The sequence below is a fragment of the Dermacentor silvarum genome, chromosome 11 (genome assembly GCF_013339745.2).
Source record: "Dermacentor silvarum isolate Dsil-2018 chromosome 11, BIME_Dsil_1.4, whole genome shotgun sequence".
Classification (NCBI taxonomy): Eukaryota; Metazoa; Arthropoda; class Arachnida; order Ixodida; family Ixodidae; genus Dermacentor; species Dermacentor silvarum.
The window spans coordinates 51814489-51958667 of NC_051164.1; the positions used below are offsets into that span (position 1 = coordinate 51814489).

The 144179-nt window shown below is 46.9% G+C and overlaps 1 protein-coding gene and 1 non-coding gene across 2 annotated transcripts; one reads left to right on the top strand and one right to left on the bottom strand.

Moving 5' to 3' along the window:
- Nucleotides 1-8037: 8037 nt before the first annotated feature.
- LOC119434200 (U2 spliceosomal RNA) lies at nt 8038-8219 on the bottom strand. Its single transcript, XR_005188582.1, has one exon. It is a non-coding gene; the product is annotated as a U2 spliceosomal RNA (small nuclear RNA).
- Nucleotides 8220-17958: 9739 nt separating this feature from the next.
- LOC119432915 (glutamate receptor ionotropic, NMDA 2C-like) lies at nt 17959-100984 on the top strand. Its single transcript, XM_049658307.1, has 15 exons — nt 17959-19345; nt 27947-28014; nt 42446-42565; nt 43776-44226; nt 72793-73045; nt 78544-78853; nt 79858-80095; nt 84282-84472; nt 85342-85635; nt 87949-88323; nt 91313-91519; nt 93554-93673; nt 94534-94607; nt 98828-98943; nt 99610-100984. Exons 1-15 carry the CDS (start codon nt 17959-17961, stop codon nt 99987-99989), a joined length of 4584 nt encoding a protein of 1527 aa, XP_049514264.1. The 3' UTR covers nt 99990-100984.
- Nucleotides 100985-144179: the final 43195 nt, after the last annotated feature.

Genomic DNA, 144179 nt, shown 5'->3' on the forward strand with positions numbered 1-144179 from the left:
TCTAGACTCAAAGTATTTCCGCACCACTCCACGCGAATATCCCGTTCGATTTGGGACAGCGTGTCGCCCGAAAAAAAAAAAAAGCGGTGCTCATATACGTGATGTGGGCTTAGCATGTGCCAGTATACGGCCAATTGCTTCGGGACATTTCCGTTTCCTGGCGTGTGCAGCGTACGTTATTGATTTACGGAACAGAACGCTTTATTACAATCATCGACGCAGGAGGACAGGTAGAAAAAGCTGTATACGCGGCTCGACGGACCCTCTCTCTCCTCCTGGATACAGCACGTGACGTCGAACAACGGTTCTGAAAAAGGAAAAAAGAAAAGGCCAAGCATGAGCGGGAAGTTTAGATACATATTCACGTGAAACATATATAGGTAAATGTCAGCAGGTAAAACAACGAACAACTCTGCAACATACTATAGCCTGCCTCGAAAAAAAAATAGCACAAGCCTTTGGCCAATGAGCTACGACCATAAGTTTATATAAAGCTATGTATTTGCTTTAGATAGATATCTAACGTACTTACACATGGCAAGTCTGAAACTGTTAAACTCTGTTCATGTGTTCCGTAAACCACAAAATACATTACTAATTCATGCGGAAAGGAAGTTGCGTAGATAAATGAGAGGACAAGTTTACAACCTTATTCTCTGAAACAAGTTTTCTTTATTTAGTATCACCGGTTTTATAGTTACCACCTAAATAGTATAGGAAATATGACAATTTAGCCTACCTCGAAAAAAAAACAGCACTAGTCTTTGGCCAACGAGCTATGACCACAAGGTTTTATAACGCTATAAATTTGCTTTAGATAGATATGTAACCGACTTACACATTGCAAGTCTGAAAGCGCTAAAATCTGTCTATGTATTTCCTATTCCACAAAATGCATTACTATTTCATACAGAAAGGAAGTTGCGTACATAAAAGACAGGACAAGTTTACAACCTTATTGCCTAAATCGACACTTCCTCTAATATCACAGATTTTATGGTTATCACCTAAATATTATAGCAGATATGACAACATTTTTAAAAATTCGAACTCACAAAAAATACATTATTTTACGACGGCATCCTTTCTTTCTTCTTATACACAGTTCTTGTTCATCCACTCTCTTTCCTTGAGGGTGTGCGCCGGCATTGTGTTCCTTCCTATGGCAGTTTCCAACTTGCTTCTGCTCATATTTAAAGCGAAGCGTTCTTGGCCTCGAGCGAGAGAGAGGGAAAAAAATTTATTTAGACCATCGAGGTCGTTGATCTTGAGGACGAGTGGGTGGTGTCCTCATTCCAGGACTTCACTGGCCATGGCTGCTCGACGTACTTGCTGGACGAGAGCTTCATGTCCCGCCAGGGTATCGCCGGTTAGCTGTACCTCCCACCGCTCAAATGACGTGTCAGGCGTCTTTAAAGGTTGAGGTTTGCCCACGCACCCCCACGAGATGTGAAAGAGTGTAGGGCGTGTGTCGCCGCGCCAGGGGCAGATTCCGCGATATGTTTGTGGGTATATTTTGCTGTATCTGTGTAGGTTTGGGAATGTGTTTGTTTGGATAAGTCTGAGGGCTATTGCCTCTTCAGTGCTGAGCTTTTTGTGAGTGGGAGGATAAATCGTGCGGTTGAGTCACTGTATCTCGAGTCGGTCGCAGTAATTTGATGGCAGGGGCACGAAGGTAAAGGGTGGGCATTGATGAGACGATTGGTTTTGCCCCGCTCGGTTGATTAGCGCTCGAGCTAAGGCGTTCGCCCTTTCGTTCCCCTCCAGTCCCGCGTGGCCTGGCGTCCACGTGATTTGATGGGATTCTTGCAGCCTCGGGCCTAGAATCTGAGCCGCCAGCATCGGTGTTCGTCCGTTGGTAAAGTTACGGCAGGCCTGTTGCGAGTCGGTAACGACATGAACTTCCCTGCCCACCCTGTCATGGTGCTTTATTACTAGCGCCGCGGCTATGGTCTCAGCCGCAGCTGGGGTCTCTGCCCTGACGGAGGCCGCGAGGGTTAAGGAGTTGTCTCTCCCGTTCACGGCGGCTACCGCGAAGAGGCCCCCTGCAGGGTACGCCGCCACGTCCACGTACGTTACGTACGGGCCACCCTTGAATTGTCGGCGCTGTCTACCCGCGCCTTGCGTCGTCCTTCGTGGAGTTCATGACTCATGTGCTTTGGTATGGCGTTCGCCTTGATCTTGCTTCTGACCTCGGGCGGGAGTGATCGTTGCCCATCGAGGGCACGAAGCTCCGTTGCCGTTCCGGTCCGGTGGAGGATGGCTCTGCCCGCTGCCGTGTTCTGTAGTCTGGCTTTTCGCGAAGCCATAACCGTGTCTGACAGCTCAGCGAAGGTGCTGTGGATCCCGAGAGCCGCTAACTTCTCGTTGGAGGTGGTTCGCCTCGAATCCCAGTGTTTGTCTAGGGATTCGACCCAGGTAAGGCGTTGGTCCCGAGTTCGAATCCCGGAGCAGGAAGAATTTTTCCTCAACTACGACACTTTGTTTCTGAGAAACCTGTAGCCTCGTGCTACGTACGGGTGGATGCCAATTCTTCCTTTCAAAAAAAAAAAAAAACGCTAGTAGTAGACACGACAGTGGTGCGGACAAACTGGGTAAATTTAAGTTGAAGGTACGATACGGCAAGTTCCTGCTATTTCTGAAAAATAAGCACCGTGCGAATTTGGCGAGCGGACAACTGACGCAGGGCGTGCAGACGCAAAGCCGCAGTAAAGCACCGTATATAGAGTCTATGGGACACTACGGTAGCGGTCGCACGTCAAATCAACACTTCTGTGCCCGCCAATATTGAATCAGCGTGACGTCAACGAGCTACGGTTTCGCATTTGCCGAAACACGGAAAATATTAAAATAAGTCCGATTTAACGCCGAGTAGCGTATTTTATGCCCCATTTTAATAAGACCTAGTATACTTGTGTTTTCAGTTGCCTAATTTAAAGGACTGTTGACATCAATTTACAGGTTGAATTGATTGTAGCCTAATCTTTATATGCTTGCGAGGAACGCTTTCACGAAGTTTGACTGGCAGCAGACGACTAAAAGGTAATTTATTTGAAGATTAAAATCTTGAAATGAAAAAAAAAATTATGGGGTTTTACGTGCCAAAACCAGTTCTGATTATTAGGCACGCCGTAGTGGGGGACTCCGGAAATTTGGACCACCTGGGGTTCTTTAACGTGCACCTAAATCTATGTACACGGGTGTTTTCGCATTTCGCCCCCATCGAAATGCGGCCGCCGTGGCCGGGTTTCAATCCCGCGACCTCGTGCTCAGCAGCCCAACACCATAGCCACTGAGCAACCACGGCGGGTAATCTTGAAATGAAGCTTGGCTTCCTTTTCCATACTCGTCGCGGTAGACTAATTAAATAGCCAGTCTTGAGAGCTGCATAGTGTACGTTAAAGACGCTCTTGGCGACGCATGTTGACAGCGGCTGCACGTACGTTTGCCTAAACACGGCCGGCAGCCGCAACTCCGCTTTTTCCGCCTATGCCCCATGTCGCAGAAAATCCGGCGTCGGCGTAAGCATCAGCGTCTGGCGAAAATAATCATGCCGAACCACATCGTCCCGAACTACCCCGACCGGGCCTTCGCGTGGCTCAAGGCGTTAGGGAACAAAAATTTAATTTCGCAAAGTAAAGTTCGTCAGAAAAATCGTAAAGTACGATTTAACTACAACCTGCGGACGTGATAGCGTAGCATTGTCATTTGAATATACGACAAAAAAGCCCGATAAGCAGCCAGGGATCTTTGAATGCTATCACGTTCCACTCTTAAAGGCGAAGCTTAAGCGTCCTCCAATTCTGATGGTGTTTCGCTGTACTTTGGCTCTAGGCAACATTGAGGGGAATGTTCAAAACGAAGCCTTTCTAAATTTTCATCGGGTCCCAGGTCGTAGAAAATACGGTGCCGGTGTCGGCGTCAACGGCGTGCAATAACGCTATTGCGCTCCATTTTTAAGGCGAAGCTTAAGTGTACTCCAAGTTTTTCTATCTCACTACATGCTTACAACACTGTGGAGCCTGCATGACTCCTTAGCCAATAGGAAGGCCGAAAAAATGCCCTCTAAAATGCGTTCATCCGCGCCGTTTCGTCTGCTCAGCGTTTGCTTGCCGTCCTGTCGATACATATGCTCCACGATTGGTGGATGCGCACAACAAACATTTTTGCGTTGTAAACATAAGCCGCGTTTACATGAATGTGGCAGCGAGGCTTTGCTTCATCTAACAGTACCACGGTCCCTATGATACATTGTGCCCATTTTGCGACACTACGATTCAAAATGTGACAGTGACACACCTGTTATGGACGTGCCCAGGACTTCACTTAAGCCGTCTTCGCCACCTCACCTACGGGCAACAGGCCTTCCTTCGGCCTGGCCGCCCACCCGACCTTAAACGTTGGATTCATGGACCGTATCATCGTTCACTTCTAGATTTTTTGCATGATTCAAGTCTGTTCGTGTATTTTTGATATGCTTTGTATTATGCCTAAGCGCAAGCTTTCACAATTAAAGTATATATATATATATATATATATATATATATATATATACGCTTCCTCAGCAGTTCCTTACAGCCTCCTTAGCCTGCAGCAAGGGAAAACGTCCTTATAGATACTCAACCCCGCGGCATCATCTCGGGCTGTGCGTCTATTAGGCGTTTGCTAGCCACCGTCGTCATATATCTTACATATTAAAGCGGAGCAGGGAATTAGGGATGCAGTGAACAATTAGACCTTTATAGCGCTCCGCATCATCAACGCATCGGCAGTGCTATTACTGTGCACGGCGCGACTTGCTGTGGCGCCACCTGTCGTTTCACGACATTCGCAGCGTGTGTAGATGCATGTGCTTACTTGCCTCAGTATTAACTATGCGTCTACCTAAACCTCACTACTTTTAAATAGCTACTGAGGTTTTTTCCGTGCCGTAATGAGGAAAGAAAAAGCCACCCTACCATAATGGTTAGGGCTTCGAGCTGCTGTGCTGGAGTACCAAGTTTTTATCCCACCATGGGGGCGCGTAACACATTTTAAAAAAAATTTTAAGTATGAGCTTTAAGGCAAGACAACCTAACTCAGCAGCGAGGGTGAGGAAAATCCGGGAGAGTTCGCAAAGGCAGCTTCGCTTAAAATTGTTGCAGTTTCACCCAAAAGGCGAAGCATCAATTGCGATAGCAAATTAGTAGAGAGCTATACGGAGTAAAGATAGAAGTAGTTTTATCAGCCGTATAAACTTGGACATGCAGCAGCACCAGCAACGCACAGAACTGCTGTCGACGCCGTCGGCGTTCTGCCCGCGTTCGCACCGAACGCGCGCGGCGTTGGTGACTCTCGCCGGTGCCTCTGAGGGCGGCTCGGAGGTTTTCGACGAGATCAGAATGGGACACTCGTCGAGCAGCGTCGGACATTTTACCCACCTTCTCGCCTCGCAACTTTTTTATATAAATACGCATTTGGTGCCGCAGCTAAACGTCACGTCCCCTCTCTGCCTCCCGTCCCCCCACGGCCTTTCGCGCGACGGAAGAAGACGCATTTGCTCTCCGCCGAGCGTTCACTCCCTGCGACAGCGCGTGAGGGACGCGCGCTTTCAGCTCGCACATACAGCATACGGCGCGCGGCGATGATTTCATTGGCGTTGGACTCTATACGGAAACTCACGGCGACGGCGATGGCGACGACAGAAATCCGCTTGGAGTGTCCATATAACTGCTATCGCAGTAAAAACAATCAAGAAAAGAAAAAAAAAACTGACTCGATTCGGAATTCAGACAGAGAAACTGAAATTGGCAAGTACACTAAAAATGTTCGGAACGCCACGTTTGCACTGTAGTCCTCAATTTCAAATAGCCAGAGAATAAAAAGTTGTCGTAGTTTCACCTGAAAGGCGAAGCATAAATTGCGATACCAAAATTGTAGAGAGCTATACGGAGTAATGATAGTAGCTTTATCAGCTGTATAAACTTGGACATGCAGTAGCACCGGCAACACGCAGAACTGTTGTCGACGCCGTCGGCGTTTTGCCCGCGTTCGCACAAAATGTGTGCGGCGTTGGTGACGGTTGCCGGAGCCTCTGATAAAAATAGGCACTTGGTGCCGCAGCTAAACGTCGCATCCCTTCCCTCCCTCTCCCCCCACGGCCTTTCGCGTGCCGGAAGAAGGCGCGTTTCCTCTACATATATGGTGATTGTAAAGGAGGAAAGAGACGTCTACTTCTGCAGCCCTTAAGCGAGCACGGCGCAGAAGGCGCGTTTGTTCTCCGCCGTGGGTTCACTCCCCGTGAAAGCGCGCGTCCCTCGCGGCATTTCACTCGCACATACAGCGTCTGGAGCGCGGCGACGATTTCATCGCCGTTGACATCATACGGAACCTCAGGGCGACGGCGACGGCGACGCCGACGGCAGAAATCTGCTTTTGAGTGTCCATATAATTGCTATCGCAATAAAAAGTTGTCGCAGTTTCACTTCTGCAGCCCTTAAGCGAGCACGGCGCAGAACGCGCGTTTGTTCTCCGCCGTGGGTTCACTCCCCGTGAAAGCGCGCGTCCCTCGCGCCCTTTCACTCGCACATACAGCCTTCGGCGCGCGGCGACGATTTCATCTCCATTGACGTCATACGGAACCTCACGGCAACGGCGACGACGGCGACGCCGACGGCAGAAATCTGCTTTTGAGTGTCCATTTAATTGCTATCGCAATAATGGAGGAGGAAATAAGAGAAAGGCAGAAGGCAGGGAGATTAACCAGGATAACGTCCGGTTGGCTACCCTACACCGGGGGAATGGGAAGAGGGAACACAAAGATGACAGTGAGAGAGAGGAGGGAAGGAAAGAAGAGAAATGAGCGGTTAGTTCGTTGACGCGTGTGCTATCGCAATAATAGAAACTTAATGGCGAATTCCCTGGCAACGTATAAGTTTGCTAAAGGCAGTGAGTCACAATATCATCACCGCGGAACTATCCTGGTATTCAGGAAAAGCTTATGTATTTAGTAGTAATAATGATGTATAAACAAGGAGTTTGCTAATTTCTTCACAATTTTTTTGAAATAAAGTTAGGCGGACATATAGAAATTTTCTCATATGACTTTAAAATGTTTGTATATATTCGCGCCTCAGACGATAGGGGTAAAGAAAACTTACAAAGGAACCTCGTGTCATTGTGGTTGACGAAACGGATGAGTCGTACATTGGAATTCATATAAGATCGGCTCCAACCACAGTCTCCTTCCCATCTTTGTACTGTTACTAATTGTTAGGCAAGTTGCCAAGTACATCAACTATTGCAAAAAATAGTCGCAGTTTGAGCAGAAACGCGAAGCATCAAATGCGATAGCAAATTAGTAGAGAGCTATACGGAGTAAGGATAGTAGTTTTATCAGCTGTGTAAACTTGGACATGCAGCAGCACCAGCAACGCGCAGAACTGTTGTAGACGCCGTCACCGTCTCGGCGAGATCCGAATGCGACACTCGTTCAGCAGCGACAAAAATCTCACCCACCTTCTCGCCTCGCAATGTTTTTATATAAATACGCATCTGGTGACGCAGCTAAACGTCGCCTCCCCCCCTCTCTCTCCCGACCCCCCACGGCCTTTCGTGCGACGGAATAAGTCGCGTTTGCTCTCTATATATGGTGATTGTAAAGGAGGAAAGAGACGCTTAATTCTGCAGCCCTTCAGGGAGCACGGCGCTGAACGCGCGTTTGCTCTCCGACGTGCGTTCGCTGCCCGTGAAAGCGCGCCTTCCTCGCGCCATTTCACTCGCACATACAGCGTCTGGAGCGCGGCGACGATTTCATGGCCGTTGACATCATACGGAACCTCACGGCGACGGCGACGGCAGAAATCCGCTTTGGAGTGTCCATTTAATTGCTATCGCAATAAAAGAAAGTGACCCTATATAGAGCGCGATGTTTCTTCATTCCTGCTCAACTCAACGTTTCCTCTCAGCTCGCGTCATGCGGGCAGCAATGCGCTCCCTATTGCTCTTTTCGTACTTCCTACTGCGAAGCTGTACATGGCTAGTTTCCCGCGGATCGATGTCCGTAGACCAGAACTCCCGAAGATAGTGCAATATCGGGCCTACCCGCGGCGGAGGTGAAGCAGGCTTCAAGCACTCCGCCAACTTCCAAAACTAAGTTTAATGTCTTTGGTCCAAATCCAACCCGTATCAGATATTAAGCTCTTAAGAACAGATACATTACTTTGACCCGCGCCTACGTTCGCACCATACACGTGTACGCCATCCCGCGTATTCAAACTAGTGCCTACCAATCTGAGTGTCTTCCTGACGTCATGCTCTACGTAGGCCGCTTTCCTCAGTTCTACTCTGACTGGCAAATGGGTAGGCCGCGTGTTGTACGGTCTGAAGAAGAACAGCGTGCCTGCCAAGAAGGACGGCGTGAACAGAAAAGGGAATGGGCGCGGCGAAGGCGGGAAGCCGCGGACGCCAAGCGTAAGCGTGCTGCCCGGCAGCACCGCGAGGCGGAAAGAAATGCGAACCGTCCTTGTGGCCCCGATCCCGCAAACTTGAAACGTATCACCGGAGCAACGGTCAGTCACCACATACACAGCTTCGCCGGTCATCCACCCTCACTGAGTGGAATGGCACTGAATGTTTCTTCTTTCCACGAGGCTGTTATGGTATCTCTGGAAGGATTGGCATGTGCTGAATGGCCAGTGCAGCCGTTCCCTACCGCCGCATCTCCGTTAATTAGGAGTTCGGAGGGATTTGCACAGGAGAGCGAGCTTTTACTCGTAATTAACTCATCAGTATGGATTGCCGCTTAATTTTTGGCCTCTACCGTGTGTGTCACACTGGTCTATGACTGCATAGAAAGGACGTAATAGAGGAGGCCTCTAAAGCCGGACACGAGAGCGAGCGATCTTTCATGCGTGCGGCGGAATGATATTTGGGTCGCTTGTGCACGGTACCGTGGCTTATACAGATCGCGTGTGCATCCTTACCGAATTAAAAAGTGCGACAGTCTCCGGTTCCATTCGGAGGTCTTGGCGCTCACATTCTGATGGGGGAGGGAGGGGGGGGGGGGGGTAGAATGCGAGAACGCTAGTGTACCGTGCGTTGGGTGCACGTTGAAGGAAGACTCGGTGATCCAAATTAATACGCAGACTTTCTACTACAGCTTCCCTCATTAGCCAACATGTTGTTTCTGGCAGTAAAATCCGTTAAATAATGTTAAATTGCGCCCTACGACGTCCCCCAAAAAGGTACACTAGGTTATGAGGGGATGCCGCAGTGAATGACTCTGTATTGCTTTCGCCACCTGGGGTTCCTTAACGTGCGCCTAAATCAGAGCACCCGTGCGCTTTTCACATGTCGCCAACATAACAACGCTTCTTGGAACTCAAATCACTCAAATCGCGACCCCGTGCGCAGTGGCAGAGCGCCGTTAGCCGCTGAGCTACAGCGGCGGGTCTATAACCTAATTTTAATCAACTTCGCCGGTAGCGATGCATTCAGATTAACGGAGTCACGGGACAGGATGGCGCGCGCGGCAGGACAATCGCGCTCGATACAAGTGCGCAGCTGACAAACCACAGACGCGGAGCACAAATGTGGGAAGCGTGAAGCCGTGACGCGGCACAGTAGCGAACAATGGGAGCGGCATTGTCCAATGGGAGTGCAGCAGCGCGAACGGGCAGTTCCGAACAAGGAGGGACGTCGAGAGTGTGTGGGAGCCCGGAAGGACGCGCAACGTCTCAAAGGCGATTGCTCAGGAGGAAGTGAGAAAGGAGAGCCCGAATCAAGAAGGCAAGTAGCACGGTGAAAGAAACGGAAGTGGAAGTGCCGCAGGCGTTAAGTGAGATGGGCGTGCGTTCACGCGAGAACAGCGACGTGGCACACAGGAAGAAGAGTATCGAAATGCAAGGGGAAGTAAAGCTTGGGGTTGTCGCGACTGCACCTCGACATAGAGCAGCGCGAAACAACGAGAGTATAAGAAGTATATATATATATATATATATATATATATATATATATATGCATAAGATTGATAAAACTGGCCTAGTTGAGAGACGGGGCCATATTTGAGATCACTGCATTTTGAAATAAGACATGACAAGACACCGTGTTTCCTCCACTGTCCACGCTTCTCATTGTTTCACCGTTTTGAGCTGTGCAAACCCGCGCGAGACTTTGCAAGGTGCGAATTCAGCAAGACGTCGCAATCGGGATACGTGCTCGAGGCGCATAAAAAAACACCCATTCTTCCTTTATGCCCGCATGATGTGGACGTTTTAGGTACAATTGCTAGCTGCCCGCGTGTCGTCGTCGGCTGTCGGCGGTTTTATTCTACGCCGACAGCCGATAATCGCTTCACCTTGATTTATCCGCAAGGTCAAGCTGTTTGGCAGTCCACCCGGTTTCGGCTGTCGCTGATTGTTTGTTTGAAAACGTCTCTATTGTGTTTTCAATGGGCACTTCTGCTATAGGCACCATTCGTCGTTTGGCCGAAGGCAATGGGAAGTGTTTTGTCAGACTGAGGTTGGACTGTTAGGTGTCAAGTAGTTTCTTGTAAGCGCACCAGTACCTTAAAGCAACACGTGTTTCTGCGTTCTAGTAAGGACGAGGTGCGTCCACTGTTGTTGGACTCCGCTCTATCATCTGCAAAGAAGCAAAGACCGTTACATTATGGTCACTAATTGCTAGCAGTGTTCAGCCGTTCGAGTGTGATCCGAATTCAGCCTGCCAAAAAGCACGCTGGAAATAGCTCGCCATCCGGGTCTTTCTCTTTTGGCGTTAGCCTACGCGCTCACGGCCGCAGTCCACAGAACATGGACTGCGGTAAATCTTAGCACTCGAAGCAATGACGCGACGCTTCCAGTCGACGATTCCGCAATAAACAGCGACGCTTCGAAGAAAGCAGGAATTCGAACGGCATGGGTGTTTCTTGGCGGCTTCCGCTTTTGAATTACATGAGCTGTCGGCAACAAATCGGCTTTCGACTGCTCTGAGCACTAATGTCTTGCAGCGCCTTGGTGACCTGGCTTCGACTCGCTGTTTACGTTTCATCTGTGGTGAACGCGTTTCTCAACATGCTTAAGTATAAACAGTAGTTATATAGATCTCGTCAACCGGCGTTACTACGCCTGACCGTGGAGGAGCAGGGTGGGCATTTAGGCGAGTTGGTAGGGATCCATTTTAAATTGAGTGTAGTGAAAGAGACGAAAAAATATTTAAAAAAGGCAGCGCAAGCGATTGCGGTGTCTTTTTACTGAGTCCTTGTATCTAGCATCAACTAACGACTGCACTTAGAAACCATTGCAGGCATTCAGGTATTCACTAGAAGCTGGTTCTGCTTTAGGTTTGTGTTGAGTTCCGGTTATAAATCACCGCATACCGATTTCATTGCAATGTCTCCACATATTATCATGTCTCCCGACGTAACCCTTTGTAAGGTACACTGACAGCGTGAGTGCATTTGAGCTTGACTTCTCTTTCTTCAATAAACATTGCGGATAAATGTGACCCTGCGTCATCCCCAATTTTTTTTTTCTAATTTCAAAAACCATTCATTCACTCCTTTCTGTTCACATCGTCACCCCTCGAAACCTTCTTTCTCACTGCTTTATTTTATCCTTGTGCAGAGTAGTAGGATAGGGAAGTCAACGTCAGGCCTACATTTCTGCCATTTCTTAAATTAAGTTCTCTTTTTCTCTCTTTATTCTTACAACGAGAGCCATTATATGGGCACGCTTCGCCTGGTCGCGTTGATGTCCGCCGGAATCCGCCTCGGCCGGTCGTTGGAATCCCAAAATCGTTGGCGAAAATATTAAGAAGAAAAATAGAATTCTCATTTTGCCACTGCGATTCAAACTTACGGACAACGCATTGTCAGTCCAGAAATCTACTTTCCCACCACCCTGCGGATGCTTCAGCAGGGTATAATACTGATCCTGGACAGCGTGATCGCGCCAGCAGCCGCGATGATTGGCTAATGCCCGCTCAACATCTGTGTACTGGCTTGAGCTCGCGTCGGCGCTTTCTTCGTGTTCTAGCACATGGCTATAATGAACTAGAATAATATACACGTCGCCTTCCCTGTTGGGGAGGCGAAGACGATCTTTATCTATGTTTTATTTATCTATATGCAATGAGAATGATTGAGCGCGTCGGCTTGCCCTTCATAAATCATATACTAGAGCTCTGCTTCTCATATTGTTGTTGTTGTTGTTGCTTCTCTGTCTTATTCTACATCTTATGTTAATGATTGAGCGCGCTGGGTACCCTTCATATGTCTTATACTAGAGCTCTGCTTCTTCTGTTGTTGTGGCTAATGCTGTGGCTGTTGTTGTGGTGGTTGTTGTTGCTGCCTTCAACGCAAGATATGACACTTGTTGTTGTTGTTGTTCTTGTTGTTGTTGTTGCCTATCTCGTACGTGGCTCCTACCCGCTATGGGGGATTGGCCAAGAAATGGATGGATTATTCCAATTTAATATACCCTATTGATTACTGCATAGCTCTTACATCGTCTTCTTTTCTTCAGGAATAGCGGGAGGCATTTGAATAGCGTATCTTAAGTATTAATTCCAGAAAAGCCGCAAGAATATAGCAGTAAGTAAGCTAAATGATTGCTTCAGTAGAGAACAGTGGCTAAGTCCTAATAGGTGAAAGCAGCAAGAAAGGCCGAGCCTTTCCACTTGACCACCAGCAGGCTCAACTTCAACAAGCGGATGCAACTCACATTTATTTTACTTCTGGAAAGATTGCTCGCTCGCGCCTGCCAATTCTCACTCCAACACCAGACAAAACAGCCTGAGGCTTACTGCGCCTTACATTCTGCCACCTATTTTTCTTTCCATGTCGCTACAAAAAAAAATCTTTTTTTTTTCGTTTTGAATCGGATTGTATACGGATTATTGCGCATATTGCCTTAGCCCATATAGAAGTGAAACAGAGATAGCAGATAACGACGCTTCGACCACATCCCAACCTCATCGTCCAGCTAAATCGATCTTCCTTCGCGCATTTATCGCGTGCGAAATGTTTAGTCTTCCGACTCGCGCTTCCGATAGCACGGAATCTGTTCTACAACCCGAGAAATCAAAGAGCAGCCATTCGTAGGGCCAGCGCTGTAGCATGTAACGGGAGAAGAGTACGAGCGAACACACAGACATAAAAAGGCATGTATACTTACACATAGAAAGAAAGAAACACCCGAACACACAAATTTGAGCAAGCCCGCACAGGCTAAATCTCAAACATACGCTAGCGCCACACAGGCACCGCAAATGCGCTCGAACGCTCGCAGAAACGCAAAAATAAAGAAAAGAGAAAGACAGAACGTACAAGTCAACAAAAGCAGACATTATATATATATATATATATATATATATATATATATATATATATATATATTTGTCTCCTCTGTATACGGTTTCCTCCGATAGAAGCTGCGTCTGCCGCGCATACGCACACTTGATCCCAATGCCGTTCCCCCCTGCATTCTCTCGACGACTCCTGTTTGTTCTAAGCCAGCCGGCTTCCACGAGAGTCCACTACGGAGTCCTCAATATGGAACCCCACCGCCCTAAGCGGGTCACCGTGTTTACACGGCGTCTCGCTTATGGCGATGCTTCCCCTTTTGTGTTTCTTTTTTTTTCCTCTAGTCTATTTCGCACATCCTCCGAGTCTCAGCCACGTTGAAAGGAAAAACACAACTTTACACGGCCAGCACACACTCGCACACTGTTCGGTAGACGTGACTCGGCAGATGCTGTGGGACCCAGGCGAGATAAAATAAACAAAAAAAAAAGAAAGAAAGAACGGCGCCGAGTTAAGTGCAGTGCACGAGGCAAAACCTCTTAAGGTTAGAATCTGTCTTCGTACGCGTTTTTATTTATTTATTTCTTCTTACCACGGCAACGAACTCTGTCTTTCTGTTTCTACAAGCTTCACCGCGGCCTACTTTTCCCCCTTTTTTTCGCTTTTTGCGCGCTGTCGTAGTCAGTTTTCCCGTGTTTTTTTTTTTTTTTTTACTTTTTTGGATAAATCTCCAGCCCTTTTTCCGCGAGAATAAAGTTATAGCGACACGCGGGTGGCGCGTCAAAACAAATTTGTGCCCAACACCGGAAAGCCGGTAAAATAAACGGGCAGGCAACACTGTGAAAGCCCAGCTTTGTAATCAGGGGAGCGTCGCCTGGGGCTTTGGCTCTTCATTTTTGTTTTTGTGTGCGTTTCTGACGAGGTGGATTGCTTGGAAGGCGGCAAGTGACGTTTCGTGAATATATAACCGTGCTGTGCTACACCGCAATCTATATTCCAACCTTATGTGTCTTTATTAAGTTCACGTGTTCGTTGTATCGAAGCATCCTTAGTTGTTCTTTTTCGCCAATATCCCATGTACAGGAAGCGCAACACACTTTTTAAAGTTATTATTATTGAAACTGTCAAATCTTTGCTCCTGCTGTCTTTTTATACAAAGGCTATGTGGCTCGGCGGACATTAGCAGCAAGAAAAAAAATGTGCGGTAATTTCGCTAGTCATCTAAAACTTAGTAATTATTTTGCAATTACGGACTTTTGGGGCACAAATTGTAATTGCCAAATAGAAGCCAATGACTAGTGAAGGCGTGTCTCCATTGAAGAAATCCTGTAACCAGCACCACTTTCATGACACGCGACCTTATAATTTGCTACGAAATACGATGGCGTTCCACTCAACGGTTTTCCTAAAAGCGAGCGTTTAACAGTTTCGGATGGCCTTAACTGGGGCGTCAATTCATTTTGTAGCCAATTTTAGGGATTGTTATATCTCGAAAGTAATGTGTCTTAGGATTTCTCCTAAGCAGACATGACTTCACCACTCCTCGTCTTCAATTTCACATTTAGAACATGCGCCCGAAAGTTAGCAATTAGAAAGCTGATTAGCATAATTAAACTCATCTTGCTGCTAATTTCCACCTAACCACATAGTCTATCTGCAAAAAATAAACAACGGAAGCAGCCCAGATATGACCATTTCTTGATGAAAAGGGTGTTCCGTAAAAACACCTGGTACATTGCCGTAGTATTCAATCCATTTTGTACCGTTCACATAAATGAGAGCTGCTCGCATAAGTTAGAACCATGTAACAGACTGTTTTCGTTTATGTTCTGGCTCATTCCGTTTTGAATCTTTATGTAATTTTTGCATAGACGTAGTTTTAACGTCTAATGCGCTCTTTTCCCTGCTTCTACTTAAATGCATTCCCACTAGCGTCAGGCTAAGGGTTCAGATTGGTTAATGAATTTTTATGTGATATTTCTTCTGAATAAAATCAATCGATCAACTTCATTGCTCGGTGAGAGACAAAAAGACCAAACTTGAGTATAATGTGTATAATACGACGGGAGCGCAAGTAAGCTGATTCAACCCGCTCAGGCAGATATTATTTCGAAGTTGATTGCGGTTCGAAGTACGGGCGTCAAAGTTCAGGGGACGATGAGAGGGTGAGTGGAAGGGTTGCATATGAAGATCTAAGCGTCTTTCTTTTTTTTTGGGCTATTAGAGGCCATGCCCCAATGGTGGGCCATTTGTGTGTACTTTTTTACGGCCCTTCGCAATGCCCGCAATCCCTCTGTGCCGAAGAGCAACCGCAAATCTTTTCGTAATGCATTTGTCCGTCCACGCGTGCACGCCGCGCTACCGGTGACCGTCTAGCCCTCACCGCTGTCGCTGTAGCCGCTGCTCAGGCTATGTACCGTCTAGCCCTCACCGCTGTCACTGTAGCCGCTGCTCAGGCTATGTACCGTCTAGCCCTCACCGCTGTCGCTGTAGCCGCTGCTCAGGCTATGTACCGTCTAGCCCTCACCGCTGTCGCTGTAGCCGCTGCTCAGGCTATGTACCGTCTAGCCCTCACCGCTGTCACTGTAGCCGCTGCTCAGGCTATGTACCGTCTAGCCCTCACCGCTGTCGCTGTAGCCGCTGCTCAGGCTATGTACCGTCTAGCCCTCACCGCTGTCACTGTAGCCGCTGCTCAGGCTATGTACCGTCTAGCCCTCACCGCTGTCGCTGTAGCCGCTGCTCAGGCTATGTACCGTCTAGCCCTCACCGCTGTCACTGTAGCCGCTGCTCAGGCTATGTACCGTCTAGCCCTCACCGCTGTCGCTGTAGCCGCTGCTCAGGCTATGTACCGTCTAGCCCTCACCGCTGTCGCTGTAGCCGCTGCTCAGGCTATGTACCGTCTAGCCCTCACCGCTGTCACTGTAGCCGCTGCTCAGGCTATGTACCGTCTAGCCCTCACCGCTGTCGCTGTAGCCGCTGCTCAGGCTATGTACCGTCTAGCCCTCACCGCTGTCACTGTAGCGCGTGTAGCCGCTGCTCAGGCTATGTACCGTCTAGCCCTCACCGCTGTCGCTGTAGCCGCTGCTCAGGCTATGTACCGTCTAGCCCTCACCGCTGTCACTGTACCGCTGCTCAGGCTATGTACCGTCTAGCCCTCACCGCTGTCACTGTAGCCGCTGCTCAGGCTATGTACCGTCTAGCCCTCACCGCTGTCACTGTAGCCGCTGCTCAGGCTATGTACCGTCTAGCCCTCACCGCTGTCGCTGTAGCCGCTGCTCAGGCTATGTACCGTCTAGCCCTCACCGCTGTCGCTGTAGCCGCTGCTCAGGCTATGTACCGTCTAGCCCTCACCGCTGTCACTGTAGCCGCTGCTCAGGCTATGTACCGTCTAGCCCTCACCGCTGTCACTGTAGCCGCTGCTCAGGCTATGTACCGTCTAGCCCTCACCGCTGTCACTGTAGCCGGCTGCTCAGGCTATGTACCGTCTAGCCCTCACCGCTGTCGCTGTAGCCGCTGCTCAGGCTATGTACCGTCTAGCCCTCACCGCTGTCACTGTAGCCGCTGCTCAGGCTATGTACCGTCTAGCCCTCACCGCTGTCACTGTAGCCGGCTGCTCAGGCTATGTACCGTCTAGCCCTCACCGCTGTCACTGTAGCCGCTGCTCAGGCTATGTACCGTCTAGCCCTCACCGCTGTCGCTGTAGCCGGCTGCTCAGGCTATGTACCGTCTAGCCCTCACCGCTGTCGCTGTAGCCGCTGCTCAGGCTATGTACCGTCTAGCCCTCACCGCTGTCGCTGTAGCCGCTGCTCAGGCTATGTACCGTCTAGCCCTCACCGCTGTCACTGTAGCCGCTGCTCAGGCTATGTACCGTCTAGCCCTCACCGCTGTCACTGTAGCCGCTGCTCAGGCTATGTACCGTCTAGCCCTCACCGCTGTCACTGTAGCCGCTGCTCAGGCTATGTACCGTCTAGCCCTCACCGCTGTCAGCTGTAGCCGCTGCTCAGGCTATGTACCGTCTAGCCCTCACCGCTGTCACTGTAGCCGCTGCTCAGGCTATGTACCGTCTAGCCCTCACCGCTGTCACTGTAGCCGCTGCTCAGGCTATGTACCGTCTAGCCCTCACCGCTGTCGCTGTAGCCGCTGCTCAGGCTATGTACCGTCTAGCCCTCACCGCTGTCACTGTAGCCGCTGCTCAGGCTATGTACCGTCTAGCCCTCACCGCTGTCACTGTAGCCGCTGCTCAGGCTATGTACCGTCTAGCCCTCACCGCTGTCACTGTAGCCGCTGCTCAGGCTATGTACCGTCTAGCCCTCACCGCTGTCACTGTAGCCGCTGCTCAGGCTATGTACCGTCTAGCCCTCACCGCTGTCACTGTAGCCGCTGCTCAGGCTATGTACCGTCTAGCCCTCACCGCTGTCAGCTGTAGCCGCTGCTCAGGCTATGTACCGTCTAGCCCTCACCGCTGTCGCTGTAGCCGCTGCTCAGGCTATGTACCGTCTAGCCCTCACCGCTGTCGCTGTAGCCGCTGCTCAGGCTATGTACCGTCTAGCCCTCACCGCTGTCACTGTAGCCGCTGCTCAGGCTGTACCGTCTAGCCCTCACCGCTGTCACTGTAACCGCTGCTCAGGCTGTACCGTCTAGCCCTCACCGCTGTCGCTGTAACGGCTGCTCAGGCTATGTACCGTCTAGCCCTCACCGCTGTCGCTGTAGCCGCTGCTCAGGCTATGTACCGTCTAGCCCTCACCGCTGTCGCTGTAGCCGCTGCTCAGGCTATGTACCGTCTAGCCCTCACCGCTGTCACTGTAGCCACTGCTCAGGCTATGTACCGTCTAGCCCTCACCGCTGTCACTGTAGCCGCTGCTCAGGCTATGTACCGTCTAGCCCTCACCGCTGTCACTGTAACGGCTGCTCAGGCTATGTACCGTCTAGCCCTCACCGCTGTCGCTGTAGCCGCTGCTCTGGCTATGTACCGTCTAGCCCTCACCGCTGTCACTGTAGCCGCTGCTCAGGCTATGTACCGTCTAGCCCTCACCGCTGTCACTGTAGCCGCTGCTCAGGCTATGTACCGTCTAGCCCTCACCGCTGTCACTGTAACGGCTGCTCAGGCTATGTACCGTCTAGCCCTCACCGCTGTCGCTGTAGCCGCTGCTCAGGCTATGTACCGTCTAGCCCTCACCGCTGTCACTGTAGCCGCTGCTCAGGCTATGTACCGTCTAGCCCCCACCGCTGTCACTGTAGCCACTGCTCAGGCTATGTACCGTCTAGCCCTCACCGCTGTCGCTGTAGCCGCTGCTCAGGCTATGTACCGTCTAGCCCTCACCGCTGTCACTGTAACGGCTGCTCAGGCTATGTACCGTCTAGCCCTCACCGCTGTCACTGTAGCCGCTGCTCAGGCTATGTACCGTCTAGCCCTCACCGCTGTCACTGTAGCCACTGCTCAGGCTATGTACCGTCTAGCCCTCACCGCTGTCACTGTAGCCACTGCTCAGGCTATGTACCGTCTAGCCCTCACCGCTGTCGCTGTAGCCGCTGCTCAGGCTATGTACCGTCTAGCCCTCACCGCTGTCGCTGTAGCCGCTGCTCAGGCTATGTACCGTCTAGCCCTCACCGCTGTCGCTGTAGCCGCTGCTCAGGCTATGTACCGTCTAGCCCTCACCGCTGTCACTGTAGCCACTGCTCAGGCTATGTACCGTCTAGCCCTCACCGCTGTCACTGTAGCCGCTGCTCAGGCTATGTACCGTCTAGCCCTCACCGCTGTCACTGTAACGGCTGCTCAGGCTATGTACCGTCTAGCCCTCACCGCTGTCGCTGTAGCCGCTGCTCTGGCTATGTACCGTCTAGCCCTCATCGCTGTCACTGTAGCCGCTGCTCAGGCTATGTACCGTCTAGCCCTCACCGCTGTCACTGTAGCCGCTGCTCAGGCTATGTACCGTCTAGCCCTCACCGCTGTCACTGTAACGGCTGCTCAGGCTATGTACCGTCTAGCCCTCATCGCTGTCACTGTAACCGCTGCTCAGACTGTACCGTCTAGCCCTCACCGCTGTCGCTGTAGCCGCTGCTCAGGTAATGTACCGTCTAGCCCTCACCGCTGTCACTGTAGCCGCTGCTCAGGCTATGTACCGTCTAGCCCTCACCGCTGTCGCTGTAGCCGCTGCTCAGGCTATGTACCGTCTAGCCCTCACCGCTGTCGCTGTAGCCGCTGCTCAGGCTATGTACCGTCTAGCCCTCACCGCTGTCACTGTAGCCACTGCTCAGGCTATGTACCGTGTAGCCCTCACCGCTGTCGCTGTAGCCGCTGCTCAGGCTATGTTCGGCAGCAAGCTATTCAGTACAGTCGACCACCAGCGTTACATATATCTGTGACTTTAAAGGTTTCCGCCAACAAATTTCTGAAGACACCACAAGCCACACGGGGTTCTTCATATATACGCCTTATTTTCAGTTTCTTTTTTCATTTTGGGTTTGTTTCAAAGTTGGAAATGCAGCTCTCACGCGAATGCGACCATTACCCGAGTGTATGCGGTAATAAAATGCAGTCTCCCGAGAAAGTCATTGATGTTTTCTTTCTTCTTTGCACCGAAGCTCGAGTCTCCGCCAGCGTCTGCAGTTAATGGCTCTTCTAGGAGAGGCTGCATCCATTTTACCTACATTCGATCATAAGCTGACCTATTTGGGTCAGCTCTGTTCGTTAAGTCCGGGAAAAACGTTCTTCTGCGTAAACTGCCTCCCTGAGGAATATATGTCTCAGCCTATATAGTTAAAATATATATGCGTATATCTATATAGCTCTAATAATGCAGATACGTGCTTCCGTCTATATTGTTCAAATGTTCCAGATACATACTTCAGTCCATATAGCTGAACTGCTCTAGCAATGTGATTGCTACAGTCAACTTCGAAACAACGAAAAGCTGACTTTGGAGCAGCAAATCAACCTTTTGGATCAGTTAAGGGGCCCACATTTTTTTACATTAGCAGTAGATACCGCAATACTGCCGTGCTATTCGGCCAGAATTGGTATACGTGCATGCATACGCACTACACGTGTCATGTGACAAGTGAAAGCCTTCATTTCCCCTTTTTTTTTAGATTTCCCTTTGGAGAATCCTAATAGGCTTCAAACCCGGGACCACAGGCGGCCTTTCGTACACACGTTTTCATAACGAATACAACCCACGTTAAGTTTTTAATGACGTCTTCCGGGTAATTTATTTATCCTCATAGTTAAGAATAATTAGTAATCACCGGGTCAGCGTTTCTATTATTTTCATCAGCCAGTCGGTTAATATTATGGTACGTAAGCCAATTGGCTGCGAATAGTTCCTCTTAGTAAATTTTTCGCCCTTTCAAGCTTTGGTAGAATGTTAGCATAGAACGCTGTATGCATAATTTTATTCGAGAAATGTAGAGGTGCCAAACTTAACAAACTAAGATTGCCAGACAATGACGTTATTCTAGTGCTCACTTCGCTCAAAATAATCTAGTCGCTGAAATTGCGAACCCGTGAAATTGCCCAGTTAATTGTCGGTGAAAATATTTTCTGAAGAACAACGAGGAGGAGTGTGTTTCGGTGCGTCTCGTTGTTGTGCCGCGAAGCGTACGACGTCATCAAACGTATGCAGGAGCGCAGAATTTGCTTTCAAACGCCAATGGTGGATGATTACATAATAAATGTTACTTTGCGTAAATCTCATTAGAATAGACAACAGCTTGTACGCGCGGTTTCTTAACCAGTAATGCCTTATTTTCCTTTCTCACGACGTACAATGGCCGCCTCCGCGCTGGAGGTCAACTAAGAGTTTGTACGGCTGCAATAGCGAAAGACGACGGTGTGCAGCAACACCACCACAGCCTGTGGGGGAGTCATCAAATTAAGAACATTGATGAAACGTCGGAAGGAATTAGTAGTATACGTTGGTAGTAAACATGATAAAAGATGCAATAATCAAACCCCCCCTTCCAACAGCGAGTGACGATGGTGCAGCAGCAACTGCCGCTGCTTTCGAGGGTTGCCGTGCGCCAGCAAACAGACCCCTAAAACTCGCCTACAGCTGTCTATGGGAATAAATGGAAAGCTACGGGGCCGGAGCGTCTGAGCGTGTGTTACCACGCGAAGCAGTCCGACAGCTTTTGACAGTGCCTTTGGTTTCTTGGAGCCGATACTGGGTTAGGCGCAGCTTCAACGTGCGACGGTTTCACATTTGCCCTTATGCGGAAGGAAAAAAAACAAAAAAAGAAACATAACGATGAGTCGTATTAAACACTGAGTGTCGTGTTTTCTCTTATTTCACTGTTGTAAATAAGGTGCTCGTGTTTTCTCTTCCCCAGCTTAAACTAACGTACTTGAAAATGCGGGACTTTTTCCTCAAGCGATTTTTGCTGCATTGCCCCGGTAAGTTGTTGGCGAGTACTTCTGAATGGTACGAGAACTCATTTACACAGCTTCGCTACCTTTGTTGTAACAGTTTTCAGATTGGAAAACATCGGTGAAGACTTTTTTTTTTGTACAACTATACTATATACTAGACATGCTGATTGGCTACTTGGCAATGCATCACGTGAAGTGTATAGCGCAAAGGGGCCAAGCACGACGACGCAGAAGATGAAAAGGCGCGGAGCTTCGTGCTGTCATCTTCTGTGAAGCACCCTACCTCCATCGTTCCTGTCATCTTGCGTGTCTCGTTCGCGCTACGCATCACGTGATGCCCTAAGGTGAAAGGCAGTTTCTTTTTCCCCCTTCCCCAAAGCTTCCTCCATGTTGCCAGATTTCCTGCAGAACTGATCTGCCGCATTCACCGTCAAGTTCCCGATTCGCCCCTCCTTCGTGCGTCGCAATTCTGCAACTGAATGCGCCGTCAATAGGTCTCAGGTGGCGCGATCAGTTGATTTAGCATTGTATAAACTGAGAGGTTGCCGATTGAAATACGGTTTTATTAAGTAAGGTTCCTTCTTTATATTAGTTTGTTTATTACGTTTTCTTGGCTTTGAGTTTTTCTGGTAGCGAGATCACGATCATTCATTGTTACGTGGACGCGGTGATATAGGCAGCTCCACTTGCGTGTAGTCAGTCGGAGAAATTAGCCTCAAGGTACACTTGTCGTGTTTGTTATTACGACACAGCGAAAGTTGTGGCACCGTTAGCGTGGGATGTCCAGGGCCCTACGTTTTCTTCGTTCTTATCAAATGCTGCTAAATTTTCTGTGATAAGTTCTCACACAAACGACTCCTGTGCACTGCATCATGCGATTTTGTGTGCGGATGATGAGAGGGTTAAAGCAGTGACTCAGTCGTTATGCAATAGTAAGCCTATATACGGTTGAAGGTGCTTTGAGAATCAGCCCGAAAACACTGAGCACTTGATTTGTTCGCATAAAAAAAGTAAGACAGAAAACTTTGAGCTAGTCAGTTTGAAGACCGAGTGCAAACTAGCTTCTACTTAGCATGCTTCATTCCTAGAAAAAAAGAACGTGCAGCCACAGGACCAATGAAAGACAAAACGACACAGCACCTGTGTTGTTTTGTGTTTCATTGGTCCTGTGGCCATGCTGCCATTTCTAAGAATGTCGCTCAACCAGCCAGCCCAACTTCGAAGCCTTGCAGAGCGCTACGCTGTGATTGTCTGTATAGCGCTCTAAGAGCATAAATTCGCATTTCCCTGTCTTTAGTCTTGAAATTCAGTGCTCGCGCACCCCTAATGATCACCGTGACTACAGTGCCTCAGTGCCTACGGTGTTCCGCTGAGCAAGAGGTAGTGGGTTCGAATTCCAACAATTACAGCGCGGGCCTATTACCCCAACTTAGCTTTAGGCGCACTATAAAAACTCTGCGGAGATCGAATTCGGAGCCCTCCACATAGGGCGTTCCTCATAACTAACGCACTGCGCAATTTTCGGATGTCAACGCTACAAGCTAGTTTAATTTTGGTTGGCCGCAGTAGTGCACACGTCAGCAAAAAATGGGGGGCTCTCAATGCCTTTTGGCGTGGTCAGTTAACTCAACTTTCGAGAGTTCTGTCGAACTACCCGATGAGTATGTTTACTCTGATTGGGCACAAGCGGAGTAAACGTGTTCTACCGCGCAGAGGACCAACTCACGATAATCGAGTTAGGTGCGACCGGCAGTTACTCTCGCGTAAGGTAGTTGCCAGCATTCTATTGCTGTTAGAGCGTACGCAATGTTACGTGCTGCCGCGCAGCAATTGGCATATTAAACAGTGCACGTACGAAAAGTACTCAAGGCATGCATGGTCTTGCATTGAATTAGCTGAAAGCGCAGCTTCCTTTCGACTACGTTTCCGTGTTACTGTTCCAGATTGTCATTCTCTAGGTGAACGAGTGGCAACCTATTGATACGTGTTCTTGCACTCAAAATGCGGCGAAGCAATATTCAAGCAAAGCACGCAAGCACGGACATTTAAGCAAGAAAAACAAGAAAGAGTAGCACGAGAGGGAACTCAATACCTTCGCCCATTCTTTACAAGGAAATCCTATCAAACTTATAGTAAGCATCACTTTGCTTTGTCAATTCCACAGCGAAGAACTGGCAATGCCGCATTCGTCGATAAGCCTGTGCCGTCGTACGCGTGACCCCAAACACCTCCTTACCAAGATGCTTCTCGCCGACGTCAGGTGGTAACGCTACGATGTCGTCGTCATGACGTCGTCCGCCGCCATCGTCATGCCGTAGTTGTCGCGGTTGTTTCCTCATTCCGTTCTTTTTGCGTCGTCGACCGCAGTCATGCCGCAGCCTTTGTTAATGTCGTAACGCTGCAGCAATCGCGGTCGTGCCGTGGTCGTCCTTATGGTATCGTCGTCGTGCATCTTGGTGCTATGCAGCCCACAAGCCAGGGCAGCCCACGTCTCGGAAATCGTTTGCTCCCCAAGGCAAACGCGCATGCCGCTGTAGGATGAGTAAGTCGCACCAAATTTCTTTTAGGAGCGAGTAACTTTATACTTGGCTCTTTCGCCCGTTTTCTTAGTGGTCGGTGGTTGGTTGACTGTCACCGCCAATACAAAAGCATTGATGCGAAGTGCGAGTGCTCCTGCTGCCCTTTAACGGCGGGAGAGGACACTGGGAATCGCCGGTCACGCCGGCGCTCGCGCCGTTGGAGGTAACGCATTATAAGACGCATCTCGTTAAATGTATACATGTATTTCCGCCTATACTACCGCTAATGATGTGCTGCTTGATGGCTCCGTTGTCCGTGGAATGACGAAACGAAACAACAAGCGCTACCAATATATCCTCACTGCAACAAATACAGATCCTTGAAGAGCATCGTCTTTTTCAATGGAGCGGATAGCTTTCTGGAAGCGTTCGGCGATTCGCTTTCATTGAAAATCATTGTTGGTGGTTTTCGCACACTTATTTTGCTCGTTCTTTATACGTGTTCGGCCGCCATCTGCAAATAATGCGCCGAAATCGTGTGGCCGAGCTCCCTCCGTGGACACGTGCCAGCTCGTGAACCGCGCAACGACCGACATATTTCTCGAGTCCGCATACTCAGCTATTCCCTGGCAAGGATGTATCAACAGTCGATTATCCGAGACCCTATACTGCCAGAGGTATGCAGACAAAGAAGCCGCCCGCGACTGCGGTTGACGTCCGAGGAGCGTGGCTGACAAAAGCAGTGTCACGAGTCCATCCTACGTGTCAGACAGCGTGTGCGCTGCGCCCCGTGAGGAATGACGCAATTCTCGACGACGTTTATCTCCATAGACGCGCAGCGTCGGTGAACGGGAAGGGTAGACGGCAGCGAGGCGAGGACACCGCATAACGACAGCATCATCGCGCAGGACGAAGGATGCCTTCGGAAGAGCGGCGCCGACGGAATAATGATTCAGTGGCTGCGATGAAAGTGCCTAGGCAACCGGATGGGGAGGTCAACAACAGCAACGACGACCGGGGATACGTTAAGGAGTATAGGCAGAGTCGTGAAAGCATAGAAAGACGACGCACGGAAGCCGGGAAAGGGATGGATGGGGAATGCGGGGGCAGAATTGCTATTGGATCAAGTAGTGCCTTAAGGGTGCCTAAGACGACGCATAACTTCTTTTTTTGTGTGTCTGTGTGAACGGCCTCTTCTCTGTCTACGGCAATTTTTCTTTCGGCTACGAGCGCCGCCTCTGTACGACGTTAGCGAGTGGCGTTCCGTTCTCTAGTCGGCGTCTGTGCACGACGCCTTGACCGGTGCACGTAGTCTTGCAGTGCACGCAAGTTTCGTCCCCTTCGAGTGTTTGCGCAACTCAGTGAGCACGCTTGAACCCGTCCCTCTGCTGCTAGGGAGAGAGTAAAATATTGCAAAGGAGAGAAAGAGTTAGAAGCTGGCCTGGACTGCAGCAGGTGAGAGCTAAGTGTCTGAACTGCGGCTATTTAGCGGAGACGGTAGGGGCGATAACAACAGCAAAAGCGAGTTGATGAAGATTGCGATAAACGCAGAGTGTTCTGTACGCGTGCTTTCCGGCACATGCTAATTATATAGATGAACACGTTTGCGCCATCTACGCACTTTTTCGTTGCAGACAAGGCTGGGTCACCAGAACCGGTGCTATAGTTAAGTGGCAATGTTGCTCTCGTACACCAGTGGCGTAGCCCGAATGTATTTTTTCATCAAAGAATGTATTCGTATGTCCCAAAAATTGTGGCAGAAATAACTGATATCAATGCATCCGCGTTTTTTTTTGTCTATTTAATAAGTAAAGAAAATATCACACGAACTATATCAGTTCGAAACCAGCAAATCAGTGCATGCAGCTGATATGAAAAACCTAAAGGCCATGAGGAGAACAAGTTGAGGACAAATATTTTGATGAATCTTTGTCATTCAAGAATCTTGTTTACATTTTTGTACATATGCAACGGCCAGGCAAAAACCTCAATGACGCTGTCCTTTGTTGCAATTGATTGCGCAGGAGCAGCTGTTACCGGCCGTGTATTGTAATTACACCGATATTATAGTCGCAACAGTGAGTACATATAAAAAGCAGGAGTTCTGCCAAATATACATTAGAAATGCGAAGATAGAATGAAATATACAAATGCGAAGATACAACTTGATAAAGGGCAAAAACGTGTCGCTGGAAACAAAGTTCACTGCTTGTATACACAAAAGCTCGCAACAAGATATTTAAATATACATAGAAGTCTCCAATAAATCTACGTATTTAAGCAAACGTGACTGTATGTACACAATGCGTCAAACAAGACAAATAAACATGTTGCGTCGTCACAGATAGTAAACTTTACGCATAGAAAGACAGACGAGCCAGGCAAGAACAAAACTATGATGGCAGAAATCGTGACATGTACTTGGGTCATGCGGTGGTCGCGACGTCACCATATGGGTAGAATAATAGAGGAATAATGCAGAAATGAGTATGAAAATGTGTAATTTAACTTCCTGCAGAACGGCAACAAATATTCTGCACCCAAAATTAAAGATGGGTATTGCATCGGTTCAGTTGCGGGAGCACGATGTTGAGGCCCAACGTCAGCGTCGTCTTGCCCTCCAAGAACCCGACAACGGTGATGCACGCCTTGGAAACGCTAGCGCCAACTTCCCCGGCACGACGGCCAGGTTTCAACGCGAGTTTCTCAACCGGAACGTTCATGATAGACATTTTCGGTTAGGTGATGCCCAACGACAATACTCCCATTGCCATCGTGGGGGCAATATTCCCTACAGCAGACCCACCATAGTCACAGCTTCGCTGGCTTCCATCTTCACAGTCGTGGAAGGGCTTTGAACTTTTTTTTCTTTTTTTTTCAGAACGTTGATGCTGCACCAACAAGCTAAACTTCGCGCACTTGACATAGTCGTCTTCAATAAGTGTGGGCTCCTGAAAGCGGTTATCGGACCCGTTAGCGGGGCCGCGGCCGCTGTAAGCTAACCAGCGTCTCATACTATAGCGTGTCTTCGTGCAATCAAAGTTAGCTCCCCTCCACGCTACAACGGGAAACCGACACGCAGGATTTGCGTGTCCTTGAGATCGCGCGGAGCACGCTTCATGCCCGCCCACGCCGTTAACAGTGGGACTTGGTACGAAATCAATTTTGCACAACAAGGCGCGGACAAAGAAAGGGGGGCGGGTACAGTTGTTTAAACCGACTAGCCACGAAGTGAAAGCGTGTGTACGAGGTGCTACCTGTGAGCAGTCAGAACGCAGTTTTTGGCGGCACATATCTCAGATTGTGAGAGTGCGATATGCTTCGATTTTCTTGTCCTTGTTTTTTTTTCGTTTTTAAATTTCAAGTTGCTTCTAGGCGTCTCGTATGGCACTGCGAAATAACTGAAATCTTTCATTTCAGATATGTTCATCATTAATAAGTATTTTAAAAGTGACTAGAAGCCGGTGACATACTGTGTGTCTTTTCAACATTCACAATACACTATAAATAAATAGTTAAAATACAAAGCAAATACACAAGAAAAAGACGAAATACCGGTTTCCAGCCTTGCTGCGGTCCCCATGCCAGCGTTCCTGTATTATTTATTTGTCTTTCAATTTTTCGCACCGTCCGCGTGGTTTTCGTGTGCCAGTGTTTTTCTTCTTTTTTTACCCTTTCACTGTGCTTGTCTTATACCTCTTTCAATGACGCGTGTGTTAAAACGAACTGCTGGATAAGGTTCATTACACGCGCAATCTCCTTTCGCATCACCATCAGTGTCCATGTCGGGCATCGGTAAAGCCTCGGGACTCATGGTTCGAGACCTGCAGTCAATGGCCATTCATGTACGAGCAGCCTATCAAGCATCCGTCTGCTCTTATCACGTCGATTTGTAGAACTTGCCGGAGGGACGCCATCATTCGTGAGCAGCGCACGTTAACAGGCGCGCCATTAACCATTGATCACTCCAGGGTCATTTTTGTTAGTCGATAGGCATTATATGAACACTAAGGAGGAACATCGAGGGAAGCTGTTTTAGTAAATTATGCTTCCGTAATAGTAAAAGAAGAAGAAACGAGAGACCGCTCTCGCCGTAAGCGGTAGGGGCTTGATGAGCCAGAAAACAAGCCGAAATGTGGCAAGCCGTCTGACGACGCCATCTTGAAGTTCCAGAATCAGCGGGCCCGTTACGTCGTCGTGCATTTTTACATCGTCTGCGCGCGCACTGTGAATTGTCCTATCGACAAAGAAGCATTACAACGGCGTTCTAAAGTAGCCGAAGCCATCAACGTAGCAAGACGCGAGTTTTCCCCGCGCTGCAATGGCCAAATTACGAAACCAAGAAAGACCTCCGAAATTTGTGACGTCGATGCTGATGTTCGCGTATTTCGTGAACGGAAGCGTGGTCTTCATTTCTTATACTCTACTACACCGGCTAATCAACGAGAATTCAAGTTTTCAGAGATCACACGTTGCCTGTATAAAGTGATTTAGTGCTGCTCATAAGGAGCCCGTTAAGCGTTGCTTGACACATGTGCACGCGTCCTTAATTTAATTCGCGCGATTCTATATGCGCGGTTAGAGTAATTAGTAGGCGTCAATAAAGACAACAGGACCGGCCTCGTGAACTTGTAGTTCGCGTCGCACCGGCTGCTTAATTAGTCACCCCAGAGTCATTAGGTTGCATGCTTAAGAGGAAGCATGAGCCCGGGGCGCCAACTCGGATTTCCCTATTCAAATGCATGTAAAACGCGGAAATGCCTTTCTGAGGCAGCTGCTTAACCGACTTGAATGACGTTTGTTGCATTTCAGAGAAATAGGTAAATTAAAGCAACTGTAGGAAGCGTAATTTTTTATTCAGGGCCTCGTATTTTCTTTCTTCTTAGAAAAGTTGTAAAAAAGTGGTAAGATTAAAACAAAAACAAAAGCACGAAGTTTACAAATGTGTGACTCTTTGCCAAAAACACCCATCGAAAGTTCTGTAAACTACATCTCTACAGCGTTTAATGTGGACAAATACGATTTATTAGTTTACCGCTTGCATGAAAGTGTTACGATGTTTACGGGGTTTCTGTAAAGTCCTACTCGCAAATTAGTCGTGTATTTCCGGAGTGGTTCATAATACATGAACTTTTACCGAGTTAGATGTTTTATTAGGTAAACTTTACAGAATTGGAATGCAGTTAGTTCTTTATTTTTTTATGGCTGTCTTACATAGTTGTAAACTTGATACCGGAGTTTTTAGAAATTCTTAAATATTCAAGAATATTTGTAAAGATACGATATGAAATGAAAATCCACTTTTTACAACTAAGAAATTTTCAATTATTTTTTCTATAAGTCAAACAAACTATAAAATTCCCAGCAGTGGTTGCCAAGAAAAAAAATCTTCTTTCCCGTGTGTTTAGATAGGAGCTCCCGGGATAAAGCGTCCACGTAACGTTTGTTGCTGGTTTTCTCCTTTTTGTCTTTCGGAATTTCCTTCGGCTCCGCTATTAAGCGTTTATACTTCACTGCGTAAAGACGTTGAAGATTTGACTCCCGTATATTAATGTCACAGGACAGTTAGTCACCATTGCCCACAACATTGTCGCTGTCATCGGCATTGCTGATTACGTGTCATGTGACCATATTAAATCCGTTCCGATTGATTATTGTGGTTTCACGCCCCAAAGCAGTATTGCCAAACTAACCCCCGTATTCTCGAATGATCTTCGACTCGAATCTCTTCCTTCACTCTATGGAGATGATGATGATTTATTTGCATCCCCTTTGAAACGGGTCGGTGACACATAGTCACCTATCCTGCTTGAGTTAATCAGGTGTGCGATACATGCTTTTTATTCTAGCATTTTGTATGCATCTACTTAGTCTTTTTTTTTTTCTCTCCCTCAAAACGAATATATCTACCTTGTACAGCTATCCATACCTGTAACACATCCGATCGTAAAAAATTTCTTCCCTGCTTCTTCTTCCACCTATACACTAAACGTCTTTTAATTGCTTATCCCGTCTGCTGAACCCCGGTTGATGCTTCCATCCAGTTTAAATCCAAGCGCTTCTGGAAGGTGTATGCTACCAACGGTTCTCGCTGACTGAATGCCTTCGCATTCCATTAGGATTTCCTGAGTGGTCTCCGTATTCTTGCTGCCGCAGATAATTGTTGCGAAAATTTGTTCCGGTATGTTCTTGTCCTTAAGCAACCAGATTGTGCTTCAAATAGCAAGGCACTGTCCTTGGCGTTGTCGTACAGATTTTCCCTCGTAATTTCTCTCTTGTCATTCTTGTAAACCTCCATGGTCTTCATTGCTTACATTATTTGCATCCAATTTATTGTCTCTGTTTGTCTCACTTTCTTTTTCATTACTCCTGGCTCCCTATTTACACTTTCAATTACCTGTTCTTGGTTGCCGACTTTCTTTACCTCTTGCTCCATTATGTGTCCACGCTCTTCAGGTAAATAAACGTGTGATCTTTAGCCGCCCATTTGTTTTATTCCATGTTCCGGAGTCTTTCTTCAAAACTAATTTTGCTCTGCGCTTCCTTCACTTCAAAAGAGGTCCGACCCACGTCACCGTGCGCAGCCTCGTTTGTGCTTTTACCGTGGGCTCCGAAAGCCAACTGGCCTACCAATATTTAGTTAACTTCCAACATGGACAAGATATCCGATTTTGAGGACAGGATAACATTCGCGAACGTCAGCGCTGGCACCATTACTGAAAGACAAAACCACCTCATATTTATTGTGGCCCCAATGTGATCTATGTTTCATTACTGCTGCATCCAGCTTCCCGTTTATTTTCAGATCATCTTGATGGGTCCTTGATTAAGTTTTTCCTTCGTATATATGTACGCGCCGAGGTATTTATATTGCTTGATGAAAGGTATTACTTGCTCTTGAATTGATACGTCGTAATTACTTGTCTCTACGTTAAAGATCACAATTGTCGATTTCTCTATGTTAAACTTTAAGCCTAAATCTTTCGCTGCGCTGCCACGCATATTCCCGAGATCGACACAGCGTCGCCCCTCGCCCAATGAAGACGCTACATTGATCGAGAATTGTCTTAGAGGTGAAGACCAAGCGCAGTAACCACTTGTGTCGAGGGGTGGCGCTGCTATTTACTTTCTTGAGTCCAGTAGGTGTGTGGAGTGGAGGAACCTTGAAGAATGCAGGGGTACTAAAGGCTATCAAGAAACGCCATAGAGCAGCGATCCGGATCACTTTAAGTCCTTACCATCTTTCACTGTGGAACGCGGGCCAAAATCCAAGTACATAAGCGTTTTTTTTTTGGTTTTTTGTTTTTTGCTCTGCGCCTCCGTCGCACTGCGGCCTCTGTGTTCGGGAATTGAACCCCAGACCTGGTGCACAGCAGCAGCACGTCATAGCCACTGAGCCCCCACGTCAAGTCAATGACTCCGTTTTACTTGAGCCTGACACCTTATAACTGCAGCAATCGTTCACTGATAGTAACTCCTTTTTTGTACGTCAATGTCTATTTCGCATAAAAAACAGTGCTGCGTCATCACGTGTTCTTTGGCCTGGAACCTTCAATTTTTAACACTCCTCCCTGTTTTACTTTGCTCGGGTCTGAGGTTATAGTGTCTTTTATGCCGTAAGTGATAGCAGATACTTCTAACAGCGTGGAAATCTACACAGATACGGAATATATTTGGCTTAAGATTAATAAGGTTCACACAGACGCGGTATTAAATTAAAGAGATAAAGTAAATTAAGCATTCGAAAAAGGGAAGCGACCACTGTTACCGCGGTAGGTGGCTTGGTAAGTCAGAAAACGAAGTAAGGACGAAAGACCGGCGTCGGAGCAACACCACCTCGTCGTTACTCCAGATACATGGCGCACAATAAATGCGGACAAGAATTAGACTAGAACACACGTAGCTTCATTATCTTTTGAGTGAGGATTGATGAACAGGCGCAGTTGTCGCCGTTAGCTGGCGGCAGCTACCCTTTTTCACTTGGTTAATAATATAGATAAGAAAATACGGTGATGTCATACCTCCGGCTGAGGGTATGCTAAAGAAAATGGAAGAACATGACTGTCTGGAAAAGTTATCGTTGAAACAATGTGGGCGCATGTCGGGGATATACACAAGTTGAAATGCACGAATGAGACACAATTGTACACGATGCGGTGGATGCAATCTTCGTCCAAAATGGCACTGCCTTCAAAGAAGTGTTGAAGTGCTTTCAATGCTTCGTAGCTGCGCATGTATGTACTCGTGCCACTTTACTAGAGCTAAAATTCGCGGTAGTTGTTCATTCATAATATTCAAATAACAGTGCATAAAAGAAAACAAAAGAAAAGGGGAAAAACGCCGTGTACATCCATTCTACTCGCTGCCGTTTAACGTCATTCTTTCTCTTTCTATTTTTTGTACCTTAGTTATCATGCGCTACATACCTGAAGTCAAACTGTAGCAACTAGCCCAAACCGCGGCACTTGTGAGCACTGTATCTTCCTGCGCCACCGTAGATTTTGACAGCGTCTACTCAAACCTAAGTAATTATTTATTGCTATAAAGAATAACTATATCATGTCCTGGCGTAATCAACGATTGAAATCTTGAAAACATTTCATGCGTCAAAACGACTTACACACGATGCTATACTTTGCGATTCGTAAGAGCACACCGAAGCACCAGTGCTTAAATTTCGGCGCGAAACTGAACAAAATGGAAGTTTCGAATTCACTCTATCCGCAAGCAACGTAAACATTTCCGCCATTTTAATGGATATGTGGTTCTCAAACAACGTTTTACCAAGCTATTAAAACTGATTTATGGTTTGCTCCCCAGCACCTCTTTAAAGTTACGCGTCTCCCTTGCTTCCGCCATGTTCTACGGCTAATATATATTGCCCCCGCGAAAGGCCCCCCAGGGAGTGTCCTCCCAGCACCACCTCCACCTTCGCCCTCCCCACCTCCTAAGCACTCTCGTACTCAATTTTCCCCGCGTATAAAGCACACAATCGTTTCCCTGCGTCTTTACGGCATTCTCATTTCCAGTCTCCTTCCTGTTCTTAAACCAAAACTCTCCTTGCCTTTTCCCCCTACTTTGTTCGTACAGTACCCCTTCCCCCATGTAGGGTAGCAAACCGGACGTGCGTCTGGGTAGCCTCCCTGCCTTTCCTCTCTGCTTTTTCCTCCTCCTCCTCTTGTCTAACCGGCAACTGGAGTCACTGGGTATGTGCAGTTGGTATTAAAATTCCGTCACCAGCGTGACATTAGCATAAAAATAAATGTGATATTCGTTACCTTGTAAAAAATATTCCCGTTATTAGCATTACGCCTCTACAACCGTCACGCAAATATGAAACTAAGCTTCGCTTAACAGCAGTTGCCGCATCAGCGTGTAATAAAAAAAGAAGTTGTTTGTTTCAGAGACCGGCGTTGTCTTTCAATCTCGATAAGATTAGGTTGTAGTATTGTTCTGGCCTTCTGGCCTTCAACAAATTTCAGTCCAGCAGGCTCCTACAATACAGCCTAAAAATTATCTGGATTACGGAGAATCCTGCTTGTAAATAAAACGCTGTCTCGCTCATTTCCGTAATTCAAAACGGAAGAGTTAGAAAAATCTACCGTACGTAAAACGGAGAGTCTGGCAAGTGACGTAGCTATTGTAGTGATCAATATTGACTTCTTCCGTAATTTACAGCACATACTTACAAAACAGGCACGCGCACAAGACACTGCACTGCTTCGACAGTTCATGAGTGCGAAACAAAATGTGGTTATAACAAATCGTGCAACTGCAGATGAGCAAGCCGTATAAGACACGTAAGAACGGAAGACACGGGGCCCTTCGACACACAAGAATCAACCGAACAGATACATATGGCCATGCACTAAGTGGTATTGACTGGCGAAGTGAGCAGGGGTACTCTTAATAGCGAAGCTGCTCGCTGTCTGTCCGGCGTCACGTAGATCACGGGACCAGGAGAGAATGAAAGCCGCGCCGGAGCAGGGCAGGTCACGTGACCAGCAGAGGAGAAGAGGCGTGCCGAGGAGGAGGTGACCAATGAGAGGCCGCGCTGGGCGCGAAGGGGAGAGAGGCGATAAGAGAAGGTGTTTCTGTGCGGCACGCCCTTTCGGATAATGGGCAACGCGTAGAGCTGTTCCACGGCCGCTGGATAAAAAAAAAAGGCGGCTGTTCCATCGCCGCCCGCGTTTCCCTGCATTCGCGCCGAACGCGCGCGGTGTCCGTGACTGCAGCCTATGTTTCTGGCGGCGGCTCGGCAGGTTTCGGCCTGAGAACTGGACACTCATCGAGTAGCGTCGGAAATCTCTGCCTCTTCTCGCCTCACAACATTTCCATATAATATAACTTTCTGTTGTAGATCTGTGTTTACTTGTGTTTACGCAACTGCATCACGTGCAACACATGCATATGCAACACTCGGTGTAACTAACGCAGCTTCGCTGTTCACCCATCTTCATGGAGTGGAAGGGGTGGTAATTTTTTGTTTGATAAATTAAGGCTAATTCACTTTCGCATATGACATGTGTCTGCCTACATTTACTTTGGCAGTAAAGCTGCACACTACTAATTCAAGATAGTAAAGATACAAATCTAAAATAATTTCGCCCGCAGCATTCGCAGATATTTCATGCCTTTCACAAATTCCGTCACGAAACAGACATCGATTCCATTGTGAGTTGTGCAGAGAGAACGTCCCTGTTAGGATAATAATTTATTTGTTAAACAATGGCGGAGTGCACATCTGTGAAGCGCAGGAAGTTGTAAAATTTCGTGCTTTTACGTGCCTTACATCCGGATATCTTATAGCGGAAGGAACTGCCTGCTCCATCGCCGTCGTCATTACCGTATTATGTCCATAGAATTACGCATTTTTTGACAGTGTACGATTTCACTTAGTCCAGAAACGACAGGGCCTACGTGAAATGCTTGGACCGCAAGCGTGACGTAACTTCTTTCCTCATCTTTTCATCCTTACATTATCCTTTCCCCGAGTAGGGTAGCAAATCATCACTCCGCTTAGCTTCCTCAGTAAAGCATAAAAGTGAAAGTAAAACAAAGTCTATCTTTCGCCCTACATTTGCTCTTGCTGTTCTTTTTCCCTATCTCCACCTCTCCGACCGCAGCGTGAACACGGAGCGCACATATTTCATTTCCTTTAATGTTCCTTAAGGTCCTGGAGGGCACTGCATAATGGGGGCGCACGATCACGTGGTGTACCAGCATTTCAACGCAAAACATGTCACAAATAAACAAAAAAAAATTCATTACGACAATGCCGACATGGTGGCCATTTTGCTGCGAAACGGTACGATGATTGCCACGTTACTATCGCTTCTTGCACGCAGGGCTTTACTTTATTTCTGTAGGCATAAACTTTCTCTTTATTTTTCACGGAGCGTTCTTTCAGGCTTCTTTGGGCAGCAATAGTTGTTTCTTCGTTTAATGTTTGAGAGCAGGCCTGTGCGAGCGAACCAAAGTATAGGATCATAAACTATCTACTCGTCGGCTTCCTTCTCGCCACTTCCGCTCTGTCCGTACCGTTTTTTTTTTATTTATTCATTCTGGTTCTTCCGTATTTACTTGTTTCCCTTTCTCACCGAGACACAATATAAACGAAGGTTTTTTTGAGCGCGAACAGGACAACAACAGTAGCAACACAGATGAAAACAGGGCCCGCACCTTTTGTGTGTTTCTGATATATCCTCGTCTTGTTTGCCCTGAAAGCCTTCGTTCATCGTGAACCGACCCGCCTACCCCCAAGACTTCATATAAACCTACAGAGCTACGGGCCATTCCCTCCCAACAGTTTAGCCGCGCATGCCGTTTCCTGGCGAGCTGTCTTCCTTTCCTGTTTCTTTCTATCTTTCTTTTTCGGAGCAAACAGAAACCAGGCGCACCCGGGGAAGGGCAGAATAAGGTACGCAGTGAGAAAAGAAACTCGGAACTTCTCGAAGGGAGCCGCAGTTCCGAAGCCGTTAGCGCGGAAGCTACCGCTCGGAGAGGTGTATCCGGAAAAAGGAGGCGCGCTCTCGCGACCTCGCGTTCACGAATTCGCCTTCACACCATCACCGTCGTTTCGCTAACGTCCTCGCCATTGACGCCGCTGAAAGGCGTGGCCGTGAGAGTGTCGATTCGGTCGGTGGTTTGGAGCGAAGGCGTTAGGTAGCTCCGCAAAGTGAGTAACAAATGGGCAGGTCGACCGACTGACGCTTTTCTTCATCGATGTATTAAAACAGCTCAGCCGTTTGATGTCGCGTGAGATTAAAAAAAGAAATAACGTCCACGTCGTTAATGTCAAGTTTGGCGGATGGATGAGTTGGCGTAATGGAATTGAGCTCACTGAATTTAAGCTTTAAATATTTGAATTGAAGAGAAAAAAAGGAAAGGGTTAAGGAAGCCAGCATGCGGGCACAGGCTGAATTTCGACATCTTAATTTTTCTCGTTCTTCACTTTTGCATAAATTTTGTTCATTTCTTTCTTATGTGCTTTCCTGTGTTCCTTTCTTTTTGATGTGCTATAATTGTGATCTTTTTTTCTTTTAATACCAACGCAATTAGCATTTCTGTATACAAATTAGAATGACATTAGGGATAGACATGATATTCAACAAACATGAGTGAATCGAAGGTTCAGGTGTTATCGTTGCCGAGTTACAGGCTTGATTCCTGTTAAACATTACCCAGTGACAAGTACATTCTGTATTTTACGGAGTGTTTCTCTCATTAACTGGCGTTATCTGCTTCCTAAGTACTGCCACCAAATTACTGAATTGCCCGCGCTAAAATTCTACTATCAGGATAATACATGTGCATTTATTAGCAAAACGATGTTTGTTTCAAACTAACGCTTCATCTCCTTTAGAATGCTGGGTAAATCATATAGAAAGATAGTGGCAGCTGAGCGAATATTCTTTTAGATGTGGAATAACTTGCTAACGCAATCGATGGTTCGCCTTTCGGGAGGAACTGTGACTCTTTTAGGTGGGCCTATTCTCTACCGATGTCAAATCTGGGAACAAAATCAATCAGTAGGAATGCCTGTGCTTTCAAACTGCCTATTGGACGTTTCAATTGTGCACAATAATAGAACTTCAAAATCCTTGAGCCGTAATTTGGACGCTATGCGAGACGCGTTCTTGGGGAGACGAACTCTTCAATGCCTGGATGCGGTGCCTGGATGCTGGTGCCTTATGCCTCGATGCTGTGGCAACCGTACTTAGAGTATGGCGACGTGACAGTGCTATTTTGCCTACACGGGAAACAGGGCCACTGTAGATGGCCTAGGTGTGAAGATACCCTTTGCTCGGTGCTCGATAGTGGAGAATTTTAAAGCAAGCGTTTTATCCTCCACCCGCATATACAAAACTCCAGCCTTTAACTTATGTATTGCTGACATTACTGCGACAAAATGTTTCATTAGGTCGATGTCCCGAAACCATATGTAGTAAACAAGAATGAGAAAAAGAGGGGCGGGGTGTTACAGGATATATAAAGAAAGGTTCAACCAAATGTAGACGCTAAAGAAGAAAGCTTATGCAGAAACTCTACTGTAGTTGTCTAAGTATGCGTAAGCATTGTGCCACCTGCTCATCTCCACGCATCCCGGTGTCATGATCAACATTATCGAACTTGATCCGACAATTTTTCATTCTTATCAACCCTTATCGGTCGTTATTAACCTTACCGGGCTAGCCCCAACCCTTATCGGTTGTTATCAACCTTATCGCAACCGATCTGTTCCTTATCAACCCTTGTCTGATTTTGTCACCCTTATCGCACATGATGCGACCCTTATGAACCCTTATGGGTCCCTATCAAACGTATAGCACTTGATTCGATTCTTATCAACCCTTATCTGTCTTTATCAAGCTTGTCAGAAATGCTACGAACGTTATACGCTCTTATCGCTCTTTAGCACCTTATCCATCCGCGTCGAATCATTATCAACTGTGATAAGACTCATATAACCCATCACCACTCCTTATCATCCTGATCAACTCATTGACTGCTGATCTGTCTTATCTGCTTACCTGCGCGACGCGCATCACCCTCCGAGATCGGTGGCATTTCTGTCGGCGAAGGAAAGCCCCAACGGAAGACGCATCCCGCGACTACTGACACGCATCGAGGATGTGGCATGCTTGCCATTCAATTTTGGCGAAACCATAATTTTCCTGATGTTTACAAACCTATAAGTTGGCTTTACATGTGGTCCTAGAGATGTATTTTATTCAATCATCGCCACATCTTTCAACAACACCGCCATCGAAACTGTTCTCTTTTGATATTTGTTTTGTACTGCCGGTACAACACATTCATATGGCTCAGATATTTTCACCTTCTCCAAGCGTGGATATTTATCCGAGTGGGTAAGACACTCAGCGTTTGAGCGAGAGGTCGTAGGTGCGAAATTCACCACCGCCACCGTTTTTCCTTTCAAAGCTTTCCTTTCGAATTCAGTTTTTTTTCTATGGAGGGCATCGTGTTAAGTGTAACGGATCGACAGACAAACTAACGGACAGATTTCCTGGGTGAGTCGTCTAATAATGCTTATGCATTGAAAGATCGACATGGATGGTGATTCAAATTATTCGATTGCAAATAGTGTTTCAATCCCTCTATTCTTTCTCTTTCTGTCTCTTTATTGTGTTCATTATTCACTCATTTAGTATCTCATTCGTATCGAATTTCACATGAAATTACGTCGACATTGTCTTCTTTAGCATCAGCACTTGTTTGACCCTTGCTTTGACCAAGAGACCAGGTTGGTCAATCCCGGAGATAGTGCAGTCTGTCGTGCGAAGTGGTTAATTTTCGACTATAATAACGATAATTACACCCGTACCGTTAATTTCACCTGCTCTGTGACTAATGCCCGCTTCCTTTTGGCTCCACCAAGGCCGCCTTCTAGACATCATTGCTTCGCGTGAGTCCTGCTTAGTCCAAGCGAACTTGCTCCGTTTCTCCAAACGCGTGCAGTATGGTGGCTTCGCCTCAACTTGTCTTTTACTGTGGCAGTGCACCCTTTACAGGGATACAATGAAATGTTAGTTTTTAACGCGACAGCGTTAAGGCCCCCTGTCGCAGAAAATCCGGTGTCGGTGACTGTGGCGTTGTCCGTTAGAGAAAAATCATCCCGAACCACTTATCCCGGACCACGTAGGGCCTCCGCGTGGCGCATAGGCGTTGATGAACTAATTGAATTTCTCAAAGTAAAATATGCGCCAGAATATTCGCAAAGTACGACTAACACACAACCGACAAACACGATAGCGTCGGATTGTAATTTTAATGTACGAGAAAGCATAATTCTATTACGCGGAGACTCAAACACAAACCCTTTTTCCAGCTGCAGTTTGAGGTCTGTCTTAGTGGGAGTGGCGCGCCCCGCGCCACTCCCACCGTCATCGGAGCGCAGCAGGGACAGAGCCCGAAACCTCGAACTCATTAGTGCAACGCCGCGGCGACTTTACTGCGGCGGGTGCCACAGATGGTAACGAGTGTCAGTCGCATGTCCCCTTCAGTCACGAATTGTGATGGACTGTTGATACAAGTGTGAAACATACATACTTTTATGCCAGGATGCTCGAGACTCCACTGAAAACAAATCAAGGTGGTGGAATGACTCTCCGTGCATTTTGTGACGTGTCAGCATAAGTTCAGAGTAACTAAATATATGACTATTGTAAAGTCACTCGTGCTACGTTTAAAAGGATTGAATCACCCACTCGAATTACATGCACTAGTTATTTATTGGGGGCAAGCATTTCAAGAAAGAAACAAAATATTTCGAGGTTGCGAGCGACATGCCCCACGCCAAACGTCACGTGAAACATGGTAGCGCCTTCACGAAAGCGGTATTCTGCAACCATACATACCACGCAGAAGTAAAATGGCAGTAATCAAGGTTAGCAGAAGGTTCAATTTACCCTAAGCCTAATGTTTGTGCTCTATTTCTTGCTACCACTGCACAGAAATGCAAAAATAGGTCGCGTCCACAAATGTGGACGCCGTGACTGAAAGGGATATACGCAGAAGCCCGGCACTTAGGACATGTTCCAGGGTTGTCACTTGTAGATCACCAGCGCCTAGATGTCAGGGCGAAGCCGCCCAATGCTGCCGAAGACAAACTTCCTCCATCCATTAACCGTTACGGACAAAGAAGCACACATTAAAGCTCGAAACTGAGTGTGTCGTGTCCGAGCGCACTTTCCTTGACGCCGCCGTCGTTACCGTGTTGTCGTCGTCGTCCGGCCTCCTCCTCGTTATCACCTCCATACTAGCCATATTTTGCGAAGGAAACCGAAACTTTGCCCGCTGTTGCCATTCTGGATCGACATCATGCTGGTACGACAATATGCACGACGTGCACATCGCTACAGAAGATAAAGACACGACGGAGACAAGTGGCAATATGCAAACGCAAAATGCGAAATTCAGCTGTGGGTCTTACGCGCTAACCACTACTATACGTTATCGCGCTCCGCGATTTGTGCGCGGTCTTGTACGCCACGCTGACCCTGAAAGCGGCGTCACTTGTGCGCGCATGTCGGAGGCATACGGCTGACAATGTTGCAACGGAATTGATAGCATTGTGTGCGGCGAAATCACATCGCTTTCATTTTTTTATTAGCGAAGCTATTTGCGTCTTTTCTCCCGACTTTGCCGGCTCTGCTGCTTAGGCTGTGCAGCGTTGTTGCGTTCAATACAGTTTGCGTTGCATGAGAAGGAATGCGGAGCGACGAGCAAGTTGATATCAACAAGGGACTGAGACAGGGTTGCCCTCTATCCCCGCTGCTACTTATGACTTGCATGGTAAGGATGAAAAGGGCGCTAGAGGGAAGCAATGTCGGGTTTATTCTCTCATACACACAGGCGGGTACAATAGTAGAGCAGCATCTTCCGGGTTTGTTTTATGCGGACGAAATTGTGTTGCTAGCTTACATCAAGGTAAATGCAACGTCTTCCTGTGGACAGGAAGGCGAGAATATAGGTCTGAAATTTAGCGTTAAAAATAGGGTGTTATGGGGGGGGGGGGGGGGGGGGTATTCAATGAAAACAGTGAACAGAGAGTGTCAATACAGGGCCATGAAATACCTCGGGTAAAAGAAGTTTTCTTGGTATATGGATAAACGAAAGCAAGAGATATACGAAAACACAGGAAAAAACAGTAATAGCAAATGGGAAGAGAAATGCGGTCGTAATGAAATACGGAGAGCTTTGGGGATACAATAGGTACGAGGTGCTCCGGGGTATGAGGCAAGGTGTAATTGTTCCAGGACTTACATTTGGAAATGCGCTTGCTTGAAGTCACGGGTACAATCAGGACACTAGGCGCTATCGGGCGCTCACAGGAAGTCTACAAATGAAGCTGTGCCGGGTGATATGGACTGGACAAATTTTGAAGTGACGGAAGAAAAATTGATTATGACGAACGACTGAGAAATATGAAAGAAAGTAAATTGGCCGGGAGAGTGTTCAAATATTTGTACAGGAGGAACATCGATTCACAGTGGAGGAAAAGAACTAGGATGCTTACCAACAAGTATGCGACCGGTATGGTGAGCAACAGGGCAACAAAGAACATCACACGGAAAGTCAGATAGCCTGGGATAATTTCATGGGTGGTGACAATGAAAAAGAAGCCTGCTATGAGTAACTACTAAAGATGAAAAACGAAATCAGGCAAGAAACCATCTATGATAACTCAAAGGCAAGCTCTTTACATTTCGAAGCAAGTTCAGGATGCCTCAGAACACGCACTTATGGAGCGAGCTGCAACAAGGAACAAGAACATGTGCTTACTGCGGTAAAGCTAGGGAAATGATGAAGCATGTTGTATTAGAATGTGAAGATATCTTCCCAGTGGTCAATTTAGGCACCTCTGGCCTCCTTGAAGCCCTTGGGTTCAGCGAGAGCAGGGGGAACATGAGCACCTCCGCAATATAGATTAGTAAGATGCGATTGTAAGATTCGTGAAATAAAAGTAGGGAAACGACAAACAACTTATGCGTACAAACACAAAGTTTCCAATAGGGGTTCACAAAGTTTGGTGAGAGAAATTCGTTGTTTCTTCTTTTTTTCGAAGATAGGTAGGGCATTATAGGCAAAATAATATCACTAGCTTGGTGGTGCAAGCCACCGCCCTCTTCTAAAGGGTACGCTCCAAGCATCCATCCATCGATCCTGGCTGCCGCCGCCGCCACGGCAGCGTTTCACAGTTTGTGCGCATGACACGTGGTGTGCTTGCTGTCCTACGCGACACATATGCAGGTGCTGGGCTATGGAGGTCGCGTGCTGGGCTGTGATAGTGTAAATGTTAGAGTCGTCCATAGCCTGGAGCTTGGAGCTGTCGTCTCAACGGCGTGCTCGCCACGTATGCACAAGGAGCACGTAAACACGCGCCAGCAAAAACGCTCCAAAGCGTGCACTCAGCGGTGAGGACACGCAGCCCCGAAAGAATCGTCGCACGGAACACGAGCTACTTCGTACCGCAGCAAAACGTGGTAAAGACCGTGAATATATGCTGGCTCGAAGACGTGAGGCAAGGCGTCGACGCGTGGCGGCCGTGAAAGACGACGAGCGTCGTGAGCACCGCGACCAGAAGCGACGAGCGGAACAATGGTTATCGTCAATCAATGCAAACAGCATAGAAAGCTTAGCTTACACTGATTACCACAGTGCGTGGGATCCGCAATTTTTTTTTTTTTTTTTTTTTAGGATGACGGTGTGAGCCGCGAGAGACTGATAATGTCACAGTAACCAAGTTCAGAGTCATGAAAATTGCTGAAATAGCTTTTTTTCTTCGTCTCATCACTCGTTGCGTGGTCCCCATCTGCTTACTGATCTTGTGATACCCAAAATTTCCGTCCCATATTGGTTAGTACTAATAGTATGTTGGGGGTGTGTGAAAACCAAAAGACAGAGAGATATTATTTCCAACTATGAGCACGCGTGATCTTATGACGTTACTTCCTGTGACTTCTGTTCAGGTTATAAAGTGAAGAACTCACTGAACTGCCTTAACGACAACTGTCATTTCTCGGTGCTTCATGCACAGTGTGGACCACTGTTAAAGGGAGCACTCTGATGTGCGGCTCTCACTTTTTCTAGCACTCTAGCTACAAGTTCCCGATGAAGGTTTGTCAATGCAGGGCACAGGTGTGAAGAAAGGTGCCAGCGCCACCAACTACAAGCCATTTGCTGCAAATCCCGTCCATTGTACTCTGATTTGTCAGAGAAGAAATTCACACCTTGTCTACACTCGTATGCACCCATTAACGGTAGACCACACTGTACTATGCGAAAGGAATAAGCATTGATTGATTGATTGATTGAACTGCACTGAAATTTCTTTGGTTCTACAAGTAAGAGTACATGTTCTTAATGTATAATCATTTCTACTATCTGTGTAAATACCTTGCTTATTGTAGTCTATGATGATTTTAAACCTCAGCTTTCTCTTTACCTGTCGCATGTCGCCATGTATGTATGGTCTCCTGGGCCCCGTCAAGCTGTTTTCTTGCAGCGGTTAGCCCAGGAGTCCAGCCCGGAAATTTTCTGGTAAATAAATAGAATCGAATTGAATTGATCTGTGACGCAGGAGGCGAGCGAACTCTACCTCAGCCTCGACCCGGGCCTGTCCGAACTCACCGAGGCCCTGTACGCGCTGCTTTCGCACAACCGGTGGTACCACTTCGTGCTGGTCACCGACGAGTCTCCCGAGGCATCCACCGTGGCTCGCAGGCTGGCCACCCTGTGCCAGGGCGCCCCCTGGCGTCCGCTGCTGCACGTCACACTCCCCGCGGCGGCTTCCGGTTCCGGTGGCGGCGGCGGCGAGGGCGGCGACGACGACCAGCGGCGGCCGGCGCCCATGCTCAGTCAGCTGGCGCGTGTCAGCGCCAGTCGCGCCCGCGTCCTACTGCTGTTCGCCGAGCCTCACCTGGCCCGCGCCGTGCTGGACGCGGCGCGCACGTTGAACCTGCTGGCCGGCGAGCACCTGTGGCTGTTTGTCGAGAGGGCCGATCCACATCCCAGAGGAGAGAGTCCGTGCCGTGAGTGCTTTGTCGCGTTCATTATATGCCTTTTTATAGCTCTCTCTATCGTCGATAGCCGGTGGGTGCATGGGGCAATCATGGCCCTTTCGTGGAGTCGACTGGTAGGTGGAGTAACGCGACCGTAGACAACAGGGGAATATTAGAAGGTACATAAACGCACAGTCATGCAGCAGGTAGAAGCAATCATTATTAGCGCATAAGGCTTTTATTAAAAGTTCTAGGTCCTTACGGCACACTTGACGACCTCAGTGAGCTAAACAATTAAATTCTTGGGTTTTACGTGAGAAATCCACAATCTGATTATGAAGCGCACCTTAGTGGAGGACGGCAGATTAAATATCTTGGTCGCCTGAAGTTCCTTACCGTGAACATAAGTACAAGAATGCTTTTGCATGTCGTAATGCAGCCGTCGCGGCCGGTATCGAACCTGCGAGAGCTGGAGCGCGGCAGTGCAATGTATTAGTCGCTCGACTACCATGCGGGGCCCCACAGTTGATTAGCATTAGCACCTGCCTCTGTCGTTCAGTAGGCGGACAATAATCGAATAAAACGGAGTTCACATTTTCGATAATTGTCCGCCGAGCGCTGTCTGAAATTCCTCCTCCTCTTTATATCCATCGACTTATCCGTCGCGCAAACGCTACTTCGTGCTCACGTGATCAGCTGCTACAACCGTGCGCCGGTATTGCGTAATCATATAACCACCAACTAACTTCCCTATACTTAGAGTTCCTCCAACACTGCACCTGAGTGACTGTAATTCAATAGTATCATGGCGTCGTATCATTCGCTGATAATATAGTATTGCGCAATCTAATTCGCCCGCTTCCCCGACTCGCAACCACCATGGCTCTTCCTGTCACGTGCATCTGTACGTCATACCGCTCCGCTGCTCTTCCGTCACTTCTTCATCGCTCGTACAGCGCCAGTTGTTTCTCCGAGTACGCAACTTCATACATTGTTCCGGCGGTTTTGTGCTCAGTTAATAATGGATCCCTGTCCGTCAGCCTGCTTCAATACGATACTTCAGGCGCAATTAAGCAAGCCAGGAAACGTTGTACATAAGCGGCGGTGTATTCAAGAAAGCTCTACGACTATAACGCGACTTCATGAAGAGCCAACTGTCGCAAGATCAGGCAGTTGCGACCGCGAACAGACGCACACAGGTTCACATCGGCTCATGAAGGGCCGTAGCAGTGCGGCGTTCGTAGCGACACCTTGTGGCGGCTTGTTCAACCACGAAGCGCCATCGCGAGAAAAGTCTTTGTGCGTGGGCGCGTTTGCGCGTCTGTGTTGTGTTGTGTTGTGTTGTGTATGTGTTTGCACCTGCTTTTCGTGGAAGGAAAAGAGTCATTACACATTCATCACGTTGCTTCTGTCTATCCCTTTACAAGAGCAGCAATGCTGAGGCTGTTATTGCGCAGTAACAGTTTCATGCGTTCTGGTTCCACTGAACATCACAAGAAAGCGCTAGCGGTGCTGCTGCCGACGGCTACGTATCCGGTATTGCGGTATTTTCGAAATTATATCAAATAGATGTTAAACAAATCGAGGACACTGAAGCTTTGCCTTTAAGAGTAGAACGCGATAGCATTCAAAGATCCCTGGCTGCTTATCAAGCTTCCCGGCAACTGCAGCATTGTTTTTCCTCACACTTCGCCTCCGCGCGCGGCTGCTGAGGAAGCGAGCCCCATCTGGATGGTGTTGTTGCAAGGAGCGAATCGCGGCGCGCCGCTGTACGAATTGTATAAATGCTGGAAAAGGGTTTTGAGATTCCCCGTAGTAGAATTATGTTTTCTCATATATTCAAATTACAGTCCGACGCTGTCACCTCTGTAGGTTGTGGTTAAGTCGTACTTTGCGATTTTATGAGGAATTTTACTTTGATAAATTCAATTATTTCACTAACGCATCTGCACCACTCGGAGGTCCTGCTTGGTCGTGGTGGTTCGGGATGATATTTCGGGCCGCGGATGGCGACGCTGGCGCCGACGCGGGATTTTCTGCCACGTGGGGCTTTTAACGCTCTCGCGTTAAAAATATAGGCACTACGAAGATGAGGTAGGCGGGCGCCTCGCTTTTGTATATACTTGTACTGGCGAGCAAAGTGCACACTTTCGAAAAGTGACCGGAGTTGTCAGGCTCAATGTACTGAGTCCGCTTCATTAGAGTGGCTACATCAGAGATGGAGTAGAGCAAGGCGATCGCCGTATTTCGCACACGGACGACTGCCACCTGGTATGCATACGTTATTGTGTAGAAAAATTGTCAGCTTTATTTCTTTCATTTGCAGAGCAATGACTCTTTTTAATTCATTTAACGCCTAGGTCGCGAGGCCATATAAATATTTGTCTTTTTTTTTTCGTTTATAGTAAGGACGTTCCATCACCACTGATTTTTTTTTTCCTTTTCTTTAGCACTTCCACACTTCAGCATATGCACAACTGTTCGTGTTCTTTTATTTGAAGTGTTTCTTATGACATTCCTATAACAATACGCTATAGTATTCCTTTCATATATTTAACATTTGCTAAACACGCCCTTCAGTTAAGCAAGAATTTCGCAGCGCTTGACCCAAATGGGTCCTCCGCATCGCGGAATACAGGCTCATTCATCTATGTCATTCTTAGCTTTATCCTTGTTTCAATGGCGCCTATTTCTAACACGTTCTCCTTTTCTTTGACTTGTCGCCGTCTTGCTGAGCACCCTTAACAATTTGCGCACGTGTAATTAGCAGCTCATGACATCCAGCAGTTGCGTTCACGTCATGCCAGCTCCCCGTTCAGCTGTACCACTGAATTGGAGTGCTCAATCATTGTACTGACACCACCTCGGTGATTTTTGTTATAGTTCTTTCCTTCAACTTCCCGGAACGTAGCGGGCAATGCGCCAGACCCGTAATGGACGGTTATAAGCCAGTGATTCATGCCTCGAAGTGATGAACTTATTTTCCGTCGCTTTGTTTTGTTGTGTTTCACACCTGACGACCCGTGATGGATTGTGTCCGGCTATACAACGGCTAGACGGCTGTGGGGTGATAGATCCCCACACCCAGGATCTATCAACCGGTGATAGATCCTGTGAGATTGAGGATGTGTGTTACGAGTGCGAAATCGTGTGGTGCGCAAAATTAAGGCACTGTCACTACAATTTAAAAAAATTACGTGGTTTAGCGTCAAAAACTACCCGCCGGCTTTGAGAGACGATGCGTTAATTTCGACCATCTGCGCTTATTGCTGCCAGGGTGGCACGGCCAAGTCAGGCATTTCCTCAGCCTTTAGCCGTGTCTCCCAAGGCAATTTTGTACCGAATTTGCCTTTAATAAATCCAAAGAAAGAAAGAAAGAAAGAAAGAAAGAAATTTAACGTGCACCTTACTATGTACGCGAGCGTTCGCCTCTTCTTTTCTTTTTTCATTTCATTTCATTTTAATACCTTAAAGACCCCTTGACAGGGGTATTACATAAGGGGTGGGAATACATTAGTACATAATTTGTATAATACAGAAATGAACACGCAAACAATAAAAGAACAAAAGAAAACAACATGAGTTAAAGTGTTACATACGTCAGCGCAAACACATAGACCTAAATAATACAAACTAAATTGCACGAGCATATAAGTATGTTAGCACAAGTCACTTTCATTGTGAAAAGTGTGCAGTGACACTCTCCATAAACGTACGAGGGCAAGTGATGGCGGCGATTTGGTGGGCCAGGTTGTTCCAATCTGTAGCGGCAAGGCAAACTTGGTGGTTGAACCTGCGACCTCCTACTCTGCACCAAAACGCCATAGCCACAACCGCGGATACTAACCCCTTACATACGCCGGCGGTTTATTTAATGGCCATGACGCTTGCGGCTGATAATACTACCACCGCCGTAACTCAGGTGGTAGAGCATCATGTTGCCGGTCCAGCTCCCACCGGCTAGTTGTCGCCATTAAAGCGCCTAGTTGGTGGCTGGTCGTACTTTCTTCTTGCATTATATACGAAAACAGACGGCAGATCCCGCGGCCTGTAGGAATCGATGTTATGCGAAGCAGTGTGCGGGGAGCCTCCCAAGTTGACGAACCGACCAAGACGTAGGCAGCTCTTTCATGACCTACATGACACGCATGTCATGACATTCATGTCATGAGTCCTCAGGAGTCCCTTTAGCTACACCTAAGAGACTTTAATTCGAAAGCCATAGTCATGCTCATGACTATGACTTCGACCATCAACCTCTAGCCTTTTCCTTCACTTAGTACCACATCGAAACCCATTGCATTAGTTTTGAGTGTTTCTCATTTTTTCGCTGAGTCATGGTCATGACTTTGACTTCTACCGCAATCCTTTAGTGTTTCCTTCACTTAGTGCCCACGTCCGAGCACATTCCAGTGGTTTTTGAGTGTCAATTTTTTTCGCTGAGCCATTGTCATTTTCTGAGTCATGCTCATGACTATGACTTCTACCAGCACCCTTTAGTGTTTCCTTCACTTATTACCCACTTCTGAACTCATTTCAGTGGTTTTTGAGTGTTAATCTTTTTTCGCTGAGTCATTCATGTTTTTTCTGGGTCATGGTCATGACTATGACTTTTACCATCGTCCTTTAGTGTTTCACTCACTTAGTACCCACGCCCAAACCCATTTCAGTGGCTTTTGAGTGCAAATCTTTTTTCGCCGAGTCATTGTCCTTCATGCTGAGTCATGCTCAGGACTATGATTTCTGCCATCATCATTTAGTGTTTCCTTCACTTAGTGCCCACGTCCGAACCCATTCCTGTGGTTTTTGAGTATTAATCTTTTTTCGCTGAGTAATTGTCATTTTTGCTTAGTCATGCTCATGACTATGACATCTACCAGCATCTTTAGTACTTCCTTCACTTAGTACCCACGTCCGAACCTATTTCAGTGGTTTTCGAGTGTTAATCTTTTTTCGCTGAGTCATTCATGACTCATGACTATGACATCTACCAGCATCTTTAGTGTTTCCTTCACTTATTACCCACTTCTGAACTCATTTCAGTGGTTTTTGAGTGTTAATCTTTTTTCGCTGAGTCATTCATGTTTTTTCTGGGTCATGGTCATGACTATGACTTTTACCATCGTCCTTTAGTGTTTCACTCACTTAGTACCCACGCCCAAACCCATTTCCGTGGCTTTTGAGTGCAAATCTTTTTTCGCCGAGTCATTGTCCTTCATGCTGAGTCATGCTCAGGACTATGATTTCTGCCATCATCATTTAGTGTTTCCTTCACTTAGTGCCCACGTCCGAACCCATTCCTGTGGTTTTTGAGTATTAATCTTTTTCGCTGGGTAATTGTCATGACCTACATGACACGCATGTCACAACATTCATGTCATGACCTATCACTTATATTCGTCATACACTCCTGTCATACTATGCCAAGTTTGCTACCTACCATGTTAACGAAACAACCAGGAGAGCACCAAGACGTAGGCGGCGGTTTCATCACCTACACGACACGCATGTCATGACATTCATGTGATGACATATCATTTATGTTCGTCATATACTCTTGTCATAGTATGCCAATTTGGGTACGTACAAAGTTAACGAAACGACCATCAGAGCACGAAGACATAGGCGGCTAGATAGATAGATAGATAGATAGATAGATAGATAGATAGATAGATAGATAGATAGATAGATAGATAGATAGATAGATAGATAGATAGATAGATAGATAGATAGATAGATAGATAGATAGATAGATAGATAGATAGATAGATAGATAGATAGATAGATTAGATAGATAGATAGATAGATAGATAGATAGATAGATAGATAGATAGATAGATAGATAGATAGATAGATACTGTCAAAGTAGCAAATGTTCGCCAAGAAATGATTCGCATTTAAAACAGTTCTGTCTTTTCGCACATAGCTCAAGAAGAATGCGCGTCTTCAATTGTACTGCTGTTTCCCTTCCTCGTGTTCTATATTTCAAATAAAACAGTGTATCCTTTTCTCGGCTGCATTGTCTGCTGGCTTCATATGTTTCTTACTCAATGGGAGGATCAGAACGAGAAACGATTAATTACAAGACTTTTTAACAGCGGAGCTGTTTAATCTTTCGGTTCGGCCGTGGAGCGTTAGCAGAAAACTGCGCCTGGCGATGACGTCACCGCGCGTTTTCTAGCAACGCCCCGCACAGCTGGTGCGAGTCGTTGCTAGGCGACGCACGTGACGTCATCGCTTGGCGCGGTTACCAGCCTCTCCCAGGTTACCCTCGCAACAGCACGTGCGCGGCCGACGTATCCTGCGCTTTCGCTGGCGTGGCGTCCCCGTGCCGAGCGCGCTCGCGCGTCATCCTACCTCAGACTGTAAAGTGGCCTTTAGAAGACTGCGTGCTAAGAACCAGCCAAACCAAGTTAATCAAAGGAAAGCAAAGACAAAGCTAAGAACCAGCCAAGCCAAAGAAAGTTAAGCAAAGTTAGAGCTAAGACCCAGCCAAGCCAAACCAAGTTAATCAAACGAAGGCAAAGTTAAAGCTAGGGAAGGGACACCAGTTTCGCTGTTTGCCCAGTCTTCGCGCCACTTGTTGTGAAGCTGCCCCTAATTTTTTTTATTAATCGGGTTCCCTGATTCGTACCCGTCCATTCATAAGGCTTAAAGTCGTAACTGGCCAAATTGAACGTCCCCGGATTTATGGGAGATGCCGTATAATGCATTGAGGCCTGAATTGATTGCGCCCACCCGCAATCCGTGAACGTGAAACTTTATCTAACAGATACCACGTGACAGCACGAACTGTGTTTTTCTTGGGTGTTTTTTTTGCTCGTTCGGATTGCCAGTGTGTTTAAGCATGCGAGAGTATTTGCATTCCACACAGGGCCATCGTGGTTGCAATTCGGTCGACCCACAATTTCGTGTTCAAGTAGAGCCGTGGCCACTGACTCAGCCACCGTGGCTGGTCAGCACGAAGAATCAAAACGAGGCGATAACGAGGAATTTACTGAAAGCTGAGAATTTAGCTGCTCTACACGCGATACGAAAAAAAAAACTAAGCAGAAACCATGAACGATGGCTGTCAGTGTAGGCGAATATACGAACGAACGAACGGACGGACGGACGGGCGGGCGGTCGGACGGGCGGGCGGGCGGTCGGACGGGCGGACGGGCGGTCGGACGGGCGGACGGGCGGGCGGGCGGGCGGGCGGGCGGACGGACGGACGGAGACGGACGGACGGACGGACGGACGGACGGACGGACGGACGGACGGACGGACGGACGGACGGACGGACGGACGGACGGGACGGACGGACGGACGGACGGACGGACGGACGGACGGACGGACGGACGGACGGACGGACGGACGGACGGACGGACGGACGGACGGACGGACGGACGGACGGACTAACGAGTGAAATAACGAACTAGCGACCGAGCGAACCAACGTTTTCCTTGCTGAATCGAACCATCAATCAGCCACTAAAACGGCCGTAAGAACCAAAGAAGGCTATTGGCGTTAAAAAATACAACCAGTGTCCCACCGGGTTGGATAGAGGCGACCGCGTTGGAGCTAGCAGGAAAGGTTCCGTGGGAAAATAATGAGACGGAGCGAATGTTCCTGGGAAAGCGTTACGGTATAGAAGCGCGACGACGGTGATTTGGAAACTGAAAAAGAGCATCAAAGCAACAAAAGGAGCAGCCACGACATCAGTGCAGCTGGCGGATGTGGTCGCGCGTGCTTTTGGGCGTAATAGGAAGGAAGAGACAGGGGGGCGAGTGGCTGTCGCCGGGGGCATTCTTGGTGACCGCAGCGTTTAGAATCGCAGCCGCCCGGGGTAAAAGTACGGCCTTCCCACGCGTGTAGGGAGGACATATCGATCGTAAGCGGGTCAGAACGCGCTGCACCTTGAATGTTCAAATATTTATTTATTTATTTATTTATTTATTTATTTATTTATTTATTTATTTATTTATTTATTTATTTATTTATTTATTTATTAAAGGTCGGTTTCGGACGACTCTCTGGTGGTGTTTCGTATAATTATGATTTATTTTTTACGATATTGTTGCAGGTTGGGCTTAAGGCAACTAACACAAATACAAACTGGGTGTTACAACATTAAAGCTACATTAATAGAGTTAAAGCCACATAAAATAAGGTTTATTAACACAAATACAAACTGGGTGTTACAACATTAAAGCTACATTAATAGAGTTAAAGCCACATAAAATAAGGTTTTATTTATTAGAAAAGTTTTTTCAGAGGTCTCCGGCACCGCATTATATGTTTACTATAATGACAAGGAATATGGGCAGGACTTCCCACAACATTCACTGCATGTTAACGTCACAGAGAAGAAAAAAATGTGATATTGGTTCTGGCACAAGGGCAACAACAACGGAAACAACGTAGGGCCGTTCACGCAAGGTCGTATTTATAACCAGCCGAAAAGCACAACCAGAACTTGAAGACACTACCTTGTTCGTCTACGGCTCGCAAAAATTTAAAGATACAGCTAAGATATAAACTGTAACAACCGAGCAATGAAAACAAGAACAATGAATTTTGCCAATAAGTGAACACAGTCCACGCGCAACAGTTTTGTTAATTTGGGACAATAATTATGCAGTACTAGAGCAAAAGAGGAGGAGGAGAGAAAATGAAGGCAGGAATGTTAACCAGAAATGCGTCTGGTTGGCTCTACGTATTGTTTTCACCTTATGCATAATATTAAAGTCGTATATATAAAGAATGGCATAGAAAAATTTACACACCATCGGAGACACAATGCGTACTTTAGACGCCTTGTGAGGTATTCCGTAGTCTGCTGTGTCATGCTTTGTTACGCGAAATGATTTGGCGGTAAATTCTCGTCTTCCATCCGTGTTTCCTTCCCTTTTTTTCCTTTACCCAGAGCTGACTATAGCAGGTCAGAACGCACAAGCTCAGGAGCCGACTACCTGGCCTAAAGAAATAAAGTCGTCTCTGTCTTGCTAGTATTTCCAGAAATTTCCGGCTGTTCTGCAGCACAATCATTAACAGTCCACCCGTGTGCGGCGTTTCTTTTTTCTCCCCAGAGAGCTTCAAAAGTACAGTCATTTCATAGATTACAACAGCCGCGAATATTCACCATTTCGATTACTGATTGTGTTTCTTCGAATCAAATACGAAACAAATAGCAATGTCTATTCGATATTGTGTTCGATATATTGAATATTTGCACACCCCTAACTGTGAGCACTCACCGGAAAACCAGCGTAGCCACCTGCAAGTCATATAAGTCCGTAGGTAAGGGTTGTGCGCTGTATGGGAGTCGGTATGAGCCCGCTATTGTAGACAGTGGAACGGAAAAAGTATAACAATATAAAAGAGGAAAACTTACAGCGGCAGTTGTCTTAGCTATAGTTGCATATATCTTACGAAAATATAATACATGCTATTATATACAATATTACGAGAGACGTTACATGAACGAAAGAGCCGCTATTTAGGTTTCTCTGCAGGGTGCGCGGCGCGGCGCGGCGCCTAAGCGCGATGTAGTAGGCTTACGGGTGGACTTGCGTATTCATCACCTCTTTTCCCTGGCTATGACAGACAGCTTGACTTACGAAGCCCTTTTTATCTCGTTCCTTGTTTTGACTCTAGCCTGTTCCCGGAGATAAGTTCTGCCTTCGCTTGTTTGCCCATTACGTGTCTTCACAACCTGCGGAACAGCCCTCGAGGTTTAACAGAATTTTCACGAATGATTTACTTTACCGCTGATAATGTCCCTTATGTTTGCTAGAACCGCGTTCGCTCGAAGACCTCTTTGGTAGCGAACGTACCCCCCAACTCGGTTGCGAAAGTGCAGGCGCCCTTCTTATCAGCGGTGAAAGTCCCACCGCCAACGATGCACCGACCAGCAACCGCCAACCGCGAAAATGGCCGAAAAAGCCAAATAAAGCCATTCGTTTAACGAAAGGAAACTTCAGCGGAAATTTAGCGGTAAATGCCTGAGAGACGCGTTAGCATTGCTTCGAGCCTGTATGGAGTTCCGGAGCCTCGTTTTAAACCGCGTTCACTACATCGCGACATATTCTCCAGGAGCTCACTGTTCTGCTTCTTCGAGGAGCTAAGTACAACTAACGGTGCTCCGATGCATACAGGGTGTCCCAACTATCATGCACCAAGATTCGAAGATATGCAAATGCCACGCGACTGGACAGAACCAAGGTAACGTTGTTTCCGTCGCTTGTAGATACTCAGATTATTTTTTTGCATTCGGCCTAATTTCATAATTAAAGTTTTAATGAATTCATCAACGTGTGGAATATCTAGCCAAAAAAAGTGTCAATGAGAAAATTTTCGAGCAAGTTGATAAATTCCCGATGCAGCTTTCTGTTGCTCAATGCGTGCTGCATAAAAGTGTTTTGCCGGCCATGAAAGAAGCCCGCGAATAAACGCGAAGTTCCTCGAGCGGCCACTCGCGCTGCAATCTAAGGGTGTAAGGGGCAAAAAATAAAGGTAAAATGACTGAGTATCACAAGATGCCATGCCGACTTTATCACGGTTGTCGACATGATAGGAGAAATACTGAGGCCTAGAGATTTCTTGGTCGCGAAGCGTATAATTATGGTACTATAATTGTGAAATAGTCTCAAACGGGATATTTGACGACGTGGCGCCAGAAAAGGAAGGGCTAGAGTATAGTCTTCATTGATATTACACTGACAGTACGTTATAAGGAGAAAGAATGGAGCGAACGGAGTTATTGTGTACGAATTCGAGTGAAGTAATCAGGTATCCATGGTAGGCATCCCACACAGATGAAGCGTATTCCCGCAACTGTCTGGTAGGCCCGAAACCTCGGGCCAACCAAGTAGCAATTAGGTGCTGTATCTTCTTCCACGAGGCCTACAGCAAACATCCCCTGCAATCACTTTGCGAGCGAAAACGAATTCTTTCAGCCTGGTATGTTTATGCATCACGTGCTTCTTCGATGACCGTCTTAAAATAGGTAATTCGTGTCAAAATAATTCCATTCTTAATCGCCATGCTGCACAACCCGAGAGACATGATAATTCTCACGGTAATCACCATTACAAAATTAAAGAACGGAATTTCACTGATGAGCGAGAGGAATTAGAGGGGCCCGATTTTCATTTAATCGCAACCGCACGAACTTAAATACAATGATGTCATAAGGAAAGGTAATGGTTATGTGTAATTGAATTGCAGAAATAACCAGATAGAAAAATATAAAACTGGACTAAAAGATAAGTTGCCGCAAGGGAGGACCGAACCTCAACGCGGCGTCGCGCTTTGTCATCATTGTTTTTTTTTTCTTTTTTTGTTTATTCGGTGTCCTATAGGTGTTGCACTGACTGTTTTAATTAATTGACTTTAGAGCGATCACAGTACAGCTGAACACTGAATCGATATACATAAATAAAGTAGTATTGCAAAACTATATTTTGCTTCACCTTCCCGAAACAGGTTGAGTCTCAAACGACAAAATTGAAGTAATTTTTTTCAGATATTTTTTTTAGCTTTGCGGTTACACTTCAGCACCTGTATGTCAGTGCGAGGTTACTTATTTCAAAGTATATTGTGGTTTCATATTGTGACGTGCTCCTCTTCCTCGATGTTGTGAAGAGCAGTGTAACAATATTGAAAGCGTTGTGACCAAGCAAAATATACTTAATCTTGTTAGGTTCTGTCTTTCGCTCTTCTAGAATACAATGCGGTCGCTGTATATACCTATAGAAAATTAACTACCCCCTTCAGGCGCCGTGTGCACAAACGTGGACACCAACTTTGCATTCGCTTAGTTCCAAACACAGATTGAAAAATGTGATTTGAAAAGTGCGGGCCAACGCGCCTTTCCTTTCTCTATTTGACAAGTGGCGCCATCGCCCTGAAGACATACGAATTAATGATCAGAAAGCGCGGGAAAAAGGCCGCTTCAAGCTTCTACGGTTCGAACCGCAAGTAGCTTTAATTTTTATTTCTTTTCATGGTATTAACGTCATTAAAAACACTCAAAAGCCATTTATTTGTAATAATCAATGTTTCGTGATGGTCAAATACTACCTTTTCTTGGAGTACCAAGTGTAAGAGTGCCGCACGCAACTACCGAAAGTTAGTGTCCACGTTTGTGGACAGCGCGCCTCAATACCGCCTTTCTGAGCAAGCTGCCTTGTATAGCACTTGACGCACCTTGGCTAAAATAATCAAAACCTCTTATTTTTTCAGGCCTTTCTAAGCATGTGGTAGAGAGAAGTAAGGTCGATGACCAGACTGTCGACGAACTTTTAGCGAAAATTTAAAATGGCGACGTATCCGGTGCAGATCTCTCGGATGATGAATGCGCGGAGCAAGACTTGGCGCATACGGTGGCCCGTCAGGGTGATTTCTGATTTCCTGTGTTTTGCGCTGAGCAACAGCTGGTTAGAGTACCTCAGGAACGCAAGCGCTGAGAAGCTCCTACAGAGAAACACCATGGACATGATGGCGTTCCAAGCAGACATTGCGCTCAGCCTGTTCACTTGCAACAGAAATGCTCCAAAAAAGCGCGGTAGGCCAAGCAATGACAGCTCTCAACCCGTTGTCAAGAAGGCCACACTGCAGTTACTTCCAACCGCTGCCATTAGGTATGGCAGGTACGATCGCTGGCACGTGCGCACACCAAATGCACAGTGTTGCCGCTGTGAGAGATGCGCAGCGAAGAGCCGAATTCGCTGCCGAAAACGTCACGTTTTCTTGTGCCTGTCGACTCAGAATCATTACTTTCGTGTTTACCACACAAAGTAGTTTGCAAATGTTTAGATAATCAAGGAAGAATGGCAGGAAAAATGTTTTGCGCCACTTATCTAGATAAGCGAACAGTGCAATATTTTTCCGGGTTAAGGCGCCCTGTCCACAAATGTGGACACCACGGAAAACAATTAACAATAAAGTTTATGTTTCCATCTTTTAATGGCTCTTTTCTTGAAGCATGGAGAGTCAAAAATGATGTTAAGATAATTTTTTTTCATTGCCAGATTTCATTCGCGCCTGAAAGAGCTACGCATGACCACGCAACATCAATGCCGTCTATTGTTGTCAATTGTTGAGCAGGCAACATCAATGTTCTCAACCTCAATGTTGGCATTTCTTCATCGACAAGTGTGAACATCCTTGGCGTCGCGGGAAATGGTGCGGGAACTTCAAGAAGGCGTCCCCACCTGTTTATATTATTCTGCCTTTCCGGGCTTATGGAGCCTTTAGAAAAAAAATTATGAGACCTTACGTGCCAAAACCACGATGAAAATACGAGGCACGCCGTATAGGCGGACTAAGGAATAATTATGACCAGCTGTGGTTCTCTTGCGTGCAACACAATGCACGGCACAAGAGCGTGTTTACATTCCGCCTCCATTGAAATGCGGCCGCCGCGTCCGAGGTCGAACCCGTGACATCGAGCTGAATCATAGCCACTCCGTGGTCATAGCTGAGCCAAAACCATAGCCACTGGGCTAGCGCGGCAGGTTTACAAGCATCTTGTCACGACAAGAGTGGCTTTTTTTTGTGTTGTAGCAGTGTGATTTACATATACAGGTCAAATAATATTTCCCTTTATTGAGCCTCCAATGTGCGTATTTAAAATTCATAATTAAAGCCAGGCGAAACTGAAATAATAATAAATAATCAGCGATTATTTACCTAACGAGCCCTGGAACAACACTAAGGTCTGAAGGCTTGTCCGTGCATACGGCAGAAGAAAAATGCAACTACAAAAGAATGAAAGTTAAAAAAAAAAAAACAAAAAAAAACTGCGATGTGATGAACAGTACTCGAGAACATATGGCATAGTACGAGAAAACAAACAGAATCAATATAAAAAGGTCAGTTTACATGCAACAAAATACACAAGGTAAGTTCAGTAGAGAAAGGAGAATCGGACTTGAGTTGCGGGTTAAGATCACTACGACAGAACAATGCAACGCTCAGGAATAAAAAAAAACATTACAGCGAAAAGTGTTAGAAATACGCTGAATTCTGTGGATAGGGGAGTGTTGCATATGAACACGAAAGCATGGAAAGGTCTATGCTTCCTGAGGACATTACGCGAAATCCGAAACGCTATACAACTGAGAAGTTTGGGTAATGTGAGGATGTAATCAATCATTCAATCAATAAATCAGTCAGCACGTCAATTGATCTAAAGGAAAGAATGGGTGAGTTGCTCCTAATAACAAATTATTTTTCATAATTAGTGAAATGGTGTAAGCTGCCGAAGGCGAGCCATGCTTATGGACTAACTGGAAATTACTAGAGTGGAAGCTATTGCTACCTCACGCGTTTTCTCCGGGAGTACGGCAACTCTACAGCAACTACGCCTATCCTGCCGGCGAATGATTCGGAATAGTCTGTGAGCCTCTCTTGCGCCTTGGTGATTCCAGTAAGTGTTCTTATCTCTTGCGTGCGAACAAAAAAAGAAAAACATTCGACATCTTCAAATGGTGAATTTTGGAAATGAATATGAATCCAATAGCGAGGACTAATCGATTCGTACTCGAAAGTGTGGATACTCGCACAGCCCTATTAATTAGTAATTGTACTACCAAATTCCGCGGAAGTTTGCAATTCGGCCGCTTCTATGAAGAATATCATTTTATTTCGACCCTCGTATTTTTTAGTGATTTCAGATTTTCGTCGGCTGGAACACCCCCGCAACAACGCGGATCATATTTATTACTGTTCTGCTCGTCTTTCGGGGATGGAAAAGAAGTCACTAATATCCGCGAACGGACACAGCAAGTTTCTTTGACGGCAGGCCACACGTGAGCGATTCTGATTGGATCGCCTTTCAGCAACGAGAATAAAGCGCCACTCGGCTGTTTTTTTTTTACATACTTATTTAATTATTATATTTGGAGCACTGAATTGGCTCTCTTCACCAGGAAGCAATCAACGATTTCATTAGTTGGACGTCTTGTTTCTGCTTTTTGCTTCCCCTTCGTCCATTTGTTTCTCTCGAAGCGCCCACGCTTTTCCTCTTCTGCGCAGGGGCAGTGATTTCGCTTAAGGGCGGCAATTAGCAAAATGAGATGCTGATTTAATATACGTATAGTGTGACTCGGTCGCTACAGGCGCAGCCGTGCGTTCGGCGTGGCGACGTCGTGTTCTCATTTCCATTTCTTATTGCTCTTTTACTGTCGCGCCAGTGCTACCGAGACTGGCGTCCTCTTATTGCGTATTTCCCGCTTTACCTACATCAAGAGATCCGAACTGGAACTCGTTTTACGATAGCCCCGTCGCAGGAATCTTATTTGGCTCGTTAATTCTTTTCGCGTTCGGTTATCGTACGGCCGAGGTCAATTGTCTTGTCACGCCGTTTGAACATAGTACTTCTCTAGCTTTGCACCGTTCAGCAGTACTGTCGGTTACGGTGCTCAAATTAATAAAAGAACAATCGTTGTGCGGTGAAATGGGAGTTAGTCGCATTCCGCTGCCATATTTCGCTGTCTGTTTGCTCGTACTTCGTTGCATTCTGATCTGTTGTGTTGCATTCTTCTTCATACAGAATACGTACTTCCGCTATAGAGCATGTTTAAAGCCTGACGCGCAGCGTATAAGTTCGTCAGCAATAATTTTTTTAGCGTTCTATCTTTCTTAGTGTTCTTGTTTCTTTTTTCTGTTTTCAGTTTTCTTTCTTTCTTCTTTTTTTTTTTGCCCCGGCTTCACGCCGTAACAAGACTCGCCCTGGCTCTGTAGATCAATGTAAGAGTGTAATTTTCTCTTTGCGGAAGAATATAATATTGTTGTATGCGAATAGTGGTTCTTGTGATTGAATTGCATGAATACGAATTGAATAGTGTCAAAAGCGAATCGAATCTCATATGCAATACCTTTCAAATAGTTTTCGAATAGTTTTCGAATCATTAACAGCCGTTACCAAATGAATACGAAAAGATGTTCACATCTCAGTATGTTTAAAGTATGTTTATCTAGGTCAATTACTCACAGGGGACCCTGATCATGAGAAAGAAATTTACAGAAGAATAAAATTAGGTTGGAGTGCATACGGCAGGCATTGCCAAATCCTGACTGGGAGCTTACCACTGTCGTTGAAAAGAAAAGTGTACAATCATTGCATTCTACCGGTGCTAACATACGGGGCAGAAACTTGGAGGTTAACAAAGAAGCTCGAGAACAAGTTAAGGACCGCACAAAGAGCAATGGAACGAAAAATCTTAGGAGTAACGTTAAGAGACAGGAAGAGAGCGGTGTGGATCAGAGAACAAACGGGAGTAGACGATATTCTAGTTGACATTAAGCGGAAGAAATGGAGCTGGGCAGGCCATGTAATGCGTAGGATGGATAACCGGTGGACCATTAGGGTTACAGAATGGATACCAAGAGAAGGGAAGCGCAGTCGAGGACGGCAGAAAATCAGGTGGGATGATGAGGTTAGGAAATTCGCAGGCGCAAGTTGGAATACGCTAGCGCAAGACAGGGGTAATTGGAGATCGCAGGGAGAGGCCTTCGTCCTGCAGTGGACATAAATATAGGCTGATGATGATGATGATGGTGATGATGATGATGATGATGATGATGATGTTTAAAGTTAGCAAGTTTCTGTCACAACATAGTACTTCATGAAGCGTTGTTTATTAAAATCACGAATGTAGCATAAGGAGCAAACAAGTAGTTTCTGCGCATGCGCACGGCTCTGCAAAGAGTGCGAATGATCGCTGTACAGCCTGTAATGTATGGCTACCTGAGTGACGTAGCCTGCGCTACTACGCAAGTTTTCGTGTTTTGTGCCCTTGCTGTTACCGCACTCTTGCTCCAGTTGTATGTTTATTTGGGCGCAGTTTACGATCTGAAATATTCGAAAAGTGTTCGAAATATGTTCACATTTACGAATAGTGACTATTCGATTCGAATACCGGATCGAATGTGACACTATTCGATTCGTTATTCGAAAGTGTCGAATATTCGCCCACCCCTATAGTATACAATTCGCAAGATATCTCACCTTCCGCTTTATACCCTGATGCAGAGCACCAGGCTATAGACGTCAAACACAGTTGCTGACCTCTCTACCGTTTCTTAAATAAATTTGTTTAACTCTCTCTCACTTTTTCTCTTTCTCTTTTTTTATTGTACGTTGTAGGAGTATACTACGAACAAATGTAGTTACGACAATAGGATATGAATTTAAAATAAGATTTATATTAAATGATTGAAGATCGGAGAAACAGCAGTGAATTTAATGTGTATGCATATTTTGAGTGTGCGTGTGTACTTATGTTAGCCGAGTCAATCTCAGCAACAGACCTCAGTATTCTTCGTTACGTCACGTTACGTTACAGAGTAGGGAAGAATTTTGGGCAAGTTGGACTTCGTCTTTCTGAAAAGCACACAAATGTCTTCCCGCATTTTGGTGTATTGAGCTGCCTCCACGCCATCGCATTTATTACGAAGTGGAATATATTACAAACAAGGAAAGAGAGCGTCCAACGTATTCAAGTTATTCGCCGAAGTTAAAATTTTCCACGCACCGGGAGTAGGTGATTGTTGAGACGAGAATGGTGCGTTATTGCTGCTGCTTATATCGATATAGTTCAAAAATATTTCCACATGAAGACGTTCGTGAACAACGTTGACAACCTCACAGTTGGCGAAATAAATAAGTCGGGACTCTTAATTGCACTGTTTGCTTTCTACGTGCCGCCGACTGCCATAGAGGGTTTTGTATTTTGCATATTAGGGTTGTGTATGTTCTTGTTGCTGCGCAGTGCCATCGTTGTCCTGTGCAGATTGCTCTGATCATATTCCTGATCACGGCCGTTTCATGTGTTTCAAAGAATGTAAAAAAAAAAACATTTCATTTGGGCTCATCCTGTTCTGGAATTTCGGAATCAACGTTTATCTCGATGGGTGCGACTAAACGTGGCGTATGGAAATGTCGTCATTGTCGACAAGGAAAAAGCCGGTCCGCGGCTCCAGACTCATCCGCTACAGATGAACTTGAAGCTCTGCAACGCCAGATAGGAGCTATAAATCAGAAACTGGACAGTCTTTCTTCTCTTAGACTTTATCTAAATTCTCTACTACCGCTTCCCGCTAAAATCGATCAACTTTTGGGATTGACGCAAACTGTCGACAAGCTCCAGTCTTCCGTGAGCGAGATACAGAATTCTATTGCATTCATGTCATCTAAATATGACGAATTTCTCGTTAGGATAGAAGCAAGTGAAAAAGAAATCAAACAGAGCAACTCGGAGGTTTTGTCTCTCACGCTCAAAGTGCAGGAGCAGGAGACTGAGATACGAGCTTTGAAAGCTGAAATGAACAAACAAGAGCAGTACAGTCGCCGTCCAAACATAGAAATTCATGGCCTTCCTGCTACACGTGATGAGAACTTGCGCGCCTTTGCGGCAAATCTTGCCACAAAGTTGAGCATCAAAGACTTCGACAGCTCAGACATTCTTGCCATCCATCGATTGCCGAGCAAAAGAGACAAAATTCCAGTCATTCTTGTTAAGTTTGCTTCTGTATCCGTGAAGGAAACTTGGATGTCTAGTCGTCATGAACTGAAGAACTTATGCAAATCAGATAAAGATCCCCGGCTTTTTTTCAATGATAACCTCACAGCGGCAAACAGGGAACTGTTTTGGCTTGCCAACAAGAAGGGAAAGGAAAAGAATTATAAATATGTTTGGACCAAGGATGGAAACGTGTTTGCAAAGAAGGAGCAAGGTGCTTCTTTGATCCGTGTGAACCATGTGAATGATCTTGCGCGCTTAACCTAACCGTTCATAGCGCCGTATCATCCAGTGTCGATATCAGTTTTCAAGGCTATCTCATGGCCCTGTGCGAATGTTTGGTTGACTTTCAAGCATTTGATCGTCATTTTTCCTTTCCATCGGCAGTTACCATAGTTCATGTTAATATCCGCAGTTTACGAAAGCATTGGGACACCTTTTGTTCCTACGTTGACAGCGTTTTACACAAAGTTGACGTCTTTGTTCTAACCGAAATAAATATATCCTCAGCTGAGACTGACTTGTTCACTCTTCCGGCATTCGTTTCCGTTTGGTTCACTCGGTATGATCAGAGAGGCGGGGGGATTCCAATTTTCGTACAAGATATTTGGAGCGTCGAGCAGATAGCGACTACCTTTTCTAGCGCGGAATCTTTTGGACTGAAGATTTCAAACCAGCATAGCCATATTTCACTCTTGGCAATATATAGGCCTCCTTCAAGTAACCTGACCTCGTTTCTTAATGAGATGGATGCTCAATTACAGAGGACGACATTAGATCCTAACATATGTTTAGTAGGTGATTTTAATATCATCATCATCATCATCATCATCATCATCAGCCTATATTTATGTCCACTGCAGGACGAAGGCCTCTCCCTGCGATCTCCAATTACCCCTGTCTTGCGCTAGCGTATTCCAACTTGCGCCTGCGAATTTCCTGACCTCATCATCCCACCTGACTTTCTGCCGTCCTCGACTGCGCTTCCCTTCTCTTGGTATCCATTCTGTAACCCTAATGGTCCACCGGTTATCCATCCTACGCATTACATGGCCTGCCCAGCTCCATTTCTTCCGCTTAATGTCAACTAGAATATCGTCTACCCCCGTTTGTTCTCTGATCCACACCGCTCTCTTCCTGTCTCTTAACGTTACTCCTAAGATTTTTCGTTCCATTGCTCTTTGTGCGGTCCTTAACTTGTTCTCGAGCTTCTTTGTTTTAATATAGATATACTTAATCCCACAGTAGCCTCGGCATGTGATTATTTGGATATCATTGCAAAATATGGCCTTGAAAGTATTATTGACATTCCAACTAGGGAAGAATTACTTCTTTATAATTTAATTAAATCTTGCATTGATCACTTCAACATCCGTACGGACGTTGCTTCAGTTCACGGTGCTGTGTTACAGCAAAAAGTTGCTGACCATTACTTTATAGCTTGTCAGTTGCGCTTTCCTTCTCGGTCACCGTCCCATTCTAGACCGAACACTTGTCATTCTGTTATTGGTAGTGCTATTTTTGATAAACTGGTCGCCTTGTTCGACTGGTCAGGTCTGCTTGAAACTACCGATAGATCCGAACTATACACGCAGTTTTCGCGTTCGATGGACATTATTTACAAATCCAGTGAAAGGAAAGTTTACGTTCGCCAACGCCGCTCGAATCAGCCCCGGATGAATGGTGCGATATTATCCGCCATCAAAGAAAAAGACCTACTATGGCAACGCTGCAGACATTCACCCAGTGACAGCGTTCACAGTTCACAATTCAAAACTTCTCGAAATAAAGTAAACGCTCTTATCCGTGCGGCCAAACTTTCGCACAACCGGAACCGCTTTTATCAGTCTCGCAACAATACTAAGAGAACGTGGTCTCTGATTAACGAATTGCGGGGTTCATCTTCAAATCCGGCTAATGATATTCAGAACAATTTCGATTCAGATTTACCAACAGTCGTTAACAACTTTAACCAATTTTTCGCTCAGTTTTCTGCTGTGTCTAAGCAATCGTGTCACACTGCTAGCACCACTACTTCGGTAATCGAGTCCGCTTTCCTTCCCACTATTACGGAAGAAGAGGCAGCTTCGGCCGGCATCAATCATCAGGAATTGATAAAATTCGCATGTTTGATCTTTTCAGGAACTTTGGTGTTCTGAAGTATATCCTGTTAGAAATCCTAAACGAGATAATTACAAGCGGAAGCATTCCCACGCTGTTAAAAACAGCCGTAGTTCGACCCCTTCTTAAAGGTGGTGATGCTGAATGTGTGCATAATTATCGCCCCATTTCCATCTTGCCTAGTTTAGCAAAAGTTCTAGAAAAACATATATTCTTAGTCATGGACAGTTTTATTTGCAAATCAGGAGGGTTTTCTGAATGTCAATACGGTTTTATTGAAAAAAGGGGCACTCAGGCTTTATTAGAAGAAATAAGTGACCATTTATTTTCTTCACTTGAAAGAAATCTTGTATCCTGTGCACTTTTTTTAGATGTCGCAAAAGCGTTCGACACGGTATGCCATGCTATATTGTTAGATAAACTCTACAATTTAGGTTTTCGTGGTCCTTTTTTTCGGTTGTTGGACAACTTTCCTACAGATCGATCGCAGCTGGTTTCCATTTCAAACATTTACAGCTCCCGTGTTTTTCTGAGGGCCGGTGTGCCACAAGGTTCCATATTGTCTCCCTTACTTTTGAATGTGTACGTTAAGGACACGTCCAATGTGCTATCCACTTGCAAATTATTCCAATATGCACATGATACTGCAATTGTCGCCACACACGTGAATTTTTCGAATGCATTCTCAATGCTTCAGAATGACGTTGAAAAATTAATGGACTGGTTTGATATCAATGTGATTACCAATAACCATTCTAAGTCAAGGTTGGTTTGCTTCCATAGCCCTCTCAAGAGTGTCTCACTCTCTTATTTACTTTATTTGCACACGTCTCGATGTGTCAATTGTTCTTGCCCCCCAATAAATTTTTCTGATTCAGTAAAGTATTTGGCCATATGGTTTGATTCCGGTCTTCTTTTTTCGATTCACTTATCTTACATATGCAGCAAACTCCGTAAACTCGTCTGTTTATTGTATCGTATCAGAGTGTTTTTACCTCTGTCTGTCAGGAAACTTTTGGTTCACTCGTTAGCCTACAGTGTGCTCAGATATGGAATTACAACATTTGTTCATTGTTCTGGCATTTGTCATCAACGTGTAAACAGGCTATTAAAATGTATGGTAAAAAGTGTTACTTATGACGTATGCAGCCCACAAGATGTGAACCTTTTTCAGATGCTAAAATTACCGAACTTACTATCACTTTTTGTTCAGACAGTGGCACTCAAACATTTTTGGACCGATACATTTAAAGTCCCCACTGCGTATTGCCGTCCTTTACGCTATACACCCACTTTTTCAGTTCCTCTCACACGTACCAGATTTGGTAGATATAGTCGAGCATATTATGTTCCGGATATATTTAATGCTCTTCCCTCTGAAATTACGTCTTGTGAATCTGTACGCGATCTTCGCAAAAACTTAAAGGAATTATACGTGGAATGATTATACGCGTCATATCTTTTATCTACGTCATTACGAATTGTGTCATCGGTTACTGCCTGTCTTTTTGACTTGTATATTATCGTCCGCAAGTAGCCAAGATTTCAGTGTCGCTCTTATTTTTTTTCTTCTTTCTCTCATTTTTTTCTCTTTTTTTCTAAAATAGTCAGTTTTAGTGGCTGAGATTTGTTGCTGACTGTCGGGTTTCGCGTGACAAGCCACTGCGATGGCTTAGGCGAACCTGATTTCTCTCATTGTATTTGAAAGATTTGTTAATAGAATTATTATTATTATTATTATTATTATTATTATTATTATTATTATTATTATTATTATTATTATTATTATTATTATTATTATTATTATTATTATTATTATTTGTGTGCTTTGTAGCTACGTAGCTAGGCTTCCAGCGATATGCGAATATTTAGTCACGTGGGTAACGCGAGCCGCGTCATGTTGTTTAGCCTACTCAGAACATTCCGTATGCCATTCCAGTATACTTCCGTATGCTATGGGTGTGTTAACAGCAGTTTTCGAGACCGAATTGAATAAGAATGGAATAGGGCCAGAATCTAATTAAATATGGGACATCATCCGAGTACTTAGTTGGCGGATAGTGTACAGCGTTCTCACCCTTAATACCAAACAATTTGAACATTCTCGTATTCAGAACAATAGAAAGATTCCGTCATTTACACGGCTCACCATAAAGCGTGCTTTAATGACAGATCAAAGGCATCATTAAGAACGACTAAGAAATTGTTCGGAAAGTCAGGGCTCTTGGAGGAATACGCGGTCATGCATTGTCACTGTATAGAGGTAACCTTGTGGAGGACCAAACTATATCTGAATATATTATCTCCACCAGGCGTGCGTGTCGTTTGCGGCAACAGCACCTATTTCTCTAGTTCCAATTAGTCACTGGCATCTGGTGCGACTATTCTAAAGTACACTGAAATAAAACCTATTCTGATTTATTTCGATGAGAGAACACGAGGCAGGGGCTGTATCGATAAACTAGTACCAAGCCAATACCCACTGCGAAATGCCGTGCAACATTTTGTTGCGTGTGATCGTGTTTAGCCGCACAATTGTAACTGACTGAGCGACGCATTATCTTATCTCCACTGTGGAGGGGAAGAAAAAGATTGCGTTTTTGCTTCAAATTCATGTTCGATTTCGTTTTGATGTTCGACTTAAACTGTGAAAAAAGTACGCGAGAATATTCGTCTTTCAAGTAGCCACTATTCGATTCGAGGCCCGAATGGAATCGAACAATACTCGACTCGTTATTCGAAGGTTTCGAATATTCACACACCCCTTCCATATGCTTTCCGCACCATTCTTGAGGAAAATATCGCGGTTCCACGTGATTTCCACAAGGATCGTGCTTAAAGATATGTTAAATAAATAGGAATGCACACGGAACGTTTCAGTAACTTTGTTAGGCGCCACTGGCACTCCGTAAAGACTACTTGGCAAAGTATCAGAACGTTCCCTTTATCGTGCACTCTAGCTAATTCGGCTGCCCTTGATGATGACTGATTCACTCAGCGACGGAGTGGCCCGATCTATCAATGCCCGATTAGAGCACGCGCTACGTCATTTGGGCAAAGAAAAGCTGATTGCCAACAAATGCGAGCACGTCGAGACCGATTAAGAGAAGAATCTGTAACATTTACTAACTGCGTGAGCGAAGATTCTTCAAGGACAAAAGAACGGTCTCACTTGAAGGTGCCATAAGCACATGTCATTCCACGACAAGAGAACCCTGCACACAATGTTTAAATTACAGTGTACAACGTGAAGGGCGAAGCATACAGTTTCTTATAGAAAATTGTTACAGGGAACAGCGACGCTGTAATGTATACTTGGCCTGCTAGTAAGGCACTCCAGCGGGCATGGGAGTGTTAAGAATCGCACATTGATTTGCTTAAGCTTCCTTCTTGTAGCGTCGTAGGGCTTCGTAGCAGTTGAAAAGAAAAAAAGAAAAAAAAAGATTATTTTCAACAGAATATCACCATTCGCTGGGATTGTGTGTGTCCGCGGATACTTATGGCTTGGTTGCGTTCTGAAAGTTATGACTGCTTTCAAAATTTAGAAAGATAAAAGAGTGGACTAATAACGCTGCAAGAACGTTTGAAGCCGAAAGCGCGATGACTAGACAAAAGCATGCACTAGCCACCCGTTTCCACGCTATAGCTGAATGATTGGAACACGGGAGTCCCCTCTAGGTAGTAATTTTTGGAGGAAACTCTTTGAAGCGATGAAGCGTTTTGAGGAAGCAAAACGAACAATTTCCGCCCTCACGGCCTCATCAATCTGTCTGGCACCCTCTGCTGGGGGCGACGCGGGACGTCCTCTGAGGCAAGAGGGCCGCGCGGATGCTTGCGGCAGCGTGGTGATATATTTTTCGAAAAGGGACCAAAATGGCCCACGTCATAGACTCTCTCGGTTCCGCCTTGTGTTTGTGTGTTTGTCTCTTCGGGAAGCCCGTGTGGTATATCTGGCCATCAGGGAGACCCGGCCAGGCGAACCTAGGGACAGGGGGGTGAGGCTGATGCTCCTGCTTCTCCCACCCGTCGCTAGGGCATCGATCGTGGACGGACACAGGGTCAAGACTCGAGTGTGTGCTCACACTCCCACCCTGCCATGAGCGCCTCAGGGTCTTTCTCTTTCCCTCTCAAACCCTGTGTACCCCGCAAAGTATCGCATAACCTTTCCTTCGGGAACAAACTGCTCGACTGTCCTCTTCAGTTTAGAGGGACGGGCAAAGAGAGATAGAATAGAGGAAAAAAGGGGGAAAATGGCGGTCGTAAAGGGTCCCGTCAAGACGACGTAGCCATTTTTAAGCGCGACGGCCGTTGAACCAATAAAAAAAGGCGCGAAACTGAATACGACCTCCGACGAGGGATGGCAAAAGTCGGTGGACAAAATAAAATAGGGATAGCGTCCACCGCTGTCGGAGGGAAGAAGGGGGAGGGTTGGGAGGGTCGGCACAAAATAGGAGGACCGTCGCTCTTCGATGTATCGGTTCTCCGCCGCGTGTGTCTGTGTGACCAGTGCGGCGCTAAGGAATTGGAGGGGAAGGAGGTGGCGAGGCGTTTCTTTATCGAACCTCGCAGTTCTCTTTCTTTCGTTATTTCTTCTTGTTTTTGGCCTTCTTTATCTTTCCCTTCAATCCCGTTGTGTTCTGCCTCGCCTGGACGGCTGTCGTGCTTTCGTCCCGATAAAAAAAGGGATAGTAGAGGGAGGTGGGGTAGGAGGGAGCTGAGAGGAAAGGAACGCAAACCTTTCTGGTCTTCCCAAAAGGTGGCGCGGAAAGGTGAGGGTGGGTGTTTGTCACCCGTTAGCGAGATCGTCTTTGGGCTCGGGCTGGAGAGGAGGAGGCGGTGAGAAATTGGAAGAGAACGAGAGAGAAGGATGGTCCGAAAGGGGCCGCCGTTCGACGTAACGATTAACTCTGGCGCGGCTCCCGCGTCCGACGACGTCGACGGCCTTTGTTGACACTTTTCTGTCTCTTATTTCCTTTCGCTTTTTTGGGCTGCGTTTTGGTGCGGCAGTGTTTGCTTTCTATTAGCCTTCCTCTTTTCGTCGATGCGTTCACTTTTGTTTCTCCGCTCGGGAGACGTGCTTGCGACACATCGCTACTCCACTCCCTACCCCCCCCTCCTACTCCCCGAACCTCGCGTTTACCTCCCCCCCCCCCCCTCGGCCTTCCCTTCTCGCGCCTTATTTCCTCGTCGTCGTTTTTGTCCTGTCACGGGACAAAGAGACCGGGGACCCCATCAGGAACACCTGGTGACAGTGGACCCATTGTCTCGTCCGGGCCGGCCCGGGCGGGTAGGTAGGATCCGCTTCGCGTCGGGAAGGAAGACAGAGGAAGCCGATAGTTGGGTGCTACAGCGCGTGCCGAAGCCTTGGTGCATGTCCGCGCGCTTACGCGCGGCTTTTCGGTACTTAGCCTTGCGCCTCAGCTCCGCCGTTGTTTCGCTTTCCAGGGTAAGGTGGACGTGCAATGAGTCGTGAACGGGAGTTTCGCCGTACGCTCCACCGGAATGGAAGTTCCGTGGTGGCTGCTTCTCGTACGGCTATACCGAATTTACATACCGTCTTAACTCTTGCACCTCCCGAGAGAGAAAGAGACGTGAGAGATAAAAGCAAGAAGGCTTAATTCGCACTAATATTCTTTGAATATACGATGGCGCGCGCCTAATCTCGTGAGAAATCGCATATGTGAAAAAATACTTGTTTTGCTGATCGTGGTGAGATTGCGGGCACGGATATTACATTCATATGCGGGAGCGCTTTCGTTAACCGCAAGTGTCGGAGTGACATCAGTAGAAGCGAGAGTATGTACGTGTTTCTAAATGGACGTGGGTGCAGAACCTTTATATAAATTGCACTAAAGCAAGTACAACACTTTCACACATACACACAGGCATCGCATTCGGCTGCAAAAACGATGATGCGAAGTGAGCGCAACGTCAACGCCCAAAGTTGCCTCGGTGGCGAAGCGAGAGCTGCGTGCTACCTGTCGCTGCTGACATGAACCTTGTGCGCAACGTATGTATAAGCACACTAGCGTTCCTGCCGCGCCTCTGTGTGTAAGCTCTTGTCTGCGCAGTGAACGTCCAGTTGACGCTGTCCAGTTTATTTCATTGTACGCCGACCAACGCCACTAGTTTCCCATTTGTCTCGTGGCGTGCACCACTGAGCTACGTAAGCTTAGAGGCGCGAAGCCTGCAAAGCCACTAGGTGGCGCTCGTCACGCCAACGTTGGTGGCACAACCCACCACCCCGTTTCAAAGGGGACGTTCATAGCATCCATCCATCCATACATACATCCATTGTGAGGCGCCTGGTTGCCACCAGGGCGCTGTTCACTTCTGTCCAGCAGAAGTTTCCGTGCGCGCTGTGTGGCACCAGTACCACTAGGCAAATCACCTCGTGCTGGACATAGGAACCACGCCCTGGCAGCCAACAGGCATCTCTCACTTTCCGAGGAGCGCAACCGCCGCACTAAATATTGCCATAGGGGTCAGTGCTGTGCCCTTCGGTCAAAACTGCCAGTGTTTTTGCTACTTTTCCCCTTTTCCTTGCTGGGGAAGGTCAGCAAAGCAACGTGGCGTTTCGCGAACCTCCCACCTTCTATATTCTGAGTCGGCCGGAAAGCCTCAACACGACAGTAAAAAAAAAAATTATGCATATCTAGCGCGCGTGTTGGAATCTATGTGAAATGAAGGCTTCGCCTGAAGCCAGTTAATGAAACGCTATCAACTTACTCATTTCATTCCTGCGTCTTCGGCGTAATGAAAACTGGCGAGCACGTGGGCTGTCGCGCACCCATGCCACGCAATGTGAGAAATCTTCTATTTTGTCTGCATTAGTTCTTGAATGTATCCAACCTCGTGAACGTTTCCGACCACCTATCTTACGAGTAATTTATATTGCGATCGTAAAACATTTCTCAAAGAGAGAGAGAGAGAGCAAGGAGAGGAAAGGCAGGGAGGTCATCCAGACGAGCGTCTGGTTTGCTACGCTACACTACGGGTAAGGAAAAAGGGAAAAAGAAAGAGAAAAATACGGAGAGAATGATCACTGAGTACACGTGGGACGATGCACAGGGACACTATAACCGGTCTCTTAAATAGGTGCACTTCAAGTAGTGTATTGAGCAACAAAAAGCTGTATGGTGAGTTGCTCGACAATTTTTTCATTGACATTTTTCATGTAATTATACTAATTGAGAGGCTGATTAAATAATCGGGTCTAATCAACTAATTAGGCGGAATTCAAAAAACAAGCTGAGTATCTCCAAGCGACGGCAAACAAGATTACCTTGGTTCTGTCCAGCTACGTAACGTTTGCATATTTTTAAAGTTGGCCCCAAGTCAAGTGAGACACCCTGTATAAGGCTGTCACAGTACGTTGTGACACATTCTACTGTGGATTTGTCACGTGTAAAGTCGAAAGTCCGTCCAAAGCCGTCTAGTACAGCTTTCTCGTGTGGCTTGTCCACTTTCGATACCCATGTACAATACATATATTAAGCTTTTAAAGTAAATAAGTTGATAGTATTTGTTTACCCACAACAGCTAAAAGAAGATAGGGAATCCTCACGTACTATTTTTTAAGCTCATGCATGCCAGCCTAATGCCTCGTATTAAACATAGCCTTATCTCAATAATTTAGAAGTGTTTGACTTACACTGAGCCAAGATATAAAATTTTGCGAGGCCGTAACTATTCCGGTTGAAACGTATTCATGTTGCGTTGCAAAAAAAAGAAAAGCAGTGTTAGTGCTTTACCAGTATTTTGTCATCATTGTATTTCTCGCCCTGTACCCTTTATCATAAGTTATGCTGACTTTGTTACCGTCTAAGTGTTTTAATTAAGAAATTTCTGTACACCACATTTTGTATTGATTCAATTTTTAAATTGAATTTGGCCTTCGCAGTAAACTGCACAAACGCAGTGGTAAGAGCGCTCGCATTTCTTCCGGTCTGGTCGCACGCAGGCGAAGACAGCGAGGGCCCCGTGGACGTTCCTGAGCGGTGTCCCCTGGGAGCGCTGAGCCTGCGCCTTCGCCGGGGCCCCGTGGAGCGTACCGAGGCCCCCCGCTGGCTGGTGGGGCTCCTCAGGGACGCCCTGGCGCGGTGGGGGCCCGTCGAGTGGCCGCTGGCATTGCGCAACGTCTCCTCTGCACCGGCGCCCAGCTGCTGGGAGGAGGCGGGAGCTCGTCGACACGCCTTCTCCACCCGACTGCACGGGTACGCGCTTGTGCGAAACAGTTATTGCAATAGCAATTATATGGGCACTCCAGGACATCACTGTAATGTTACTTGTTAAGTACAAGTGCGATAGAATGAGCGGCCCGCGCGCCGTGTGCTACGGGCCGAAGGAAAGCGTGTGAGGGGAGCAGAGTAGGCTGGCGGCTTGATGCGCGCCGTCTTCCCGCGGACTTAATGTTGGAAACCGCGTAATCAAGTGCGCGCTGGGCTAGGTGAGCGCGCGTCTCCTCCTCTAGCCCGGTCGAGGCTGCGCATACGCGGACTGCGCGCCTATCTTGTGGGGAACCTGCGATGGGTACAACGGTGAGGGCGAGCCGAGATGACTGGTGACATCACGCGCGCTGCTTCCCGCGCGCCTAGTGTTGGAGGTCGCGTAATATAAGTTGTGGAGACGCTTTGAAGCATAAGGCAGTACGAAACGTTCGCTCCCCCACTTTCTATAACGCCAGCGTTGTGACAGCGAGCGCTCGCGGTCATCTAGTGAGATCTGTTCATGATTCTTTGTGCACATGTAACACCCTGCTTGTTAATTTAATTAGCAAGCGAATCTTTACTGCAATTCATACGGCCGAAAAAAAATCAGAAACTTACTTCCCACAGTTTTTTATTATTTTGCTCTTGCCATCAATGCTTCGCCTTCTGGGAGAAACTGCGGCATTGTTTTGCCAACACAGCGGACATTTGAGACAACACTAAAGAAGAATATCTAGTTATGCTGCATCATACTCACCGATAATCTTCAGTGGCAATGAAATAAAAGCTACAGGGATTGAAATTTCGCACATGTGTCATTGCACTATGTATTCTGGTTGATTTTTACAGCGATTTCTGTTTCAGTTTCTCGGAGGAGTTACTGAAACATCGTCGCGTGCCACTTGCGACGTTTTCGCATTTGCCAAAACATGGAAGGGGAACACTGAGTGTTGGCTTTTATGTCTTAATATAAATGTTATAGTATGTTTATGTTCTGTTTGCCAGCTTCAATAAACGCGAATGAGAGTTTGGAACTAGCTTCAGAATTCCTGTCACGCATGTCTTTCGCCTCCGTAGCTTTCTCTTTATTGCTACTAAAGACTGTCCGCGAGTGTATCAGGTTGCTGTCTTAGCAAAATAAATAATAAGTTTATTAAAGATATGTCTCTTTTGCAATGAACGGAGGCTTGGTAAGCAAGAAAAAAAAATTATGCGAACAAGGAATACGGTTGGCGACGCTACCTTGAAATCTCTTGCACCAGCATTCCATGGCGTCATGGAAATTGGCCCCGTCGGTATGGGTCTGCTTAACTATTTACCCGTAAAGTAGCATTACGCTGCTTTCTAAATGAACAAGAGATTTAACCTAAGAACCTTTTCAGAGCATTCCGTGCTCTGCAATCGCCTAAGAGCGAGAAACATTTTCAGCGATCAGTCACGTCACACAGACGTATGAGCGCTCCGGTTTCGGCGCGCAGTTTAAAGATGGGTGACCTGGGCTTATTTCCCGTGCTAGTATGACAAACCCTGTTTTTTGCCCCTTGTTAACGGAAGTGCAGTTTTCGATCTATAATTTTCCAGTCCAAATTGATTTCTTACGTTGTGATACTTAACATGAGGTCGCGGGTTCGAATCAGCATAAAGCTCAGCTTGAGGTTGCGGGTTAGGCTGCAATTACGCAGTGGCTATGGATTCCAGGCCGCGATGGCCGCATTTTGATGGGGTACGATGTGGTACAAAAACAGGCGAAGCATCAAATGCGATAGAAACTTAGTAGAGAGCTATACGAAGTAAGGATAGTAGTTTTATCAGGTGTATAACCTTGGACATGCAGCAGCACAAGCAACGCGCAGAACTGTTGTCGACGCCGTCGGCGTTTTGCCCGCGTTCGCAGCGAACGCGCGCGGCGTTGGAGACTGTTGCCGGTGCCTCTGGGAGCAAGGTTTTCGGCGAGATCAGAACAGGAAACTCGTCCAGCAGCGTCGGAAGTCTTTACCACCTTCTCGTCTCGCAACGTTTTTTTTTATGTAATTGCGCATTTGGTGCCACAGCTAAACGTACCCTCCGCTCCCTCCCTCCCCTGCCCCCACGGCCTTTCGCGCGACAGAAGAAGTCGTGTTTGCTCTCTATATATATGGTGATTGTAAAGGAGGAAAGAGACGCTTAATTCTGCAGCCCTTCAGGGAGCACGGCGCAGAACACGCGTTTGTTCTCCGCCGTGCATTCTCTCCCCGTGAAAGTGTGCGTCCCTCGCGCGCTTTCACTCGCACATGCCGCATACGGCGCGCGGTGACGATTGAATCGCCGTTGACGTCATACGGAGCCTCACGGCGACGGCGACAGCGACGGCGACGCCGACGGTAGAAATCCTCTTTGAGTGTACATATAATTGCTATCGCAATAAAAACTATTGTGTACAGTTCATTGGGTGCACGTTAAAGAACCACCCGGGTGGTGAAAACTAATTCGGAGTCCCTCGCTATGGCGGGCCTCATGGCCCCAGGGTTGCTTGGAGACATTAAACCACGTGAAATAATCCTATGTGAGGAGACGTACAAAAACAGTTGAACATCATTCTTTGGGTGCACGTTACGGTATCCCCTGTGGCCGGAATTTATCAAAAGCACTCCACTATACGTGACTAAAAACTTTAAGCGCACAACCAGACGAGGATGGTGAAAGAAGACGGGAGGCACCATCCTCGTCTAGTTGTGCGCTTAAAGTTTCTAGTCAGGTCTTACCAGCACGCCCAAACAGCCACATCAGTCCACTAGACGACGTCTGTCTCTGGTCTTGGGCTGCTCTATGACGTTGTACCTCACTAACCAGTCAACAAACGGCCCTCGATTCCAAACTCTTTCTTGATTTTTTTTTGTTTATTCGGTAGAGTGGAATGCTCCGCTGCTCGGCGGCTAATCGATAAGGATGCTTCGCAATTCGTTCTAAGAGAAGCTGCTTGGGAGACACCCCGCCATTTCAGTACATTCGTGCCTCCAATTCCAGCGACTACGCGAGCCAATTGTGTCGACTTACTCGGACTCGCTCGGACCCGAACTGACCCATGAGCCTTAGTCAGAGTGAGCCCGGCTGAGTAAAATTTTGCTGAATTGGAGTAAGAGTGAGCCCGGCTAAGTAGAATTCTGGTGAGTCTGAGTTTCTGTAGTGAGCCCTAAGCAATGAACACATTTTGCGACCGAGTCTAAGTGAGGCCCACTTATTTTGGTGATCTATGCGAGGTGAGCGCACGGTTATGCAGTATACGTAGCTCAGAATTGGCTGGTGAGGAATACTTATGACTGAACATGAGAGAAGTACACAAGAAGATCGAGACTTGAAGTTATGGGTCTGGTCAAACAAGAAATGTCATTCTGGAGCCATCGTTTCGACACGAGGGCTTGCCTTCGTACCATGCGATGACAAGGCCCTTGTCGAAAGGTTGGCTGCAGGTACATCCCTTGTTCCACCACTGTTGATGATCTGATGCTGACTGGTTTCATTTGGTTTAGGTAGCATTGCTTTCATTTTTGTTGGAAGACAAGTAAGTAATGCTCTCGGCTTTTGCGTTCCGGTGCTGAGCTCGAGGTCGCGGGTTCGATGTCGGCGTCAGTGGCCTCATTTCGTGCACTTTAAATGCACTTTAAGTGTACTTTAAGTGTACTTTAAGTGCACGAGTGAATTTAGGTGCACGTTAAACAACACAAGGTGGTCAAAATTTAGCCAGAGTCCCCCCACAACGCCGTGGGTCATTATCATATGCTGGTTCTGGTCACCTAAAGGCCAACAATTTAATAGTGAAACTACTTGGGCGGTATTCTGTAAGAGTTGACCTAGCGGGCTGTCCATTTCGGCCATCGCTGATTGGCTGCTGCTTGACGTGCAGGAAGGTGCCAGCCAGTCTCCTTCCTGCACGTCAAGCAGCAGCCACTCAGCGATAGCCGAAATGGACCGTCCACTAGGTAGACTCCTACAGAATACCGCCCCTGCTCTCGAGAAATGGCACTGACTCTTGGCTCAACAGAGGCTATTGTTCTTTAATGCGCGGGTAAAGGCTGTTACATTTATATACCTTTCGGAGAACTGTTCAGTGAACCGTGTTAAATACTCCGAGCGCTTGTTAAAGGGAGCTTCAATTGATGCTGGTTTTAATATTCGCTTACGCCTCCCGTCGTCCGAATGAGTGTGGCTCGCCCTAAATGCTCTTGCATATTTGCAAACATTTTCAAGGACATTTTCAAACATCGAACGCAGAACTAACACAATCGGGTGATTGTCAGCGTCGATGACGCGGTCAGATTAGGAAACAACATGACCAAATTCCTCACAAGTACCATGCTCTCGGTAGCTTTGTTATAGAGAAACGAAGTAGCTGTTTAGACACTTGTTACTGTCTTTCATCTATGCGATCGCTTCTAGCTTCGTTGTCAAAAAACCGCCAAGAACACGTTGTTCACTGATAATTTTGGCAACTGCCCTTTAGGTGTTATAGCGCCATTGAAGCGCTAGTGCAGCCAGTTAATAAGCAGTAAAATCATCCTCGGCTGAACTGTAGCAGAGCTTATTCCGTGCATTTTCTAACTGTGCAAGTAACCACTTGACGCACGCACAGGAAACACATACAGCAGGCGTGCAATGCTTGCAAACAATACTTTCACGTGGAATTAACGAAACGTATATGGAAAGGAATTTCAGGACGATATCTACGTTCTTTCTCTCCTTTCGTTCCATTGGCTGAAATTGTGTGCTACAGGGCAACAACTTTTTTGCGAAGGGAAATCAGCTTAACGTACACAAAATTTAATTTAATTTCGAATTTTCTGCTTTTACATCCCTAAAGCAACACCGCGGCTGTGAAAGACGTCACAACGCAAGGCTTCCTATAAGTTTTGACCAATAGTAGTTCTTTAACGCGCGCCCAAGTTTAATTGTATACGAGCGTTATCGTATCGCGCCTCGATCCAAATGCAGGCGCAGCCGGTGGGTAACCGAAAGCGCAACCTCGTGTTCAGCACTAGGACGCCATAGACACCGGGCCATCATGGCTGTTAGTGGAGAATTGTGGCGTGAATTACACGAACATCTCCTTCAAGTTCCTCTCGTGTTGTCACTGTGGCTCGAACGCTTGTTGAGTGTTCACTTGTTTTTATTTTTTTTATAACGCGTCGTCGTAGCAGAGGAGTATCTGGCGCCTAGAGTCGCCAACTTCTCCTCACAGCACACAATGAACAAATTCTTACATGATTTACGAATTTCAAACATGAAATCATTCATTCATTGATTCATTCATTCGTTCGTTCGTTCGTTTTCTTGTGCATCCGTTTTTTTTTTGTGTGTGTGTTTTTTTGCAAGCATTCTGCAGCCGTATGAAGGGCCCTTGCAGGAGGGACATTGTTCCTTCGTTTTCATGTGCCAGTAGGACGGCGTTCGTTTGCGGGGTTCTTTTATTTTACGTGAAGGAACATCCCTCGCACGTTCCCTCACGTGTTCTCCGCTCGACCGTCTCGCAGCTACCTCCGCGCGGCCGCGGCGGAGGCGGTGCAGAGTCAGCGCTTCCCGCCGCCTGTGTTCGACGTGCTCAACCTGGTGCCGGCGGGCAGCGTGGCGCGCTGGCGCGCCGTGGGCAACGTGACGCGCGGCTCGGCGCAGCTCGACTCGATCCTCTGGCCCTCGGGTGCCGGCCAGCAGCCAACGCTGACGGGGCCCCGCACCTGGGGCCGCCAGCGGTTCCGCGTGGTCACCGCGTACGCGGCGCCTTTCGTCATGGCCGCCACGCGCATCGGGAACGGCAGCTGCCTCAGTGGCGTCCCCTGTCTGCAGGTAGGCAACTGACTGAACGATCACCACCGTCGGGGTCAACGTTTCTAGGCTGCTATGAGTTGCAAGACTCTTCTTTTTGGTGGTCGAAGGTTTGACCGCTCGGTCCCTATGATTCGGTGTTGCATTTGTCAACTGCTATGCCTTTCTAGCGAGAAAGACCGACAGCCCCACGCGTCGCGTCACAACTCCTGCAACTGTGACGCAACATTCATACGCCTTCCGCGTGGCTGGCCTCGCTTAACACTGAGAGGCAAGTCATGCGACTAAACAATCATGGAGAACACAGTCTTAGGCCCATTTCTCCCAAAGTAACTCCCCGTAGACGGATATGTCCCGGTGCTTCCAGAGTTGGCGATGTCTACGGGCCTACATAATACATAGAGTTCAAGAGCGCTACCTGCTACCGCTGTGCTGTCCACGCGGTTTACTTCTTTTGTGCATTTCACGCTGTCTATGTCCTTCCCCAGCGCAGTGTCGCCCAGTCAGAATTGCCTTTGCCTTTCTACGCCTTTCCGCACATGGCATTCGGCAGCGGGTATAGTTGTGCTGTTTATACATCTACCAAGGAATGAACCGAAGTCACCAAACAGGCATTTTAATGTTTCCGTACTTGAACAGCTTTAACCTCACTTTGTCGAAGGCGTCCTCGTCAGCCTTGTCGCGTGACGTGACATCGCTCCATTGACCACAAAAACCAACACGCCAAGATGACAAGGCCACGTCTAACCAAGGTAGAGTCACGTGCCCATATCGAGACGCCTTTCACCCAGCATAAGGTGTTTGCCAATACTTCATCGCTACAGATAGGTTTACCATTAAAGCTACATCATTGCTGAAGATGCGCCAGCCTATCGAAGCATCCGCCAGTCGGTGTGAGACCCTTCACCGCATCTACTGAAAAAGTGTGTCGCGCGACGTGGTTCGCGAAGTGCTAGGCTGCATAAAATAGACTTATCGCACTCGGCACCGGGTTCCTCCCTGACATGCTATACCCGCTGACGCAGGTGTCCACTGCCGACCCGGAAAAGCTGGCGGCGCTGTTCGCGCACTACCACCTGACTCGCGGCGCGACCAGGCACCCGCTCTACAACGTGACCTGCTGCGCCGGCATCGCCATGGACCTGCTCACCTCCCTCGCCCGGGACCTGGCCTTCGACTTCGACCTGTACCTGGTCGCCGACGGCAGCTTCGGCACCGACCGCGGCGGCAAGTGGGGAGGCATCACCGCCGACCTCATCTCCGGTAACACCCAACGCCATTAGCCAGAGCGACATGCCTGACGGGTGCTGGTGTGCAGATACCATTAATTTGGCCCTACAGACGGGGAGGGGGTGAAGTAGGCAGTGAAGTAGTTATTTCATCTTTTTTTCTCAAGTCACGCATTCAGGAAGCGTTTGTTGGAAAATCGCTCCTTCATTTCTTTTTTCTTTAATTACATTTTTAGGCCTGTCACGCGCTGACAGAAGCCAGCGTCTTACTCGTGGGAGTTGCCACATATTTTATACGCGTGAGCATTTCTATGCCTGCCCAACGATGAAGAACATCCGTCCGTCTGTCCGAGCGTCCGTAACGTCAGACGATCGCTTTCAAGATAAGGCCCGCAGCAACGAGCGAATTGACCTTCGTACTGCATCCCGCTTCAACGCGAACTAAGCGGCGTTAACACAGCGCGCACGAAGCTATCATCACTCGCCGAACTGTGTCCCCATCGTAGATCGCTTTCAAGATAGGGACCTGCGCATTCCGCAGCCGCCGCCGGAGTATGGTTGCTCACGGTTGATAATCCTTCGACGCGGATGGATAAGGCGCTAAAGAGCGATAGCGACTTATAATGATCGTAGCATCATCAGCGCACCCGGCGCCGCCACCTGCAGTATAGTTTGCTTGCCTTATTAATCCAACTTGCGCCGCCGTCCTCAGCTGTTCGTGTCGCCGCAGCGGTGTCCTTCATACTGATTGGATCAAGTTTCATAACACTGATAATGACACCGGGATGCGTGGAGGTATCAAGTGGCACAATGCTCAAGCATACTTAGACAACTCTCAGAGGAGTTTCTGCGGGATTTTTTTTTTACTGTAAATATAGTATTGTCAGCGCCGATATATTGTGCTACTATAACCGCCTGTTCTGCAAGGATAATAAAATGAAAACAAAACAATGAATGTATTTCAGTGAGCAAAAGTATATGGCATTTTCGAACCAATATTGCGCCTCACGGTGAGCGGATGTTAGCCATTTGATGCGAAATCTTGTAATTGTCGTCACAAAATAACCGGTCTGCCTTGACTGGATGGCGCTGCGAGCTAGTAAATTAGGATATACAATGATCGTCCAGCCCAAAATTATTGACGGACATGCGCAAAAAAAAACAGGAAGAAACGTCTTTCTCAATCACCACTTTAAAGTCTACCTCAAATATTTTTTATTTGCTTTTATTTATTCTTTTGTAGTCCTATTAGAGGCACTTCATTAAATGCAGGTTCTGCAGGTTTCTGTGTGCACGGGCGATCCCCTCGGCAGCACGTCAAAAATTTATAGTGCGAAATTCTTTTTCCGCGTGTAGTCACACGTGTCAAGGGTAATATTTTTCAAAGTCCTACAGTGCTTAAAAAAACTTGTCGTTGCTTAAAACGCTCAACTTTGGGATTTAGTTTAATAAAATAATTTATACAAGAGTGTGACATGTTATTCCACTGATTACACGGATGGTGTCAGAATCTATGTATTTAGGTAGCGTTACCTATAGCTTACTGAAATTCAGCAACTGTCCAACTCGACAATTGGTGTTGAGGTAAACTGAAAAGCATGACTTCTAGTTTCACGCACCGTGGGACACGGTGTACGAGAAGCTTTCAGGAAACATCATGGCAAAATGGTAATATAACAGCAAGACAATGGCTGCAGATTTCATTAACAAACGGCATCCCCCCTCCCCCCCCCCCAAAAAAAAGGCCTTCACTTTAAAATGCGGTGGCGCTGCTTTCACATTCTGTTTGAGCTGACAAATATATCCCTTGAATCACGAGTTATGATGGACTGTCAATAACTGTGTGAAAGTTACACAGCTTTCTTGCAAGTCACTGCAGGTTAAATTGAAAGAAACTATGTAGGTGGGATGACAATTAGTGCGTTTTTCTGATGATTTCTCATGATTAACAAGTAATTAAACATCGATTTATTCTACAGTCAGTCCATGAACTATGTAGGTGGGATGACAATTAGTGCGTTTTTCTGATGATTTCTCATGATTAACAAGTAATTAAACATCGATTTATTCTACAGTCAGTCATGCTGCGTATTTCGCAAAAATAAATTGATCACCAACCTAAAGAACTGTGCGCAGGTTATTTATTCGCTGCAAGAATTACGCGAATAGAAATACCATTCTCACGCAGCTGCTGGCCTAACGCGGAGCTCCGTCAAACAACCCGTGAAACATATCACCAACTCTTAAAAGGAACAGGACACATAATAGCCAAAACCACAATAAAAAGGAAACACCACAACTAAAAATGCGTACTTATAAGTTTTTACAATAACATAACAAAATCTGATATTCTGACAACCTGCTAATGAAGCACCTGAGCGTAATACTCAAGGACTACAACCTTGTATAATAAATTTAGCTATATTGCAAATTATTTTAAATTATTAGAGATATGACCACTCTTTTAGGTAGTTTTTGTTCAAATAGGCGCACGTGTTAGATTTGTTTAAAATAGAAGGATCCCGGCATTCTGCATGCTGTCTGCCGCAGTGCGTTTAAATCTATGCTTGCGAAAAGATATGGGCTGCCTTTGTTGGAGTTGGGTAGAATATACAAATTACTATTTGCATGTAATCTGCCAACTTAAAATAACACATTCTTTCCCCGCCGTTGTGATATGCCTGTTTGTTTAGAAGCAAGCTGCTTGACCAAGTGGTCAGTCCCGAGGTACTGAGCGTTTCACGGCCTGTTTTCCATTCGCGACTGCAAAACGTGCCAGCTGGTGGTGAGCAAAATTTATGCCTTCGATATAAAAACGGTACCATTGTTAATATTCATTTGTTCTATGCATTTATTTAAAATACCCTGAATGCCATCGCGGCGTTACAGAGAGAAGCAGTAAAACTATGGTGCATGGGTGTAGATGTAAGTTATGAAGCAGGTGGATCCGGCTTGCTGGTAACAGAGGCTGGGAGTGGATTCCACTTCTGTGGTGCGAACTAATAAAAGAACAAGTTGGTGCGGAAGCTTGCCACTTCAAATTTAAGACGATGATCTACGGGTGATGAGACGTCGCATGGCGCTGTAGAAAGGGCAAGCTTGAGATCATGACTGGCGAAAAAAACTCGAGAATATTATCAGAATGATTACAAAATGATTACAAATTACAAATACAAAGGCCAGAATAAAGGCCTAATGGCTGTTCCTGAAGTTTTCCAATAAATATTGATTGTTTGGTCGGTTACTGTTCCCACACTCACGCGGCGTGTCCTTCATTTCGCTTTTAAAGTTGTCTGGTGTTCACTGAGTGACAGCTGTACTGCAAAATTGATGCGTTTTCTCGGCTTTTTCAATCGACGAACAAATAGCGAAACTTCGATGACGTTCAAGAAAAGCGTGTGCTCGAAAAGAAGCAAGGAGCTGCGGGTGTTATGCTCTGGCTCTCGTGAAAGGTTTTCAAACACACGTCTGTAGACGTAATAAGTACCGTCTATACAAACTAATTCATTGCACCTTAGTGTCGTGCACCAGGCGTAATGGAAGACATACACAGCGAAGGAGCGACTCGTACAAGACGCGCGAGCGAATCATGCAAATTGAGACTGAGATTGTTAATTGTCTGAGCGTTATTTACGGACAGAGGAATTGCAGATGAAAGCTGTCTCACAGAAGATTAAACGGACCCAAAGAATACCCCCCCCCCTACCCTCTCCTTTTTTATTTTTTTTATTTTGCTTTAGTGCAATCATCTGCGAATGCGATGGTTGCAGGATATTTCAAACATAAAAGAACAAATGAAAGACGAAGGGAAGAGAGAGAGAGAACAAGGAGAGGAAAGGCAGGGACGTCAACCAGACGAGCGTACGGTTTGCTACCCTACACGAGGGCAAAGGGAAAGGGGGAATAGAAAGAGGGAAAGAGGGAGAGAGTGAGTACTCAGTACACGTGGGACGATGTACAGGGACACTATAGGTGGTCTCTTAAACCGGTGCACTTCAAGTACTGTACTAGTGCCCGAATCGCTTTTTGTGCCAGTGATGGGTGTAGCCAGGGTCCGAGCATCTTTGACTCAGAGAACGGTCTCGGAGTCCAGTCGGTTTAAAGTTGTCCCGAGAACGAAGGGAAAGGGTACAGTGGAAAGTACACCAGTGTAGAGACGCACGAAGGAGACAGGATTCGCATGCAGGAATAATGGCGCTCAGACTCTGCTTTGTCCGCAGGGGCTGCCCACCTGGCGGCGACCGCGTACTCTGTGACGTCATCGCGGTCTCGCTGGGTGGACTTCTCGGTGCCCTACTTCCACTCGGGCGTCTCGTGCCTCGCCTACGCCGTCAAGCGCGACGTACCCCTCTCGGCCTTCCTCATTCCCTTCAGCGTGCCCCTCTGGCTCGCCATCTTCCTCAGCCTCAAGGTGAGTCGCAGCTTCAGTGTCCTCGCACTCATACTCGGTGTCCTTTTGGCAGCATTATCATCTTATTCAAACGAGCGCTAAATATTTAATAAACATTCGCAGTATCGGGTACACTGCAGCCAGCGACAAGTAAAGCATATTTATAACTTCGCAGGTGACCTGCGCAGTTTCATACTTGTGTCCGCTACAGTAATTTATCTAGATAAGATAGGTTCGTGGAGATGTCCCAACTTTCGGGTATGTAAGATTCCAGATGTAATCTTGCACATCCTGAGTAACTGGCCAAATTATGGCACAGCGTTCCAGACAATTAAGGCTACGTCGTCTTGCTTAGACGACAGATCTCTTTCGAAGCAGGAGACTCTGGGGGCGTGGAACGACAATCAAAGCGCAATGTGGTCAACCATTCCGGTTTTAACATATTTTCACAGAGAGCGGCCTCACATCGAGGTTCTACGTCGGACAGACGCCTGTGTTTTTGGGACGTACCGTGCGCAGTACAGCCAGCCAAATTTGTAGCTTGCTCGCGCGAGCACTGACTTTCTCTATGCCAGCTACTAAGCACAGGAAAAGCCTAACAGATGACTATCCTATCTATACGAGCTTTGTGAGCATCAACTTTGTTCATTTCGCAGGCTCGCTCCATCGCAGCGCGCTAAAAAGCCGGAAAGGCGGCGCTTGCGTGAGCTAGCTTAAGATCTGGCTGGCTGTACGTGAATGCACATCGCACTCGCACATAGTTATTTGTACTCTGTTAAGTTACGTGCATACCGACCCTTTATCTGTTTTAACTACAGAGAGCGGCCGGCCAGAGACAACGACCCTCCGGCTGACCTCTCTCCTTTTTGCTCTCGCCGAAATTTTCCCAGGTGACAGCGCTAGCTGCCGCGCTGTACGAATGGTTCTCGCCGTTCGGCCTGAATCCGTGGGGCCGCCAGCGGACCAAGAACTTCAGCCTGGCGTCGGCGCTGTGGGTGATGTGGTCCCTCCTCTTTTCGCACCTCGTCGCCTTCAAGGCGCCCAAGTCGTGGCCCAACAAGGTGCTCATCAACCTCTGGGGCTGCTTCTCCGTCATATTCCTCGCCTCATACACGGCCAACATCGCGGCCCACTTCGCTGGCCTCTTCTTCCAGATGCAAGTGCACGACTTCCACGACACCAGCGTGAGTGTTGCCCGGTTGGGTGCTTGACCCGTCTCCCGTATTCGGGCTTCGCTCGTACGGTCACACTTGGCAACCGTGCGTTTTTCTCCTAAAAATAATGGTGTTTTTCTTCATCCTTTTGATCGAGGGCGAGGCTAAGATTAAACGGGCTAAGCCTGACAGAGATCATAGCCACGACCACGAGTAAACAGTAGTTGGACAGTGTTCGCAAAAGTACTCGTACAAACATGTGTGTACAAACGATGTATACGCGTAAGTTATAAAGTACAGCTCCTGGCTAACAATACAAAGAATTTTTTATACAAGACACTTGGCAGCATGGCATGTGAGCGCAAGCATTATTTCTCAGCTACTTGTACTCAGGTACAAGTATTTTATCAAAAAGGCATCAAGGAATACCTCGAAGACCAAGTAAGATAAGCAGGCGAATAATTGCGAGGTATATATAGCACTAGTCATGCTTGTTGTCTAAATATTGTCTGTTCTTGCCGGACCGATAATCTTTAGCAAGAATGTCACTCTTATATCCTGTGCGAACGGCCCATAGAGTGGTGCAGTAGAACGGACGCCGTCGTTACACCTACGTGTCGTTGCTTTAGTTTTTTTTTCTGATGTTCATTGACGCTTTATTATCGCGGTCAAAAAGTCGCTCGGCACAAGATGCGCGTACAGCATCTAAAATTTCTTGGACGTCGCCTCAAGTTCTATACATAAGGCGGCGTGTCTCATTTCGCCCCCCATCTCACTTCACCCCCATCGCATTTCGATGGGGGTGAAATGCACGGACGCCCATGTACCGTGCATTGGTTGCACGCTTAAAAGGAACCCAGGTGGTCAAAATTATTCAGGAGTCCCCCACTACGCTGTGCCTCGTAATCATGTCATGGTTTTAGCCCGTAAAACCCCAGAATTTATTTATTCATTAACAGCTGACCACATTGCCGAAGCCATGTTTCGCGGAGCGTCCAGCGTCCCGTGTTTCTACAGCAGTTGCGAAAGAATAGTAATTCCTTCCTCGTAATGCTTTCAGCGAATAGTTAACTTCTACGCGTGCTTTGAGCCTGCGATTGAAATATTTAATGAAAACATGCATGGTGTAGTTAGTGTTGAATAAATTATATAATTACTCTTTAAATACGATGTCTTAAAAGAACATGCGCAAAGCTTCATCCTACCATGTTGGAGTGTGCAGTGTTTTCGGGAAAAAAATGACGTACTTTCACCATGGTTCTCGAACGTCCATCAAAATTCCTGACCAAAGGGGATAAAGTGCGGATACACCTGTCCCATCAGGTTAGTTTCGAGACCGACGACTGCGCTCACCACTCTTGAGATTTGAGAGTTGCTTGCCTCGCTGCGCACAGGTACGCCCAACAAAGAACTTAAATTCCGAACTCACAATTTTGGCACTGTTTCTGGTTGTTCACATTCACTACGACGTGAGTACTTAGCCCTTTGACCTAGATGTACGCGCTGAGCAACACTTCATGGGCTGACTAGGGGTGTCCAAATCCAGGCCCAAGCGACAGCCTCATCGTAGTTACAGAAACTGATTCCGAAGGCTACGCTTTTCCTGACGGCATGCACCGAAAACGATAGCAGGAGCCGGAAACATCTCATGACAGTCGTGATTTGGACACCACGTATTCACAAAGCTTTTGTTCGTAAGTGCTGTCTTGCCATGGGCCGACATAGTCCAACGTCACAGCTGGCTTAGCATCTGCTCTAACGAACAATTTTAGCCCATCTGTGTTTGCAGAAGCAATGAATAATAATCGCCTGCTGTAAATAGGCGTGGCTACGCGTGTATTTAAGACCGGGTGTTCTATTTCAATGTATGTTCTTGTATATTAATTTTCATTTAGCAGAATGATAAATTAGTCTTGTTGGTATTGCTTCATAATTATCAACCGTATAACAAACCAGGGTCGGAGAAAGATGCGACAACAGGAAGACAACGCTGTCTTCGTCCCTGTGCCTGCATTCAGGAAAAAAGTATCTTGGCTAGGATTGTTAGTAACAGCAAATTCCAACTAATCCTCATGCTGGACATAATATTATCGAAGGCAGCCGGTCATTGGGGTGTGTGTTATCACACATGTACATCTGCAAATCCCTCCCCTTATGTAACACCCCAGCACTCGGGGAATTTTAAGAAATATAAGAGAGGATGGAGAGTGAATACGGGAGCCAGTTCCCATAGCGATTGATTGACCTTAGCGACTGCTTCTCGGTTTCAGAGCCACACGTCATCAGGCTGGCGCACACAAAATACGCGGATAGCAATGCTCATGTCTCTCTCGGTGCTCGCAGCTCCTGAGCCAACGCACGGGCACGGCCCGCGGCACTGCCGCCGAGGGCTACGTGTTCGCCGAGAACAAGCGTCTGTGGGAGCACATCCAGCGCTTCGGCGTGCCCACACTCGAGGACGGGCTCGAGTCCCTCCGGTCGGGGGCGCTCGACGTGCTCATCGGCGACACGGCTGTGCTCAACTACTACCGGGCCAATGAGCCCAGCTGCCGGCTGCGGCTGCTGGGGGACTCCATCTTCGACGACGCGTACGCCGTGGGGATGACCCGCGGATTTCCTCTCGCTAAAGGGATCTCGGAGCTGGTGCTGCGCTACAACGCGCTAGGCTACCTCGACCAACTGCACAGCAAGTGGTACGGCCGCGCGCCCTGTCTACAGGTGGGTGACCCTCGTGCGCGAGGCGTTCTGTTTTTTTTTTATTGCGATAGCAATTATATGGACACTTCAAGCAGATTTCTGCCGTAGGCGTCGTCGCCGTCGCCATGAGGTTCCGTATAAAGTCCAAGGGCGATAATATCGTCGCCGCGCGCCGTATGCGCGAGTGAAAGCGCGCGGGGGACGCGCGCTATCACAGATAGCGAATGCACGGCGGAAAGCAAACGCGACTTCCGTCGCGCAAAAAGCCGTGGGGGTATGGAAGGGAGGGAGGGAGGCGGGGCGACACTGTGCTGCGGTACGAAATGCGTATCTTGCAACCGGGTGCAAGGGGAACTGGCCACTCAATTTCCCACGCGAAAGGAGGAGAGCGGGAACGCAGCGCGGGAGGGAGGGGGGGGGGGCAGCTTTTACTCTGCCACCAACTGCGCTTGTACTTTTCCCGGCTGCGGCCGTCGCCCACACCGTCTCTTAAAAGCGATCTCCACACGGCTCTGACCTTTGTATGCGCTGTGTACTCGCCGCTCAGTTTCCGTTGAAGCGATATACCGCACGAACCTTCGCTCGCTGCGGCGGCTGCGCTTGCTGCCAGCGTTTTGACAGTGGTTGCCTGCGGTCATTGAGTGTGATCTATTCATGTTTGCGCTGTGCGCGCTGACACCACGCTTGTTAATTCAGTTAGTAAGCGAATGTGTCCGAGTTTATGCAGCCGATAAAACTACTATCCCTACTCCGAATAGCTCTCTACTAATTTGCTATCGCAATTGATGTTTCGCCTTTCGGGCTAAACTGCGACATTTTTTTCTCTCCACATGTAAATACCAAATGTTGGTCACGCCCCCCTCTATAAAACATCTGTGCGTTATGACTTCGGCTGTTGCGGCACTCAAATAAGAAATTCCACTCCGAGGAAGCTCGTAGATCTTCGTCCGAGGCTTCTGGTACAACGAGAGCTGTCGTCGAGCCCTGTATCGGAACTCATATAACCCACACGCCAATAAAAACTTGCGGGAGGCTTAGGAGCCGTGGTCTTGAAAAGCTCGGCGATCTGGTGCTATGGCAGAAAGCAATGGCAGTGTTTCTGTAGAGATACTGTAGCATACTTCAGCAGAGTCTTGTTTTAATTTTAGTGTGGTTTGTGAGATTTGTCGTGGTTTCTGTGGACCTCTTCTTCAGGATTATTATTGAAGATTCAGCAAAATATTAATATTCGGCTGAAATCGCATGTGCAATACTATAATATAGGCCCAGATTTGTGCAACCTCATTTATTCCAGGTTTGTAAAAGAAAAAACATTTACGGGTCTCTCTGCCAGCAACATGCAATGGAGTAAAAAGCTACAGGATTACTCAGAAAGGTTTTCGAGCAATGTATAAGAAAACAAATTTTGCTTTTGCACAGACTCAACACGTCATTGCGCTCGCAGTCAGTCATACAGAACCTAATGTGATCATTTTGCACTGCAGATTGGTTGTCAGAAAAGCTAAATATATAAATAAGCACAAAATACTTTTGAAATGATAATTTCCGCTGCCTTCAGAATTCAACCTAACGAACAACGTAGTTATTCTTGTGTTGCAATAATGGCGAGAGCCTGAACATACCTTTAGAGTCGAAACGAAGTTTGATGTGTCGCAAATTAACAAGAATGTTTGCAACCTCATGCTTGAATTTTCGGAAGTGGAAGCATCCGCAACTTTATATAGCAGATATTCGCGATATCTTTGCGATTGTGACTGAGTATATGTTCAAGCGATTGCTTATGTAAGTGCTATTTTTCTGTATACTGAGATATGCGTATATTTCTAGATCAGCAGTTTTATTATCGACGTATCAGACGTTGCTTGTTTTACCACTTTCCCCAACTCTCTTTGTTGGGGAAAGTGGTAAAATACCACGACCAACACGTTCGTCGTGGTATTCGATAAAGGCCATGTTGAGTGCTTCTTTGGACGAACAACACTGAATGGAACAAGCGCATCTGTTATCTTCTGCGTAACAAAACGCACGTTAAAGAACCCAAGGTGGTCCAAGGTATTCCGGAGTCCCCACTACGGTGTGCCTCATAATCAGATCGTAAGTTTGGCACGTAAAATCCCATAATTTAATTTTATTTATTTTAATGTACCTTTCACTGTTATCTGTTAAGATGTGAGCTCAGTTTGCCCTTAGTTCAATGGGATAGTGAAAACGAGCGATCGAGAAACATTCATTGGCTTTCGGCCCCATATCCGAGGCTGCTGTGTGTTGGGGCCAGAGCGAGAGGTGACGGCAAGAGGGATTGAGTGTGCGATGTTGATAGTGTCGCCTCTTGGTTGGAGTCGGCCCGCTTCTTCTGGTAGGGTCAAATTCCACAGGCCGTGGAAGAACTCCGTTAAAGCGGCCATGTTGGTCATGTTGGGTCAGTCGGTCCCTCCTCAAGTCTGTGGGCTCATTAAGTAGTTTGTTAAAAGGACACTAAAGGAAAATACTAAGTCGAGCTAGATCTATAGAGTACCCGTCTGGACGTCAATCATCACTCTCTGCGTACTTCATCACTCATCACTCTCCGAGCAGATTCTCCGGGCACTTAGTTGAGTAGCAAATTTATGCTGACCGCCACGCTGCTGTGCCTCAGTATGAACCGCCCGCGACAATCGGACGAGTTGACGTACTCTTCACGTGGCCTCCCTCTATGTCACTGTCTGTGAAACAGCCATGTTGACGTCACATGATAGCTACCATAGTCTTCGACAGGTCGCACCGCTCCGACTTGCTATTCGTCATTTTCTCGCTTACAGAAGCTCTCTTCTCGCTGCGATTGACGAATTAGTTATTACAAAAGCTTAATTGTTCAATCTAGCTCGTATTATTATTTTCCTTTTAGTGTGCCTCTAAGGATAGACGGATGCGCACGTCTACTACCTGGGCTACGCCCAGAGAGTATGAGCCTCGAATGGGGTTTTCGACGTCCCGCAATGGGCCGATAACCTGCGATGCGATGAAAACGCAGGATGGCCTGCTGCAGCGGCTGGACAAGCCGCTTCCGCTTGGCGTGCGCGCGGTGGCCGGCCTGTTCCTGATGCTGCTGGTCGGTCTGCTGGCCGGCTCGCTCGTTCTCATCATCGAGCACCTCGTCTTCCGCTACGCTCTGCCGGGCCTTAGGGCCCGCTCGCGAAACTGCTTCTGGAAGAGCCCAAACCTCATGTTTTTCAGCCAGGTGGGTGGTGTCTACTGTTTCGGTTATGCTGGTGGACACTGAGCACCCATTCTATACTTAATTGACCTCACATTCGAATACTCGGAAGTTGTCATTTTAACATGAGAGAACGCCCGAATATTTGACTGCTTCAGTATGCTGTAGAATATGTCCACGCCCTTCAGTGTGTTGTAGAATCGGTCACAAAAGTTCAGTGAAATGCGCGATAAATGCTAATCTCTGCTGTTTTTCAGGCATGAGCTTTCCATATCGTGAATCACTTTGTAACTAGCAGAAGCTACTAAAGCTTGGAACTTTAAGTTAAAGTTTATGTGCCACGACGTCGCGGGCATTTGTTTTTTGTTTTGCAAATACTGTGTTCCGTTTACTTTTGACTTACTGAACCTTGAGCTCACAAGAGTAACGATGACTAAGTGCAAAATAAAATATTTTTATCTGTGGCCCTGCTTTGCGTGCATTTCTTTGAAGAAGGCGACGAGTACTTAAGATTAGTCGAGATTAGATATATGTGCACACAGTGTTCAACAGTGTTGCATTCGGCAGTCATGATGTCAGAAAGTGTGGTGAAATTTTCACATCGAAAAACCGAATATTTAGGGGCCTAGTTCCTGTCTTTCTGCAACTCACACGCTGAGATTAGGCTCTATGACAGCCGCCTAAATTAGTGACATTGGAGTGGCTCTTACTGTTTTTGGTCCTCATTAAGAATCTCTAAATTCAAAATATTCGTAAGGTGATATTGCTCGTCTTTGAATTGCTTTATTCATGGTTGCATGATACTTCATGGTAGAAGAAATATTGTGGAAACGTGGAGAAAATAGAACTAAGAGACAATTGGCTACACCTTGAGGCATGTATAAAATTGAGAACCGAAAGAAACTTCGGATAATAAAAAAATCCCCGCATATCCACGAAGTGAATGATGATGAGTGGACGAAGCACCGCGGGATCATTCGGTTAACCCTGAATCCCCCGACGCCGGCAAGCGGCCAAAGAGGCGGCGAGAGCGCGGGCAGCGGCGGCAAAACGCCGGAAGCGTTCTCTACCTGATGTTGGTGGCGCCGATGCTCGGTTGAAGCGCGAACTTCGCGAGCCCTCAGCTCTGGGTCCGCTTGCCAGCGTTGCCGTACTGCTGCAGATTTGCAAGCCCTCAGGTCCGGGTCCGCATGCCAGCGTTGCCGTGCTGCTGCAGCTTCTCGAGCCCTCAGCTCCGCGTCCGCTTGCCGGCGTTGCCGTTTTGCTGCAGCTTCCCGCGTCCTAGACTACGGGTCCGCTTGTTGTCTGCGTCGCCGTGCTGCAGCAGCTTTGCGAGCCTTCGACTCCGCTTGCAGTTGAGCCGCCACTCTCGCCTTTTCATCCATAGCGGGCGCGCCGTTATCAGAAGCGACCGTTATCATCCATGGCTGAAGAGAGAAAGAGAGCGCGCGTCGGGAACGAACGCCCTTGTGCACCGCAGCGCCCCTAGCGGTCTCCATGCAAACCAGAGCTACGGACGACGGGCGACGACGAGGGAGGGACAAGGCTCGGCCCTAAGGTGCTCCGCCCCTAAAAGAAGAACGTCACTTTGCGGATTCGTACGGAATGTGAAATTAGAAGAGCTCGAGCACTCTAACGGCAGGAAGGTCTCCTTACGTGTAAGCAATCTACAAACTGAAATCAGTATACGAACGCGTTGCTGTATTGAAAAATTCGCGACTTCGCATGCCTACACAGAAGATGCAGTGTGCTCAGGCATAAAGAACATAGTTTTCTGTATGGGCTGCTGAGCACGAGGCCGCGGGATCGAATCCCGGCCATGGCGGCCGCATTTCGATGTGGGCGAAATGCGAAAACACCCGTGTACGTAGATTTAGGTGCACGTTAAAGAACCCCAGGTGGTCCAAATTTCCGGAGTCCCCCACTGCGGCGTGCCTCATAATCAGATCGTGGTTTTGGCACGTAAAACCCCATAATGTAATTAAAAATTTAATAGTTTTGTTTATGACAGTTTTCGATGTATAACCCATGAATGCCTCTTTACCATTTTTGTTCTAGAAACTGTACCGCTTCATCAACACAGTGGAGCTGGTATCCCCACATCACTCGGCCAAGGAGATTGTGAGCAACCTACGGGAAGGTCAAATCGCCAGTCTGTTCCAGAAGAGCGTTAAGCGAGTAAGTGTCTGCACTTGCATATTGTTGTCTATCTTTCCACCTGCATACACATAGACTTTCCTATAACGCTACTTACACGCTACTGGTGCTACCGTCTATGCGAATTTCTTAAAGAACAATGTCACACCATGACAATGCTGGAAAGTGGATCGTTCGCACTGGGAACGTGGCTTTGTTTACAACAGGGGGCACGGCTGAGCAAACGAAGCTTTCTTGAAGGTAAACCTCCGTAAAACTTCTTGATTATCACATAATACATCTTGCAAAATTGTCAACTCGAGCAGATTATGGCAAGAAATATGCAGAAAACGCATTAGTGTGATTGCCTCAGCAAGTTTCGCACGTTTGGCCTCAGCTTTACTCGAACATTGCACACCTCAGCTTTACTCGAGTCTCAGCGATCTACTGCTGCCTGTTTACGCTCGACATACCTCTACGACCAAGCGTCAAGTCTTATGTTTTATAAAATATGTTCTTACATAAAACCGAGAGAAAGAAAGCCAGCACTTTATATGCTATTTTAACAAGGACTAAGTCACAGTGGAAGACGAAGTATCAGTCGCCAAACGCGTCTTCGTGCCCTCTCTCTCTCTCTCTCTGAGAAAGATGCCAAACCGAAGCCACTGCAACTTCTCGTCGTTCCTATGCAAAATACATTGCCTATTTTCGCTCTCTGTAATGCAAAAAATACAGGCGATATGTTGTTAGCATCGATGTTTACTTGTGTAGAGAACAAACAAGTCAAAAACAGATACGTGAACAGAAACATGAATAGATACGAATACGGAAATATTGCAGATACGTGAACATATAAGGACAGGCAGGGGTTGTCACTCGTAAAACAAAGCTTGTTATTCCAGAAAATCAAGGAGGAGGCTCGCCGTAGGAAGAGCAAGTCCCAGTTCTTTGAGATGATCCAAGAAGTGCGTCGGGCGTAAGTACCCTTAGTTATAAGTTCGTCGTCAATGTTTTCGTTCGCACCTACGAAAACGCCAGCAAACTTAAAAGGAAATCTGCCAAATCACTCGCATTTGATTACCTCGTGTGACGTCACTGCCACGACCTGAAATTTCTGACAGGAGCTGTAGAACATAGCGTGCTGTAGTGCGTGGTGTAGAGAACTTAATTTTTCAATTCACACTATCCCTGTGTCGGATTTACTGCTAACGTAATTGGGCCATTTTCTTATTTTTTAAAGTGTAAACAAATGCTACCTCATCAAATAACATAAAGCGTAAAAGTGGCTCAAAAGAAATGAAAAGGTGACAACGGTGACAAGAGAAATAAAGAACTTTCATATGGTCATTTTTTTAATGCGCGAGGTTATCTATTGTACATAAATGTCTGCAAGCACATTTAAATTAATGTGCCTGTCATCTAAAAGCACGGATACTTTATCCGTAAATAGATCAGACTGGTCAATGAAGCAGTGTTCAGGTTCACCTGAACTTATGAGGTGTGTTCAGGAAGTTCCAGCTCTAATGTTTAACTAACCTGTAGTTTTGCCACTGAGTGACGGGCATGAGCAACTCATCATTCGTCACTGTGCTTGAACTCCCCTTAACTCTGACCCCGTCCAGCGTAGCAGGCTAGAGCACGCCAGTTTAGGCCAGTCTCTGTATTTCCTCCAAATAAAGTATTTCTCTCTCTCGCATGCTAACGTTGTACGTGGTGACAGACCTATGATTTCAGTGCAAGCAAGCTGTTCCCGCAAAACAGCACTGCACCTGCATTCTGTGCCTCTGCGCTCCAAAACAGAGTTCCCGAAGGACGCCGATATTGAAGCAAGCGCCAGTGGGCGTCGTAACTGACTTGAGTATCGGACGAGTGTTTTTTTTTTTTTTCTTTTGAGAGCATATAGAATTTTTAAGGATTGTTTGTGGCAGATAGCACATATCTAGTAATTGAGCTCGATTACTCGAGGAGGCGGGAGAACTCAAAATAGATGAGTGACTAATTAACAGAATTTTACAAATTACCTTATTGATGGCACAAATCATGCAGTTATGTACATTTGTACATAAATACGCGCATAATAATAATAATAATAATAATAATAATAATAATAATAATAATAATAATAATAATAATAATAATAATAATAATAATAATACGCATAAATAAAATGCACAATAAAGTACTAATATAGTACTTTGTGGTACATATCGCGAATTCCCAACTCCAGCCGGTTAGTTCGAAGGGCGTATCCACTTGGAATGGATTCTCAGGATGACAGAGGCTTATAAATATTCATTCCTAAGCATGCGACAAAGTGCACTGCCGTTCCAGTTATTCAAGCGAAGCTTGGTTTAACTCACATATTTCGGTAGCGTCCACGTATGCACAAAATTATCACCATCAGCATTGGCTCGAGCGTCGTCGTCATCTTCCGCAGCTGGCTCATTGGCACTCCTCGGTTTGCACTCGTGCTCGTGCTCGGCACGCGCTCGTGCCACTGCTCCCGCGTTTGTCGTCGTCGTCTGCTTCCACAGCTTGCTGCGTTGTCGCTAATCATTCCAGCGTAGAATTTCGCTTCTCTTCTGTCGTCGTAATGGGGAGGCCGCGTTCACGGGGGTATCAGCCATTGCTTAAGGGGGTATGAGCCATTCATTGTCTTACGTAACGGACAGATTTAATTTAAGAAATTTCATAGAAATCTATCCAGAATGAACGCGCTCGGGAAAGGGTTCGTCGTCGACGTACCCATTCTAGCGTGAGGGCTTCCAAAGCCCAGGCGAAACGTCTGCGCAGAGCCGCGGACCCGGAGTTGAGGGAGCGCGATGTTGAGGCCAAGCGTCAGCCTCGTCTAGCCCTCCAGGAACCCGACAACGGTGGTGCACGCCTCGGCAACGCTAGCGCCAACATCCCCGGTGCGACGGCCATGTTTCAGCGCTATTTTCTCAACCGGAACTTCGGAGTCAGCTGCAGTGTGTGTGTCCGGTTGTGGTTCGAGCACAACGTGGTGCTCGTCAGTGCAATTCGTTCGGATGAACACCAAAGAAACATACGATAAGCTTCGCTTACCCCCATTCCCTCGACAGGGGAGGATCTAGTGATTTTATCGTGTGAGCTTCAGTGCATGAAACAGGGCTGTGTTTAAAAACATATGCCGATCTAAGGCACATTTAGGCAACTATGTGCATCAAAGCTTTAGTGAAGCGGGTAATATAGTAAGTGTTTTACAACTACCGGCGATGCGTACAGTTGTCTTTACTTTCGCCCTAACCAACGTGTAATCCAATGCTATATAATGATCCTCCACAAAGGTTCGAACTTCGATCTCACGCAATTTTTATGTTTATGCACCACGCCACTCATAAGCTATGCCGAAATGATAAAACCAGGGGCCCTATAACGTAAAATTATTTCAACCTGTTTTTATTCTAATCTCCTGACGTCAAATTCACGCAACCGCCGGCGCAAGGATCGGGCAGTGACCCACAGCATTGTTTGATCCGCCCAATCAAACACTCTACTCATTTATAGGAAGTCACCTTTGTTTGCTTTCAAAACGAACAGCATTGCCTACTTTGACAAGGTTTTTCTTATCTAATTGGCTGACAAGAGGCGAGGAGCACGCAGAATTGGAGAGAGTTTTGGTAGGGCCGAGCCAGCGCATTAGATAACCGAATGTGAAGGGTTCTGCCGGCGTCTGCGATTGGTCCGCTTCCCCTTGCTTGGCTTGTGGTGGCTGTCCAAAATCGCGGCGGCGTGCAACGGAAGGTTAAAAATGCCGCTAGAATGGATCCACAGCTAACAAGAGTAGGCAGAGCGATGTCGTATACGTGCCGAAAGGCCTCAACAACGCTACACTGCCAGGTGAAAATTTGTGTTATGCGCAAATAAATCTGTTCTACCCAGCAGTTCCAAGTAGCCTGTGTCAGAGGGATCGGTGGGCAGACATCTTCTATTCCTTTCAGAACGGGGCAGTCGCCGGCTATTCTGAAAGTTCAGTTTTGTTCGGCACATTAATGCATCTTTAATGCGTACACGTCACTTTGACGTCTTGAGTTCTTAAGCTTTGACTTCTTGAGCTCTTAGTATATTTCCTTAGTGATAATACTTATGTGTGCGCGCACAGTTCCATACATTTATATTTTGTAGAAAATTGTTTCTCACAGTGGAGCAATTCGCATTTGTGTTTACGAATGAACCGGAAAACGCGAAGTTACGAGAAAACGCGGGGTTGTTTTGTCAGTAGGATTGCATGGTCCTAGTGCTTGAGGCGATCAGGCGATCTGCCGCTTAAAACTATGTGTTCATTGCACTAAGTTCAACTTTCGTACGCAATTCGTTAGGCACATTACATGAATGCTCCAGCAACATTAGAGTATTATTTGAGTGCTGGACGCACATCATTGCACAATGTTTGATGTACTTGAAGAAACCAAGTGGTGCTGTCACAGGTTGTCTTAATTGTAATGTCGTGGCCATCTTTTTACATCGTTGATCGAAATCTGAGTGACTAGCCAACCGCTTCCGGCAGTCTGGTGCACATTTGCTGTGTAAGTTTCGAAACCTGGTTTTATTGAACCGAAGTCCGAGAGTGCGATAGGTTGTCATTGTTGTTCATTGTTCCGCCTTCGTGACGTCGTCGTCTTTCTTGCTTAGTTAAATGTCTTGCAGAAACAAAGTTCTTGTACACTTCTTTACCACTGGATTTACTCAACAAAAGGTCAAAACAAAACAGACGTTTCGCCACCTATGCTGGTGGCATCGGCAGTACGCTAATGGTGCAAAAGAGCAAATACATCCTACTAATTTACGAAGCAGCCGTAGACTGCTTCGTAGATGAAGTTAAGCGTATAGTTGAGTAGACGCAGATGAGTAGGACGTGTGAAACGTTCCAAAAGCCATTTGCTCTGGCATTTCGAGCATTTCGTCAAGTAACAGAGTTCTTGAAGAATGAAGACAGATACTGTAACAACATTAGCCATAATAACACTGAGCAAGTGTTTTCCTCCATCACGCGAAAGACGAAGGGATTGAAATGTATTCGTGACTCAGAACAGTGGTTGATAGCGGTAACAAAGCGCGTCACGTAGCTTGTGCGAACCAGTTAGTATTTCCTATATTCTGCGGTGAATTAGGTGCTCTCCCTAATCTCTTGTAGTGTTTATTGCCGGAGATTCACTTTGTGCAAATGCCGCGCAGTGTTCAACAGCAACAGTCGGAACGAGCAGGCGAGGAGGCCGACTCGCCAACTAGCCGCCAGGATGATGGCCCACTCAGCGCTACATCCAGTAGCGGGCCCCTTTTGGTCCGGGAGCTTGGAGGTGAGCACGAGAGATTCGTCTGGCGGTGCTAAAATTCGGCAGTCGTTTTTTGTCGGTGCTGAATGTAGCGGTACTCAGCGTAGTGGCAGATAGACGGACACCGAATAAAATACGAGATTTAAACAAAAAAAAGATATGCATGTGACCATTTTAAGTAACTATTTCGGCAAGGATATAACAGAGGATATGGCACAACTATTGCAGCAAAATATCTGGCAATTGAGCAGAAATAACTAATGTTCAACAGACATAGGCGGCGTTGTGTATTAGGAATATTCAAAACTTTATGTTATTAGTATTCTCCGTAGTTTTCTGCATGTGAGCATTTTAAGCTACTATATCTACATATGATATGGTTGTTTGCTGGCTTGATGTTCTATATATATATATATATATATATATATATATATATATATATATATATATATATATATATGTGTGTGTGTGTGTGTGTCAGCAATAATGACATACCATCTAGCACAATGATTACGACAAAAGTGTGACCAGGGAAGGTACTTGCAAGGAAAGTAATCGCCGACAAACACAACAAGTATTATGTTGTAAACGACACCAAAATGCATATCGAGATCGTCAGGCCTGTGGCGGGTTGTTGCGTCAAGAGGGAACCAGGCACTACTGTGCCGACGTACCACCTTTTTGCAGGCTCCCCATCAACGAGCAGCAGCAGTCCTACCTCCCGTCCGGGCTCGCCCCGCCTGCGGGGCGCGGGCGCACTCCTCAGCGTCAGCCTCGAGACCCTCGTCTCACCGCGCGTGCCGGTGCGTCGGCGGCGAGCGAGGTCCCTGGGTGACCTCTCGCAACTACGGCCGCCCTGGGAGCCCCGGCGAGTGACCCTGGCGCCGTCCAGAGCACTGGACGACGTCTGCCTACAGGGCCTGTCGCGGGAGCAGCTCGTTCGCCGCTGGCGCGACTCCGAGCGTCGCCTGCTCAACCTGCTGCGCGAGGCGGTGCGCGAAAAGCAGGCGCTGGAGCGAAAGTTGGCCTTCCTGCACAACGCCCTGCGCAGGAAGCCGCCCTGATGATGGGACGAAGAGCCGCGCTACTAGCGGCGGCTCTTCTTCGCCATTTGTCCCTGTGCCACGAACTCTTGACGGCCACCGCCAATCAGTGGCACATATGGGGGGTGGGCTTTCGGAATATACGGCAATCGGACCTCGTGATGGCCGGGAGGCCCGCCATAGCAGCGCGGCCTACCTTTTATGCGCTCGTTATACTAGCTTTGGCGGGCGTGCTTTCGCCAAAAGATCGCTATGCAGAAGACTGTCATTCGTTTTGTCGACGGTGCGAGATGGAGTACTTTTGACGCAGTCAGCGTTTGGTGCCGTCAGCTTCTGGCGCCCCGGTGCAAACGCTCAGCCGCTGCGTCGCTTCAGGTGACCGTCCCTGATTCGCTCACGTACGCGCTGAATCATGCGGCGCTGTCCACGGGGCAGTCGCGAGAGCTGCTTGCCTATTCTCGCAGTCGTGTGGCACATTCCTCGGCGTGAATGCTATAGTCCATTGTGATGCGTTACAGGCAATTAAGCACGCGTCACGGCACGGTTCCTCACGCGGATCGGTTATTAGTATTAGCGTTAATGTGTGTGCGGCCAAAATCTTTAGCAACGTGGGTTTCCCCGCAGCTTTTCAGTTGCGGTGCTTCAAAAGCCCCTTTCTGCCAAAGACTCACGGCTGCGCCGGGTGCCGACGACCATCTCTTTCTCACTCACACTGCAGCACTTGATGAGCGTACAACCGCGGGCTCTTTATCTCTGTATGTGTCGCATCGCTATATCTCTACTTGCTGTGCCATTACTGCATGGTATCGCTGCTACTACTACTGCTATTTCTCTCGGCTCCTCCGCCCTTCTCGCCTGCACGTGGTGGGGACACGTTGTTGTCCGATAGTACTTGTCTGGTAATACTTTGGTCTCGCTCCGTATGCTAAGTATCACCCTCTCCTTCTCAATAAGGGGCTGGAGGAGACCAATGGTGCTATAAATGCCGCGCTTGGCGCGGCGCTCATCGTTGCTTTTTCGGTGTCGGTGTCTGAAGGCCTTCCCTGCTGGACGGGCACTCCTGCGGGCAAAAGGAGAGATGCCCTGTTTACTCGCTTCTTTTCTGCACGCAATATCGAGTGATCTCTCTTTGTGACAAGGTGGACGGAAACCAAGTGTGTTGATGGTCGGTGCCACTGTTAGTGATAACACGTACTCGTAGGGATTCTTCGCCATACAGACTGTGTTATTTACTGAAATGGTCAGCCGAATTTCTCGATGGTATCTTGTTAATGGCCGCTTCTATTCAAGATCCACTAACCATTAAACAATTAGATGTTTAAGATAAGCACGACCATGTCCTGAACAGCTAGCAATACCCTCGTTTATGGGCGCATAATTCCAGAAAAAGCCCGAGCCTGGTAAAACTGATATTGTGTGATGCATATATATTTTCACGCAGTTTTTTTTTTTTGTCTTTTTGATGAATCATCATGTTGTTTGCTTCTGTTGTTTAAGCCTTAGATTCCTTTATTTACAATGGTAATGCGGTACCAAAACCCTACATTCCCCGAATACACTTGTCATAAACATCATGCATATTTCTCAGAGAATCGCCTGTGCCACCTAAGTAAAGGCGCGTCAAAGATGCTATAAAATTTGGATTTAAGTTTTTTTTTTAACCTTGCAGCGCTCGAAATAAAGTATCGCTGCTTTATCTGCTACAGATAAGGAGGAGTCGACCCAAGAAAAAATAGACGCTTTGCATCGATTCTTTCCCGCTTTTCCAGCCACCCAGATTTTCGCTCTCACTGCGCCAAAAAAAAATGAGAACGCTTGTTTGAAACTGTCGTTTTCAAATAGAAGTAAGTGTCCAGCAGGGATGGCTTTCGTACGTCGCGCCAAATCGTGCCCCCGACCTACCCAGTCTCACCCCGGGACCAAACTGTGGCACTTACATCCTTGAACACTTGACGCTATGAAGCCTCGCGTCATACGCTTGGATTGAAAAGGCGAAAGGGGTGCATGAAGTCTTGAGCGGACCGGTAGTCGTTCCGGTTGCACGTGGTTTAACTCGTTGTTGCAAGAAACTAGGAAACATTTGGACAGCGAGTGTTCGCTTGGAATAAGGCCATTAAAAGTGGTCGGCCAAGCGCTTGTCAACTTAATGACGAAGGCGTTTCACGCGTTCTGTTGTGGATTTCAAATGACTGTCTTTTGCTCAAACTGTCTGGCCTTTTTTTACATCTTCAAGGCGTCACAATGAGTCCGAGAGTACTGTTATCTAGAACTTGTTCTATAGCCTGTGCAGGCACCACAAGGTATTCAATGGGGCCTACAATAATAATGCCAAGGTAACAGCGTAGAACTAAAGAGAGAAAAAAAGGTAAAGGAAAGGCAGGGAGGTTAACCAGAGATTATCTCCGGTTGGCTACCGTAGAACTAAAAGCTGCACCATAACCTTGTAACTGGCATTACGCTTGCGAATACTTCGAAAGAGATGTACATCACTGCTATTCTTATCAGGAACATGGACCGTTCGGGCACTTCCGCTTCAGTTGCACTTTCTGGACTTCCCTCCTGGTGTTATAGACAGTGTCCTCTTATGCATACTAAATAATTAACTCCCCAAAACGCGTTCAGGAAGCCACATGCATTCCAGGAGAATCAGATATTAGAGCGTGCGAAGTTGCTGGTTGAACGACTCCGGTCAGCTCTGGCTTCATGGGCCCAAAATGTCGTCAGAGAAGTTGCCTCCTTTGAATGGGCGAGAGTTCGGACAGTTCTGTGTTAGATGTACCGACTCGGCGTCTATTTCTCGGCGCGTGTTCAGCCGCTGTTCATTGTTATCGTAGTCGTCCCCTCAGGGCTGTCATGTAGGGCTCAATGCAAATGTTAGAGAAGTGCCGGATTTCATCCCCGTGTGCACCCTGGCGAAACTGCGCATTCAATACTTTAAAGCATCACGTGTTATTACACGTTGACTCGTATTTTGTGCGAGCGAAGCGTGTAGACAGGGCCACGGCATTGAGGCCGAACGTTCGTTTTAGGAGATATACTTTTGAGAGGAGGAATTGGCGATGTTCCCGTTATCGCCTTTCTCTTCTTGAAGATGAAAAAAAAAGTGGGCCCACGCCTCCTCGTGACGAGACCATGTATTTGTTTGTAGACACCATGTCATTATGTAGACCAGAAGATGCAGAAACACATCAATGTCTAGTCCAGCTAGCTTTCCGCGTTCAGTCCTATGCTCGAGCTATCGAGAAACCCAGAGAACCACAGATGTTCTGCACAAGTGCTCCTCGATGACCACTAATAACACCCAAGATTTGTACGATGTCGTGTTAGGCCTGCTCCGTTTGAGTTCCCTTCTTTCGTACTAACGCTCAGAAATAATGGGTGCTTAGAAATTTCGGCGTGTCGTTTGCCCCTACACAGTGTTTTAAATTAGACTTCCGGTTCATTTTCACCTGTGGACCACTCTGTACAGCTAGCTCCTGTCTGTGGCCGCACGTCATGTCCCCCTTTTTGTTAACGCATTTCGTAACGCTAAACCTTCTAGAGACGGTTGGGACCTATCATTTAGCACACTTGCCATTTCTCAGGAAAACACAGATGAGGTGCTGCTCACGCTTACGCAATATCAGCGCGCAAGCGACAAAGTACACGGCAATCTTGCCAAACATGACGCTATTTCAAGGGCGACATGTCTGCAAAGCGTTTCCTGCTGATTTTTCAGAGACAGATATATATTTGCCCCACTCTCCCAAGAAATATTCAAAAATCAACAACGTGCTCCACTGAATATGTTGCCCATAATATGGAGCCAAATATTGCTTGTTCTACTCGATTACAGAAGTGTCCAAAATATGCCCTTAGAACGAGAGAAAGACAGGGATACTCAGAGTGCTCATCTCTTATCAAAGTTTCTACAGAAAGCAATGAATGTAGTTACGTGCAATTGTCTCATTATCTGCAGCTGATGTAGAATGCAACGTTGCTGTTACCTTGCTCATAATGTCGAAAGCAGTTGCAGATACGGAAGTGGTTGTCTGGGACAATATGCAGCTCATCTGCGGCCAGCTGACGCGCTTGTTGGTTATGTCGATACACATCATACACGAGTGTGATAGCCAGAGCGTATGCACATTATATGTTGACAAAAAGAGGCTATAGGACATCTATTGTGCATGTACTAAAAGAGACTCCTGCGACGAACATGAGCAAAGAAATCCTTCTGAACAAGGTTTGGGCCAAAAATAAAAGCCGTTCATTGTCGGGCTAGGACAAATCAAAATATGAAAACCCGCTCTCCGACAAATGAACTGATTATCTGTGCATTGTCGCTCTTGGCCGATATTTTAACGATGCTGCAAGAAGGTTTCTCGTGCGAAGTGTGGTTCGGACGAACTTTCGGCACAAGTCATGTTGCTGTGCCTATTAGTCAAAAGGTAACGATCTTTACGAGCTTGTCATGCACAGTAGTCGATTTTTCCGTGTAAACTACCCTGGGTCGCGAACTGCTAGACCGGTACTGGCTATGAGGCTTGATTGAGCAGTTGTAAATTGGGCAAGTCGTGTTAAGTGTCAAAATAAGTTGCATTTCTATTCTCTCTCCAATCCAAGTTCGTATTTCAGCCGCAGTCATCTGAAAACGTCCCGTAAAGACCATGACAAAGTGGAGATTGACAACTTTATTCGCCGAAACAATGAAATGATAAATTGTGTGTGGTTGTTCTTTCCTCTGAACGCTGACGATAATTGTTACTAACGCTGTTGACGCGAGTGAAAATCTCGTAACGTCGCGTGTGGCCATTTAAAGATTTTGCTCATCTATAAATGACAGTTCATTGTGGTGAGACTTGGTGGCAATGGTCTGCGCCTAAATTTCAGAGGATTTTTATTTCAATTTCCTTTACCTCTTTAGAGAAAGCAGTTGTTTCTTTAGATGAACGACGACACTGAAATCGCTGATGTCACACTTTTCTGCTTTTGATCAGATTTCATGGAACCATGCCAAGAAAAGAAGATTGTGAGCAGTTGAGTGACGCTGACGTCGCTAACCGATAGGGACAGAGCACGAGAAACCTTCGGCTACCTGAAGTCTGGAATGTGAAATGGCTTTATACGATTGCAGTTAATGGGAGCAGCGGCAGATGCTGTAGTATTTTGTGACTTTTCGTACACCTATACCAGGGAAAACTCGCATACATATATATCTATAAATATATATATATATACATATAAACTATACACATTCTACATATAGACGCGTATACACAAGAAACACGTTAAAGAATGTATCTTCCTAGCAACACTTGGGAAAAAGCAATACGGTTGTGCTGGTGTCAGGGCTGTCGGCATACGGTTTTGACTGGTCTGGTAATCAAAATCTTCATGATAAAATTAAAGAAACTGTATCTTTTGCTGGGATTATGAAATAATGGTCAGTAACTTAGGCTGGACGAACTTCATAAAGCAAGTGTTTGACGGAAATTTTTTCACGAGCTTCGCAACACAAAGTTGGGATCGGTGTGATAGAGCTTTGATTAAATTCGTTTATGGAAAAATTTTTTGACGAGACGCTGACAGAAATGGCGAAAAAATCGCATTTACGCTGCCTTAAAGTGCTTCTTTTGTATTAACGAAAGTGCGGCTCTAAATTTGTTTACATTTTACGTTTCTGGACAACATTATAGAAATTTACACGACAGCAGCGCAGAATGATGATGTCTTCGTGAACATGTTGCTTCAATCATTATCAATCACTGAATATCTAGTTAAAAGGGTCTTAAATGAATATATTTCTAAAATAAGTTTATAGTATTGAGCGTCAAACATGTAAAACCAATTCATCTAGCAGGCAGTTGGAGCTTGTTTTTATTCAGTAAATTGTATGGTTCATAGATAATGAGTCATTTGTCCCTACAAATTGCTTACTTTGTGTCAATACATGTACTGTCCCCCACTCTTCTCGTATTAGGTTTGGCATCTAAATTGGATAAACTAACATTTCCAACAATGAAATCGCCATTTGAGCAAACGCGGCATAATAAAGTCGAATTCTAATTTGATGCGTTCTCGCACTCAACGCTAAGCCGCGATAATAAATGACGCGGTGAGCAATTTTAAACTTGGCCCAGGCTGAATTTCTTGCTGAACGCAAAGTATAAGTGGCATTTACTCAATTTTACTGTCAATTTCACTCATGCATAGTCCCCCTTAACTTACTCGGTCCATCCCATTCTGTCCCAGTACTACTACGATACACCCAACTGCTAAGTACCAATAGGGCTGCCCTTGAGTTATGCGTCGTTTTTCTCAAGTTTACGAGTACTAATAAAGACACACTTAGCAAACGTTGATTCTTCCCCAATCTTCTTTGCGTGAATGTTGTTGATCTACGGAATTTCAAATCACTGACATTGTCTTCGAGCTCATCGATCGTCCCACTGTATTGCCAGCGTCATTTATTACCTGGTATTGCAGAGGCATAAAGCAAGGCACATCTATTGCTGTTGTCCTGTTCTAGCTGCTGTATTTTGCTACAGCCGGGAATTGAGAACCAGTCAGCCGGTAGTGATCGGCATGCCCTGAGAATGAGGCAGAGAATATATATATATATATATATATATATATATATATATATATATATATATATATATATATATTGAGAAGTGGAAAAGGGGAGCACCACAGGTGAATGCCAGCACCAACCGCTCTACGAAGTATTCTATGCACTTTCTAAGACTGTCCTCTGCCAGCCTATACATAATATGCCTGTGCGTGGGCGCATTCATTTGCGATGCTTCGCTGGTGCTTGCTTTAGCGGCTTAAACGTGGAGTACGATGGCGTCCGGCCATGGCTATGCAGGGGCACTTGCGAGATGTGCGATTACCGCCTATGAGAGGTCACTAGCTATAGCTTTCTTCGTGTTTTAATGAAAGCTGCAGGCAACCAAGTGCTCACCTGTCACTGCTCGCCGTTTGCATTGCGCTTTCGGTATTACGAAAGCTACGAGATATGGCCGAGCAGTTCACGGTGCGTGTTATATGGCCTTTCAAAGCTACAGGCCCACTTATTTTCTCCGGCTTAAAGTCTAATTGCAGAGCTGAATAGAAAACATTGTTTAACGGTATACGTGCTAGCCGCATAATTTACCCATAAAAGGCGCGTGGAGTGTTTTCAGAGTTGCATTTGGGTGTAGGGAAGTACAATAAATCAGATTATTGAGCTTAAATCCCAAGTTATGCAACTTGTATTGAATCAATATGAAGTGCCAGGTTGTATCTAAACTCTAGTCTTCATTTATCAAAAAGTCGAAAAATTGCTAAATGTGTAACTTTCAATTGTATGGCATTTGTAAGCATATTCTGTTGAACAATAAAAAAAACGAGATGAAAATTCATATCTACTTGTGAGGATTCCTCGCATCACAGTTCAGACCACGACCAGTATGGTTTCAGTATGATGCAAAGGCAAATTGCAATTTCTTCGTTTGAATGCCACTGCGCACTTGGAAGCATATTATCTAGGCTGCCTCCCAAGTGTTCTGCATGCCTTTATTGGTTGTATAACGTTGGCCATATGAATACCGACTTGCTCTGTGCAGAACGATTCTCTACGTATTAGAGTAAAAGATGCCTGACAGTTATATAAATATCCCCACCTGTTCCTTCCTTAATCCATTAACCACTCTCACGCTTCGCCTGCATTCTCAAACATATTGTCAACGAAGCGCTAAATGAAAGAAGCGTCTGTGATCTTTATGGAAAGTAATGCGCCGGCAAACGCCGGCAACTGAAACAGCTGTATTCTCGATTTGTACATCACGTGGAAATTTCGAAGGACGAAAACTGATACCAATTTATTTCATACCTCCTAGAAAAACAGACAGTCCTTAAATCATAAAATTGCAAAACAAACATTCACATTCATGGCTCCGTTGTATGCGTTCGTGCAGACAGTAATGATAGAAAGGCGTGTATGCGTGCACTGAAGACAGGCAATGTATGAATTCCTGAAAGCTCCCATTGTCTTGGAGGCATGCTCAGTGTATGAGTGCCGGGCTACCTGAAAGTCATTTTTTTTTGCTTGCATTACGTGTTGGCAACTTGAAACTACGCCTACAAAGCAGACAGACTTTCGTGTGATATCCGCATTGAGGCTCGATGTTTCTTGTGTCAGTGCAGTTATAAATTCAGTGTTCTTATGACTTTGACGCTACTACTAGCCACTTTATAGAACTAATGCCGCACGTGTTTGCCTCATTACTCACGTAACGCGTTAGGTCCTTTCACATAGCGAGTCTCGTAGATCAGCCACATGCTTTTTATGTGCGCGACCGGAGGCTACCCCGCAATACGCCAAATGTGTTTCGACAATTCCCCTGTTTCGCTGGCAGCAGCTCAAGCGGTGTTGTTCTGTGAATTGTATGTCGCTCCTTAGCGTCTGTGCAAAGTTGCCATTAGTATTCCCTGGCTGAGCTGCACCTTATAGTCGTGTTTTGTGACGGCAATGGACAGCAATTTGGGAAGCGCGCACTTTGCCACATTTTCTCCCTACTCTTATTTACGCTTGCTGCTGACAGGTACAACTGAGTTCAAAGGTGGACAGAGCCTGATAGGTTTTTCTTTGGAAACGTTTCTAATTTTATGCTGTCGCATATGTCTGGTATTGCCAAGTTCTGAACTTAAAACCGGTGTTGATGTATAGTATTTGCAATATCTTTATTTGTGCGCGGATAACGGCAGAACCAGTAAAACTACATTTCCTAATTTTGGCACACATACATAAGTGTTTTTCGGAAAAAGGTCGCTGCAGAATAGCATGGAGCGATGGCGTTTATTTTTTAGTCAATTTATACATTACGCCTATTCTGCCAGTAGACTCGTCATTCTAAAGACAGTGGCAGTAAGTTTTATGTCAGAAGAGAGTGTGCATGCCAAGCAAAACTAAAAGAAAATATTGCTTCTGAAGCAGCTCTAAACTGCTGACTATTTATTTTTCGTTATGAACGTGTAACCATTAGCGCGATCCCACAAAATTCCCAGTTATCTTTCGAATGATATGGACGTCATAACACTTTCCACGGACACTTTCAATGGGAAAAGTTTTGCCCGAGAATCACCTGCTCATTCGCTATCAACGCATGCCATCTGTGTTACCCCAATGAGCCGATTTGCATCGCACAATGCTAATGGCTCTTCCCAGAACTTTTATCACTGTTCTTCTGTGTTCCTGTCGCACCTTGATAATGCACCCAATGACTTCGCAAATAAGAAGTCCGGCAAAGTGAACTTAAAAACTTCGCTCTCAGCGGAAGAGAAAGTCCTGTCTAAACTTCCCAAAAATTTAGAGTATGTGTCACTTGGCAAATAGTACAGCATTTAGTGTCTGACAGTGCTGCCAACCTTAATCTCAAAAGCGGTGTGTGCGCGGAACCGTTAAAGTGTTCTCTGACGTCATAATCGTGGACATCTTTCCGCATCGTGAGCCAAAAGAAAAGCAGAGATAGCAGTTATTTAGAAGATGGCTTTTAGAACTTTTCACCGTAGTGCTTTCGGAGACGTTTTTCTAAGGCGCTCTGGACAAGACAGGCCGCTTTGTAGTCCATGCAAGGTGCATCGCACAACTGGCTCTGGCCTGGTCGCGTGGTTCCCGCCACCAGGATTTGCAATTGTCATCGACGCTTGATACTGTTGACTGGCTGCTCCTTGCCCCAAACGCTGGAAGTGATGCCTTTCCACGCTTCGTCGTAGATGCAAAATAAGCACGTCCGGTTCGAGACTATCAGTGTGGCTTTTGTTTTGACCCTTCCGTCATAACGTGCGCTAAGACGTATGGTCGTGCTGTACGTACATTCGTTGAAGCGTCGAACTTGTTGCAGAAACAGCTGAAACTGTTCCGAATCATTTGATTTTCTAAGGATGCACAAAAGTGGACGTGCTTTGGTAAACAAGGATGGTATTCCACCGTTCCTGAACTTATGAGCATTAGATGAGAGTAGTAGGTGATAAATGTTCCCTCCTTGACGCTACTCGAATGCACGCAGTCAAGGTGTCTCCGCCTGTACCACTACTTGCTAACCAATAGTGCAGTTATGAGGGACGCCTGCACTCAGTGAACTTACGTATGAATATCATAACAGTGTTTCTTTACTAGCAATTGCTTAAACTCGTGCACTTAACCTTACCAGACAGGCCGCTAGCAAAGCTTGCCGTATTCCGTTGACGTTAACAACTAAGAGTTTTCCCGCTTCATGAAAATGCAGTCGCCATAAAACGACCAGGCCAGATAACGGTATGTGGTGCGTCGGGTTTTAGTGCTGCTTGGCCGTTGTTGATACGCTGGCGGCTTCTTCTCGTTTAGAGAAAACCAGCGGAGTAATACTGCGACGGGAAAAAAAAGGAAACCTACCAAAAAAACTCACACGAACACTCGCGTTTTTACCGGTCTCAAGGCATAGGGCTTGATCGGCCCTGCACAGACTACAGTGCTGACGCCAGGGCTAGCCAATGTTGGGCCAACGTTGGCAGATGTTTTTGTTCTTTCGCTGGTCATTGTTGTGCTCACTTTTATCGAGCGCCTCTAGCGGTAACGTCAACTGTAGTGGCACTCAAACCGTCGTTGTATAGTGTGGCATGAACGACATCTTAGGAATGGCTGGCAACAACCTCAAGAAAAAAAATACTGCAGTGTGTTGTTTGCAGCCAATAGCGTCCTCTCTGTTTTTGACATAATGTTCTCTCTTGCGGCGCACTTCCCTTCTCTTCTTGTCTTGCGTAGGCATAAAGTTACACGTTGACTTTGACTGTTACTTTCGCTTTCAAGACGAGATACTATGATGAACGTTTGCACAGATATTCCGTGCATACGTTTGAAAATTCTAATATCGCTTTCAGTCAGCGAAGCAACCTTTTATGTGCTAATGTGCGCGAAGTCCTTAATTATTCAATGATGAACTCGTCGCTGTTTCTGCGTCTAGCGCTGAGACTTACAATGTGGGCACGAACACTGCACAGCGGACGACCACAGCCTTGCCAAAGAAGCTGTCAGTAGCGGTTGGCCGCTAAGTCTGCTGAACCTCTAAACGTGCGTTTGGACAAAAGTACAGCACTCCCTTATCTCTGCTCATTTATGTCTTGTCAGTATTGTTACGCTGTACGCTACAGTCATATGCTTTAATCACCATCAGAACGGTGTTTTGTGGTGTCCCCTGAAACGTTGTCCCGCAATCTTCAAATGCTGTGTGACTGATTTGGCGACAACTGCTTTCTAGGCGCTTGCGATCGTGTTTGCAGACTGCTCCAACGAAACCCACGGTGTTGATTTCTTTGTCACGGTTGTAATGTACTTTGTGACCTGGAACCAAAGGCAGCTTTCGGCAAAGTTGGGAGATGAACAAGAAGCAGCTCCGGTCATATATTGCAAGTGCTGCTGCTTTGTTAGTGAACATTTTCGATTTTGCGACGCGTGTGTTTGCGCTCTTATTATCTGTGAGACGCCATTTCAGAGTCCGGAGGTACTGGACCAATTTAAAGTAAATATCAACCTAATTGTCTACGCATACATGTTGACGTTTGCTAGGTTAGGAAGACTTTAGTGCCTAAGTGATCTGAAAAAAATACATGAATTGCAGCAACCCTCCAAATATTCTGATGCACTGAGTTAAACGCAAAAAAACAAGAAAATTCTTAAAGTCTAAATGCATGAGAGTCTGTGTCACTTAAATGTCGATCTTAGAATGTCCCTTGTGCGCTTAGAACCGGCGGAGCTAGATGAATAGCAAGTTACATGTGTCTATTTCGGCTATTCATAAGGCATTCAGGATGTTCGCTGCGATTAGGATGAAACAACAACCAGCTATTGATTCGACGTCCTATGTGTACGGAGGGTGAGCGTGATTCCAAATCACGCATAAAATAAGTGGCTTTTTACCCTCTACTGCATAGCCAATGTTCTGTTCTCACACAGGAAAAAATGTGTAATCTAAACGAGTGTTTTCTTAGGTTGTGCAAATATGTTAGGGGCAATGAATGGGAGTAAATTTTTTCTATTTTAGTTGTTTCACCACCGTTTGTATAGATTCATTTTCCTCCTTTATCGCTTTTTTGTGCACTCAACATACGAGTGTATTATGTCAGCATGAAGAGATCTCGCGTGTTTCTTGCTGTATTTTGCGCGGTTAATAGTGTAGGGCTTGCAATTTCAGAAGCGAAGGTCCAGTGTTGGTCCAGCATTGACCGGGCGTTGGTTGAAGTGCAATTTGTCAGCCAGCAGAGGGGGATGATGGTCTTTTTTCTATTTGGTGACAAAACACTGACCGCATGTACATAGTTTCGACGCTGGTCGAGCCTAGGCTGCCACTTGTTCGAAGTTGTTGATGCTGAAATAAATTTAAGGAGAAACCTCAGGACCACTGCTTTGTCCCTTCATTCGCACCGCTGTGCGGGCTGCACAACATGCCCCCATGAAGGAGGCACATCACGCAAACTCTTGGAAATTTCAGATCTGTCGGCTGCTGGTTCATGGTGATAAGTGAGGTGAAGCACGAAACGGGGCAATTTTGTACACATCCAAAGTGTCCTGGCGCTACGTTTTTGACATGACATGACATGAGAAGAACTTTATTGAGGTCCTAAAAGCTCACGCCTGGGGGGACCCGGGATGAGCCAATGGCTTCACCCATGACGGGACTGGCAGGCCCAGACCCCCCGCAACATGATGGGCCTTCTGGACGGCCTGGAGATGTTGTAGATGTTTTTGACAGGGAACAAAACGAACCAAAGGGACTACATAACCGATTGTATGAAGACGCAAACTATCAAGCGATTTAGTTCAAGCGAACCGAAAGCGTATATATAGTGGGTGTTTCAGGGAACTTTCAAAAAATTTTAAAGGTTCCCTGTGGCAGATAGCTCAATTCTAATTCATGAGCTCGTCTTCTCGAAGAGTCGGGCATTACTTGCACAAAAAATGAAATTCATAAGCGACTAGTTAACAAAAATTTATCAAGGTTTTAACAAATTACCTTATGGCCCATATTGCAATTTACAAATTGTAGTCGTGGAGGTCCCAAGGCGGATCCACTTGGAACGAATTCTCAAGATGACACCAGTTTCCAGATAATAATTCCAGAACTTCGCGGAGAAATCCATTGGCACTACAGTTACTTTCTTAACAAAACGTCCTTTTTGCATTGCAGTGCAAAACTAACTTGAAACTCTAGATGTTTCGAAACGATTATCTCGAAAATGGTGTCATCCTGAGAATTAGTTTCAACCGGATCCGCCTTGCAAACTCCATGGCTAGAATTTGTAAATTGCAATATGGGCCATAAGGTAATTTGTTAAAAACCTAATTAGTGAATTTTAGGTAATTAGTCTATTATGCATTAAAATTTTTTATGCATGTCCTCCTCTTCGAGTACTGCAGATCACGAACTAGAATTGTCCAATCTGCCACAGGGAACCTTTCAAAATTTTTAAAGTGTTCGCTGAAACACCCGGTATATTGTGATAAGTGTGTGACGTGAGTAGGTTACGCCACAAAAACAAAGAATGAAAAATGCGAACAGTAAAAAGAAAGCATAAAATCCACGGCCAGTTTAAAGGAAAGCGACATCTGTTGGCATGGAGATTGTTGTTGAAAGGGGTGAAAAGTTGGGTTAAGTGCAACGCGATAACTGTCTCTCAATAGAGGACACCTCAACCGCGTTGCACAGGGGGGATGGGGGTTGAGAGCTAGAAGAGAGGACATCTGTTGGCAGACGATGCGGACGACAGAAGTGAGAGAGAAAGGGAGAGAGAGATCCTCTGCACTGACCGGCTCACTGGTGGCCTTCTGCTGCGTGACTCTAAGCCGTAGCCCACGCGCTCTTCGTTTCTTGTCTTTCGTGTGATTTCGTTTTTTTTTTTTGCAATTTCAGCAGCTTAGTTCAGGGACTGATAGTCCGCAATTTTTGCCTAATGCGTGTTAAGGGCTCCACTTCCATTGATTCCTCCTGTATGTCTGGGATTTGCCACGGTGATTCATTCGGCTGAGTCCTGGAAAGCTTGTCCAAATTCGTGATAGGAAGTGGGTGAAGCCAGGCTTTAAACGTACAAGAAAGGACACTACGAATGAAGACTGAAAAGGAACGGGGACTTGAACGTTCGAAAACAGATGTATATATATATATATATATATATATATATATATATATATATATACACTGATCACGTGCAATGCTTAACTCATGGCAAGTGATGCCACTGCTCTTCACAACCGGTAAAGTTTATGAGTAGTGGTGAGTCAGGGTACGATGACGATAGTCTGCTGAAGCAGTCCTTAATTGAACACTTTGCCAAAAAAGAATTTCACCGACGATTTCGATACTTTCTAATACGAAATTTGAGAGGAACTCTATACATGTTTTCATTTCGCGATTGATTGGCTGCGCGGACAATCGGTCTCGTGGCGGCACGTTGCAAACGGAGCGAAGTGTAGTGCGACTGCCTCGCTAATCGGAGATCGCGAGAGGAAGTGCGTGGATGACGCGTGGCCGCGATGCACAGCAGCCACCGCAGACAACCTCCGCTCATGCAGCGCTTTGTTTCCATACAGGCGACGCGCGCTACTCTGGCGCCATCTCGTAGCCATCGTCGCCCCTCGTGCGCGGCGCTACGCTTTTCTTCTCACACTTTCGCCATACCCTCCTCCGCTCTCTGCAGCTTTTTTCATCCTCTGCGGCGCTCCGCGTTCGCTCTCATCTTCGCTGTGCTCGTTCACTCGGTTACGAGGCAGGACGCCGACGCTCACCGCGGCACGGGCACCTAAAAGCTGCTCTTTAAAACAAAGCTGGTATCTTAAGGTCGACTCTCAGGGGAGAACACGGCTCGGACACAGGCCCGGACGCCACAGATTGCCGTTCTACAACTGCGTTGCAGCCGAGACAGAGTCCGGGCCTCATATATGTAACCTGCTCCCGGTACAGTACGAGGCCGGGACCGCAGACCTGACTCCCGGCATAGCTCAAGGCGCGCGCACTAGCTGGAACAGAGACCAGGTCCGCAAAGAATGATGTTGACCAGTGCAAAGCCTCGCGTTGCAGCCATGTTGTAACCAAGGCGCAGGCTGGACAGACGATGTTGCAACAGCCGGGCTAAATGCCAGGCTGCTCGAGCTTTTTTCATTTAGGCACACAGCCTGCTTGCTTGCTTTCTTGCTCTTTACGCTATGGCGCTTACTAACTACATTAGGATGGAAACAAGGCCGGCGATAAAAGTAAGAAAGGAAAGTTTTCAAAAGAAAGTGGGACATAGTAAAGCAGAAGTTCTACAATTTACCCTTAAAAGGAGGCATTTTTGAGAAACTGACTCATAATTAAGGAAGCTTATAATCTAAAACAAGGCAAAAAAAGCTTTGTCGATGTCAAAATGCCTTCGAGCACGACCGGAGGATTGGCCGCTGACACGTTCACCGTCGCACGAGACGCGCAGTTTCCGTCTCTTTACATTAAACTGACTGTTTAAAAAATGCGCGTGAATTGCTCCGACCGCAACTACAATGCATTTTTTATAATAACGCATGCAGTCAAATGAGGTTGCGCTCAACTCCGGTGCACTTTACAAAAAAAAAAAAGAACAAAGCTGTATTTCAAACAGTTACGGACATCTTATTTATTTATGCCACGCCGAACTTTAAAGCCGGTGGAAGTAGTTAGGCAGGCCCTTTCAGAACAGCGTGGTATTGGCACTCCCATAAGTGAGGTGTGCAAGAAACGCATGTGTTCACGCTTTGGGTGCGTATGAAAGAAACCGAGGTGGCTAAAATACATGACGAGCTTCCTACGACGATGTCTTACATCATCTGCGTTGGTTTGCGACGTCAAACCCCAGCATGTTGCGCATCTCTATTTTTGCATAATTCCATCATCTTCTAGAACAAGGATCACTTAACACTCGAAACGTTCACAGCGAAGTGTCTGCGCGCAAACATTCGCATACCTTCCGCATCTCGTGAACCCTTACCTATGCCATCATGAAAAATATTTCGTTGAAAAATGGCCACTGGAGCCTTCTGGTAACGTAAACAGTGTGACCTCATTATAGATAGTAAGGTCGTATCATTAGTCATCATATTACCGTTTCTTCCCAAGTGATAAGAAGATGAAATATTGTTGCCGGAAGTTTTTTGGCAATAACATAAAATAAATTCGCACTTTCAAATGCCGAAAGACATTTTCAATTAGTGTTGCTGTGGCTTCTCCGCCTGCGCTTGCTAGCTGCCGGTTTGCTGTCTTCCATGCCGCTGCACCTAATGACGAATAACGGCCGTAAATGTTCTCTTAAGGCGTGGATAAAGTCCGGCGTTACCACATTGAATGGCAGCGGCCGGCGAAATCAGTTATGTTACGCCTGCGATGCCAGGATCGCCGAAAATTTGCCGCCTGTATAGTTCGGCACGTTCAAACGTGACCCGCAGCAGCCCGGGGATCAGCTGTTCCCACAGCACGTGATTACAAGCGTGAGCCGAGACAGCGTTTTTTTTCGTTTGGCGAAGGCGCAAACTCATCGCAGTCGCTTCATTTCACCCGAACTGCAGGCCGGCCAGCCAAGCTTGCGCGCGATACACTCTCGTCTGGAGGCAGTGGAGCGAGATAGGACGTGTTCTATTCCCGCGCTGGCCGCGCCAAAGCGCGCCGAATGCTGCCAGTCACGCTGGCTGCATGCGCGGTGACGCTGGAGCACGGTGGTACGCTAGACAGTAGAGCGTCCGCTTTGCAACGGCGTAGCGTAACTGCGTCGGGCATGGCGCACGCCCACATTACGCCCGACTGTATACCCGTGCCTTTACACTCGCTGAGCGCACGGGTGCAATCGTAGCGACGTTGCGTCGATGATGACGAGACACTCTACATTCCGGACAGGCGACGTTATCAGGAGGGCCATCGACATTAGACGCTTTCAGACGTAGGCCGCGTGCCCTTGGGCCCATTTTACCCAGAGTGCATTACGCGTCCTCGGCGGCAAGCGAACTCGTAGCTGACATACGCGTGTCTGCGAGCTCCTTCCTTTCCCTTCCCGTCTTCTAGCGCAATATTTCTGTTATCATCAGCCAGCCATGTGGCGCACCAGTCTATTCTTGCGGTATGCGCTCCCTCGGATGGCCGTCTGCGCATGCGCCGCAGTCAGTGGTCCGCAGTGCGTGCCGGTGGAGCATTTTTAGTACAAATTGTGGAATTTCACGTTGTGCGTGACCCAGCCGCTATGCGACGTGTAATCAGCTCTGGCCCGCGTTCTATATGGTGCCTCTGAAACCTATGATAGAGCCTCCCTGCGTGGAGCCTGAACGGTGCCAGTGGTCGTTGGTCTGCTTCTGCCTCGGTCGCATAGACGCGTGTGGTAAGTGCTTTTCCATGCTTTTATAATTCTTTGCGAACCAACCGCGATTTCTTGTGGCTGTCGGACCGCTTCTGTGGGCCGTTCCCGAAGACAGTGTAGTGGTAAATTGTAGCACTGCGTTCAGTGCTAGTGCAGCCCTAAAGAAACCCGCACGACTGGTACCGGTGGTACCCTGGTGCACCGCGAGGTGGTAACAGAGCATGTTCTCGCACTATTTCCTCGCGATAGCTAGCGTATTGCGACGCTGTCGTTGTGCCACTGCGCCTGTGGTCGCAAGCGTCGGCCGTCGCAGACGCTGTACGAGTTTACCAACTGGTCCCTGAGGAAGTAGCGCTCGAAGTACCGGCTGGCTCCCGCGTGCCCGTAAAGCCACATCGGTAAGAAGAGCGCCACCTATAAGACACAGTAAAACATAATGACGCAAATAACCATCTCCCAAAGCATACAAAAGGCGCTTTTGTATAGCAACAGTGGGTAATTATATGTTCCCTTTTTTTAAAGTTTCCTACTTTATAAAACGCACCTGATTTCCCGGTACGCTTGAATACTTCGTGCTACGTTATGTTATCTATACGAAGCATGCAGCGAAATAGGCGCATTCCTGTTGTTTTTGTGATCGCCTCTCGTGTTCACCACTTTTGTTCCTCTCGTGTCCGCCAAGACGTCGTGGTATGCTGTATACCATATATGGTAGCAAGAGTGGACCGTGCGCTGTGAATCGCACTTTCCTAGAAGGTCTGTTGCACCCTGTGCCGGTGTCGGTTAACGGTACGCAGGTGCTGGGTTCAGGAGCTGTTGTTTACGCGCGCACGGGGCGCGCATGTGTCAGCGTCGCGTACGGCCTTGTTCAGACATAATCAGCCGCTTGAGCTCTCTGTAGACAAGTGTGGTTAATAGTATCCGTGCATCGCTATTGGTGGACGCGCCATAAATGATTTGGTATTTAGGTGTAACAGCGTAATAAATAGGTCACTTGATGGGGGTACAACACCTGTCTTTCGATGGCAAAGTCTTTCAAGTGTTGTATACGCTTCACTGTCTCCTCTCTTCTGTCCCCTTTTCACAAAATGCATTTCGCGCCACAGACAAGTTTACCTAGAAAATATCAGCACCAACTTGCCCGAGAAGTTCTTTTGTAATTTGTAAAAGAAAACGCGCAGGTTCAACAAACTGTCAGAATCTAAGTGACGCGAAGTATGTTTGGGACGAAGACGAGGACGAAGCCTGACGTGGAAAGAACAAGAATGCTGATGAGGGGTGTATGCAGCGAGAGGTACGACACATATAAATATTTTAAGGCTTCGTACACCTTGCGTCACAGTGGTATATCCATTCTGGTGTATTGTCACTGCGGGATTGGCGGCATGTACACTCGGCCACAAAATATTGCGGGGGGCGCGAGTGCGTGGCGAAGCGCTCCTCCTCTCCTAGCGGCGCACCCCTGGTGTCGAGACCGACGCTTGTGCGCATGCGCGTCCTTCCGTGTCTGCAAGCGTGCATGTTCCCGCGCTTGGTCCATGCGCGCCGGCAATATCCGAGTGTAGCCGTGAGGTGCACCTTTTGCGATTGGCTCTGTGGTGACTTCGACAGCCCGCACCGCTGCGGCCGATTTTTGTCGGAACACGAGCGAAGATATATCGCCCGGTCGCAAACGCAACAAGTCATTTTTTTTTCTACGCTGCGCCTTTACGTGGCCAATCTTCGGTCTTTTTTTTTTTTCTTTTTTTAGAACGGGACGTCCTCCCGCAGAACAGCGTGGCAGAGTAATGAACCTAGTATACGGGCTGGCAAAGACTGCGCTGGCTTCTCGCCCATATGTAGGCCTTCAGATGACAGGCGACAAAAAAAAAAAGGTGATCCCTGTCGTGCTTCGACAAAAAGCGGCCGCAGCGGCGCGGGCTGTCGAAGTCGCCACAGCGCACCTCGCGGCTACAGTCGGATATTGCCGGCGCGCAAGGAACAAACGCGGAAACATGCACGCTTGCAGTCACGGCAGAACGCGCATGCGCGCAAGCGTCGGTCTCGACACCAGGGGCGCGCCCCCCGCAATATTTTGTGGCCGAGTGTACCACTGGGTATATCCAGTAGCACACACCCAGTTGTAAATATTCAGTGCCTAAGTTGTCTATCCCGGCACATAACCTGTGGCACCATTCCCCGTGGCCGAAAATTGCCTACTAGGCCAGACAGCAGCCAGCACATTCTGAATGACCAACGTTTCATATATATATATATATATATATATATATATATATATATATATATATATATACAGAAATACATCCGGCGAGGACACAAAGACGCCAGAACCCGGCGAAGAGGCAAAGAAAGCCTCGCTTTTGCATATTTGGCCCCAACTAGTCGAACTACAAACATCTCTGTAAAATAACTTCTGTTCGAAGGCTGGTGCCCGCGGGTAACTTCTCAACGGAAACAGAAATGCCGGTTTCGATTCCCCACCGAGACCGAAATTTAGGGAATTTTCGTTTCAAAGCCACTAATTTACAGTATAGACCACTTATAACGTAACCGCTTATAGTGCAGGACCGGATATAGTGCTGTCTTTTCAGACTCCCGTTAATTTTCCCATAGCACTCCATGTATACACGTATCGCTTATAGTGCAGTTGTGGGAAACGAAATAATGGTTACAGTGCGGCTGCTAGGGAGTACGGAAGTCAGCGGAGATAAAGCCCCTATATTTATAAAAGTAGCGCCATTATTAGATCTTGCCGCCACCGCGCTCACCCCGGAGCTTCCTCCTCGCCCTCTCTTAGCCGCCTCCTGTCGCCCCAGCCTCCTCCGCTCCCCCATTGGCCAATCCATGTCACGTGGAAGTTCGCGTCGCGCTTTTGTATATTTTTTTTCTTTCCAGCGCGCTCCGACTGCCATTCTCGGGCCTGTGCGACGAAAGTGCTGTACGCACAAACGGATCAAACGTGTTAGGGACAAGAACTTCGTTGTGATGGCATGCTGCTGCGCCTTAAGTTGCCGCAACCGACAAGGCGAGGGCAAAAGGCTTTTTTTGTTTACCATCCGGCGTGCTCAAACGCTTGCTGCACACTTGATATTTGCGCCGTCTCGCATCGTCGCGTTGCTACTTCCAAAACGGCATTATTAAGACCAGTTACTGACTGACGAAGCAAAATCGCGCCTCAAAAACGTCTCCGCAGGGCGCGATCGAAGTTTTCCTCGGATTTCCTCTGGTAGCGCGTTAGCTGTCGTCTGCCACGGCAGGCCCGACGCAGGCGGCGCCACTGTCGATATCGCGCCTCGATCGCGCTGGTCGCGCCGAGCGCGATAGTGGAACGGAGGAGGAGGGAAGTGGATGGCGCTACTTTTTATATATAGGGGCTTTAAGCGGAGACGGCGAACGCTCCCCTCAAACGGGCGCCCCAAGGAGTGCTCGAGGAAGAAAGAGAGACGAAGTGGAGGAGAAGGGCACGTGGTGGGAACGAACAGCCAGTGAGGCTGAAACCAGAATCTTAAGTGCGAGTCGTGAAATATCACGGCGCGCATAGCGAGAGAGGGCCACGAAACTGCCACGCTCGCTTCACCATAACGGCAGTAAACGAAACTTAAGGGAGCGGGCGGCGCCGGCACGGCACGGCGAAGGGCGCACGCGGAGACCGTGGAATGTGACGGAGGAGGGTGGCAGGGAAGCGGATTTCGTCTCGGCAAGTCCCCTCGCCCTCCGTCCTAGCTCCCTCACTTTCGAATGTCACCTTGCGCGCCCGCCGCCACGCAGGCGCCGCGCCGCTCCAGGCGGCCCGGCGCCAGCTCCCTGAAGTTTCGTTTTCTGCCGTTATCGGGAAGCGGGCGTTTGCCGGCGTGGGCAGTTTCGTTGGCTGGCCTGGGACAGCGCCGCTGCTTCCCTCTGCGCCGTAGCCGCAGCGTGCAAGGTCAACACGTGACTAGAAAGTAGAGGAAGCATAAAGGAGAAAGAAGGGTTCACTGCCGTTTTCTACGCGTGGCTATGATAGCGTCGCTGAGACGTCGGCACGTACACGTATGTTCCAGCTCAACGCAGAATCGGCGACCTTGCCATTTGAGAGAGGGTGAAATTTCCGCCGCGTTTTTTTCTTTCTTTTTTTGTTCGCGCGCGACATTGACGGGGCGGGGCGGTGCCGGAGCAATGACGGTCGGAGGCGCCGCCGCGTGATTTGGTTCGAATTAACGAGATTCGACTGTTAATTGAATGCAAATGTTCTAGCCGCATTCCTCGACTGTCGCATACGCGTGGCGGCTCGGTGCACATGTTTTGCATATGTGCGCGCATTGAAAATTATTGCTTTGGTTATAGTGCGGTACCGCTTATAGTGCGGATATTCGCGACTCCGGCGACTTACGTTATAAGCGGTCTACACTGTACTTTGTTTACAGGAACCTCCCTGAGAAGACGTGTTATTACTATTTGCGGCGTCGGCCATTTTTCCTCACGGCACATTTTCGCCAAGGTCACTGCAAGGATCACCACAAGGTCACCGCCAAGGGTACCGCCAACATAGCGACCTAAGTTTCGCCTTAAAAACAGCTTCGCCTAAAAACAGCTTAAAAACAGCAAACGCACTCAGCGTTTCTGAAAACCGCCGAATCCTCCTCGCCCATGCACCGTCGATGGGGAACGCACGACATCGACGACACCAATAGCATGAATGCGTCCGCGTTATTGCTATTGCAAATACATTTTGGTCTCTGGCTGTTCTGTAATTACCATTTGTTACTAAGCACGCCGGCGTTCACCGCCAGATGAAAAAAACAGCTGCGTTCCTGTAGTCCTAGCACAATGCCGGTGGATATGCAGTTCAGTGCAGGGCTCTTTCGTTTCAACAACCACAGCAGCACAAAGGTTCTGCTGCAACTTTTACAAAATTGATCATCTGTACTACTATCATTTTTGGTGTGAAAAGAAGCCGTTAGACGATTTTTCACAAGCAGCGCTACATTCTTCTTTTCTTTTTCAAACTCTTGAATATAGGGAGAAAACGTAGGTTTAATTCTTAATTATTGGAGCAGGTATGCTCCTCACTGGTCTTAGAAGTAACGGCCGTAACGGTGATAGAAAAAAAAAACGCCGCTTTGCCCGAAGGGCGATGCACTTCGATAGCAAGGTTTATGCGCCTTTCACACCGGAACATATCCGGTCGGTGGCAACATCGGCGAGCTAAAAACTTACATCGCTAGCCGTCGTACGACCCCCCCCCCCCCCCCCCCCAAAAAAAAAAAAAAGCGTCGTGCCGACTGGTCTGAGACTTATTTTCGTTACCGGAAAAAAAATAAAAGCATCGCTTGTCGCAAGCCAATGATAACGCAAGGGATAGGGGCGGATACGTTCACGGTGTAAGAAGGACAGGTGCTCCGACGGGCACGGGCAGCGCGTCTAACAAATGTTCAATTATGTCAACCCTCGCCACAAGAGGCACCAGCATGTGTTGTAGACAAGCGTGCAAGTGAAATGCACGCGCGCCACCGTTTCTACCAAGCCTAGACAGCATGGGTAAAGCCATCTTTTCCGACCTTCTTAAATATTGCCACCTATGTCTTAACTGCGCGTTCCATGTCTTGTTTCATGTCAAAGCAATTTTTTTAACCTTCCGAAAACCATTTTAACGATCACCTTATTCGTTCGAGAGACCAAATGCAGCAATCCCCGACTTCGTTATGTACCTCACGGTAAATACGGACATTGATTTGACATGGAACAAGGCATATGTTGGGACATTGGAGGTGATTTTTAAGACGGTGGCAATAAGTGGCTTCACTCATCTTACCTCAACCAATCAATCAATTTATTTCAGTAGCAAATACACTTGGTAGGTACAGATAAAAAGCCATTTATCAGGTGTCACAGGGCCTGCACCCCCGAACATTGTCAAACATGCGCATGATAAGTACAGCACTTGAACAGAATAAACCGAAGAGTGAACAGAAGTCAGATGCATTCTTTTAAAAGGTCCTATACCAGTTACTAATGCCACAACTACCAGTTAAAAAAAAAGAAAGCGCAAGAACAAGTCATTGTGCAAAAGACGTTTGCACGCATGAACAGGTTCAAATGATTACATAAATACCACGTGAAATTGCACATCGTCTCGGCAATTGAAAACACTGAGGAAATCAGGGCATCACAGAAATGCAAGTAAGACGTATGAGTGTGTCATGGTGTTATACGTGAAGCTCTGATGTATTAAGCAGCACAGATATCTGATAATTTAACATCTGGATGCCGTAGTCTGTTCGTGTTCTAGGCACCTTCCAGAGTTCACGCATCCTCAGTGTACGGACATGCTCGGTCTGTAAAAGCGAATTGTTATTTTGCAATTATAATTTATAGCGTTTATTTAACATTGAATGGTAGAGTTCATTTACTGGTAGTAGGATTTAGAGCATTAACGATTGGTTCAGTCTGTGCGTCGTATGCAGCATTAGCGATGCTGCGCAGGGCTTTTCTTTGAAGTTTCGGTAGTTTGTGAGTCTTAGTTGTTGTTGTAATGCCCGAGACTAAGTAGCAGTGCGATTATATTTAGACGAATACAGGGATTCATAGATTAACAACTTCATATTCTGAAGCAGGGTGTAACGGTATTTCCACAAAGCCTCTACAGTCCTTGCAAGTTAAGAAATGTTTCGTTTACGTTATCTGTCCACGTCATGTGTTCTTTAAGAACGACGCCAAGACTTTAAGCTTCGCGCGATATTCGTACAATTGATGACCCTAATTTTAACCTGCTGGGTTTATTGAGTGTTTTATGCTGAGGGCGAAATAAAGCTGCTTTCGTCTTTGCGACACTCAAGTTTAGCAAGTTGTGCAGTTTACTTAGTTCTTGTTAGTTGTGTTGTTAGTTCAGTGCCTTGTTCTATGATGCTAAGAATCGCTTCCTGCTATGAAAATATTTCTGCGCTTATAATAAATTTTGCGTCAGTATCCTACAACGTTCACATATACATGGTGTTTCAGAGAACACCTTTCAAAAAATTTTAAAGGTTGCGTGTGGCAGATAGCACTATTCTAGTTCATGAGCTGGTCTACTCGAAGCGGCGGACATTATTTGCACGATAAATTGAAATGCATAATAGACTAATTAACAAATATTCACTAATTAAGTTTTCAACTAAGAACCGTATGGCTCCCATTGCAATTTACAAATTGTAGCCTGCGAGTTCGCAAGGTAGATCTAATTGGAACGAATTCTCAGGATGACACCCATTTCGAGATTTTTCTGCGCTATCACGTAATTCATGGTGAGAAGCCAGACAAGAGCGTAAGAGTTGCATCACCTTTTCTCGTTGCGAAATGTTTGACCGAAACAATAGGACCAGGCTACAAGGCTACCAAGTTGGCAAGTGGAGATCTCCTTCTGGAACTCCGCGACAAAAAACAATATGAAAAGTTACATACCTTAGTATCTTTTGGCGAAATACCGATAACAGTGACTCCGCACCGCACGATGAACACCACTCGTGGTGTCGTTTCAGATGATGATCTGATTCACCTAACCGAAGCTGAACTTCTGAAAGGCTGGAAAGATGAAAATGCGATCAATGTAAAAGAAATTCAGATGAGGCGAGATGGCAAAGTGATTCAAAGGAAACACATTATGCTCACATTCGGCACAAGTTTTTTGCCTGAGACCATAGAGACAGGGTACATAAAGATCAGAGTCAGGCCCTATATTTCAAATCCTCTGCGCTGCTTTAAGTGTCGAAGATTTGGCCACAGTTCACAGAACTGTCGTGGCCGCCTCACCTGTGCGAAATATTCCCGCGAACATACATCCGAATCCTGTGAGAACAAACTGCAATGTGTCAACTGCGATGGCGAGCATGCCGCCTACTCGTGATCCTGCCCGTCGTGGATGAAAGAGAAGGAAATAGTTACAGTTAAAGTCAAAGAAAACATTTCATTTAAAGAGGCACGAAGGCGGGGGACCTACCGGCCCAAGAACAACTTTGCGGAAACGGAGCGTCAAGGGGCAGCTCCCCAACGGCCTCCGGCTGCTTTCCGGCCCACGCGTAGTGAGCCGGCGGTGACGCCATCCGCCCCTCGGCGGCTGAAGCTAGTGCTGCTCCGCCATCTCGGAAGAAGGCGCCATCGACCTCTGGGCTGGTCGCCTCAAGGGCCTCGTCCCTCGAGACGAGGCCTTCACCGCGAACAAACCGCTCGCAAGGGTGGGTGTCCAGCGCCCCGCAAAAGCCAATGGACACATCTTCCAGCCAGGTGGCACAGCCAGTGCCTAAGGAGCGGCGAGAATCTCTCGACCGCTCCAAAAAAAGAGAAACCCCGCATTAGAGGGCCTGTAAAGGGTTCTGTAAGCTAACTTTCTTTTCTGATGCACACAGCACAAACTCTTTTTAATATGGGCACTGAAATAGTTCATTGGAACGTCAGAGGGCTCCTTCATAATCTTGATGACGTTAAACAACTTCTCCACAAGTTTATTTCCATGGTGTTGTGTGTTCAAGAAACCTACCTCAAACATGCGAAAACATATTTTCTCATACAATATGCTATTTTATTGCGATAGCAATTATATGGACACTCCAAAGCAGATTTCTGCCGTCGCCGTCGCCGTCGCCGTGAGGTTCCGTATGACGTCAATGGAGATGAAATCGTCGCCGCGCGCCGAACGCTGTATGTGCGCGTGAAAGGGCGCGAGGGACGCACGCTTTCACGGGGTGTGAACCCACGTAAACGCACGTTCTGCGCCATGCTCTCTTAAGGGCTGCAGAAGTAGGCGTCTCTTTCCTCCTTTACAATCACCCTATATGTAAGCAAACGCGCCTTCTTCCGGCCGCACGAAAGGCCGTGTGGGGGGGGGGGGGGGGGAGGGAGACGACGCTTAGCTGCGGCACCAAGTACCTATTTATATCCGAGGCTCCGGCAACAGTCACCAACGCCGCACGCATTTTGTGCTTCGCAAAGACCGCGATGACACTCTCGTGTCATCCGGTGCTGTGGCTATCATAGTTGCAGAGGTGTTGCCTGCCGGGAATTAAAACTTCGTACGCCCCTAGAGGAAGGTGCTGTTCGAGGGGTTTTGTTTGACAAGGTAGTCACTATCAGCTACATATATATCAGCTACATACATCCCTACCAGTTATCAACTTAATAACCAAATTTCAAAATTACATAGACGAACATGAACTTTCGGCTCCATACCTAGTTGTCGATTTAAACGCACATAACACATTGTTGGGAGACTCTCGTTGCGATGCGAGAGGTCGCCTACTTGAAAACTTTCTCTTTTCTTCAGGAGCATGTATACTTAATAAAAAAAGAGCCAACATACTACAGCGTGGCGCATAACACATACTCTTCCATAGATTTAAGCATAGTGTCGAGTACACTAATGCGGAACTTGGAGTGGTCCGTTCTCAAGAACCCATTTGGGCATGACGACTTCCCAATTATGTTAAGCTTACCAAAACAAGTTGTATGCTCACCACACATTCCCCGATGGAAGGCAGACTCGGCTAACTGGGAGCGTTTCCAAGAACTAACATATTTAGGCCGGGATGATATTGCCTCCGCACAAAGGACCGCACAAACAGCGATGGAACGAAAATTCTTAGGACTAACGTTAAGAGATCGGAAGAGAGCGGTGTGGATCAGAGAACAAACGGGGATAGCCGATATTCTAGTTGACATTAAGCGGAAGAAATGGAGCTGGGCAGGTCATGTATGATGGATAACCGGTGGACCATTAGGGTTACAGAATGGATACCAAGAGAAGGGAAGCGCAGTCGAGGTCGGCAGAAAACCAGATGGGATGATGAAGTTAGGAAATTTGCAGGCGCAAGTTTGAATACGCTAGCGCAAGACAGGGGTAATTGGAGACCGCAGGGAGAGGCCTTCGTCCTGCAGTGGACATAAAATATAGACTGATGATGATGATGATGACGACGATATTGCCTCCTTTAATATAGACGATGCTTGTAGCGTTCACAACAGGATTCATAATTGAAGGTACCACAACATGCATCCGTCAAACTAACGGACTTGCGAATAAACGCCGTATCCCGTGGTGGAATTAAGAATGTAAAAAAGCACGGAAAATCAAAACAAAGCTTTGGGACGACTTTGCGACTCTACAACTGCCGAAAGTTTGATTAGTTTTAAACGAAATAGAGTTTAAGGGTAGAAGAACACGTCGACGTGCTAAATGAGAGACTTGGGAGAAGTACATCTCCGGTATAAATTCTTACACGGATGAGACGAGAGTGTGGAATAGAATAAATAAATTTAAAAGCCGGGAAGTACACCCATTAGCCTTAGTACTCAATGTGAGAGCCTAGAAGATTACGCAGATTGTCTGAGTCGACAATTTGAATATGTCTCCAGTGAGTCCCATTACAGACAAACATTCCTCAGGTTCAAAGAACGCGCAGAGCAAAAGCCCCTTTATCAAAAATGTGCACGAAATGAAGATTACAACTGCCAATACATCCTAGTTGAACTTAAAGCTTCTCTCACTTGCTGCAACAACTCGGCGCCAGGCGGCGATCGTATCATGTATGAAATGAGGAAGTACCTGCATCCTGAAACACTAAAAACACGCCTGTCTCTTTTCAATGCCATGTGGGCTGCTGGGTATATCCCGTCCTCGTGAAAAGAGGCTATAGTCATCCCCGTGCTTAAACAAGGCAAAGAACCGTCCCTATCCAGCAGCTACAGGTCAATAGTACTAAAAAGCTGTCTGTGCAAACTGTTCGAAAAAATTATAAACCGTCCTTTAATCTGGTTCCTAGAAAATAACAAAATACTGGACACTTTCCAGTGTGGTTTTTGAGACGGTATGTCCACAACAGATCACCTTGCCAGCATTGAGGCATACACTAGGGATGCTTTCATACATAAGCAGCTCTGTCTGTGAGTATTTCTTGACCTAGAGAAAGATTATGACATGACATGGCGCTTTGGAATTCTCCGAGCCCTTTCGGTGATGGGTGTCCGTGGCAACATGCTAAACACAATCGAAAGTTACCTCTCTAATCGCACACTTCGCGTAATAGTGGGCAGAGCTTTGTCTAGGTCATTTACCCAGGAGACTGGTGTGCCGCGGGGGGTATGCTTAGCCTGCACACTATTTATTATAAGAATGAATTCCCTGCATGCAGTCATGCCTCACGCAATGTTTTCTTCTGTTTATGTAGACCATGTGCAGGTAAGCTTCAAGTCATGTATTATTGCCATCTGCGAAAGGCAAGTGCAGCTTGGAATAAACAGATTGTCCAAATGGGCAGATGAAAATGGTTTTGAAGTAAACGCCCAGAATAGCACTTGCGTACTCTTTACAAACAAAAGAAGCGTAAGGCCTGTCCCACGTATTGAAATCAAAGGAGATGCACTCTCTGTGAGCAGCGAGCAGAAGTTTCTAGCAATCATTTGAGATTCTAAACTCGCGTTTATTCCTCATCTTAAGCATCTGAGGTCAAAATGCCTCAAGACAATTAACCTTTTAAAGCTTCTGGCGCGTACGACTTGGGGTTGTGATCGAAAGTGTCTGCTTAACTTGCATAACAGTCTTGTCCGCTCACGCCTTGATTACGGAGCTATAATTTATAATTCAGCAACGCCGAGTGCATTAAAAATCCTAGAGCCCGTCCACCATCTGGGTATCCGTCTCGCGACCGGTGCTTTCAGGACAAGTACAATCCAGAGCCTCTACGTAGAGTCGAATCAGTGGTCACTTCATCTGCAGCGGTCATACCGGTTTTTCATATTATCTGAGAATACACGCGAACATCGAACATACTTCTTATTCAACAATAAACGATATGACCGCTGCCACACTCCTCCATAACCGACCTGCAGCGAGCGTTCTCTTTGGGTGTGAGGAACCTCAGTGAGGAATGGGTGTTCCAGTTATTGAACTATGTCCTATGGCTCCAGCAAAACTGTTGCCGCCGTGGCAGTGGCAGCTTATAGAATGTGACATTTCATCAGACTGGAATAAACCACATTTTATGCAGGCCCGCTTATACACCTTGGATCCAACCTTCGACTTCCACCAAGACTTCCCCGAAGAGATGCGACCCTTCTGTGTAGGCTATGGTTGGGCGTCGCGTTCACCAATGGCTATGCCTTCCGCATAGGGATGGCCGACAGTGCAGCATGTGGCAATTGTGGGGACGCGGAAACGATTCGTCATGTTCTTTGTCAGTGCCCACAATACAGTGTGCAGAGACAATCGCTTTCCGTCGTGCTGAACCAGTTGGACGACCAGCCTTTATCGGAAGAAAGAATTCTGCAACATCGACGCGACTCAACATCGCATGAGAAGGCCGTGCAAGCGCTCCTGCGCTTCCTTAAGTCCACTGCCCTGTGTGAACGTCTGTGATCGAAACGCCTCTTCTGTTACCTATGGCTGTGTCTTTTGTGTTTTTTTCGCTCTCTCTCTCTCTCTCTCTCTTTGCACTCTCTCCAACCCCTTTATCCCCCCCAGTGTAGGGTAGCAAACCGGAAACTCACTTCTGGTTAACCTCCCTGCCTTTCCTCTCTCGCTTGCTCTCTCTCTCTCTCTTTGTAGAGGTCACTAAACACGCGCCAGAGGCACATATTAGAATGCATTTCCTAGAATTCCAGTTCAAGTACTCCTGCACAAAGTTTTACACAGACGCTTTTAAGTCGCATGCGGGGGTGTCTTATGCAGCCGTCGGTCCATCCATCTCGAAATCTGGTCTACTGCACACGGAAACAAGTATTTTTACGGCTGAGGCCTGTGCACTATTGTCGGCTGTGAAGCATATCACCATCATCACCAGCCTATATTTATGTCCACAGCAGGACGAACGCCTCTCCCTGCGATCTCCAATTACCCCTGTCTTGCGCTAGCTGATTCCAAGTTGCGCCAGCAAATTTCCTAGCTTCATCACCCCACCTAGTTTTCTGCCGTCCTCGACAGCGCTTCCCTTTTCTTGGTATCCATTCTGTAACTCTAATCGTCCAGCCGGTTATCCATCCTACGCATTATATGGCCTGCCCAGCTCCATTTTTTTCTCTTAATGTCAATTAGAATATCGGTTATCCCCGTTTGCCCTCTGATCCACACCACTCTCTCCCTATCTCTTAATGTTAGGCCTAACCTTTTTCGTTCCATCGCTCTTTGTGCGGTCCTTAACTTGTTCTCAAGCTTCTTGTTAACCTCCAAGTTTCTGCCCCATATGTTAGCACCGGTAGAATGCAATGATTGTACACTTTTCTTTTCAACGACAGTGGTAAGCTCCCAGTCAGGATTTGGCAATGTCTACCGTATGCACTCCAATCCAATTTTATTTCTGCAAATTTCCTTCTCATGATCAGGGTCGCCTGTAAGTAACTGACCTAGATAGACGTACTCCTTTGCAGACTCTAGAGGATGACTGGCGATCCTGAATTCTTCCTCCCTTGCTAGGCTATTGAACATTTTCTTTGTCTTCTGCATAATAATCTTCAACGTTGTGCTCTGAAGCATATAAGGAAATCAAAACTTCATTTTAGCAATTACATTTACAGACTCCCTAAGCGTCGTAGAAGCCCTGATATCACAGAATACGCAAAAATCCTAAACACAAAAATCCTGTACTCATAGAGCTGTATGACGTTCTGTGTACAGCCTATATATTTAACCAGCATGTAATTATATGCCAGGTGCCTGGTCATACAGGCATCGAGGGTAATGTGCTAGCAGACGTAAATGACCACGTCAATTACATCGTGCGCTATTAAACCTACAGCTGCTGTCCCTGCAACAGATCTGAAAACTTCTTGCGAAAGAAACTGCGAAGCCACTGGAAACGCTTGTGGGACACTGAAACAAATAATAAGCTTGACTTGATTAAGCCACAGTTAGGTTACTGGCACTCCGCAACGAAAACACGGCAGACTGATTTCTTATTCTGTCGTCTCGGAATAGGACACACATACGGCACCCACTAGTTTTTTGCTGACTGGTGATGAACCACCAACCTGTGGTAGATGTGGTGTGAGGCTGACCGTCCTCCACGTCCACCTGGAGTTTTGGGAAGCTGAAACGGAGAGAAGGAAACATTTTCCTCTAGCATACTGCTATCATATCCCTCTCCATCCCATTCTGTTTATTGGTGAAGAACCGCTTTTTAACACCAAAGCAGTCATCGGTTTCTTGAACGATGTCGTCCTACATGTTATTAGCCCAATGAGTTTGTCGCGCATCCCCTTTCCAGAGGATGCTGCTGTGATAGTTTTTTATAGCATATGCCCCAGGCCCTTGTGTTTCAAGGGCTTTGTTTAGGCACTTGTGCTTCTGGCCAATTCTTTCATCTGTCATATTTGTAAATCGGATCATTCTTTCGCAATGCATTCTTCATGTTACATGTTATTCTTCTTCATTAGTCATTGCCACAATCTTATTACATGTACATTTTACGCACTTTACAGCGACTATGTTTAGGCCCCTTTACAGCCACGTCTCATCTACTTCACAGAATTTATTGCTCCACTGCAAACTTACTAACACTGGCATGGCGCTCTTTGGCCATACCTGGCCCTTGCGCCACTAAACAACATACATTCATTCATTCCCTTGACATGTGCGCTGTAGTGCGCAATTGCTCTTAATGCTTTTTAACAGCGGAGCTGTTTAAGCCAGCCGTAAGTCCATGATGCGTCGTAAAAAATGTGGGCCGATCCTGGCGGTAGTACAGGATGGGTCCAATCGCAATGGTACATACCCAGGTGAACTAGCGAAGCTGAGCCTGGCTAAGCCTAGCTAAGCATGGTTGGGACTACTTAAGCTTAGTGAGTCATCGATATCCAAATAATAGCTAATCGATAATCAATAAATAATCAATAAATTCCGGAAAATGCTGGGGATGACTTGGTAGTGCATAGCCTAGCCCACGGTGTTAGAAGTATTTTAGGTGGACCAATGGCGCCCCCGGAAAGGGGGAACTTCGGTCCGCGTTTTGTGCAGAGGGCCCGAGATGGCGCCACAGTACCCGTGGCCGATGCGACATAACATGCATGGTCGCTTTGGGGCCGCGAACGCCGCTCAAAATAAATAAATTCAGCCTTCACGCTGTAACGAGCACAAAACATTTTGATAAAAACAGCGAACAAATACGAGATTTTGACGATACAGCCATAGATATCTGTTGAATATGTTCAATTCACTACCTCCAAGGTTTGCGATAGGAGGATGCCTTCGCATTCGGACATGTGAAATCGTGCATTTAAACATACGTCAGTAATTGTTATTATGATTTGGTTTGTGTACATATAACACAAGGACACGAAGGAAATAGGCAGGGAGCAAGCTGACAACTGCCACCAAGAGGGGCACAACGCCTGCCTACTCTTTCAGCAGGAGGTAAAGTCGCATTGAAATAAGACAGAAATCAGTTCTGTTTGATGAAGTATTGCTTACCTTTTCAGACAAATATAACGTATAACCCGTAGTATTACCGCAGCAAAACGTACTGTCGATTGCTTTCTCGACCATTCAAAGCAATTATCGGTCTTTGATTACGCATAAATTGATGTGTGATGAATACAACCTTTGTTAACGCTAGCTTGTCGCACATAAAACAGTGAACTTTAACGAAGTGCCAGCAGCTAAGTTTGAGGCACCGACGACGCTTTAGGGCGTGGAAAAAACATCCTGATTTGGCACCGCGAGAAGGGTATAGACATATTTTCTGTGGTGGGCATGTGTTTCCGATTCTTCTCTGTTCCCATCCGAGTGATATTTTTCACTGTCTGTGTCTTACATAGTCGCCCAGAGACAGCATTACGAGTTGGTCAGTTAAGGAACACGTCAATTTGGATGTATGGAGTCTTTGGACGAGCGTAGCCAGTCCACACAGTGGTTACGGTGCTCGGCTGCTGACCGAAGGTCGGCGGTTCAATCCCGGCCGCGGCGGTCGCATTTCGATGGAAGCGAAATGCTAGAGGCCCGTGTACTGTACGATGTCAATGTACGTTAAAGAACACCAGATTGTCGAAGTTTCCGGAGCCCTCCTACGGCATGCCTCATAATCTTATCGTGGTTTAGCACGTAAAACCCCAAATATTGTCATTTTTACATGCATAGTTCTTGCACGGGGAGAGAATTTTCCAGTCTGAAACGGCTACGTTTGGTGGCAGGAGGGTGCGAACGGTCCGCAGGCGCCTTTCTTTTTTTTTCTGTCTTTGACAAGTGAGCAGGGCGGTCGGTAAACTTCGTCGGCACGGCGTCTCTTGTCAGAGCCGCCTTTCGTGGTGCACTCACAAGAACGTGTAATTTGTAGACTGCGCCCCACGTCTTCGTCACGTACCTGGGCTCGAAGTGCTTCTCCTTCCTTGCGCGGAATCGCATGGCGCCAGATCTTCAGGTGGTCCGCTTCTCGGGGTGCAGCAAGAAGGTACACTTTTTCAGTGCAGGTCTTGTAGCCAAATTTGCACCGTGGCACAAACCACTCCTTGCCCATTTCACGCCTTGCTAACACGATTAGCATAGCTTGTCATCGCACAAAACGAATGAAAACAAGGGCTCAACGTGGCGAAAACTGATTCGACTAGACGGCGACCGCTCGTCCACAAATGCGCAATAGGGGCCGGCTCGCCGGATGTCGGCCACGCGACCGCTCCTGCCATCTCGCGGCGTGAGGGAGCGGAGGTACCGAATTTCGACGCAGCGAATGCACGGCGGCGGCGCTCCGTCGTTTCACCTCTACTTCTAACCCCGTTGCCTAGCCCAAATACGTAGCCAATACCTTGCGATAGCCAATCAATGGCCAATCAATAGCTAATCGATAATCGATTCATAATCAACAAATTCCGGAAAATGCTGGGGATAACTTGGTAGTGCTTAGCCTAGCCCGAATACGTAGCGAATACTTTGCGATAGCTAATCAAAGGCCAATCAATAGCTAATCGATGGTCAATCTAAATCAATAAATTCCGGAAAATGCTGGGGATGACTTGGTAGTGCTTAGCTTAGCCCATATACGTGGGCAATACCTTGCGATAGCCAATCGATAGCCAATGAGCAGCTGATCAATTATCGATCAATAATCAATAAATACCGGAAAATGCTTGGGATGACTTGGTAGTGCTTAGCCTAATCCAAAAGCCAGGACTAGCTAGGTGCCAATAAGCTCCGCTATCTCTTTAGCATTGCGCCTCCAGAGTAAGCTACGCTAATTTTTTTTTCTTTTTATTTGCTTCCGTTGGTAATGGCGTGTATTCTTAATGAGCGTTTGCCCAATATAGTTCGCAAGTCGGCACTTGTCGCGTTCCTTGTATTTTAGCGCCCTTTACCCTTTACCATGAATAACTACAACTCACCCCCATCTGTCCATTGTCGTACGCTAATCAGATATACGATGACAGTACTTACTCCCATCAAACTGTCAGGGTACGAACCATTTTTGCCGTCGACGTGCGAGGAGCGCAGCAAAATTGTCGTTTACATCCGCACGGATTTTACGTATGCCCACCATGCAGTACAACCACATGATGACAATCAGTATGTCTGCCTATGTGTAAAAAAGAAACACGTGTCATTCACACTCATTGGTGTCTACTTATCGCCATCAGGACGATTTGAATGCGATAGACTGCGAGACATATTGTTACATACCAGTGGTCCTTGGATTATAACGGGCGATTTCAACGCACATCACTTACTCTGGGGTAGCTCGGCAATCAATTCCAGAGGCAGGAATCTGGTAACATTCGCCAATGATCACGACCTTTGTGTGATGAATGACGGCAGTCCTACATACCTGCGAGGCCTCAAGTACAGCAGTTGCCTGGATTTGACTTTGGTATCACGATGCTTCAGCTCGCAAGTACAGTGGTTTTCAGACATAGAAACGCATGGAAGTGACCATATTCCCACTTACTTGAAGATCAGGGGGCTAAACAATTCCTCCTCGTCGAATGCAGTACAACGTATCGATTGGACTAAATTCAAGCTACATATGGAAAATGCATGCAGAGAAGACTTGGGCCATAGCCTAGAGGAAACCATCTCAGAGGCAATGAGAGAAGCTTCATGCCTCCTAACATTGAAAGCGAATCGTTCCCAATTTGACGTAGAACTGGAGAGGCTAACGGCACTTCGACGACGAGCTGAAAGGAGGTACAGGCGCACGAAGGCAGTTTGTGACCTGAGAATGGCACGAAGAACACAGAAGAAAATCCAGCGCCGTTTGGACAAATTGCAGGAACAACGTTGGAAGTCCTTTTGTGAATCCCTGGACCCTCGTAAACCACTTTCATACATCTGGAGGACAGTTCGTGGCCTCCGCTCGTCTCCACAACAGCGACATCCCTTCATGGCCTTAGCCCTACATCACGGCCAGACGCAACTTGAGGTGGCAAATAATTTTTGTGCGCGGATCGCCGGCGTGTGTGTCACCCCCCACGCCGAAGGTGTTAGTGTCGTCCCTGTGTCTCGCGTACCAGAAATGGAACTTCCATTTACTATGGAAGAACTTGACGCATCTTTGGCTGCTTCTCGACGTTCATCTTCACCAGGGCCTGACGGCATCACCTATGCAGCTCTTGTCCATCTTGGACGGGAGGCCAGGCAAGAGCTGTTGAATTACTACAACCGCTCATGGCGTGACGGAATTGTTCCTCTGCAATGGAAAATAAGTCGGCTTGTACCGCTACTAAAAACAGGGAAGTCGCCTTTAGACCTGACATCATATCGCCCTATTGCCCTGGCAAGTTGCGTAGGTAAAGTAATGGAAAAAATGATCCTTACACGCTTAGAATGGTACCTTGAACGCCACAGTATATACCCTGACTCAATGACAGGCTTTCGGCGAGGCAGGTCTTCAATAGACAATGTTATCGACCTGACAACGTACATACAGCAACAAAAATGTCTCAAGCGCATATCAGTGGCGCTCTTTCTTGATGTGAAAGGGGCGTACGATAATGTCACACATGAAGCGATCCTTGAATCACTGGAGGCTGTCGGAATCGGTGGCCGTATGTTTCAATGGATCAGAGACTATTTGACCAGAAGGTCCTTCTATGTGCAGACCGAAAATGGCCCCTCTGCCAACTATTATACCTACTGCGGCGTCCCACAGGGCGGGGTATTGAGCCCTATTCTGTTTAACCTAGCTATGATTGGCCTTGCTGAACTATTACCCAATACAATACACCTGTCGATCTACGCCGACGATATTTGTCTTTGGTCTTCTGCGGTGACTCGTCTTCAAGTGCGCGCAAGAATTCAGCGGGCAGCCACCCTAACTTGTTCCTATCTCCGAAAACAAGGCCTTACTATGTCCATCGAAAAATGTGCGCTCATTGCCTTTACGCGCAAACCCATGTCACCGTACCCTGTTTCTCTCAATGGCCAGGATATTACATACCAGAAGTCTCACCGCTTCTTAGGTGTGATTATTGACAGGAACCTTTCATGGAGCCCCCACTGCATCTACCTGAAGCGGAGACTAATTTCAATTATACATATAATGAAGTTCCTGTGTGGAAAAACTTGGGGAACGTCGGTACGGTCCATGCTGCAGCTGTACAGAACACTGTTTCTGGGCTTTTTACGATACAGCTTGCCGGTTTTGGCGAATACATGCAAAACAAATATTCGTACCCTCCAAAGTTTGCAAGGCCAGGCTCTGCGGACATGTCTTGGACTTCCACGATGCGCCTCGACTCATGCAACAATCGTGATTGCTAGAGACTACTTGATTCCAACATACATCACGGTTGACAACCTCAGAGCACACATTCGACACCTGTGTCGCGTACCCAGTCATCACATTGCTGTTTTGCCGGCACAAAGACCTCAGGCCACGTTTTCGAAACTTGTTGCGACACATCAAGGCTGCCTTCCATCGGGATTTACACCAGCAGCAAGACCACTGTCACCCCCGTGGTGTCTACGGCAGCCACAAGTACACCTCACGATTCCGGGAATTACGAACAAGCTCAGTCATTCCACGGTAGCTCTACGACAGTTGACATTGTCATTGCTGAACGATGCATATGAGTTAAGAACGCAAGTTTACACCGATGGATCTGTCTCAGCCACCAGCTCCACAGGCGCTTTTATCATCCCGACCTTACAAGTCACAAGGAAGTTCAAAGTGTCCCACATAACGACTTCTACGGCTACAGAACTTGCCGCTCTACGTGCTGCAGTTAATTACATCGTAGAAACACCACCTCGAAAGTGGGTCATTTTTTGTGACTCCAAGGCAGCCCTTCAGAGTCTGCAGTCAGCATTACGACGCAAGACACATGAACAACTGGTGTTTGAGACCAGAGAGGTTCTCCATCAAGCCCTCATGAACGGACATGACATCATCTTTCAATGGCTGCCGGGGCACTGTGGCATCGTTGGTAATGACCTTGCCGATGATGCCGCCCGGTCAGCCCATAAGGAAACCCTGACTGTTCCTATACCCTTATCGAGGACAGACGCTGCGAGGGGTCTTCGTTTACTCGCTCAAACCGAGAGAGAAACGTCATGGAGCAGCCCGATTTTTACGAACTGTCATCTCCAACGGCTGGATCCTACAATGAGGCTACAAATTCCATCGAACTTCCCCCGCCGTGATGCAACTTTACTTTGCCGCCTCTGGTTAGGAGTGACTTTTACGAAAGCATACTCATTCCTTCTGGGCATGTCCGACACACCAATCTGTGACTCGTGCAACTGTGAGGAGACGGTGGAACACGTGTTGTGTTTTTGTCATCTTTATGAGACCGAACGTGACCTTCTCCGGAGTGTGTTAGACCGATTAGACAGCAGACCTTTTTCACAAACAAAGATTCTTGGACCGTGGCCCCACGCGTCGCAGGCTTACAAAGCGACGCGGGCATTGTTACAGTTCATGAAGTCGACTGGCCTCAGTGACCGATTGTGAAGTGTTGGACAACCGCATGTGTTTATACTGCGAGTGCTTTCTTCCCTCTCTCTCCTTTCTTTTCATCCCTTTAAACCCCTTCCCCCGTGTAGGGTAGCAAACCGGACGTGCTTCTGGTTAACCTCCCTGCCTTTCCTTCTTTTTTTCTTCCTCCTTCCTTCCTCCGATGACAGTTGAAAGACGAGAAAATTTGGGAATGGTTGTTCATTGGTATGGTGGCATTTTCTTGGTGGTTGCAGTGGCGCGTACAACCACCTGCTCAAATTGGTTTATGACGTAGCGTGCTAAGACGCGATAGCAGCTATCGGACAATAAAGCATATAAATGAGGGTCTTGCTAATTGCTGTTGCGACCCCACCCCGCGGTAGCCAATTTGCTATGACGTTCTGCTGTTGAGCTGGAAGTACTCCGCGAGTTGCGGGGTATTTGAAAATACAGCTTTAATGGCAGGCCATCAAAACAAATTTGGCGCCTTAAAAAAAATGACGTCACATCTGTTTTTAACGGATATGGCGTCATATTTTTTCGTCCGCCGGAAGGGTTTCCTCGTCACACAGATGGCGCTAAGCCTCATGAACCGCCGCTGAACCACCGCGATGAACCACCCGCTATATTTACCGTGGCACAGGCGCCTGCAAGTGTGACCTTGCCACTGCTGGCACGTTCTGCCCACTACGGTATGTCGCACGCGTTTTTGCTGCAAGTGTGGACGTACATTTATGTTCTCAATAACTTCTACCATTGTCAGGACGACGGCAATGGTCGACAGCACCGCTACTGCGCCATTACAAGATTTCGATTTCACCAGAGTCAGTGAAATCATGTACGTATGGGAAATGCGGGCAAATTATTGAAATAACCGGAGAGTACTCAACTGCGCCAAGGCGGAACATGAATTACTGGGTTGACGTGAGCGAGAACTCATTTAAACGGAGTATCGAAGCCTTAGTATAACACACAGCCGAAAATGTCTTTTCCGTGGTCAATGAACGACCGCAACAACAGACTTCTGTCAAACATATTTGTCTAAAGTTAGATGGCTGCTTGATGACAGTGCAATCAAAGGTGTGTCTCACAACTCTGCCGAACGAAATTAGGAATCAACGATCTCTCTCCGTTTACTAGGTATCTCGAGCGGTTGTCATGGTTACAGTGTTTTCAATGAGGTATTTTTAGCAGTTTCCATGTGTTTTGATTAAAACTGACGTGCCTTCCGGCTTACGCTTAGTAGCCGTACTGACAATGCACGTGTGTTCATCACAGCACTTCCTAGTTATGTTTACACACCTTGGCGGGCAGAACGTGTCAAAAGATAGATTAAACGACCAAGTAGCCTCGATGGCGACACCTGCTGACAGTTTTCCAGCAAACAAAAGCTAGTTTCATTTATGTGTAGACAACAAGCGGGTCTTAACAACGTCCACATGATTTTGATTGAGCTGTGAGCTAACGACGGAAGCACTGTTTTGAGGCCTACAACAGGGGATGAGACTGTATTAATGAACCATTACTGCCGTGTTCATGTCAAGTGAAGACAGCCAATCAAAGTGCTCTACAGGAGTTAAATCAGAACGCAGCTCCCTGCTCGGGATCTTGTACGGTGTGTAAAGAGGGAGGCGATATCTCTTCTGGATGCTGTGTTTCAGCAACGATAAGTTAAGACAGCTTGTCGCTGGTGTTCACTGCGCGTCACTATCAGGTTTCAATAAGAACGAACAAGAGATTGCCGCAATTCGTTGCTCGATATAATCGTGATATCGCTGACGTCCATTAACGACCCAAAGCTATAGTGTCTTGCACAAGTCCACACCAACGCTGCAACCAGCACCAGCATGGCGGCTGAGGCATCGCGTGCAGGAATGTCTCGATCACTGAAGCTTATATTCATTTTCGCCAGCCTTGAAGCTACGACCGAAGCGACGCCAAAGAAGTGGGAGCAATTAAGTCTGTCATTATTATCAATTAGAAATGCAGATGTCAGGCTTTGGTCTCTTGAAAAACAAGAGAGCGAAGCAAACGCGATGTTTTCCCGACTACTTGATATGTCATTAACCACGTGGCGTGTCCGAGACGGACGGCTACATTCGCAAGTTTTGAGAAACACCATGCAAGGCAAGAAATCCGTGCTGATTGGCGCAGATCCCACCGCGTCTCTTGAAGATATACCAAAACTTGTGAACGCCACGGGCCTAGGCGATCACTGCGTGACCTGGCTGTTCGTTCGACCTCATTCCGAGATCCTCTCGAACGCTCTCCGCTCCTGGCCACCTCTCTTAACATGCCAAGCGGTCGGGCTAATTGCCCCGAATGACACCGTCATACATAAAGCATTGTGGCCTAATACATCATCGACTGTCCCAAATGATCGCTGGAGCTGTGTACTCCAGGATACGGACACTCAGCGAGTAGGAATAAGACGCCTAGCAGGGCAGAAACTGACAGTGGCGTGCGCCAAGAGCAACTTTTACGGGCACAACCAAGATTCCTGCTACCACCCGTCAGCGTGGACTATTTTTGGTCTACTCCACGATAAAAACGTTTCCCTCGACTTTCACAAGGTGTCGTCAGCCCGAGAAATGGCGCGCGCGACGCACTCTCACAAGTTTGACGTGGCGTACATGCTTGCACTCATGTATGAGTAGGAAGGGTTTGCCTTTGATTTCCCCCTCATTGCCTTAGACCACGAGACATTCTTCTCCCGAAAAAGCGCCCACCGTACCGTCACGCTCTCGGAAGTTGGCTGGGAATCTTGGAGACTCGTGGCAGCCACGGCGACACTCCTCGGCCTGGTCGCTGTGACGCAGATACTCTCAACGGAAGGAGTACGCCCAAGTGCTCACGGCGCCGCCCGCACGGTGACGCTTCTTCTGGCTCCTGTGCTGGCTACCTCGACGACCAAACCCACTGGCAATCGGCATGGCAGATTGGTTCGCAGGGCATTGTTCAGGGTGTGGTTCGTGTCTATACTGCCACTTTCAGCCTCCTTCCGCAGTGAGATGACCTCGACTGTGACACTCAAACGTCCCGCTGACCGCATCGACACGCAGGGGGAGTTGGAAGACGCCCTGGACAGAGGTGAGATGGCACCGTGCGCGTACGTCAACACTGCCGCTCATGTCCAGCTTGCGAATGACCGGACCGCATTGGCACAGGGATCACTGATGCACAAGCTTCGAGCAGCGTTCATGTTCCACGGTCACGAGAAGCTGAGCACGAGAAGCATTCCAAATTGCCTTGCCTGTGCGCGTAGACATGACCGAGTATGTTACACCACGCTTGAGCAACCCTGTGCTTTACGCGAGGCGTTTCCGGGCGTTCACGAGTTTAGACAGCCCTTCAAGATACTTCTGAGTGGGTTGCGAGTTCGCAAGTCTCTGCCGGTATACCGACCTCTGAGAAGATTCTTTCTTGCCACTCAGGAAGGCCAGTTGTTTGTGGTAATTGAGGCTAATTGTAGAAATGTTGCTGCAGCTGGGACCTTTCAATTCGACCTGAACAGTTTGTTTATGCAGCACGCCATGTTACAGGTGGCAAGCTGGGTTGTTTTGGTGGTTGACATAATGATAATATGGTGCTCGCGCTTTACCCAATGTCTCGTGCGTGCTCATAGATAGCAAGCTTATTACTGAGGTTATTCTTTCGAGAATAGGCATTCACGTTAGAGAAATCAGCTCTATTAGTTTTTTTTTTTTTGGCTATAAGTAAAAGCCGATTGCTGGTAGGTAATAACTGTCTGTTTACTGTCCTCAGCGATTTTCCACTATCAATTGGACATTTACTTGTCAGATTATGAATATTACCTTAATAGGAATGTGTTAGTGCTAGCTGTCTCATTTCTTTTAGAGGGGTATGATTTATTATGCACCATACGGAACCGCAACACGCAACGGTTTCTTACGATCGTCTAGCAATATTTTCATGTTTGCAGGGTCATTTTTTTCATCCCCCAATGTGTGCCTTTCAGTCGCCTTATCAGTATAGGTACCTCAAGAAATTAATTTCTAAAGCTGATTTCCTTTCACTGATTTCTGCGAGTCATGAGGAGGTCACTTCTTTCTTGTTGCTAACGCAAAAAATGAGTGCTAAGAAAAGCTTGCTCTCTTGACATGAGATACCAAGAATTTTATCTTCTGCTACAACTTTAGGCGAGAAAGAGAGCAAGACCGCCAGAAAGATTAACCAGAAAAGTCTGCGGTCTCCTACACCGTACGAGTAGACGAATAGAGCACGTAAATCGCGCGTACAAATTAAATGTGTTTCTTATCGCCAGCAGGTGAACGGAGCAAGTGGTCTTTGCAGAGTGAGATTGTGTGGGCGTTGACCATTTTATGCCTATAGTAGCATCTTCTTTTGTTAACTAACATTGGAGTTGTGATAACATTTACACAATTTTACAAAGACATCTGTCAGAAAATAATGTTTACCTCTTTTTTTACCGAAATGAGGCGTTACAAAGAAAACTGTTCTCATAATTTCCATATTTGCCCACGGGATCATTTTTAGCGCTTATAATTACGAGTAATTTCGCATCAGAAGTTTCCTCATGTCATGTAACACCAGAGTGACGGAACCAGGCGGGTGCGCAAGGACACGGTGAGCCGCAATCCTCGTGGGGGAATAAGCGCGAGTGAAGGCGCTGACGTGGAACGTGTGTTCTTCAGCAAGCATACGGAAAGCGCGATCCAACCTCACTCTTAAATGCTTGACATTTCTACCGTTGCCTTAAATTACCAGAAACTCCCGTTTTTCTCAAAATGTCAGTCTTTCACGGGAATCAATTAGCGATATGTCCACGGTGTCGGGCGTCTCTTGCTGTTGTGAGTCCTTGATGGGTGCACACGTGTACTTTTTCGAAGTCGGAAGTGTCACAAGAGTGCGCTCCCTGTATTTGCAAGTAATGATTTCTTTGGTTGCTCGTCACTTCCGGTCACTGACATTGCTTCGTTGTGCTGCTTGAGATTCAGCAGCCATTTTAATGAAGATTTACACGGGTGATTGAGGCGTCTGTATATATTGCGAGAGCGGCTGGATGCCCAAAGAGGTTACGGGAAGAAGTCACCGAAGATCTGAAGCAAGATCAGAGCAACGCATGGGCAACGGCACAGCTGGCGTCTGCGAAGGAAAATACAAAAGAAATGGAGGGGTTTTAATAACGTTCGACGCTACATGCGTGCGTTAAGCCCAAGCTCTTTGTGAAAAGCCGCGATGCTGCGCCCCATGAAGATATTTATATAGTTTAACGTACGGAAACGCACTCTTAAGAGATTGATGATGGTGATGATGATTTATTGGCATCCCCTTTGAAAAGAGACGGCGATAAATAGTCACCTAGCTTACTTGATTTATAGAGCTATGCCATACATAATTTTAGATCGAAGCTTTCTATGTCTCACTGATTCGTTCGTGAGTGCCAAAAACGCACTGCAGGAAAGCCAACTTGCACAATGGAACTATCTGCGCATCTCTGCACACAATCGTAGAACACTACTGTTTACATTCGCAGTTGTACCGATAAGAACAATGGGTACTGCAACGCCACGCTTCCCAGATGAACTGTATATATCTGCTTTGCATTACGCGCGTCACGCAATGCCTTCCCGACCGTCACCATGGCTAGGCCGAGGGTGCAGCGTACGGCAGAGGAAGAGGCTGCCGTACGCGAACGTAAGCGCGAGCGCGATGGTGCCCGTAAGGCCGATCCCGTGTATCGGCAACAGCATGCGGCCCGTAAAGTGTGAGTGTGTGCGAGTAATCAATGACTACATGATCTAACATAAAGGCTATGCAACTTAACAAAATGTGTCTTCATTCAAATTCAACGTTAAAAAAATATCAATCCTAAGCAAGAAATCAATTCACATATGCATCGCATCGAGTAGCTCAGTAGTTCTTGGGTTCGTTGCGTGGTCGTTGGCTTTGGACTTTGACTTTGATTCAGTTTGCATGGGCGAAAGCTTTCCGTTCAACAATGTTTCCTTAAGAAAGGGACTTT

Excerpts from the sequence above, each read along its gene's own strand:
- LOC119432915 (XM_049658307.1), top strand. The coding sequence starts at position 17,959 with ATGTACCGTCTAGCCCTCACCGCTGTCGCTGTAGCCGCTGCTCAGGCT. Across the intron at positions 93,674-94,533 it reads TCCAGAAGAGCGTTAAGCGA|AAAATCAAGGAGGAGGCTCG; the intron begins GTAAGTGTCTGC and ends TTGTTATTCCAG. Across the intron at positions 94,608-98,827 it reads ATCCAAGAAGTGCGTCGGGC|TGTTCAACAGCAACAGTCGG; the intron begins GTAAGTACCCTT and ends AATGCCGCGCAG.